This window comes from Diceros bicornis, chromosome 9 (genome assembly GCF_020826845.1).
Source record: "Diceros bicornis minor isolate mBicDic1 chromosome 9, mDicBic1.mat.cur, whole genome shotgun sequence".
Lineage (NCBI taxonomy): Eukaryota > Metazoa > Chordata > Mammalia > Perissodactyla > Rhinocerotidae > Diceros > Diceros bicornis.
The window spans coordinates 57,853,452-57,997,630 of record NC_080748.1 but is presented as its reverse complement, the minus strand read 5'-3'; the positions used below and the strand labels follow the sequence as shown (position 1 = coordinate 57,997,630).

At 39.8% G+C, this 144,179-nt stretch overlaps 2 protein-coding genes across 2 annotated transcripts; both read left to right on the top strand.

Moving 5' to 3' along the window:
- The first annotated feature begins 59,094 nt into the window (after window positions 1-59,094).
- On the top strand, window positions 59,095-101,152 carry OBI1 (ORC ubiquitin ligase 1). Its single transcript, XM_058548347.1, has 6 exons — window positions 59,095-59,205; window positions 71,267-71,402; window positions 74,206-74,297; window positions 76,424-76,672; window positions 80,290-80,378; window positions 98,397-101,152. Exons 1-6 carry the CDS (start codon window positions 59,134-59,136, stop codon window positions 99,910-99,912), a joined length of 2,154 nt encoding a protein of 717 aa, XP_058404330.1. The 5' UTR covers window positions 59,095-59,133; the 3' UTR covers window positions 99,913-101,152.
- A 9,304-nt stretch (window positions 101,153-110,456) lies between these two features.
- On the top strand, window positions 110,457-112,521 carry POU4F1 (POU class 4 homeobox 1). Its single transcript, XM_058547702.1, has 2 exons — window positions 110,457-110,718; window positions 111,386-112,521. Exons 1-2 carry the CDS (start codon window positions 110,596-110,598, stop codon window positions 112,517-112,519), a joined length of 1,257 nt encoding a protein of 418 aa, XP_058403685.1. The 5' UTR covers window positions 110,457-110,595; the 3' UTR covers window positions 112,520-112,521.
- Window positions 112,522-144,179: the final 31,658 nt, after the last annotated feature.

Below are 144,179 nucleotides of genomic sequence, written 5' to 3'. Positions count from 1 at the left end.
CCGTACTTAATATTATAGTCTCCTGTGAGAAGACTCAATCTTGCTAAACCAAATAAGAATTTAAGGCAAAGATTTGAGCCATACTCCTAAGTTTTTAAATCAGAAGGTAACTCTTATACTAAGGATGCAGGATTTCATGTCTGAATGAAGAAGTTGACTTAAGACTAGCTGAAATAATGAAAGCAGAATCCTAAAGAATGAATTGTAGATTCTCTATCGAGAGAGACATGGAAATGTTTGCTGATGAATAAATTTAAATTCATTACTGAAAACTGACACAGCAGAGCATTTGTTTAAATTAGCTTACAACTTTAAACGGGGGGAGAAACTTTGTGCTCTAGAAGGGAAAAAGTGCTAATTTGTGAATTATTGACATTTTAACTCTCTCTTACACGATATGTCTTCAAAATCCGCAACAGAAATATGACTCTTGTTTTGTTATTAATGTTTCCAGAAAGGAAGGCCAGACAGAAGGAAAACATTTCTTCCTCAATTAAGAAGGCTTTTAAGCCTTTTTGCCTGAATTTCACTTATGCTTCATTTTGCCAGATCAATCGTGTTGCTCTACCATTGTATTAAAATGTACTTTATAACAAATGTTTGAAATCAGAAGTGACATTTTTTTAAGATGCATTACTAATAAAGTAACACGCATTTTCATCCTGTGTGAAACAGCTGGACCATGACGAGATCACATTAGCACTAATTAAAATGATATTTTTTGTGCAGTTTTTGCTAACCCAGCTTCATTGGACTCAAAAGGATTTTTGAAATCCATAATAAACGCTATTATGTAATCTTACCATGATTCTCTTGAATCAGGGCACTGTCTAATTTCTCTGTAACGATATTTTCTTGAAACTCTCACTCAGTAAAATCAATATTAAGTTTTTACTCTTATAGCTCTTTCTTCAATATATGATCCTCATTTAATTTAAAAAAATTAAAGCTTTAATTTATTTTGCTTGATGAACAAGAAAAATATAATATTAAAGGCAACATTTTGCAATGTTTCTCTTTTTCCTCACTTTACTGGGTCCCTGTTGTTCCTAACGTATAATTTGCAAAACATATTGCTTCAATACTTACAATGAGAGAGGCGGCCCAGCTGTGGGAGGCAGAGGACAGCAGCCTCCAATATTACCATAATAATCTGCCTAGAGTCCCATGAGCCCTCTGGTATATACAATTCTCTGTACTGCAGGCCCCAGCTGGAGAACATTCTCTTGACATGTATGCCAACCTTTGCCTGCAGGCAAAATAAAAAAAGGCAGAGAAGTAATCATGAAAATAAAAAATCTTGTCAACTGCATTAGGATGCAGTTCCCATGTTTTTGCTCACGTAGGCAGGCATTGTGCTAACAAAATGATATGAGACTTTAAAAGACTGCAGCTGGTATGTATTTAGATCTAAAAAAAAAATGTGGCATGTTAATTCTGCAATCCTAAAATTTGGGGAGGGAGGGGACCTGTGGGCAGTGACAGTTTAGTTATCACTGTCAATATTTATGACAACTTTATTTACCAACTATTACTCAGAAGATCGCTTATTATAGGAAATGAATAAGAAGAAGCAGTATTACAGTAATGAGGTTAATAATGGATGAAACTTTGAAACAAATATTATTTATATTTCTTGGCAAGTGAATATAAGAGGAACTTGAGCAGTTACTGATTAACATCCTTTTTAAATGATCCTACGAAAACTAGTGTTATATCTGCCCCTAAAAATTCAATCTCAAGTCAAAGAAATTATATTCACCTTTAAAATAATAAGGTAAAACAATCAAAAGCACTTCTTGAACAAAATATGTATGTTTTGAAAGTGAAAATTCAGATTGGGTTGTGTTTTACTCAAAAGGCGAATAAAACTCATTGGGCTTCCAATATTCCACAATTAATGTTGAAAAATATGATATCCTTGTTACAGCACTAAAAGTTCCCAAACTTCATTTACTGAAACAAGAGACTCTTCTGGAAACAAATTAATCCAGAATATATCTGCAGTCACACATTCTAAGTACTTTAATCTGGGTGGCATTCCACTGGATAAATATTCTGAACAGGTAAGAAAATGCCTTTATACATATAGGATATTAACTTTCTTTGTCAAATTAATTTTCCAAATGCTAGACAGACTGGAAGAGGGCAGTATAGTGTTATATTACCTCTTAAACATGTCTGTTTGCCAGGAAATGTTCAATTTTACTGTCTTTACCAATATGGTTATGATAAGTCTCTCTTACTTTGCAGATTAAGAGACAGATTTAGACAATTTCAAGTTTACAATGTTAAATGGGTTGTTGGTAGTTGTTGATCACGTATAAGGACAGGATATGTGAATAGGGTTTGTAATTACATATCTATGTGACTATTTAATTAATATCGATCTCTCCCACCAAATATAAGCTACATGAGGGCAGGATCATGGAAATTTTATACACCATTCCATCCCAAGTGCATGGCACATGCTAGGTGTTTGTTGAAAAAATGAGTGCATCCATTTAATTATTCATTCATTCATTCAACAAATATTTACTAAGGCACTGGGGATACAGCAATGAATAAAGACGATGAAAATCCCTGTCTTCATGGTGCCGGAGAAGACAGACAGTTGATGAGAAAAATAAGTAGAATATAAACTTGTATTAGATGATGATAAATACTAAGAAGAAAAGTTTAGCAGGGAAATGGGGCAAAGAAAGTGTCTAGGTGTGAGGCTGCTATTTTAGAAAGGGTAGCCAGGGGAAGCCCCCCAGAGAATGAAAGCATGAGATGAACTAGTTCTCTCCACTGGGAGAAACTGAAAAGGTCCCCGGTAAGAATCCAATAAAAAGGCAAAGACAAGACTCAAAATGCTGACCTTTTCATCATTTATGTAAAGATCTCTATCCCCCACGAATATTATTAGCCCCTCTAAAATATAGACGGCAACTCTTTTTGGATATTATTTCTAACACTTGGCACAGTGCTTTATACATAGTAGATGTTCTACCAATTATGCTGAATTGACTCAGATTCCTATTAGAATAAAAAGACAAGAGAAGGAAGATTCTCTCTACTCCAGGGAGTGGAAAAATGGCTAAGAATGAAGGAGAACCACCCAGCACACTCTGGGTGGCCAGAGAGCAGAGTGAGACTGAGTATACACCACCATGTGGCTCTTAGTTTGATGCTGCCTGAAGCTCTCAGACCCCTACACTCAGCTGCCCAGCCCAGAGATGACCATCCTTGGTCCCAAGAGAAAACAAGGCAAGTTTATAGAGAACTGTGCATATGTACCATTACAACTAGGGAATAATCAAAGCCCTTGCCTTACTAATGGGGCTCACATTGGGATCATTTCCATCTAAGAAAGAAAACACATATGTCACTCTTGTGAAAGTGGTCTTGAAGGGGAAGTTCATGCCCCTTTGTATCCATATCTTCAATTTGTGGAGCTGGATACATGTGAGTAGCAAATCACATGAGACCCTTGGGTAAAAGCTGCCTGAAGAGGTCAAATGTTGTAGTGTCACACAGCGTGAGTTAAAAGAACATTGCACTCTCCACAGAATTAGAAAAATAGAACACTGGAGACAGGATGGGAGACTCTAGGGAAAATAATCAAGTGACAGTAAGAGACAGATGCAAAAGGCACTGGCATAAAAAGGGATGATACAAGCACTACCCAAAGTTGTGGAAGAATGTGCAGATACAAAGCAATACTAAATTACAACTAACACAATCCAGTGGAAAAAAGTTGTAATATCATGCACTTCCTTCCCCTTTAGCTAAATGCACAAGTTTTTCCTCACTTCCAGCCCATTGCATATACTCCCATTTTCTCCTTTTCTGCTATCTAGTACTGAAGGCCAAGGCTTTCTCACCACAGCCTCCATGTGAAGACTGAAGGTGTTCACTGTTGAATCTCTGGATCCTGGAAAGTGGCTGGAAAATGTAGGCACTCAAAAAATATTTATTGGTGGGAACAAAGTCTTCAATTACGTCGGACACTGACCTGGGTCTTTATTAAATCACAATGCTCACATTTTAATAGGGGTATAAAAAACAAACATCAGATGATGAAAATAAAAGGGGCAACAATAATCATTAAAGATAAGCAAATTTTAAAAGTAGATGTTGGTTAGCAGTGAAGAGAAAACCATTAAGCTAATTCAGTAATATGTGCTTAGTTATTACCAGGAAAGTAGAGATTAGCTGGTCACATCATTGCAGAGAATAACAAAAAACCGAGTAAGGACACATAGGCATAGTGAGCATTAAGAGAATTACTTTAAATGTCAGTTAGAAATTTGCTTGTTTGTTGTTCTGAGGGGGCTAAAATATTCACACATGCTACCAAGGCTCCGTTCCTAGTGAGTTACCGCATAACAGGAAACCCAAAGTCCGTAGAGATTTTGTTACCACTCTTGGTTTTCCTCTACTCTTTTGGGCTTCTCAACCACACCCATGGCTGTGAGTAGCTCCTCTCTACTGAGGACCGCTGTCTCTCTCCAGCTCACATGACTCCTCTGAGCTCCACTCAGATGGCCTCCTGGATGACTCCAGTAATGCTCCACAGCCCTTCAAATTCAACATATTCATAATTTGTCCCCCAAATCTTCTTCTCCTATTTTCTTATCTTAGTAAACGGCACCACTGGTTACTCAAGCCAGAAACCTGAAAATGATCCTTGACTCCACCGTCTCTCAAATTCCCTCCCCACGATATCATCAGCTCCCAAGTCCTAAAGAATCTTCCTTCTAGGTAACTCTTACACCTATCACTTTACCTTCAACTCATTGTTAGTATCTGGGCTCAAAAACTCTTGCTATCTCAGCTGGATTACTATATACAGTAGTCCCCCCTTATCTGCAGAGGATGCATTCCAAGATCCCCAGTGAATGCCTGAAACCACAGATAACACCAAACCCTATATATACTATGTTTTTTTCCTGTACATACATACCTATAATAAAGTTTAACTTATAAATTAGGCACAGTAAGAGATTAACAACAATAAGTAATAATAAAAGAGAACAATTATAACAATACGTTGTAATAAAAGTTACCCTAGATCTTAGCAACCTCAGCATATGATTCTTTTTCTCTCCTTATTAAATTGAGAACTTGCACCTTTTCACCTAAAGGAAACACTTTAAGGCTTCTCTTTGGCATATCCGAATTGCTAGCACCACTACTCTTGTGCTTTGGGGCCATTATTAAGTAAAATAAGGGTTACTTGAACACAAGCACTGTGATATCTAGACAGTTGATCTGATAACCCAGAAAGCTATTAAGTGACTAACGTGCAGGTAGCGTATACAGCATGGATACACTGGACAAACAGATGATTCATCTCCCAGGCAGGATGGAGTAGGACATGGGAGATTTCCTCATGCTACTCAGAATGGCTTGTAATTTAAACCATGAATTATTCATTTCTGGAATTTTCCATTTAATATTTTTGGACTGTGGTTGACTGCAGGTAACTGAAACCAAGAAAGCAAAACTTCAGATAAGGAGGCACTGCTGTGTATCCTGACTGATCTTCTCAAAGGAAGAGCTTCCTCTCACCCCAACCAACACATACTCCTCAACCTTACCTGAGCGACCTTTCTAAAATACAAATATCTCCCCACTCACCTACTTAAAATGCTTCAATGCCCACTAGTTTGGGCTAAAGTCGTGCTTGCCTTTGGGTTCAAGTCCACACTCTCGCCATGTAAGGCCAAGACGATGGCTCCTTTCTATCTCATCTTCCCCAGCCCCCATGCTCAGCCTGTGCTTCAGCCACACTGAAGTAATGACCTCTCCTCTTATCACTTGCTTCTATGTCTTTGCTGATGTTCTACTACTGACCTAAAATATCCTGTCCAGTCTTCTCCACCTTAACTAAATCTCTCTCATCCTTTAAGAACTCAGCTTAATCATGACGTCTTTCGTTTCTAATCCTCTTACTCCTTCAGCTAAATTATACAGCTCTTCCTGTGTTCATACAGCACCCTATGCATGCATCTGGCATAGCACTTACCATACTGAATTAGGATTTCCAATTTCTTCTCTATATCCCCCACTTGACCATGAGTTCCATGAGCAGAGAGAGGATTTTTCATGTCTGTACCCTCTATGTATGGCATAATGCTTGCTGCATAGTAGATGTTCAATCATTGTTTGTTTAGCATATGAACAGGAAAATAAGTTTTCTAAAATAGGACTGGATTAGTGGAAGGAAAATATACCATCTACTTTTACAGTAAAAATAATTTGTAGGAAAGGTAAGAAAACTCATATTTCCTGTGTAACTACTTATACCCAGCACTGGATCTATTGGTTAAGAACTAAGATGAGAGAGAGAGAGATTGAGAGAGAGAGACAACGAGAGAGAGAGAGAGAGAGAGATCTATTTGTACTTCATCATTTGTGTACATCTTCCAGAAGTCTCCTACACAAGACAAGATGGTTAGGAACAGATCTGGCTGACAAGGGCCTCATGGGGCTAGTGCTGCTTAGAACTCTAAAACCAGCAGATTTCAAAGTAGAGCAGAAATATGTGATTAAAAAAGAAATTGAACTGGGTACCGAAACAAATCCTCTAAAGGCCAATATACATTTGTTAAAACTATCTGGTTTTATGTGATAATGTTTTCAAGGTGCTATTTAAAAAGAATAATTCAGTTTTAGCCTATGATAAAATATGCAGCCATAACAATTGTTTAAGGAAAAGAAAAGCCAAACTAGGGGCCAGCCCCGTGGCTTAGTGGTTGGGTGTGCAAGCTCTGCTACTGGCGGCCTGGGGTTCAGATCCCGGGTATGCACCAACGCACTGCTTCTCCGGCCATGCTGAGGCCGCGTCCCACATACAGCAACTAGAAGGATGTGCAGCTATGACATACAACTATCTACAGGGGCTTTGGGGAAAACAAAAAAAAAAGGAGGAGGATTGGCAATAGATGTTAGCTCAGAGCCGGTCTTCCTCAGCAAAAAGAGGAAGATTAGCATGGATGTTAGCTCAGGGCTGATCTTCCTCACAAAAAAAAAAAAAAAGAAAAAAAGAAAAAGAAAAGCCAAACTAAAATGTTACTTATTTTGTTAAAGGACCATATTACCTATGTGCTGAAACCAAGACTGGTTCTAAAGAGTCTGCAGAGTCTAAAATGCAGAACTAAAATTGTCTGAGTCAAAATTTTTTAAATAAAGCAATTCAGCCCCACACCCAGAATCTCTTGCAGCACCCTCTGCCATTTTGGAAGTCCACTTGATAGGCCCTTACGCTTATATGCTGCCAACTGCCTTTCACGAAGATACTCCATTCAGGCCTGCCTACTCTAATAGCACTCTCTAATTCAGATTTCTGTCACACCATCAAAACCTACCAGTCCTATGTTCCGTTGCCTCAGGCGGTTTCAGTACTGCAACCTAAAAGAAGTTCCAACTAATGGTTCCTAACAAAAATTCAGTGGATCTCAAATCACAATATATAAGTAGCAGCTACCTCTACCCTGTTTAGTTTCTTAGGTAAGCTAGCTTTGCTCTTTCATATTTTTACTACAGCTATTCTCTTCTAACCAAATTTGTTCTCAATTCAGCCATGCAAGCACACTGTATGAGCATGTTAGTCCTTTGTCCACTGTGTTCCTAGGCACTCTACCTAACCTGGGCTAGCCACGTACCTACAGGACTCAGAGCTCATATTTCTGTTTGATCACACCTAGATGAACCCAGTAACATAGCAGAATAAGACAGTCTTAAAGAACAACCAATTAATTGAGACTGTCTTTATATTGGGAGTACCTAAACACATGTCCCCCAAACTTCATGATAGCAATATGCATCTATACAAAGTTAGTACTTTTCAATTTTTTAGTCTTTGGATCATTTTATCCCTCAAATATATCAAATAACTGGAAATTATGAATGCCATATGATATTAACAAGCTAAAGTTTTACTATCTGTAGCTTCCCTCCATTTTCTCAGAATAGTGAATGTTTGTTAGTCTTGTTTTGTTTTTGTCTTTTTTTTTTTTTTTTTGCTGAGGAAAATTCACTCTGAGCTAACATCCGTACCAATCTTCCTCTATTTTTTAGTATGTGGGCCACCGGCCCACATACTTTCTTCACATTTCATTACAGCATGGCTGCTAACAGAACAGTGTAGGTCCCCGCCCAGGAACTGAACCCAGGCTGCCGAAGCAGAGCATGCTGAACTTAATCACTAGGCCACCAGCGCTGGCACTTGTTTCTGTCTTTTAAGTGAAGAAAGGTAAATGTTCCGTATCACTTTTCTTTCTGATCACTTCAGTCTCCTAAGAAATCTTTAGGAAGCCACTATTATAATACACCGGGCAAGCTTGTTTTTGTTTTGTAAGTTGATTTTTTTAAAAAAAAACTCTGAGGACTTCTTTTTCAAATTCTTCTAGAAGCATAAGATCATCAGTGGAGTTGGCAACACAAGAACAATCATTTGCCTAAGGAAATAGAAGGTCCAATCTCTACTTGAAATTTTAACATCCTAGTTACTGTCCAAGTATCTCAGGCCCATAGGGTTGGCACCTCATGGACTCAGCCCACAGACTTTGGAAGAAAAATAGCAATCATAAGCACTGAATAAGAGAAAAATTTAAATTAAAAAAAGGAAGATTTCCATAAAATGCTCTTCTGTTTTCTACTTAGATTTTTTTTTTTTAGAAATATTGCCTACATTTTTATTGTCTTCATTTTTTGTGTATATGGCTTGAACAATTGGTCTCATTTTCGATTTAATTTAAATATTTATTGTATTTATATGGATCACATATTCACATTTCATTACCCATAGAGAAAGGGGTCAATAAATATTTGTTGAATTTAATTAAATGAGTCAGTATTGTAATGTTGGTATTGAGGAATATCCTTGGCCTAAATTAGGCTAACTCATCCATATCAGTCTTTTACTATAAGTAGATGGATACTTCACACTATTTCTGAGTAAGAATAAAAATTGTAAGTCAGACAGAGAAAGACTAATACCATATGATTTCACTCAGTTGTGGAAGATAAACAAACAAACACATAGATAAGGAGAATAGATTAATGGTTACCAGAGGAGACAGGGATGGGGAGAGGGCGAAAGGGCTAAAGGGGTACATATGTATGGTGATGGATAAAAACTAGACTGTTGGTGGTGAACACAATGCAGTCTATACAGAAAGTGATATATAATAATGTACCCCTGAAATTTACACAATGTTGTAAGCCAATAGGACTCCAATAAAATAATTAAAACCAAATTATAACAAATAATTTTTGTTTTTTGCATTCCTTCCTTTTCTACAAAAAAAAAAAAGACTTGAAATAAAGGAGGAAATATGTGAAAGGAAAACCAAATAAAAAACTGATAAAGTTGAACATTTAGGAATCTACATTGTCTTCAGTATGACTCATCTTCTCCTAATTAAAAAGAAAAAAAATAGTAGGTTTATCCTCTATATGGGCTCCTTTCTGTTAAACTTGGGTCTTTGTGAAGATGTGGGCTGTGTCTGGATTTTAATGCTAAAATCTAAATAAACTCTTGGGGCACTGGCAGCCAAAGTCAGCACCACCCCTCAGTTTCCCTGTGGACAACAATCTCACAGCAGGCTTCATAGCTGCACAGCTTTGGAAGCTTGCAGAGTCCCATGGGCATGCAGCTGCAGAGGGAAGTTTAAGCTAGAAAAGATTAAATCTCTCTGCAACCAGGAAAAAAAAGGAGCTGATAACTCTGTTTGCATGCGTGAGAGCTCCTTTTCTGCCCAATTTCTCAGCTTATCTGTCTTTTTTTTTTTTTTTTTTTTGTGAGGAGGACCAGCCCTGAGCTAACATCCAATGCCAATCCTCCTCTTTTTTGCTGAGGAAAACTGGCCCTGGGCTAACATCCATGCCCATCCTCCTCTACTTTATATGGGACGCCACCACAGCATGGCTTAACAAGCGGTGCGTCAGTGCGCACCCGGGATCCAAACTGGCGAACCCCGGGCCGCCGCAGCGGAACGTGCGCACTTAACCGCTTGCGCCACCGGGCTGGCCCCTATCTTAGTCTTTTGTATATTCTTTGCAAGATATATTTAAGCATTCAGATTACTATATTGCAAAAATAAGATACCATGTGTTCATAATGTAACAGTCTGCTTGAATATTGAGGGAAAAGTGCTAGTGATCCTGTAAAAAAACCATTGAAGCCAACCATTCAAATAACACTCATTCATCCATTCTACAAGTAGCCCATGAGTGTCAAGCACTTGTCTATGTGTTGAGTGTACGGTTTTGAACAAGACAGAGAGAACTGATGTTCTAATGGGGATATGGACAATTAAACTAGCAATTTAACAAAAAAGTATGACAAGATATTACAAAATAAGCTTTAAAAAAAGCGAAAGGAAAGGAAGGAGACGAACAATACTATCCTGAGAGATGATGCCAAAAAAAAAATCAAGTGAAGCAAAACACAAATCTCTTGATGTTTTCAGAATCTGTTTAAGTGAAAGAGAGAGAGGACAAGAATCTTATAAGAAACGTTCCTCACCTGGATCTGGTTTTCCATCTACTGTAAATATCTCAGCCCCTGTCATCGGGCAACAGCAAACTTCCTGCTTCACTTGAATGTATGTTCTCTGCAAGGCTAACAGGTGATACAGCAACAATATGTAAATTAACCAAGAGAAATGGAGTACAAAGGCTATATTTGAAATTCTACATGCAGAGCTGGTGACCTTACTGTAGAAAAGCAAACATTCCCGCCTCAGAGAAGGGGGAATGCACAAAATAATCCATGCTACTCCATCTTTTTTTGATCTGGAAGAAAGCCCTCAGAGGGAGATAGACTCTACGGTAAATGTTGTATCAGAAAGCCAAAATGGCATAGTGAATGGGAACATCAAAGTGTGTAATGTTGTGTAAAGATAACCTCCCTCACACATTTTAGATTATGCAAAATGATGACTATGAAATGCTTTTGTTCTTTAATAAGGAAACTCACTCCATGTGCTATTGTATGTAGCTGGCCAATTCTGTCTTTTTTCATTAAATGACTTTTCCAGGGGCCCAAAGCTAGCTGTTATTGCATTTTTATATTTCGTATCACTTCTACATTTTGAACAAAGTTCTAAATTAGCTGTACGAGTTGAAGTGAAGAAAACGAAAGCCTCCTTTCTTTTCTGTACCATAATGGCCGACACAACTTTTACAGCCCTAACCAATGTACAAATCAAGTAAGGCTTAGGGAAAGAAAATGAGGTTTGTAGTTAGAGAAACGTGGGTTTAAAGCCAAGTTCTACTACTTATTACCATGTGTCTTGAGTACAATGCCCTGGTTTCCTAATCCATACAATGGGGTGGAAAAAAGCTACCTAACATAGTAGTTGCAAGAATTAAATGAGACAAGGCAAGGAATGTACCAAACACAGTGTATGGCATGTGGCACACATTTAGTATGTGGTGGCAACTATTATTCTGCTGGTGCTTCCAGAATTTTCTTTCTTTATTCCTCTTTGGTCCACCTCTTCTTCCTCTTTTCAAGGCTGCTCTTGCTTATCCCATGATTATCATCGGATAATTGGATTTCATAAGCTAAGCATCCAGACTGCCTTTTTTAAAACAAGTTGAGCTGAGTAGGCCCTTTAACATTTTATCAAAGTCACTTTAAAAAGTCTTTCTAAAGTTCTTTGTGAATAAGGTTAATATCACCTAAGAGAATAAATTTAAATTTGGATTTCATAAAACTATAACACCGTAAGAAATAAAATGGCTGCAATTTTCCAGAGAAGAAAACCATTAAAATGGCCAAGTGGCCCAGCAATTAACCAATCAATCGTTCTAATACTCAGAAATTATCTCTTCCATCAGGGACTGGGTAAGACCATGTTATAAATGAGTTTTATCAGGCCCTTGGACAGGGAACAAACTAAACGAAAAGCAATCTGAATTTGGCAGCAGGATATAGTGAAGTTCTGGTTAATCCCACAATTTGCTGACAAAACACGAAAGAGTTATTCAGATAATATGATTGACATTTAACTAGGCAACCTATAATGATCCCTACAAATTGAGTTTTGACCTTAAAAAAAGCAACCTCAGGAATTAAAAACCTATAAAACTATATAAACCAATGAGTCTGCAATTATGTTTAACTCCCCAGTCACTAAGGCCAGTTCAAAATCCAAATAAAAATCAATTTTGTCATGTCAGAGTCACATTTCAATCATCACCAAAAATCCAGGTATCTATTTTGTTTACCAATTTTACCCAGTAGATTTAATTTTCAATGAATTTTGGCTATTTCCAGAAATCCAAGCCACCCTAAAAGGAACAAGATGAAACTCCACTGAAGATACATGAAATAATATAATGAAGGCACATTCTGAAAGAAATCTTTCAAGAAAAGTTAGAAAGTCATGTAAACTCTACCGAGATGATTGACTATATTCAAGAGCACAATTCTTGGTTATATAAGTTCTAGGGTACTTGTTTAAAAAAAAATACAGCTGTCAGATGAACTTTGCTCCTGATGTTATCCTGCGTCCCCTTCCTACATCTGTAGATGGGAAGAAATTTTATCCTGTGATAAATGATTCCCTTTCTGCCCTGCTTCAGGCTTGCTCTTCATCAGCATCCTAGTTATACTGTAGTTTCTGTGGCTGTGGAGCCAAGTCAGCTTTCTGAGAGAACAGCAGCCAGCTGAGGAGCAGAGGTAGCCATCTGCGAACACTTATCTGTCTGGGGGAATGGCTATTTATTGTCAGTCGAGTAGAGAGTGAATCACAACATACATCAGTGGTGGTGGCAACGTTATTCATATAATATTTAATAAGTTTATGTAATTGGACCAAGTTTCATTAGGACTTGTTGCAATAAAACCACAGACATTTCTCAAAAAGCAGAGCATCCAGCTGGAGGATGTAGACTATTTGTTTAACATTGGTGAATAAACAGCCACAGGCATCTAGAGGCCAGAACAGAAATAAGCTTGAGCAGTAAAAAGTGCAGCAGCCAAAAAAAAAAGGGATGTGTGGGTAACAACAGAACAGGAAACCTAGTGAAAGCTTATCTTGCATTCAGTCATTCAATTCACAGAGGTTCACTGAGCAATCACCATTGCAAAACAATTGTGCTGATCTCTTCCATTGTTTTTTAATTAATTGCATGTGTCTTCCACTTGGTTTTTCTTTTTCAAAAAGTGTTCCTTGAATGCAAAGATTAGTTCTCACAACATTGTTCCCCCATTACAGCACTTGACACAATGCTTTGTATTCTAGCTCTTATCAGTATTTTTTAGGCTCTTTGCCAAATGTTGAAATGTGATAGAATTGAAAGAGTACTGTACCCTCAGTAAAAAGACCTGGGTGCAAATCTTGTTCTTCCACACCATTGTATAATTTGGGTAAGGTATCTAACCATTCCAAACTAAGTTCCTCAAATCCAATGTGAGGATAAATATGCAAAAGTACAGCAGCAATAACCAATTTGAAGATACAATGGGGAAAAAAAGATATCAAAACTTTAAATAATCATTATGTACCAAGAAATAGTCCAATTCAAAATATGTGAAATTCATGTTGATAAAAACTATGAGAATCTATTGAGAAATATAAAGACGATATAAGAGAATATGCTGTTTCTGGTTGAGAATATCAATTGTTTGTAAATTATTTTATGGATCAGCAAAATTCTAAAAAAAACTCTCAATGAATTTTTAGGAGAATGTAATAGAATGATTTTAAAGTTCATCTAAAGAATAAATAAGTAAAAATAGGTAAGAAACTTTTGGAAAAAAGAGTTATGTGGATATTGCCCTACTAGTTATGATAAAATATTATAAAGCCAAAATCACTAAAATAATTTTGTACCAATACAAACATGAAAAATGTTAATCAATATTAGTTCTGGGTAGTGGGAATATGAATGATTATTATTTGATATTTTATATTTAAATTTTTTCAAATGTAATTTAAAAGAACCAATAAAAATACAGTTACCATTTAAAGAATAAATGAATCAATCAATATAGATAGCCCATATAAACCTTAGTATATGTAAAAATTTAGTATGTGATAAAGCAAGCATCATCAAACAATGGCGAAGGAATGAAATATTCAAATTATGTCACTTAGAAAGCTATGTATGTAGAAACAATTATTTAGATTCCTCATACCATATACTACAATACATTTTCAGTTGCTTTCAGAAATCCATGTAAAAATAAAACTATTTTAAAATATAAGAAAATTAAAAAGAATATCTTATTTCTGAAGGAAGAAATGCTGTCTAACCATAAAACTAATAGAAGAACTAAGGAAACCAAGGACTAAGGAACTAAGGACTAAGGAAAACATCAATATATTTTAAATAGTTTATGTTTAGAACTTCTGTTTATCAAAAATATCATAAAGTTAAGGGGCCAGCCCGGTGATGCAAGCGGTTAAGTGTGCGCGCTCCGCTGTGGCAGCCCAGGGTTCGCCGGTTTGGATCCCAGGCGCGCACCGACGCACCACTTGTTGAGCCATGCTGTGGCGGCGTCCCATATAAAGTAGAGGAAGATGGGCATGGATGTTAGCCCAGGGCCAGTCTTCCTCAGCAAAAAAAAAAAAAAAAAAAAAGAGGAGGATTGGCAGATGTTAGCTCAGGGCCCATCTTCCTCACACACACACACACACACAAATCATAAAGTTAAAAGACATAGAACAAATTAGGAAAATATAAGCCATAATATTATAAAGAATGAGTATTCTCAAAATGTAAAGGATTCATGGAAATTGAATAATGAAAACATTATCTAAGAATCTACAGTGATATGAGAAATGAATATTGTGAAAGTAATTAAACAAAAGGCCATTAGACTGAAGTGGTTCTAGTGCCTTGGCAGCCTAGTAAGCAAACTGAATGAAACCTAAGCCAGAGTCAATACCCATAAATGACTCAAGGTTAAGAAATGGAAACTTAAAAACAACCCATCACAAACAGCCAAGTATCCTTTCCCAATAAGGTAACCTCTTAAGATAGAGCCAGTCAAATCATTCCCTTATTTTGCTCCTACATCTTCTCTATAAAAGCCTTTTCCTTAGCTCCTGCTAGGGGAGCATTCATAACCATTTTTGGTTTGGCACTGCCCAATTGGAATTGATGTTTGCTCAAATAAACTCTTCAAAAATTTAATGTGCCTTCAGTCTATCTTTCAACAATACAAATAGCCAATTTATGGAAGACTAATTTCATGTATCTGAGAAAACTGATTCAACCTCATTAGTCATTTTAAAAAATGCAAATGGGAATAACAATAAGATATTATTTTCACATATCTGAATAGCAAAAACATTTTTAAGTAGTAATTATCGTGGTAAGGGGGCAGGAACACATTCTCATACAGTGTCTATGGGCATATAAATGAGTACAACTTTATGGAAGCAATTTGTCTGTTTTAAGAGCCTTATACTCTTGCACAGATATAACTAATTCTAGTGATCCATCCTAAAGAAATGGTCAGAAATGTGGTCAAAGATTTATATACAAAGATGTTCATTGCAATACTATCTAGCATAGCAAAAACTGTCCAACATTGAGCAAATGGCTAATTAAATTATGGTAGGTGCATAATTAATACTAGTCATTTTTAAATGTAATCACAGATGTATATCTTTTGACAAAGAAAGGCAGTCACAATATATTGCTTAGTAAAAGTAAGTATACAGAAATGAAAATAGAGTATAAACTCAACCATATAAAGATATTCATATAGAAAAATGACTGTAAATTGCTGCCCCAAAATATTAATAGTGCTTATCTCCTGGTTGGCAGAGTTATAGGTTAGGATGCAAGTCCAACTTCTGTATAAACACCCAAAACTGAACATAAACAGTCTTTGGCTGATATAGTGACATCACGCTTCAGGGACCCCATCTCTTTCCATCTTGTTTCTCCAATATTCCTACCATTGTTCACATCCTCTTGATGTGAATGAAGAGTGTTGCCTTCATTCACATCATAACGAGCTCAGCCCTGTGTTCACATTCCAGATAGCAGAAAGGAAGGAAGATGGAACGTGATGGCTATACTTCTTCTCTTTAGGAGTACAACTCCAAGATTCCATACATCTCCTTCACTTACACCCCATTGGCCAGAGCTTAAACACAGGGCCACATTTAGGTATAAGTGAGGATGGAAAATGAAGTCATAAGTTGGATGATTTTGTGACTAACTGAAAATTCTTTTACTGTGTAAAAAGGAATAACAGATTATTAGGAGAGAATTTTTGCCACAGTTCACCTCTCTGGCCACCCAAAGACCCATGTTCTCCTTTCTTCACATACATAAAACATGTCCACCCACTTCCCAAAAAAAGATAACCCAAAAATTTCATCTAGTTATTAATGTAGTTTAAAGTCCAGGAATTCTGGGAGATGCCCAGTCATCTTCATCATATCGAGACATGTTTCCACTTACTCTGACATCCTACAAAATAAAAGACAAGCTATCTGCTCCTTCCACCCAACTAACACAATATATAACGATGGGATAGGGCAGGATAATTGCATCAAAAAATCCTATTCATATAATTGCCCCAAAGGAAGTAAAATACTTAGGTATAAACTTAACAAGTCATGTACATAATCTGAATGCTGAAAATGATGACATGCTCATGACAGAAATCAAAGGAGACTTAAATAAATGGAGAGACAGACTGTGTTCATGGATTGGAAGACTCAACATAATAAAGACGTCAGTTCTCTCCAAATTGATGTATAAGCTTAATGCTCCTATCAAAATTCCAGCAAGGGGATTATGTCTATGTTTTTGTGGACATAGACAAGCTCATTCTAAAACTTATATGGAAAAGCACAGGTGCTAGAATAGCTAATACATTACTGAAAAATAAGAATAGAATGAGAAGAATCAGTCTATCTGTTATTATGGCTTACAATATAGTCATATAATCAAGATGTATGGTATTGGTGGAGGGATAGACACACAGATCAATGGAACAGAATAGAGACCTTAGAAACAGACCACACAAATATGCCCATTTGGTTTTTGACAAAGACACAAAAGCAATTCAATGGAGGAAGGATAGGCTTTCAGCAAATGGTGCTAGAGCAATTGGACATCAGTAGACAAAGAAAAAAAAGGAGTCTTGACCTAAACCTCACACCTTATGCAAAAATTAACTCAAAATGGATCACAGATGTAAATGTATAATATAAAGCTCTAAAACCTTAGACAAAACACAGGATAAAATCTCCAGGATCTAGGGCTAGGCAAGGAGTTCTTACACTTGACACCAAACCATGATGCCTAAAAGGAAAAATTGATGTTAGACCTCATCAAAGCTGAAAACTTGTGCTCTGTGAAAGGCTCTATTAAGAGGATGAAAAAATGATCTGCAAAATGGGAGAAAATATGTGCAAAACACAAATTCTATGAAGAACTAGTATCTAAAATATATAAGGAACTCACAAAACTCAACAATAAAAAAAATCAAACAATCCAGTCAGAAAATGGGCAAAGGACACGAAGAAACGTTTCACTGAAGACAAATCTGTATGACAAATAAATACACGAAAAAAAGTTCAACATCATTAGCCACTAGTGAAGTGCAAGTTAAAACCACAATGAGATGTTACTACACACCTATCAGAATGTCTAAAACAAAAAATAATGACAACATCATGGGGCCGGCCTGGTGGCGCAAGCAGTTAAGTGCGCGTGCTCTGCTGCGGTGGCCCGGGGTTCGCCCGTTCGGATCCCGGGCGTGCACCGACGCATCGCTTGTCAAGCCATGCTGTGGCGGTGTCCCACATAAAGTGGAGGAAGATGGGCACAGATGTTAGCCCAGGGCCAGTCTTCCTCAGCAAAAAGAGGAGGATTGGCAGATGTTAGCTCAGGGCCGATCTTCCTCACAAAAAAAATAAAATAAAAAAAAAATAATGACAACATCAAAAGCTGAAGAGGATGTAGAGAAATTGGATTATTCACACGTTGTTAGTGGGAATGTAAAACGGTACAGCCACTCTGGAAAATGGTTTGGCAGTTTCTTATAAAACTAAACTTGCAATGCAGCTACCATACAACCTAGCAATTGCTCTCTTGCGTATTTATCCCAGAGAAATGAAAACTTATGCTCACACCAAATCCTGTACACAAATGTATATAACAGCTTTATTTGTAATAGCCAAAAACTAGAATCAGCCCAGGTATTCTACAACAGGGGAATGGTTAAACAAATTGTGGTACATCCATACCATGGAATACCACTCAGCAATAAAAAGGAACAGATCATTGATACCTTCAACAACTTGGATGAATCTCCAGAGAATTATGCTGAGTGAATAAAACCAATCCCAAAAGTTTACGTACTGTTTGATTTCATTTGTATAGCATTCTTGAAATGACCAAATAACAGAAATGAAGAACAGATTGGTGGTTGCCAGGGGTTGGGGACGGGGGATATTTTTAATGTTTATGGCAGCTGTATTCATAATAGCCAAAACCTGAATACAACCCAAATGTCTATCAACAGAAGAATGAATGAAGAAATTGAGGTATATCCAGATAAATAGAACACTATGAAATGAAAAAAGGACTACTGATACTCACAACATAGACATAATCTTAAAAACGTTAAGTGAATGAAGTCACACATCTATTTATATGAAATAGAAACCAGATTCCATCTACATGAAATCTAAATAGAGACAAAATTAGTCTATAGAAGAGTCCAGAGTGGGCATGGGGGTGGGGAAGACACAGTAAAAAGGGGCATGTGGGAAGTTTCTGGAATGATTAAAAATACCTATATCTTCTTGGGGCAGTGGTTACATGGGTCTACATAATAGTCAAAACTCATTGAACTGAACACTTAAAATCTGTGCCTTTTATATCCTGTTAATTATAAATCCATTTTTTAAAATGGAAGTGATAGGTTAGATTGAGTGCAGTCTCTATATGACTTCACCTTGGCATTTCCACGGTTGCTCTAAAAGTCTAGGATTGCTGCCTCCCGAAGCCTCCATTTGGATTTGGATAACTCAATGTGTATCTCACAGCCCTTGAGTTGTTCTTTTACTCAGTAAACGTTTCTTGAATCCTTTCTATGTGCCAGGCACTATTGTAGGCACACTCTTCCCTCTCCCAACATTTCAAGATGGATGGAATCTGGAGAAAGAACTCGTTCAGGAAGAGTGTCCTGGCTGTCCTGACTCACATCGTGCTCCCAAGCCCCGAAAGACTGCTGACATCAAAAGAACAGAAATAGATGCCCAACAGGCACACATTGCCTCATTTCCTCTTTTGTGACTAGTAACTAGACACGTCATTAAATATATTACCACCCTCTGTAGCATATGCAGTAGCTGAGCACATCCATTAGCCTGGGGGCTGCTTAAAAGCACAGCAGAGATTCTGCACAGGACTCCTGGGCTGGAGAAGAATGTCAGCGATGCCAGGTCCTGGCGTATAAAGACAGGCTGAAGTTTTCAAAAGCTTTTTTGTCTTTTCTCTCTCTTCTGTTTTCCTTTCCTTGTTTTTTTAAAAATTTTTGTTCCTTTCCAAAACCAGTTATCTCCAGCCTCTCAATTCCCATCTTGTATTTAAAATACTTTAACTATCATAAAATAAAATCCTACTTGAAGTTGTAAATGTCCTTTATAGGGCCTTACTCCTTTCAAAGGAAGCACTGACATATGAACACATTTTCACAGTAAATAAAACCATATAGGGCAGGTCCCAATGTGAAAAGAAAGAATAAAATACAAATTTTGAAAAATAAGTCAAATAAGGGAGAGTATAGATGAGGAGAAATGGTGACGTTGTGTTGAAGCTAAAAAGGAGAAGATAAAAATAGCAAAACTTAATATTGTTGCAAACACTAAGTTATGGACTGGCACTGTAGCAAGAAGGATACATTCACATAGCATGGAATCATTCTAAGTTTTAAAAGTAGAAGAATAGTTAACAACAACAGAAAAGCTGACAATGAAAAATACGAGCCTAATTATTATCAGTAATTTCAAAGGATAGATGTGAAATCAGATATAATTAAAGTTTCAGGAAATGAAACATGCCAAGACATTATTATAGTTTCTTAATACTTGGCTTACTCACATATTTGAGAGGTAAACATTCCCATAGAACGTGGCACAGCGTCTTAATGATTTACTTTGATGATTAGACTGTAACTGAATCATGAATAGAACCCTAGATTTTCCAGCTCTTGGTGTAGGAGTCTGACTGCAGACCAAAGAAATATACCTTGTACTTTAAGAGATACCTTTGTGTTTAAGAGTTCTCTAAATTATTTCATGCATCGTCTCTAGTTAACAGCAGCTTAAATAGCACTTCCCATTGTATCAAATTAGCAGCTCTTCTAAGCAATATATGCTTAATCTTTGTTGCTTATATCTCATTTGACTCAAAGATCATTTAAGATCAAATTTTAAAATAACATTGTGCTGTTAAGATCCATGCCTTGAATTCAAAAAGGATAAATCAGCATATTATTTTTTAAAGAAAAAAATCAGAAGCTTATGTTTTAAGATGTAAAATACAACAAAGCCATTCTCAGATCATAACATCAGTATTGACAATATCAGTATTGAATTAACTCTAACTCAGGTTGATTTTTCTAGCAACCCATCAACATTTACATATTGGTCTAGAAAAGCTGTGAGCATGACAAAACATCTAAATGTATGCTTTATTTCTTTTTGATGGAAAGAGCAAGGTTTTGATATAAAAGAGATCAGAGTTTGAATCCTGGTTTGCCTCTAATAAGTTGTGTGACATTGAATGACTGACTTTTCTGAGGTTCAGTTTTCTCATCTGTAAACAGGGATAACAACACATGTTCCAAGGGCTTGTTGTAGGGCTTATGTGGGATAACATGAAAATAAGCTAGAGCTTGCTTAGAGAGTGGATTACTCCATTAATAGTAGCTCCCTCTCTTTTCCCCTTAGGCTAGGGATCAAGGTTTCTATAACTTTTACGATTCCTCCACAACTTAAAAAATTCTACATAAAATGGACACTCAATAATTGCTGAGTAATGACATCAAAATATCTCAGCAGGTTTTAATCTGAATATGCAGGTTTTAATCACCACTAAGTCCATGTAAACTGGATTTCTACAACATGGTTACAACTATAGATCCACATAAAGGATTAATGATCAAATCAAAGAGCAGTAGATATTTATGGCTCCTATTGAAATACATTTTAGTGGTTCTAGACAAAAAATCTTTTAACTGGTTATGTAAAATCAGAAGCTCTCCCCTCTCCCCTATATCTAAGTTAAATAATGCCCAAATATACAAGCATACAGTAGACTAACAATAGAATTCAATATTGATTTGTTTGTCCAAAACACATAAGAAGCAAATCTTATGGAGAGCTTTATGATGTTAATAGTTTGCCTAATCACATCATTTGGAATACAACACTTTCTCTCTTTTAAAATGAGTGTAAAAAAATCAATATTCTCTCCCTGCACTATCTGTATGCTGCTACCACATGATGCACTCATAATTTTCTAACAGTAATTTTGAATCAAAATTGCATCAGAGTGCCACCTACATTGGCTTCATTCAGACTTGCCATGAGATTATTGTTATAATATGAACTGCATTTGCATATATTAAAATATAGCAGAAAAAGTAGCCACTATGCATGCTAAATACTTGTTTTTCCTAAACTTAAATATCTCAGGTAGCTCATTTCTTTTTTTTTTTTTTGTGAGGAAGATCAGCCCTGAGCTAACATCCATGCTAATCCTCCTCTTTTTCTTTTGCTGAGGAAGATCGGCTCTGAGCTAACATCTATTGCCAATCCTCCTCCTTTTTTTTTCCCCAAAGCCCCAGTAGATAGTTGTATGTCATAGTTGCACATCCTTCTAGTTGCTGTATGTGGGACGCGGCCTCAGCATGGCCAGAGAAGCGGTGCGTCGGTGTGCGTCTGGGATCCGAACCCGGGCCACCAGTAGCAGAGCGTGAGCACTTAACCGCTAAGCCACGGGTCCGGCCCCTCAGGTAGCTCACTTTTATTCCCCAAGCTCCTAAGGTTATTTTTCTACATTAACAGTTGCCTGCATCCAGGCAATTACTCGCAAAAACTTGAATCAACAATACCTTTGCTTATTTGTGATATTGTCTCTATTTTTCTGTGTCCGTTTTCAAGCTGCAAGGCTACCATGAAAGCTGAATCTTTACAAGTTCATATTCTCCTGCTGTTTCCCTCTTACCTCAAGTCAGCCTCCCCTGTGGCAAAGGGCATATGCTAATGATCTGAGTCACAAGTGAGTATATAAAAGAAGAAATGAAAAGGCTATAATCACATTAATGAAATGAACAAGGGAGGTTTTAGGCAGAAAGTCTACAAGGCTTTGAGTAGTAGCCCTGTTATCATTCGCCCTACCTTTTCTACTCCTTACCTGTGCCCGTCTCCTACCTGCAGCCTGGCTGATCCACAACCACCAGCTTGTAGATGCTGCTGGCATGAAATATCACCAAAACCTATACGTGGAAATTGTTATTCATTAAATACACGGTTCTATTTTAAACCACACCTCTGACTGCAGGCGGGTGTTTGCCTGAAGGTAGGTCATTGAGAGTCAATGCAAATGAAGGCAGTTGCCCAGAAGGGAAAAAATTAACTTAGGGAACTTCGTGGGCATAGGTCTTTCTCAAAGCACCAATGGTGCTCTTTAGGATGTAGCCCCATCACTCAGGTGCTGAGCAAGGCCTCTAGACTGATTACTGAGAGTGAAGTTTCTCCCAGCAGACTGCTTACCTGGTGCCTTCCACTGACGGTAGGCTGCCATCATTGTAAATGAAAATAACAAGTGTTACAATGAGAGACACAGGATACACTGTAGAATATGGTAATTACATCGCTAGTCACTCTTCTAACCTGAGTTACATTCACTAGCAACTGTCAAACACAAATCACATTAGAGGACATACTACCCGTAGCTCATCCTATCTTAGGAGCACTTTAAAGTCATGGAGAATATAGAGTTGAATGCCTGAGTCTCTGGGGAACCTGGGTCTTAAGTTCCATAGAGAATGTAATCTCCTTTCTCTTGTCTCAGTGGCTTCCAGCTAGGATAAAGAGATTGCTCTTGCTTCCAAACTCCAACTTGAAATTGGAGGTTTAAAAAAATGGAGGTCGTCTTTAAAGATTTATTCGCTGGCTCTAGACCACTGGTTCTCAAACTTGGCTGCACATTTGGAACCACATGGGGAGTTTTCAAAAATGCTGAGGCCTTGCGTTCCAACTTCAGAGATTCTGGTTCACTTGGTAAGGCTGCCTGGGCAAGGACTTGCTAGATAATTCAACTGTATGGAAAAGTTCAGTGCAGTGGCTCTAGACCAGTAGTTCTCAAAATGTAATGTGCATGTGAATTATCTAGGGGTCTTATAAAAATCTAGATTTGATTTATAGGTCTTCGTAGGGGTCTGAGATTTCACGTTTCTGACAAGCTCCCAAGTGATGCCAATGCTCCTGATCTGCAGACCAAGCTTCAAGTAGCAAGGTTTAGGCCAAACTGGTAATGCAGGCAATGATTATAATAAACCCCCTTTATGAATAAACCCCCGCCTGAATCCTTACCTTTAATCACAGTGGTAACCCATTCTGGTGAATGTATAATGGTGGATGCAAATGATATGTATTTACATTTGCAGGTAGTTGAAAAAGATACTGGATTATAATTGCCAGTCACTAAATCTGGCACTGGGTTATCATCGATCCTAAATACAATTCTGTTCTACATCCAACTTAACATACAAAAATATTTATTTTTATATCAGGCAGATGTTTTACATTATAGATCTACTACCCCAGATATTTAGGGTGAATCTAAAATAAATGCTACTGAGAGTAGTCATACATGCAAAGGCATTAATTAGATGGTAATATATCTATCATAGAACCTCTCAAATTCTTAATATTGTGTTTATATGTATGACAAGTTCAATAGAATCATCAAACCCATTTTATTTTTTATACCCATTACTTTATCCCCACATTACAATATTGGAATAGGCTTTTAAATGGCATCTGCCTATCAGACTGTAACAGACTTTCCTAGCTTAATACTAAAATACATCTAGAATATTTTATATCTATTAAAATATATAAAGTACTTTTAAAAACATAAAAATTCACATCACTACTAAGATCTAAAAGTAAGTTTATGCTAGTAATTGGGGAGATTTTTCCGCTAAATAAAAGGTCAAACGAGTTGGATTAAGAACAATAAATAGAAGGCTACCATGATTTACCTCAATACTGATAGCTTACTATGTGCCATGCACTTGTTTTCAATACAATAGATAGATGATAGATAGATAGATAGATAGATAGATAGATAGATAGATAGATAGGTAGATAGATATAGACAGATAGAGATGGATACATGAATGTGTGTATATATATAGTTAACCCTCAAAGGAATCCTTCAAGATGGATACTTTTATTATTCCCATTTTATATCTGAAAAAACTGAGATACAGAGAAGTTAAGTAACTTACACAAGATCAAAGAGTTAAAAGTGTGTTAAAGCCGGATTTCAAATCTATATTTTCAGGATACAGATCTTTGCTTTTACCCATTCTGTTATAGTGCCTTTTGAGAAAGAGAGCAAACCTCTTCATCGGGAAGAAGGTTGGATGAAACTCTGATCACTCTTCCACCCTCCACCTCTTGCTCAGTAAAGCAGGCTCTGTAATTTCCAGAATTCTGAGGAGCTGTCCCTCTAAGTACAAGTGATGTTTTTGGAAATAATCAAATAGCTTACCTGCTCCACCGACTCCAAAGTTTCTAATTCCTTTACAAAACTTCAATTCCAAGTGGATAGGAATCAAGGAGGATTTAGTTGGCCACAGGATTTCTAAAACAATTGGTATCACCAGTTCCTAGGTAGACTGGGAGTTGGGGTGCAGTGGCACTTGGATCCTGAGAAGGAGAGACTGGAAGGGTTATTCTGAAAGATTCCTAATCCAAGGGAACAGAATAAAAACAGGAGTACTTGGCTCTCAGGAGTTCTGCCAAATGATGGAAATAGTAGAAGCCTCTGATAATTGAGGGATTTACTTTTCTCTGGAGCCACTGGTGAACGTAGAACTTTCAGCAGCTCAAGTCTGGATTGGTTTTTGTGGTCTGGATGTACTACCGAAGAGTACAAAAATACCAGAGAGACACCAAGTTAATGGCTGCTGCCAAAAAGAATTCTAAGACATGCTTGGAAAATTAAACTTAACAGTTTGAGGTCCCATCCTGGTGTCTGGGTGCTGACAGTTATCAGAGTCAAAAATTAGTGGTATTCCCATTGAAATCGGGAATCAACCATTGCTGATAATAACTCAGTTTAACCTAGAAATAGAGAAGAAGCATTCTTCTTGTGTTAAAAGTTTATTCTAGGAGCTAATGATAAAGATCATTCTAAACGGTAAAACACTAGAACTTTGATAATTAAAGACAGAAACGAGAGATGCTCACTCTCATTGCTATTTTTAACAGTGTTCTGGAAATCTTAGCCAATGCAAAAAGACAAGAATAAGAAACAAGATGTATATACACATTACAAAGGAAAAGAACAGGAAAGAGAAAGCTGGTCTTTATTTGAAGATGACAAGATAATCAGAAGAAATCTTTATAAATCAGTAGAAAAACTATTGAAACTATTGAGAGAGTTCAGTAAATTTATATATTTAACTAAATAGAAATTTTAAATCTGTGTATCCTGCAAACTATAAAATAAAATGAAAAATTAGGAGGAAACAATAAATAAGGACAGAAAAAGTATTAGAAGATTTAATATATAAAAGGCTTTTACAAATGAATAACTTAAACAAAAGTATGTTGATAGCATAGGCAAAGTAAAAAACATAAATAATACAATAGAATATATCAGAATCTCCTAAATAGAAACAAAAATATAAATTTTAAAATATGAGATAGTAATACCAATTTTATATAAATATTTTAAAAGATAATAACATTTGCCAAAACCTATAAAATGTACCCCATCAAGAGTGAACTGTAATGTAAATTATGGACTTTGGGTGATAATGATGTGTCAATATACATGGTCATTGATTTTAACAAATGTACCACTGTGGTGCGGGATGTTGATAGGGGAGGAGATTGTGTATGGGGACGAGAAGGATATGAGAACTCTGTGCTTTCTGCTCACTTTTGCTGTGAATCTAAAATGCTAAAGCTCTAAAAAAAGTTTATTAATTAAAAAAAAAGATAATGACAAACACTCTTATACACTGCTATTCAAAAGTAATTAGGCATCAAGAATTTTAAAGATAGTGATACACTAGGAGCCTATAATTTTGCTTCTAAGAATGAATTTAATTTGTTAAGAATTATTAAAGATTTATGTATGAAGATGTTTAGTACTACTTTTGAATGATAAAAACAAACAAAACAGAACAAAACCTAAATTTTGTCAATAAGCACTCCAGACTAAAGGAAGTGCATAGTTACTGAGGCAAAAGGATGCCTGGAGGGCCGGCCCCGTGGCTTAGCGGTTAGGTGCACGTGCTCCGCTGCTGGTGGCCGGGGTTCGGATCCGGGTGCGCCCCGACGAACTGCTTGTCCGGCCATGCTGAGGCCGCGTCCCACATACAGCAACTAGAAGGATGTGCAACTATGACATACAACTATCTACTGGGGCCTTGGGGGAAAAAATAAATTAAAAAAAAAAAAAAAGCATGCCTGGAATATTTAACAGTTTTAAATGCTCAAGATAAAATGTCACATAAACAAAAGGAAGATGTACATTGTAAATCTATATGGTTTTAATCTCAGCTCTATAAAAATATGAATATGTAAATACTTCTTTAAAACTGTATAGAGGTTCACTAATACATTAAAGATATTATCTCTGGGTGGTGAGATTTTTATTTACATGTTTTCTTTTTCTATTTTCTGAATGTTCTTCAATAAGCTCATCTTACATATAGAATTTAAACACAAAATAAATATTATTTAAATAATTATTACTCAAGGCTAATTCAACATTCAAAAATCAATGTAATTACAGTATTTTAAAAAAATAACTACATGCTTATATCAATTCATGCAGAAAAAGTATTTAACAAAATTGAACATCTCTTCATGATAAAATAGAGTTGAATTTCGATAAAATAGAGTTGAATAGGAAGGAACTTCCTCAACATGATAAAAGACATTTACGAAAAACTAAAGGTAACATCATACTTCACGGCGAAAGATTGAATACTTCCCCTAAGTTGAGGAAGAAGGCAACTTAAGACTTCCACCATATTTGTTTACAAGAGTCAGTATAATACCTTGCTATTCAAAGTATGATCCAGGGACCAACAGCATGAGCAACACCTGAGAGCATGTTAGAATTTCAGGCCATGTCCTAGACCTATTGAGCCAGAGTCTGCAGTTTAACAAGGTCCCCAGGTAGTCGATATGCACATTAAAGTTGCAGAAGCCCTTGTGTAGTATACCAGACAAGCTTTGGAACTAAACAGCTTTGGGGGTCAATCTCATCTCCACTACTATGTGGCTTTGGGCAAGGCAACTAAACTTTATGGGTCTCTGATCCCTCACCTATAAAATATAGAAAATGATATCTCCCTTGCCAGGTTGTCATAAAGATAAAGATAAGGGACCTGGTGAAATCATCCTCCAAAATGTGCTAATATTATTAAGGATATTCTTCCAAGAAGCCTGAGACATCTGCCATTTCCTTTACAATAACCATAGCTTGAGAGTGAGTAATAAGATAAGTGCAAAGGTGTAAATGTACAGAGAGAAAGCTAACATTCCCAAAACTGATACAGAAAAAGTGAAAACAAGAACTCAAGGTCTCCTGAGTGCCAGACTATCACTCACTGTGTTTGACTTTGCTGGGCCCTTATCGCAAAGCTCATACTCTCTGCCAACCTCCAAAATGTCTCCTGAATTGCTGAGTTATACATTCCTGGACATCATATCACAGTGATAGCTAGTATTAGTCTATGTGTATGTAGACACACTATTGCTGTCATTTCTAAAGGCCAAATTGACACCTAGGTAGGACATCTCCCTCTTCAATCTACCTTATTTGTCTTTCCAAACTTTAAAAGAGAAAGTTCCTTATTTCAGTCTTGTAGATAGCTATTGGTTTGCAAATCGGTCCCCATACAGGGAGGGCAAGGAGTGACCAAAGAAAAAGGCAGATCACTCCAGATTGGTAGGTGGCAGTTTTAACAAGTAAAGGAACTTACAAGGCTTGTCTTGGGTGACCTCAAGACAAGTAGATCTCCACGCCTGCCCGCTAGAATCTTAAAAGTTTATATAGAGGACTCAACGGGGTTCAGTCATGTACACACTCCCAATGATTTCAACAACACATTGCTCTTTCGAGGCTGCACCCTTTAAACAGCTCCTAGTGTGGGAATGGTAGGCGGAATGTACATTTCAAGGACAGGGGAGGGGGTGAGGGGCTTCTGATTGCCTGGGTCCAGCTCCTGGGTCACATCCTCTCAATGACCTCCTCCAACAATAGCTCTGAAACAGAAATGTAAAAATATTTTATCAGAGTGAAAAATGCACAGTGGCAAGTGGAAAAGACCTGTCCTAGAACTCACTTCAGCTCTAAATAGAAATGAGAGGATCAGAAAAATGAATTCCATCGTTCATATTGGTCAACAGCAAAGAATTAATGAGGCTCAGGAGTCAGAACAGGGCTTCTTACTCCTAATTCCAATATTTCAGGAAACTTAGTCATCATATGCTCCTTATATCTGATTTATTACCTTCCTGCTGCTATTTTAGCCAATGTCCCCTTTTTGTCCTTAATGAGGATGTAGGACATTTGGTCACCAGTCATCTTTGCAAAAAGCTCTTGTGTCCTTATTCAATCATCCCTCACCTTTGTCCTCATCAGCTTTGCTAAATTTTATCTGATGAACAAATCGTTTTTACAGTTGCCTTTCACTCAAACAAGACACCAAATCCATCTCCTACTCTTTGTATTGGCCTTAAATCTCTTTCACCCCTTGTCAAGTCTGCTCTGGGCTTCTGAAAATGTTGTTTCTAGAAAAAACTGTATTGCTCTCATCTGCCACCCTAACCTCATGTCTCTCTTCACAACACTGGGGTTGGCCTCCTGTAGGGCCTGACACCAGATCCTGAGCAGTGCCAACAGGTGCCAGGGCCCTTCATCACTTTTCAGCACTGCTGTGCTGCCCTACACTATCCCAGACCCATGCCCGTCAGACACTATCCACAGCGACAGGAGAATAATGAGGGCACTACAGTGAGTTTTCATAAAACTGCATTTATTTCCAATGAAACAGTTGCCTTGTATTCTGGGTACATCTTTCTTCTGTTTTTTTCAAACATGTTTTTCTTTTCTTGGAATAGTATAATAACATTGCCCCCCTTTTTAAACGGGCTTGCTTTGCAAAATGAAGATACTGACAACTCTCAGTTAGTCACTTCTTTTTTGCTGTCATTGTTTCTTTTTTACTGCTTTGTGAAATCTCAGAGTCTGGGTGTAGAGTTTAAGAGCATATACCTTGACCTCTGTGGTCAGAGCTGGATAAGAATTCCAGCTCTGCTGTCTATCGATGAAGAAACCATAGACAAGTTACTAAACCTCTCTAAGCTTTTTGTTTATTCATCTTACCATGGAGATAACAGTACCTACATTGTTAAAAAAATAAATAAATAAGATAATATATGCCAAGTACATAATATAGTACCTGGCACAGAGTAATAAATCAATAAATAGTAATTATCATTATTGTTATACTTCCTTGACGGTTATTTGGCCAAACACTTAAAATAAACTCCCATCTGTCGTCAAGGTCCCACTTTTTCTTTGGAGAGGAAGACCGACATCCAATCAATCTCAAGATCTCACTTTTGATTGCAGGTCAGTCCTACAGGACAGGACTTTAGGACTGAAGTAGAGCCAGTGTATTAGTCATATTTTTTGTTTTCTATATTTGATGATGCTTTGGCATCTTGGGGACCTTGTGGACCAGAGGAGGGACTGCTTCTCCCAGGATTAGCTAATTCCTAGAGATAGCAAACAGTTTGCCTCAGAGCATGCCTTTGATATGCAAACCAATAGATCCAAAATCCATAACCCCAACCACCTCTTTTAACTAACTCTTGAAAACCAAGCCAATATTTCCCCTGCCCTAAATCACCCCAGGGTCAGGTACTGGACAACTAGAGACCACCCCTGAAGCTCAGAGACCACTGAAATTATTCAAACTAGCCAATCCTAAGCTGTTTACCCTGCCCTGCCTTGCTTTGCCTTTCCCACAGAAACCTAATAAACGCTTGTGGCCATGCCTTCCCCTCACCCCTTTTGCCTCCTGACAGACCCAGGTGCTTCCCCATGTGGCCCTGTGTGCCATGCCTCCTGTTTCTAGGGAACTGTGAGTAAAAGCTTTTTCCTTCATGGCAGTGTCTCCTGATCTGCTGTCCTCACCATGTCTGATTAAAACAAATCCCAGGTACATTTTAATACAGTCAGCAAATTGAACCTGTCACAGATGATTTTTTTTTTTTTGGCCAAATACCCTTTTAAATTTCCATAAACCAAGGTGTCACCATCAGAGTACAAATGTATTCCTTAATGATAAACCCCTCCCCACCTCCACTCTAAACCCACTTGGCACTAGATTTGAATATCCAGAATGATCAGAGAATTGACTTGGCTTCCCAAGGATAACTTCCAGGATTAAATTTCATCCACATGGAAAGTTGGGCCAGGTTCAGACCCACCTCTGAACTGCAGTGAGAGGGTATTTACTTGAGAGAATTTTTGAAAACCAGGTCTCAATTATCTTACAACTCTCCCTTAATTTTCTTAGAGTCAATAACAATGCAGAGCAAGCAGCCTACAAAGAATTAAGAAGTCTGGCCCTAGTTTTAAATATAAGCCACAATGGAGCAAAAATTGTGTTTTGCTTGTTTCCTGGGAAAAAACTCATTTCTTATTAATTTACCTTCTATGCTTTGATGATGTTAAAGGTTCCTTTCAGTTCTTAAGTTATATGACTTTATACCTACTACCATCATTTTGTTTTCTCACCACTTTTGGTATTGTTCATTGAGATACCATTAGGACACATGAATTGTTATTGTTAACTAAGAGATGAGACTGAGCAAAATATGCGTATGTGTTTCATACAAGAAAGAACTTTGTGAAGTTCAAAAACTTAAGGCTTTGTTTCTTCCTATACCACTGACTCCCCTAGAAAAAGTCTTCTTGGCCAAAATAAAAGTTCTTTGCAACCACCTAGGAAATTACTCAGTCTCCAGAGGGTCAAATCCCCCCACCCTCCATAGCCATTGAGGATGGTTAAAATGGAGCACAGAATTTTAGTGGCTCTGAATTCCTCACGTTCTTGATTCATTCTGGACATTGACCAGAATAACCTGCTGGGAGACCCCAATAAAAAGACTGCCTTTACAAACACTTTGCCTTTCCCTTCATTTATAATTGAGGTTGAGCTTGTCAATAAAGCTTTCCAAAGGCCAGTCACCACAATACTCTTAGACAAGTATTTACATTCTTTCCTCCTCCCCTATCAAAAGCAAGACTATTTTTGTTACCTTAAAAAAATGAATAGGAGTTGAAGGCAATTGGAAGCAGACTTTAGCTTTTCTATCCCGGTATGGTTTTAAAAGATACCCCCACTAACAGAAATACATCATGGACAATGAGAACTTGTCCCACTTTTTCCTCCTACTGTAGCTCTTGTGATGTGGTCTAAAGGAATTTCTAAAATGGGGTCCTGAAGTCCTTTTGCTCTTTGCTTCTCCTGCTGTGGCTATTTTGTTGGGTATTCCAGGCCTTTTTTTTTTCCTTCTTCTTCTTTTTCTTTTTTTGGTAAAAATAAAATGAGAAATTACTGGACTTGAACCCAGTTTTTTCCCCCAGACATCCGTTGTTCTTATTGGGTTCCTATGCTTGTGTTCACATTAACGAAAATGAGCATTTGTAGACACCTGTTAAAAATGTGAAGTGAGACGGCTATACTAACAAGCACATTCTTTGTCTTCATCTTGTCAGTCATCACTGCCGTTTCCCACTGTGTGCACAACCATCGAATACTGAAAGTAGCTCTTTTCTCTACTTGTAATATTTACTTTATTTTACCTCAAAACTTATGCAAATAAAGATTAATTGTACCCAGACTATGTAGATCATTTTTTAATTAGCAGAGTTCACTGTGCGTAGAGAATATGGTGATTAAATAGGACAGCAAAATGGCCAATCTATCATAAAATTTTTAAGTTCCTCACCCTCAAAAATTTCAACTTCAGTTGCTTTTATTCATTTGAACAACTCAGCCTTGCAGTAAAAGACAAGAAGGCAACCAATGTGAGCTAAAGCCCCATATTTGCATTAGCATCAGTCAATAGAAGAAAACAACAGAACCCATTTTTAATTACATTCAAGGTGTTAGTCCTATTAATCTGAAAATTAAACATGCAAAAATGAATTCCATTTATGAAATATTACTTTATAGCAAATTAGAAAAAGAAATAAAATCACTCTGAATATGTAGCAATGTGTGGTGAACTCTTCTTACAAACTCTTGCATAGCAATTTCCCAGGAAACTCTGCAGATGCACAAACTAAAATGCAGATGTGTGCATTTTAAAGAACTAAATCCAGTTTTCATTCCTGACGAAGCCAATTCATTTTCAGAGTTTTATACAGAATACCACGTCCCTCTAAAGTGGAATAAAAATCTGATCTCCTAAACATGAACACTGATGCTGTTTGAAAATTAACATTTATTCAACCAAATTTGATTTTTAAACCCATATAATATATGATCTCCATAGACCAGCAGCTAGTGAACCATTAGGTAACCTTGTTCTTTGGTATCTCACCAAGGGCCCTACTGAATCATCGCCTTACAGGTTGTGTGCCAACTCTGGAACAAACTCAAATGTATATTTCCTCTCCAAATGCCCCACTTCTGCCAGGAAACTAACAGATGCACCAACAAATGTTGCAAGTCTGCCTATTAAACACAGAGCTCTTTGAATTTCTATTGCATTTCTCCAGCACAAGTGCATTTGGAGCAAAGAAAGAAATTAAAATGAAGTCAGGTGTCATTCAAGAAAATTACAGTCCCATGGAGGATAGTTTCGAGTTGCAGCTTTGAGTTGCCATGCTGTGCCTTTCACAGCTGCCTACAGTTCTCGTCATTAATAATCAGTAAATAAGATCTGCAGGTGGGCTGGAAGGCACCCCAAGCCAAGAAGATGGTAGTTAGGGCTTCTGTCTCTAAGATGGGTGGCCAGGCTCATTTGCACAACCCAGCTTATGTTTCCACACAAAAGTGCAACCCTACTTAGCATAGCTTCAGGGAAGCTGCCACAATATAGGGACTGCTAATTACTGTAACCAACTGGCAACGATGCATCCAAAATTAAATGGCCTGTGACTGAGCAGATGAACAATTTTTATGGCCCAAAGATCAGGGAACAGGGATAGTTTGTTAAATTAACTGACAGCCTCTTTGGTCTAAGTAGGTGAGTTGAAGTCAATTGAAAGCCGTGTTTGCATGCAGTTCCCTACCAGAGTCTCTCCTGCCTAAGTACAATACCCCTGCAGTTTTATGTGAGAGTATGCCCACATTTAGTACATAAAATTCAAAAAGTTCCCCAGTTCAGTTCATAAATGACCAGGAGAAGCTATTCCGAATCCCGGTGGGATTGGTTTTTCACACACAAAGGTTTGATCTTTTTAAATTCTCCTGAAACTAATTCAAATAGTTGCATAGAGAGGTTTTTAGTAAACCTATAGAACCCTGCATGAACAAAAGCTTTTAACTTCTAATTTCCAACATTGATCACACTTAGAAACCAAGCCATTTCACTAGCATATCACAAGTTGCTGTTTATTATAAGTTCATTCCTAACTTTTAATGCAAATCTAAAAGTCCTCCTGAAAAACAAATAATATAGAGATGAAAGCATAGCCTCTAAAATTTCCAAAGCACTGCTTTTAGCAAACAATGCTTTTCTATATCACAATTTAAGCCAAGATTTCTCAGCTTTGGCACTATTGACATTTTGAACTGGATAATTCTTTGGTCCTGGAGTAGGGAGGTGGGGGGCGGGGGGCTGTCCTGAGCATTGTAAGATGTTTATCAGCATCCTCGACCTCTACCCACTAGGTGCCAGTAGCAACATCCCCGCCACAAGTTGTGACAATCAAAAACACCTTCAGGCACTGCCAAATAAACTTTGGAGAATAAAATCACACCCCCGCCCTATTGAGAATCACTGGCCAACAGTTCAACAAACATTTATTGAATGCCTGTGACATTATATTAGACTCGGTGCAAGGTGAGGGATGAGGGATGTGAGGGTTAGGTTGAGAAGTTGTGTCAAAATATGACACAGTTGTGACCTGGAGGAGAGTGTAGTTTAACAAGGGAGATGGGCACATGAACAGAACGTGTTAACAATAATGATAATGGATAAAACAAAGGTATGTACAGGGTGCTCTGGAAATACAGAGGAGAGGTGATTTAACTCCTGAAGATTCTGACGAGATTTTCTAGAGAAAAGGACTCTGAGCTGGGGCTTGAAGAATGAGTTAAAGTTGGCCAAGTAAAGAAAGATGGGAAGAGCATTCCAGGCGCAGGGCACTGCATGAGCAAAGACCCAGAAGTGTGAAACAAAAGGGTGTATGCAAGGTACTACATCCAATTCTAAGCAGTTCTATCCATTGATACTACAGTTTTTAAAAGCACATCAAAAAAAGAAAGGATGCTGAGAGGTGGGAGTAGAATATATCACGTTTTTGATGTTACAAGAAAGTTCTTCCTAATCATTAATTGAACAAATAGTAATTCACTGTCAACTAGGAATTCAAAGATATGTATGAGACTCTTTGCCATCCAGATGCTCACCATCTGGTGAGATATGAGAAGTACAGGTATGACTCAGACATATTCTAAACTGCAGATTAGAATATAACTCTGTGTTACTCTAGCCTCTAGAATCTTCTCTTCGGTTATTGAATTTCACCAGGAAACATTAAAATTGCCAGATTTCTATGACAGCCTTATAGGAAAATGTGAAGAAGTTGAAGACATACAGCCTACAAGAAACTTACAATTTGGTTGGGAAGATAAAACTCATGCAAAGATAATGAATCCTACAAATTATGAAAAATGCCAAAGAAGAAGTATAGACTCTTAGAGTAGCAGAAGAGGCAGAAATAATGGTCGACTTCCATGGTCAGGCAAGAACTTGAGAAAGACATGAGATTTATCCTGATCTTAAATTATAGGTCGTGTTAAAATAGTAGAAAGGGAAAAAACATTTTAGACAATGGGGAAAAAATGGCGGGTACAATGAAACAGATATTTGGTGTGTGCCTGGTATTGTGAGGACAGTGAGGAGGCGTACCAGGGCAAAGCAGTGGGTTCCTGCAGGAAGGAAGAATTGAAAGCAGACAGTAGCAAGACGTGGAGAACCTTCAAGCTGGAGGACAGGTGTGGGGAATGCGGATGAGGTTAGATAGTGCTTTATGTCTATCATTGAAAGATAGATAGAATGTTGATAACGATTAGGGGAAAATACATAGACAATGGCAAGGAGGTCGGAAAGTACAGTGTACATCCAATAGGGCTGCAAAGTTCTATTGGCTTTGGATGGCCTTATGTGGTGGATGAAGGGGATGTCTTACTTGCCCGTAGTTTTTTGTGTTTCATGATAAACACCATTTTTTTTCTTTTGCATTGTGCTAACATACTGATTACCATAAACAATTACAAGAAAGTTTGTATTTTTTTCAAAAAATTTAAAAAGCCATTCTTTGACATGTATTATACCTCCGGAACCAAATGCCAAACCTCTAGGAAACGAGTTCTGCCCTTCTCTTCCACTCCTTCTAACTTCAATAAAATGACATCCACTTTTCTCAGCCCCGCAGAATAGGCAGTAAATAATGCCTTCCAACCACAGATGCCTCTGCCCCAGGTCCCTTAGGGACTCTGTTGCCTGCAGCCAACAGATTTAGGTGCATTCCTGCCTAGAGCAGGTAATAATCTAACCCTGCTAGTTAGCATCCGGCAAGTTAACTCCTTCTCTTCCAGGGGCAAGTGTGGAATCTCTTCTTGTTTTCCCTACAGTTTCTTTAGAAGTACATAATTTTGATTGTAAAACACATAAGATTGGATATAAATTCTGCCTTCCTATGATCTTTTGGCCCCAACGCAGAGGCCAGCACCCATATTATATAACTGACCAAACATACAAGAAAAGACATTTCTGCCCATGGTTCTCAAATTTGGGTGTACATAAAAATCACATGGAGACTAGAGCCTAGAAATTCTGATGCAGTAGGTATTGTGTTGGAAATAAATATCTGCTTTTACTGAGAAGGTTCTGATACAGGAACACAGTTTTAGAAACAGTTTTTAGAGGAACATGAAGTATAGTTTTTTAAAGGATACTCCAGATATTGTTCTGGAAATTAAGGCCAGTTGTTCTTAGCCTTGACTTTCTATACTCTCCAAATAAATAAATTTTTTAGACAAAAAGCAACCTGTTTGCCTCTGAAGTGTTTGGGTAATGACGCAAATGTATCAGGAGTAGTCAATATTTTAAAGTCATTTGAGGGGCGGAGTCAAGATGGCGGCGTAGGCAGACTCTGAACTCACCTCCTCCCGCAGACACAGCCAATTTACAACTACTCCTGGAAAAATTACCCCTGAGACAGAACTGAAAACTGGATAAGAGGAACTCCTGCAACAACGGACAATCCTAACTGGGGTAGAAGAGGCAGAGACTCCCTTCCGGAGAGGAAAAACGCCGCCTTCACAAGCCGCCAGCTTCACGGCTGCCGGGAGCAGCGCACAGGTATGCAGCCTCCCTGGAGGCGCGGGGTCCTGAGCCGGGGAGCGCCCCCGCTGGGGGCATTTTGTGGACCCAGCACAATCGAGACCAGCGGCATAATATCTGACTTTGCCTGCTACTAAAGCATTGGGGAGCACCCCCAGAAAACCCGGTTCACAAAGAAACTAAAACTTGCTCTTAAAGGGCCCGCGCACAAACTCACCCATTCCAGAAAGCATCCTAAAATCACCAGAAAGAAAGGTGCACAGTGCTTTGGTGACACGAGACTCACCTAATAGGCCCTGAGTGCATCTTGGTGAGGGGTGAGACCTCTCCAGGGACTGGGACATTGGCGGCGGCCATTGTTGTGGCCTGGTGTGAGCTTGCTGACACAGACGCCATTGGAGTTCTCCCTGAGGCCTGCTAGCCCAGGGTCTGCTCCACCTGCTAGAGCACCGATTTAATCCAGCTCAGCCAGGGCAGGCAGCCCACCCTAGAGACTGGCCCCACCCAACAACAAGCCCTCAGGCAACGTGTGGGCCTGCATAGATTGGTGACTGGATTCTCTGCAGCCTGGCAACTGAGCCGACTTGAGTGGGGCAGGGTGTGCACAAGGAGCGAGTGGAGAGTGTGGGGCGGTGGCAGAGTGTGTGGGGCTCCCGCCGTGGAGAGACTGAGTCCGCTTGGGGGTCGGGGCGCTCACACGGGGCAGGACTGTGTTGGCTGTGTGTGTGGACCTGTGGGCAACAGGGCTTGTCAGCTGCAGAAGACTTGTGCTTCTCAAAGACCCACATAGGAGGTTTGCCCCACCTTCCAAAGCCTGAAACAATTGGGTGCTCCTGTGCCTGAGGCCAGCCCCACCCAGCCGCAATCCTCAGAGAGCTGACAAGAGACCTAATAGGCTAGAGGCTTACAGCAATTGTAAGGCCCTGAGCCTAACAACCTGCCACGCTGGGGGCCTACTCACTTAAAAGAAATACTGCAACACAAATGTGGTATTAGAACTTACAGCCAACTGTGTTGGGGCTCCCCACACCTGATAAAGAGACTGAAGGGCCCACAACAACTACAAACAGCTGAGCATTACAACAGCTGGCCAGGAGCATAACTCAGCCTCCCTGGGCGCCTATAGGGAGAGCTAACAGGCCACAATAGAAGGACACACGTAGCCCACATAGGGGTCACCCCTGGAACATTGAGAACTGAGGGAAGCACACTGGAAACCTCCTAAGGCATCACTTACATAAGGTCACCTATCCAAGAGCAGGAGACGTAGCTGACCTACCTAATACGTAGACACAAGCACAGGGAAAGAGGCAAAATGAGGAGGCAAAAGAATACATTCCAAGTAAGGGAACAGGACAAAACCCCAGAAAAGGAACTAAGTGAAACAGAAATGAGCAACCTACCCGACAGAGAGTTCAAACTAAGAGTGTTAAGGATGCTCACTGATGTGGGGAGAAGAATAGATGAACTCAGTGAGAATGTCAACAAAGAAATGGAAGATATAAAAAAGAACCAATCAGAAATGAAGAATACAATACTGGAAATGAAAAATTCATTAGAGGGACTCAAAAGCAGGGTAGAGGATACAGAAGAACGGATCTGTGAGCTGGAAGAAAGACTAGAAGAAATTACCCAAGGTGAACAGGTAAAAGAGAAAAGAATTAAAAAGAGTGAGGACAGTCTAAGGGACCTCTGGGACAACATCAAGCGCACTAACATCCGTGTTATTGGTGTCTCGGAAGGAGAAGAGCGAGACAAGGGGGCAGAGAATCTATTTCAAGAAATAATAGATGAAAACTTCCCTAACCTAAGGAAGGAAACAGACATCCAGGTACAGGAAGCACAGAGAGCCCCAAACAAGATAAACCCAAAGAGGCCCACACCAAGATACATCATAATCAAAATGTCCAGAATTAAAGATAAAGAGAGAATCCTAAAAGCCGCAAGAGAATGTCAAGTTACATACAAAGGAAACCCCATAAGGCTATCAGCTGACTTCTCAGCAGAAACCTTACAGGCTAGAAGAGAATGGCACGATATATTTAAAGTGCTAAAAGAAAAAAACTTACAGCCAAGAATACTCTACCCAGCAAGGTTATCATTCAAAATGGAAGGAGAGATCAAAATTTTCCCAGATAAGCAAAAATTAAAGGAGTTTGTCACCAAGAAACCAGTGCTACAAGAAATGTTAAAGGGACTGATTTAAGGGGAAAAGAGAAGATCACAAATAGGAAAAATTATCTATTTCCATGATTAGAACGTAATGGATACAAATGCACAAAAAAGAGGTTAGATATGATATCAAAAACATAAAAGGAGGGAGGAGGGGAGTTAAAGAGTACAGCTTTCAGACAGAGGTCAAACTAAAGTGACCATCAATTCTGTATAGAAGAAGTAAGGAACAGAGAAGGACTACTACAACACTGAGGGGAAAAAAAAAAAAAAAAAGTTAAAAAATGGCAGTAAGTACATACCTATCAATAGCTACTTTAAACGTCAATGGACTAAATGCTCCAATTAAAAGGCATAGGGTGGCTGACTGGATAAAAAAACAAGACCCATATATATGCTGCATACAAGAGACACACTTCAGACCTAAAGACACTCACAAACTGAAAGTGAAGGGATGGAAAAAGATACTCCACGCAAATGACAATGAAAAGAAAGCTGGGGTAGCAGTACTCATATCAGACAAAATAGACTTTAAAACAAAAACTGTAAAAAGAGACAAAGAAGGGCATTACATAATGATCAAGGGAACAATCCAACAAGAGGATATAACACTTGTAAATATCTATACACCCAATGTAGGTGCACCTAAATATCTAAAGCAATTATTAACAGACATAAAAACAGAAATAGACAGTAACACAATAATAGTAGAGGACTTTAACACTCCACTTACACCAATGGATAGATCATCCAAACAGAAGATCAACAAGGAAACATTGGCCTTAAACGACACACTACAACAGATGGACCTAGTAGATATATACAGAGCATTCCATCCAAAAACCAAAGAATACACGTTCTTTTCAAAGGCACATGGAACATTCTCCAGGATTGATCACATATTAGGCCACAAAACAAGTCTCCATAAATTTAAGAAGATTGAAATAATACCAAGCATCTTTTCTGACCACAACGGTATGAAACTAGAAATCAACTATAGGAAGAAAATCAGAAAAGCAACAAATACATGGAGATTAAACAAAATGCTACTGAACAACGACTGGGTTAACGAAGAAATCAAAGAAGAAGTCAAAAAATACCTGGAGACAAATGAAAATGAAAATACGACGTGCCAGAATTTATGGGATACAGCAAAAGCGGTTCTAAGAGGGAAGTTTATAGCGATACAGGCCTATCTCAACAAAAAAGAAAAATCTCAAATAAACAATCTAACAATGCACCTAAAGGAACTGGAAAAAGAAGAACAAACCAAGCCCAAAATCAGTAGAAGAAGGGAAATAATAAAAATCAGAGCAGAAATTAATGAAATAGAGACCAAAAAAACAATAGAAAAAATTAATAAAACCAAGAGCTGGTTCTTTGAAAAGATCAATAAAATTGACAAACCTTTAGCTAGACTCACCAAGAAAAAAAGAGAGAAGGCACAAATAAGTAAAATCAGAAATGAAAGAGGAGAGGTTACAACAGACACCTCAGAAATACAAAAGATTATAAGAGAATACTATGAAAAGCTATATGCCAACCAATTCAACAATCTGGAAGAAATGGATAAATTCTTAGAATCATACAACCTTCCAAAACTGGATCAAGAAGAAGTAGAGAATTTGAATAGACCAATCACCAGTAAGGAGATCGAAACAGTAATCAAAAACCTCCCCAAAAATAAAAGTCCAGGACCAGACGGCTTCCCTGGTGAATTCTACCAAACATTCAAAGAAGACTTAATACCTATCCTTCTCAAACTCTTCCAAAAAATTGAGGAGGGGGGGAAGCTCCCTAACTCATTCTATGAAGCTGACATTACCCTGATACCAAAACCAGACAAGGACAACACAAAAAAAGAAAATTACAGGCCAATATCACTGATGAACATCGATGCGAAAATCCTCAACAAAATACTAGCAAATCGCATACAACAATATGTTAAAAAGATTATACACCATGATCAAGTGGGATTTATTCCAGGTATGCAGGGATGGTTTAACATTCGCAAATCAATCAATGTAATACACCACATTAATAAAATGAAGAACAAAAATCACATGATCATCTCAATAGATGCGGAGAAAGCATTTGACAAGATACAGCATCCATTTATGATAAAAACTCTGAATAAAATGGGTATAGAAGGAAAGTACCTCAACATAATAAAGACTATATATGAGAAACCCACAGCTAATATCATCCTCAATGGTGAAAAACTGAAAGCTATCCCTCTAAGAACAGGAACCAGACAAGGATGCCCACTGTCACCACTCCTATTTAACATAGTATTGGAAGTCCTAGCCAGAGCAATCAGGCAAGAGAAAGAAATAAAAGGGATCCAAATTGGAAAGGAAGAAGTGAAACTCTCACTATTTGCAGATGACATGATTTTATATATAGAAAACCCTAAAGAATCCACCCGAAAACTTTTAGAAGTAATAAACGAATATGGTAAAGTTGCAGGATACAAAATCAACATACAAAAATCAGTTGCATTTCTGTACACTAACAACGAAGTAGCAGAAAGAGAAATTAAGAATACCATCCCATTTACAATTGCAACAAAAAGAATAAAATACCTAGGAATAAACTTAACCAAAGAGGTGAAAGATCTGTACACCGAAAACTATAAAACATTTCTGAAAGAAATTGAAGAAGACACAAAGAAATGGAAAGATATTCCGTGCTCTTGGATTGGAAGAATTAACATAGTTAAGATGTCCATACTTTCTAAAGCCATCTATAGATTCAATGCAATCCCTATCAAAGTTCCAACAACATTTTTCACAGAACTAGAACAAAGAATCCTAAAATTTATATGGAACAACAAAAGACCCCAAATAGCTAAAGGAATCCTGAGAAAAAAGAACAAAGCTGGAGGTATCACACTCCCTGATTTCAAAATATACTACAAAGCTATAGTAACCAAAACAGCATGGTACTGGCACAAAAACAGACACACAGATCAATGGAATAGAATCGAAAGCCCAGAAATAAACCCACACATCTATGGACAGCTAATCTTTGACAAAGGAGCCAAGAACATACAATGGGGAAAAGAAAGTCTCTTCAACAAATGGTGTTGGGAAAACTGGATAGCCACATGCAAAAAAATGAAAATAGACCCTTACTTTACACCATACACAAAAATTAACTCCAAATGGATTAAAGACTTGAATGTAAGATCTGAAACTATGAAACTTCTAGAAGAAAACATAGGCAGTACGCTCTTCGACATCGGTCTTAGCAACATCTTTTCAAACACCACATCTGACCGGGCAAGAGAAACAATAGAAAAAATAAACAAATGGGACTACATCAAACTAAAAAGCTTCTGCACAGCAAAGGAAACCATCAACAAAACGAAAAGACAACCTAACAATTGGGAGAAGATATTTGCAAACCATACATCTGATAAGGGCTTAATCTCCAAAATATATAAAGAACTCATGCATCTCAACAACAACAAAACTAACAACCCAATTAAAAAATAGGCAAAAGACCTGAACAGACATTTCTTCAAAGAAGATATACAGATGGCCAACAGACACATGAAAAGATGTTCAAAATCACTAACTATCAGGGAAATGCAAATCAAAACTACAATGAGATATCACCTCATGCCCGTCAGAATGGCTATAATTAACAAGACAGGAAACAACATGTGTTGGAGAGGATGTGGAGAGAAGGGAACTCTCATACACTGCTGGTGGGAGTGCAAACTGGTGCAGCCACTGTGGAAAACAGTATGGAGATTCCTCAAAAAAGCAAGGATAGAACTACCATATGATCCAGCTATTCCACTGTTGGGTATTTATCCAAAGAACTTGAAAACACCAATTTGCAAAGGTACATGCACCCCTGTGTTCATTGCAGCGTTATTCACAATAGCCAAGACTTGGAAGCAACCTAAGTGCCCATCAAGGGATGAATGGATAAAGAAGATGTGGTATGTATACACAATGGAATACTACTCAGCCATAAGAAACGATGAAATCCAGCCATTTGTGACAACGTGGATGGACATTGAGGGTATAATGCAAAGTGAAATAAGTCAGAGGGAGAAGGTCAAATATCGTATGATTTCCTTCATTAAGTAGTAGATAATAACAACAATAAACAAACACATAGGGACAGAGATTGGATTGGTGGTTACCAGAGGGGAAGGGGGGAGGGAGGAGGGTGAAAGGGATAATTCGGTACATATGTGTGGTGATGGGTTGTAATTAGTATTTTGGTGGTGAACATGATGTAATCTATGCAGAAATAGAAGTACAATGATGTACACCTGAAATTTTTACAATGTTATAAACCAATGTTACTGCAATAAACAAAAAATTAAAATAAATAAATAAATAAATAAATAAAATACCCAATCTTCTCATTCAGAACTATGAAAAAAAATAAAAAATAAAGTCATTTGAAGTGTTCTTCAAGGAAATCTACTACCATAAGTCACAAGGCTCAGAATCAAATCTTCCCATCTTAAATAAGTCATATTTTTCAAGAGATGCAAGGGACTCCAAGAGGACACTTGCTAAAGAATCTGTTTTCATTGAACAGAAGAGAAACGTCCTCAAAATCCTTTGGAGTGGGTTGAGTGCCAGTCTTGGGTGAACTTAACATCTGATGATAGTTCCCATAAAACCTCCAACTTACCTGATCCTCCTTTATTCTATCGCGCTATTCTTTGCCACAGAAATCATGGAATCACAAACATATAGAAAGGGGAATGCCTGAACTAAACTTGGGAACAATTTGACATGACCCTGCTCAAACATCAGCCAAGGTGGGCCAAAAGAAAGTGCCTCACTCTTGGACTTGAAAGAAGCAAAGAGATAGGGGAAGGAGAAAGCAAAAATGTCATCAAAACTAAAATCTTTTGCTCTTAAAAGATACTGTTAAGAAAATAACAAGAGAAGCCACAAACTGGGAAAAAATAGTTACAAAGCATATGTCTGACGATAGACTTGTATCTAGAATATATAAAGAACTCTTAAAACTAAAAAACACGACAAGCATCCAATTTAAAAAACAGGCCAAAGATTTGAGCACATACTTCACCAAAGAAGATATATGATGGCAAATGAGCACATGAAAAGATCCTTTAGGGAAACGCAAATTAATACCATAATAGATACCATTATGTACCTATTAGAATGACTAAATTTACAAGCCTAACCTTACGAACTGTTGGAGACGATGTGAAGCACATGGAATTCCCATACACTGCTGGTGGGAATGTAAAATGATAAACCACCTGGGACAACATTTTAGCAATTTCTGAAACACGAACACACTAACAAACTAAAGTCTGTCAGTTGTAGGAAGGTTGCTGTGTAGATAGCAATGGCGTTAACAAGGGCTCAAAACGGAGCCTCCTGATTTCTTTTTTAAGCGAGAAAGATAATCTGCTGGCATTTTTCCTTCCTGGGAAAGTGAAATACAAGTCAACCAGCAGAAAGAGGCCTGCCTTCTAATATGTGTCTCAGGCTTGGCCTGCAAGGCCTGATGCCCCAGTGCTTAGCCTTGCAGATTTCGTGTCACTCTTCCCGGTACTGAGCACGCTTGTCTTGTTGTTAGCAGCGGCTGGCCAGTGGGTGCTGTCAGCTGCAGCTGTTTCCCAGCTGTTTACAGCAGAGCTACCTTGCTTCAGGCTGAGCTTCTGCGCTTTGTCCAGCCACCTGGTCTGATTTCTTCCACCTATCCTCTATAAATCTAATGATGATTAAGTTTTGATGCTATTGGGAGTACCATAAAGTCTGATATTCTCCTTAAGAGTTGAATCACAGTTTTGTGGCCCCCAGAGTGGTGCTAGGCATTCCTTTTGGCCTAAATTTGCCCTAAGATTATGTCATACAGCCCAGGAGGCATATCTGGCCCCTAACTTTGCATCCTAGGTTTATTCCAGAGCTTTCTGAACCCTTGGATTCACTCTGGGGGCACTCCTGTTTATTTGTTTTGCTATTCAAAGGGCATGTGTCTTTTTATTCCTAAAACGACCAGAGCCCTGATGAGAGTGAATGCCATAATCTCACTCATCCTCAAGCTCATTCACCAAGACCTCCCCTTAGCAAATCCAACCATTTTTCTAAGTCCAGACCAAGTCATTCTCGCTCCGGGAAATCTTTCAATATTCTAGCTTATAGAGATTTATCTCTCTTATTCCTGGCTTCACGCAGCACATATAATATTCTGCCTTTTTATTCCACAATCCAATCCATTTTATACACTGTTGCTAGGTTAGATTTTCTGAGGAATAACTCTGATCATACACTCCCTTGCCCAGAAGTTTCTATTGGCTCCGAAGAGCTTACAAAGCAAGTCCAAAGTCATGGAGACCTCCACCACTCTGGCCTGAGCCCATCTGATTGGCCTCTCTATTGCTGCCCTTACCCAGCTTAGGCTCCCACTAAACGGAACTGTGGGCTGCTCCTAAATGCTTCTCTATTTTGATAACTTAGCTTATGCTGTCACCTCCACCTAGAATACCTTTCTCCCATACTCCATATGTCTATATATGGCAAGCTCAAATGGTGTTTTTCTATGAAGTCTTTTATGCCCACTTAAAATAATCTTTCCCACCAACCAATTCCCATTGCCACATATTTGAATCTCTCTTAAGACTATTGCTATCTTATTCCTTTTTAGGAGTTATTCCGTATAAGTATTCTCCCCCTGCTGAACTACAAGTGCCTTAAGAATAGGTAGAGTTCATATTTGATTTATCTTTGTTTATAGTTTCTTGAATATAGTAAGAGCTTAATAAACAATCCTTTCCAAGACAAGGTCAATCTTGTCCTCCAAACTCAGACAGCTGGGCCAGAATTCGTGAGAAGAGAGGAATTTGAGTCTTTGTCCCAATGTTTGTTAGTTTTGTGTCCTAGGGTAAGCCACTTAGCTTCAGTTTACTGAAATATAAAACTGAAATAATAGCATCTTTTCAATCTGCTCATTGGGTCATTATGATGAGCTAATCAGGTAATGTATTGAAAGTACTTTGAAAACTGCAAAATTCTTCACAAGTCTTACATTCCTCAAAGTTAACATCCGGCATATGCTTTTGGAGTACATACATTTTTATGCATTGCATCTAAAAGTTTTAGGCATATAGAACCATTATAAAATTAGAGTAACTCAGTGACATCTCATCTAGTACCTGTAAGGCCAGAGAAGCTTGGGAACTTGCCCCTAAATAGCGTCAGAGACACAACTATAAGGATGCCTGACTCCCAGTCTTGTGCTATTTCCTTTAAGGCATGTATAGTAGACACTCAGAAATACTTGCTGAACCAAATAGACTCTGTGACATTTTGACTTAAAGTTCAAAAGGCATTATGGATTGAGGTTCCCTTTAGGATGTACATGACTGAGAAAATAACATTGAGACAGTGGTTAGGAGCACATGCTCTATGTCCCACCATAACATAATTGTCCTATCTTGGGCAAGGTCTCAAAATCTCTCTGAGCCTCTGCCAGAACATAAACTCTAAGGGGGTGGGGACTTTGTCTTTTTATTCATTGCTGTGTACCCAAACCTAGATCAGTGCCTGGCACATAGTGTGTGTTCAATGTGTTCGTTAAATGATCAAATTAGCCTCAGTTTTCTCAAAAGTAAAATAGTAACATCTTATAGCATTGTACTGTAAATTAAATGAACAGAAGCACTTAAAGATTTTAACAGTGACCGGAATCTAGTAAGTGGAATCCAGTAAGCTGGCCCTTATTACTATCCTGAAAACAAATCTCTCATCATTCCTTCAAGTTGGGGCTGAGTTGGGGGGGAGCTCCAAAAGAATGGGTTCTCTAACCTAAACACCCAATCTTGGTTACTGGGGATTGCAAATCTAGAGAGGATTAGAAAGCATATTCTGGCAGATGTTGATTGCTCAGAGATGCCTCTACCAAACCAAGCATTATCACTGAAGATCAGAACTTGGAATGACTAGAGACAAACAGAAATAGAGAACAAAAGCTGGAGAACAAAACACTCAACTAAAGAACAGAAAATGCTTGCTGATGCTGTGCTCTAACATTATATGTCAATTTTTTTCATAAACGAAAGAAACACCTTTTTCCTACCAAATGCCTCAAAAATCTAATGAAGAAGAAAACATAAAAATAAGGCAATAGTAGGGTGTCTAAATTACATTCGTTTATATTAAAGGGATGTCTTATTAAATGCCACATTTACACCCACAGCTGCAGACCAGTCATAAAATCAGTTGTGCATGTTAACTTCCTTTTTCACAAATATTCACACATAGCAAATTAAAACATAGTTTATCAAATATTTAGGTCAAATGAAAGCAACAATGTATAACATAGAAGGATAACCAATATTCAAATAATATAATAAAATATAATTAACAATAATATTGGCCGTGACATAATTTGATATACCTTTGAGGATCCCAAGGCATCTAAAGATCCTTCAGAGTCATAGAATTATTGTTAATAATTCCAGTTATCCTCAACAAAATATTAGCAAATCAAATATAATACATTAAAAGGATCATACACCACAATCAAGTGTGATTTACTCCAGGAATGCAAGGATGGTTCAACATCTGCAAATCAATCAATGTGATACACCACATTAATAAAATGAAGAATAAAACCCATATGATCATCTCAATAGATGCAGAGAAAGCATGTGACAATATTCAGCATCCATTTATGATTTAAAAAACTCTCAATAAAATGGGTATAGAAGGAAAATACCTCAACATTATGAAGGCCGTATATGACAAACCCACAGGTAACATTGTACTCAATGGTAAAAAACTGAAAGCTATCCCTCTAAGAATAGGAACAAGACAAGGATGCACACTGTCACCACTCTTATTCAATATAGTATCAGAAGTCCTAGCCAGAACAACTAGGCAAGAAAAAGAAATAAAAGGTATCCAAATTGGAAAGGAAGAAGTAAAATTCAATATTTGCAGATGACATAATTTTATATATTAAAAAACTCTAAAGAGTTCACAAAAAAACTATGAGAAATAATTAGCAAATACAGTAAAGTTGCACAGTGCAAAATCAATATACAAAAATCAGTTGCATTTCTATACACTAACAACAAACTAGCAGAAAGAGAAATCAAGAATACAATCTCACTTACAACAAAAATAATAAAATACCTAGGAATAAATTTAACCAAGGAGATGAAAGACCTATACATAGAAAACTACAAGACATTGCTGAAAGAAATTGAAGAAGAAACAAAGTAATAGAAAGATATTCCATGCTTATGGATTGGAAGAATGAATATAGTTAAAATGTCCATATTATCTAAAGCAATCTACAGATTCAATGTAATCCCTATCATAGTCCCAATGACATTTTTCATGGAAATAGGAATAAAAACCCTAAAATTTATATGGAACAACAAAAGACTCTGAATAGCCAAGGCAATCCTGAGGAAAAAAAATGAAACTGGAGGTATTACACTCCCTGATCTCAAAGTATACTACAAACTATAGTAATCAAAACAGTACAGTACTGGCAGAAAAACAAACACACAGATCAATGGAACAGAATTGAGATCCCAGAAATAAACCCACACATTTATGGACAACTAATTTTTGACAAGGTAGCCAAGAACATACAATGGAGAAACAAAATTCTCTTGAATAAATGATGTTGGGAAAACCAGACAGCCACATGCAAAAGAATGAAAGTAGACCATTATCTAACACCATACACAAAAATTTAAAATGGATCAAACACCTGAATTTAAGACCTGAAACCATAAAATTCCTAGAAGACAACATAGGCAGCACGGTCTTTGACATCAGTCTTAGCAATATCTTTTTGGAAATGTCTCCTCAGCCAAAGGAAACAAAAGCAAAGATGAACAAATGGAACTACATCAAACTAAAAAGCTTCTGCACGGCAAAGGATACCATCAACAAAATGAAAGACAGCTTACCAATTGGAAGAGGATATTTGAAGATCATATATCCAATAGGGGGTTAATATCCAAAATCTATAATGAATTCATACAACTCAACAATAAAAACAAACAACCTGATTAAAATAATGGGCAGAGGATCTGAAGAGACATTTTTTCAAAGAAGATATACAGACGGCCAACAAGCACATGAAAAGATGTTCAATACCATTAATTGTTGGGGAAATGCAAATCAAAACCACAATGAGATATCACCTTGCACCAGTCAGAATGGCTATTATGAGAAAGGCAAGAAATAACAAGTGTTGGACAGGATGTGGAGAAAAGGGAACCCTTGTACTCTTCTGGTGGGAAAGTAAATTGATGCAGCCACTATGGAAAACAGTATGGAGGTTCCTCAGAAAATTAAGAATAGAACTACCATATGATCTAGCTTTTCTACTTCTGGATATTTACCTAAAGAACACAAAAACACTGATTCGAGAAGATATATGCACCCCTATGTTCATTGCAGCATTATTTACAATAGCCAAGACTTGGAAACTACCTATGTGCCCATTGACAGATGAATGGACAAAGAAGATATGGTGTATATATATACAATTGAATACTACTCAGCCTTAAAAAAAGATGAACTCTTCCCATTTACAACAACATGGGTGGACCTTGATGGTATTATGCTAAGTGAAATAAGTCAGATGGAGAAAGACAAATACCATATGATTTCACTCATACATGGAAGATTAAAAAAAAACAACAACAACCACCACAAACAAACACACAGATACAGAGAATAGATTGGTGGTTACCAGAGAGGAAGGGGGTGGGGGGAGGGTAATTATGGGAGATTAAATGGCGAAAGTATGGGAGATTAAAGCCCCAAGTCAAATACATCTATGTAGAATCTGGGACAGTGGGAAAGGACAGAACTTTGGGTTGAAAACGCCCCTCAGTTCTCTCTTAATCTCTCTCTCTCCTTCTTCTTTCCTTCCTTCCTTCCATCCTTATTATCATTGTTTCTTAAACCCAATAGTTTCTTCATAGAACAATTAGGAAGATGTCCATGAAGCCAGGAATAGATACACAGATAATTAAACAGATGTGTCTATTTATCACAAGTGCGCACATGCACACATACACGCACACGCACACACACACTCACACTCCCCTCTTATTTTCTTTAAAGATAGCCATGTTGTCACAGGTTGGGTTCTCTGGGAAGAAGACTCTAAGACAGAGTTGAATGTGCAGGGGGTTTGTCAGGAAGCGCCTTCATGGATCAACACCTGTGGAAGGTAGGAGGCAGAGGTAGGATTGGGCAAAAGAAGAAGTCAAGCTGAGATGCAGGCCCATCAACACCTCAGCAGATTCCACAGGGAGTTCTAGAGCTGAATGGCTCATCAGAGTTGTCCTTTATTGACCTGAAATGGCCCAGCCTTTATATCTCTCCCTCCATCACTTATCTGATGTGGGCCAGCCTAGGAAGGATATGACCTTGGTTGAGACAGTTTTCCATAGCTGAGGCAAACCCAAGGGGCTGAGAGCTGAAGGATATCTGCTGGCAATACTCTCAACAGCTGAGGCAACAAGATCCCTTGAAAGGGAGAACGGAGCCCCACCTTTATGACCTCTATGCCTATCACACATGTAGTCCCAAGAAAGGGCTAGCCTGTGCGCTATGGGCACACACAGACACTATACAGATGCTCACACAAAATAAGCATTTAGAGGGCAGGGCTGTTGTAGTGGTGAGGATGGGCTAAGATTTGTGACTATAAAACACCATTCCAAAATCTCAGTGGCTTATAATAACAAAGACATTTCTAGCTCATGTTTCAAGTCTATTGCACACGGTCTGAGGTTCTGCTCTACGCTATCTTCACTGTAGGACCCAGAATTAGAGAAGAGCTGCCACTGAAGATTTCCCGTACCCTTGGCAAAAGAAAAAGAGGTGTGAGGAAGCAAGCATGGGCTCTTACAGCTTCAGCGTGGAAGAGATCTATGTTACTTCTGCTCACATTTCATTGGCCAAGGAAAGTCACCTGATCAGGCCCAACTTCAACGGGACAATAAAATATAATCTCCCAGGAAGGGGAGGGGAAGCTGATTTTGGTGATATGATTTACCACAGTTACATTAATCTCAAGGAACACTCTCGCAAGACTAATAACAATTCCACAAATCCTCCACTTAAGTTCACGAAGTGCAGAAATGGTGTACGTTATCATTAAAAGTCTGTAACTGCAGAAAGGGAGGTAGGAGATTTGTGGGAAGCACTTAAGGATGGCAGCCGTGGGAGCTATGGCTGGACACAGTAGGCACTCAATCCATTTCTATGAAATTGAATTGAATTTAGGTTTTCATGTGAGTTTCCTTTGAATTTTTAGTTCATTAGACAGATAACCTAGGTAGCACATACTAAAATATATGGTAAAATGATGCATGCTTTGAAGGATTTTTTTTAATGTTGAAACTTTTATGGTTATAAAAGTAATATTTTTTATAGTTTAAGAAAAGCACGAATAAGAAAAAAAACACAAAAAAGAAGAGTCTAAACAAGTATAAGTAGCAAAACATATAAATAAATGGAAATAGGGAGAAAAAAGGGTCTTAGCACAGGTTGCCATAACAAAATACAATAGACCAGGTGAATTAAACAATAGAAATGTACTTTGTCACAGTTATGAGACGGAAGTCCCAGATCAGAGTGCCAGATCTGGTCAGGTTCTGGTAAGAGTTCTTTTCCTGGCTTGCAGACAGCCTCTGTCTTGCTATGTCTACCCATGAGGGGGGTGTGTGTGTGTGGAGAGACAGAGAGAAAGATGGAGAGAGAGAGACAGAGACAAAGAGAGAGAGAGATACAGGTAGAGAGAAAAAAAAGAGACAGAGAGCTGTTTTTCTTCTCACATGGCCACAGTCCTATTGGATTAGAGCCCCACCTTTATGACCTCATTTCATTTTAACTACCTCCTTAAGACCCTCTCTCCAGACACAGTCACATTGAGGGTTTGGGCTACAACATATGAATTTTGGGGAGACACAAGTCAGTCCATACCAAGAAGTATAAACAAAATGAAAATAAATCATATCCCCCAAAGTTATTAGATCAGGAGAGACTAGGTTATGCTATGGTAACGCATCTTAGTCCCTTATAATAACAAAGGTTTAGTTCTCTTTCGGGCTACCTGCCTATCAAGAGTCAACAGGGGGCTCTGTTCCATATTGCTTCACTTTGGAACTGAAACTAATGGAGAGGGAACCATCTTAAATGTTACTGGTCACCATGGCAGAGGGAAAGAGAGCTCTCAACAACCTCGAAGAGGCAATGAAATGCTCCAGGCAAGAGGTAACCACATTACTTCTACTTGCATCTTATTTGCCAAACTAGACTCAGAGCCCCCCACAGACAGGGGGACCAGGCAGGGCAGACCAACCATGAGCTCAGGAGACAAGGAATTGGACATCATTGTATTCACGGCTACTATTACAGGTTGAATTGTGTCCCTCCAAAATTCATATGTTGACTTCCTAACCCCCATTACCTCAGAATGTGACCTTTTTTGGAAATAAGGTCATCACAGATGTAATTAATTAAGTTAAGAGGAGATCATACTGAAGTAGTGTGAACCCCTAACCTAATATGACAGTTGTTCTTATAAAAAGAGGAAATTTGGACACAGATATGCACACAAGGAGAACACCACGTGAAGATGAAGGCAGAGATTGGAGTGATGCTTCTACAAGCCAAGAAATGCCTAAGATTGCCAGATAACCACCAGAAGCTAGGGGAGAATCATAGAACAGATACTTCCTCACAGCCCTTAGAGGGAACCAACTAGGCTGACACCTTGATCTCAGACGCCCAGCCCCTAGAACTATGAGACAATAAATTTGTACTGGTTAAGCCACCCAGTTTGTGGTAGTTTGTTATGGCAGCCCTTGCAAACAAACACAGCACTTATAGTAATACTTGTTCACTGCAAAAAAATTCCAGTTACACTGTTAATTTATGGTGAATTAGAGCGCCTATTTGCTGACACCCTTGCCCCACTGGATATCTTCTCTAGTCACAGAAGTTAAACTCTAATAAAATCGCCGTGCCTTCTTTATTAAGCCATGCTGAGGATTGAGAAGACTGGATAAGAGTACCAGGATAACCATGATTTAATCATTAAATTACCACAACTTCAAAATTGTTTTGTGCATGTGATAGTTCTAAAGTGATCACATAATTTCATGTCTTCTTTAATGGCAATCAGACCCAGCTACTTGGAACAAGTCCACTGGCCCTGTGGAGGCCACTTCAAGCCCTAGGACTAGAAGGGCAGCACTCTCTAAGGGAGGGGAATGAAGTCAGTCGAAGCAGTTGGTGGAGTAAGGGTGAAGAAAAGGTGCTTTTACGCTATGATCCCCCAGCTGTTTCTGAGAAAGTATACTTCATTACCTTTCTGTGATGTGGATGCTCCTTTCCCTCTAAGTTGAATTGAAATGCTATATAGTAGAAAAGGCCATCTCCCAGCTTACCCCACAGGGCTCCCGTCAGTGGCCCTGCTATTCTAGACAGATCCTACTATTTCTTGCAAAGAAACATAAATTTGTATGATGGTTTGAAAATCTCATTCTTAAGTAAGAACACACACACACACACACACACACGTTCTTTCTAATCTAAGAACAGCTCAAATAAATTAATACACATTCTAAAATGGTGATACGGAAATAGAGATAGAAAGAGTCAGAGACATAGAGTTAAAGAGGGGATAGACTGCCAATCAGTTAGCTGTTATTTGCTGAGATCCACTGTGTGCTCAGCACTGTGCACATATGAATAATGCAGGATTCCCCATGTGCAGGGACCTTCAGTCTAGTGAGCGAGAGATTTTTTCAAAAATGTAGAGCCCAGTAGAGGTTATATGCCTCTGTGCACGGCTGAGTTAGGTGCTCTCTCTCTCTACACCTGCAGGAATTAACTCACTATAAAATTGGTGGCTTACTCATATATTTGCCTTCCTGCTTTTAGACTGTAAACGTCACCAGGACAGGTCTAGACCTGTCTTTCAACTTTTTAGCTTTAGCATTTGTCACAGTGCTTGACCTACAGTATATGTTAAATAAGGTTTTGTAGAATAAATTTATGAGGTACAAAATTGGTTGATACAGATAAGTGATAATGTATTTGGAAGGGAAAGGGATTATGAGGAGGCTGGAGCAGACAGGAAAAGCATCATGAAAGATACGAAACTTAAGACTTGGTTGTAATGAACGGCATGAGGGGGAAAAGAAAGAAAATTCACAGATCAAAGAGTTGAGGATGGTGATGTGGGGATATTAAGCCATATCTTAAATAACACTTGTAATAAATGATTCAGCTGCTAAAACAATGACTGAGAGTGTTGAGCGTGTAGAGGAGGTGTTGACGCTTTACCTAGAAGAAGTAAAGCAACTTGGCAAGACTCCTGCCAGCTGCTGAGGACTTCATGGCTAAGTGCAGAACGCCTTTGTGGGAGAGGTGTCCTCAAGTAGAAGGCAATTATTTATACAGTTTCAGTAAATAGGATAAAAACAGGGGCCTAGCTTTGAGTTCCTTTGGGAGGATCTCACAACGGAAGGTCTGTTCACACCTAAACTAAAGGCAGGAAGAAAAGGAATGCGCTCTTTCGGGCAACTTAAAGACAAAAGCAACCAGGATCTCGGAGCTGGGTTCTCTATTCTGCTACTTTCGCAAATCCCATAACCTCTTCTTCTTTGTGGTTCCTGTTACACTGTTATTCTCGGAGGTAATATTTCCTTCATTTATTCTCTAGCATTCAACAAACATTTGTGAAGTACCACTTAATCTTAGGTGGGACTAAAATATTCTTTTAAAAATTACCTAATTTAAAACAATCACCCAATTCACAACATTTAAAAATACTTAAAGTTATAAATTGTTGTGTCACAATGCCAAGGGCTAACCAACAATAAGAACATCCAGAAGAGAAATTACTGTAGAAATAGGCATTTTATGATAGGATAGAAGAGTTGGGCTCAGTAGTTTCCTTTATAAAGTGGCTCATCAATAGTACAGAGGCTGGCACATCATTGGTAGTCAATAAAATATTTGTTGAATGAATAAATGCAGGCAGGGACCCTGTTTGTCTGATTTACAGCTGTATACCCAGCCCTAAGACCAGTGCCTGGCACATAAAAAACAGTTAAATATTGGTGGAATGACAAATAACTAATTAAATTTATTTATTTATTCTGCAATCACTTGTATTGTGATTACATAACAATTTGATGTGCAGATTCAGTATTAAAACCTCAACTGCTACTCAAGAGGCCGAGATTTGGTTCCAACCCAATGCAGCAAAACTTTTCCACTAGAATGTAAGCTCCATGAGACAAAACTTTGTCTGAATTAGTTGTTCCTTAATGATTTTAATAAAAACACATTAAATGAATGAATGCTAACGTCCAGCAATCTATTATTAAAAAAAAAAACTAATGTGGAAGAAAAACTCAAGTTCCTCTGCTATAGTAACAAGCACCTTTCATGCCACCATCTTGAGACATTTTAGCTCAGAATTCCTAGCCTGTGAGAAGATGCTACCATGCCTGAGTCCATACAACTGGTCCAGCACCTCTGATTAATTTTTAATCCAACTTTTACGAATTTTCTCAGTGTTAACCATAATCCAAGTGGGGGTATATAAATTTAAAGCAACAACAAAAAATGATTGTCTTTCAGGAATGAAAAATAAATGTAATCTGAAATCAATATTTATGAAGTTGTGATTAATTGACTGATCACCAAATGATTACAAAACGTCTGTCTGCAACATCTACTCAAATTTATTAGCTTTGACCAAAAAAATTAAAAAACAATCTGAACTGGGTCAATGAAAGAATAATGCGTTCCTAATCAATTTTTAATAGCACTTAAGATTTTATATTTTTTTAAACTTGCTTTTAAATAATTTATTATAAAAATGAGTCTGATTTAAACAAGGGGTAAAAGGTGTTCCATAGCTATTTGACGGTTTTCTTAGCAAAGAAATTCAATTATGACTGACTTTTTATTACCGAACTACTTTATTAATAATAATACGTCTTGCACTTACACGAAGGCATTGGGCCAAGAATCTCAGAGAGTCCAAGTGAGATCGAGGATTTAGCTCCAATTCTACCATTATCTGGTGGTTTACCTTATCTAGGGCTCAATTTCCTCTGTGAAAGAAACTGTGAAAGAAAAGACCTGCATAAAAACCCCTAAGATCATTTCTAGTTCTAAAAGTTTATAATTCTAAGGATTTAGGAGGTTTTAGCCCATCCCAGGAGCTATATCTGATAGAACTCCTCATGTCACAGGACTTCCCATAAGGCTACTAAGAGTTGAGAAAGATATTACACAGAAAGTCAATGAGCCATGTAATCTTTGTTTTCCTATTAGAGTAATGGCAGCATTGTTTAACGATTTTGGCCACATAATGTCTATTTAGAAATTGATTTGTCAAAAAAGGAAATCCCCTTCATAGAGCGGAGGGAAGAGATAGTTCCTGGCCTTGAACCGTTTGCATTATTGAAAGCAAAGCCTGGGAATTGGCCTGGAATCAATCTGGACCAAGTGCGAGTCCTAATCAGCCTGTATTGCTAACAATATTATCTAGATGTGTATCTGTGTGTGTGTGTGTGTGTGTGTGTGTACTTATCCACAAAGCATTAGTGAGCAAAGGTGTGTTTATAGTATGATCCTATTTGTGCTCATGCACACAGTAATATACAAATTAAAATGTTTAAGGATATGCTCTAGAATGTTAATAGTGATTACCACACAGGATAGAGAGGCGAGGCATAAGTATAGAGCAACATTTGCTTATTATATTATATATTTATAAATGGCTTAATTTTCTTAAGATAAGCCTTATTATTTTTACAAGGAGCAAAAAAGCAATAGTCTTCCATTTTGAAGTGAAAAACAAGGAAAGACAATGTTGAAAACAGCCTGGGTCTGTAATAAAAGTAGTCTGTAGCTAAAGAAAATATTACGGTTTGTGGAATAGTCAGTACCAGATACTTGATAAATCAGATACAATCCTTGACCTCAAGAAACAGACAGTCTGTTGTGGGGGCAAATGCATCAACGACCAAATATAATACAATGTGATCAGCACAGAAATAGCTATGTGGACACAGCACTAAAACACCACTGAGAAGCTGTGACAATGATCGTAAATGTGGAAAGAGATGTTGGAAATAGTCTAGATTTTAACATTCTACTTAAAATGTAGGTTATGATTTTTAAAATTTATCTTTGCAACTGAGTATTAATGCCAACCACCAGGATGATTCACAGGAAATGAACTTGCCCCAGTAGCAATGGAAAAGTCTTTCTTTCAAAAAATTAACATCTTCCTGCTGCACTGTTTCCAGGGATGCATGTGCCAGGCAGAACATTCTCAGTCCTACATCCCACTCAGAGGGTGGGAATGACAGGCCCCTAAAATACTCCCTTAGGTATAAGCAAGGTCAGAACCAGGCGAGAACAGGGAAGAACACAGTATGACAGGGAAAAGGTGAATTTGAATGACAGTGGGTAATGATCTAGAGCTTTCTCATTCTGAAGCCTTGGATCTACAGCCAGGAACGTGAAAGATGCGTTAGCAAAACGTGAATTCTAGACTCCATATAAATATGATTTCAAACAGCCAGGAAATAGTGAAACCAGATGACTTTTATGCCAGGCATTCTGAAAAAATGACCATTAAACTGACAATCAATATGATTGTTTTGCCCAGTCCTCCAATTCTAAGCACATGATGGACTCCATTTCCTAGGATATGAAGTTACCGAACTGTTTGGAAGAATTCTCACTGTCACTTGTGAGCCAATTTTGAACTGGTCTTGGGCTTCTTCAAGTGAATTACTAGCTGCTCCAATATCATTATTGTCTGTTCCTTTTATATACATGATAGTAAGCATACATTGACCTCATTTAACACACACGTGCACACACTTTACCAACGAGGAAGCTAAGAAGCTGAGAGATTAAATAAATTGTCTGAAGCCAGCAGAGCCAGGAAGTTGTTCCGGCAGGGATTTCTACCCTCTCAGTCCACGTCCAGAATCCGTTTCTTTTAACTACGAGACTGCTTCTTGTGATTATACTGCCTCTTTTTCCAAAAGATTAGTAAAAGTAATTCCATTGGTTTTGTTTCTAAATCTCCCTACTCGCAGATTGTATTTGTTTGCATAAATTGATTACATTGGCTCTTCCTCACTTAAAGTGAGTTGCAGTTAAATTCCAAATCTGTTACACTCAAGATTCATTTAGGAACTTTTCGAGTTTTTCTTTTCATTGGTAGGAAATGCTAACTTACAAACTCACTCCTCCGGAGTTCAACAGCACAGCAGTACGTATCATATCCAGCCATGCACCTGAAAGGTAGGCTTTAAAGGTTCGTGCCAAGTGCTTTCGGGGAATGTGGATGGCTCGCACTATTTGCAGCTTTCTCACTCGTGGGTGTAAATCACAGTCTGTGGCTCCAACCCTTAAGTCTCTTTTAGATAGAAACTACAGAAGGGCCAACTGTGAAAGCCTGTCTTCAGGAAAAGCTGCGATTAAATGTATCCAAAACGTCTCGGAAACAGATCAAGAGACACCCACTGTTTGTGGTTTTGAAGTGACATACATCATTTAAGAATGGCAACAGAGCTGAGACCGGCAGAAAGCTGTTTTGAAAAATTAAAATGTATAGATAACGTCTTTTCTTTTCCTGTTTTGACTGCGTCACATGTTTGCAGACTGTTCAAGGTTTAATCTTTAGGGGGAAAACTCTTCCCCAACCCCACCCTCCCGGAAAGATTGAGGGATTTAAGATAGCCTTTCCGCATCTTCCTGTTTTCTCTCCGCTATTACTCTTCCATTTACGCTTTTAAGATCCTCGATGACTGTAGTAAACCGCCTTCCTTCCCATTCTCAGCAATCTTGCAGCTCCCGAACAGGGAAAGTTTTTTTTAAAAATGAAAGCAACGAAGGAAGGAAGGGAAAAGCCTTGGCGACAGCGCGTTTCGAAAGCGCGTTTTCGTTTCCTTTCCCGGCGGGCTGTGGCCCTGCCGGGCTGCCGTAGCCGGCCTCGCGCGGCCCCAGTCGCGGCGAGGAGCCGCCGTCGGCGGGACTTCCGTGTTGGCGGGATTCTGAACGCTGCCATGGCTCAGACCGTGCAGAACGTTACATTGTCGCTCACTCTGCCCATCACGTGCCACATTTGCTTGGGGAAGGTAATGGGTGATTCTGGGCACAGCTACGAAATGGGGTCGGGTGTGAAGTCGCTCGCCGGAGCCCAGGGCAGTCTCCGAGTGTGGCGGGGACGGGGCGTGAGGGGCCGAGATGGGTGAAGACGCCAGCCCGCGTTCTCCTCAGGCGACGGGAGGCCGCGTCCTGGGGGACGGACGGAGCGCGCCGTGACTAATGGGTTCATCTGTGAGCCTTTTGAAGGAGGATGACAGCAGCCTGGGGTCTGAAGGGAGGGCGGCGAGGCCACTCTGCCTCCGCCGGCGGCCTCGCCCGGCCGACTCCAGCGTCGGAGGAGGCCTGGTCAGAAGCGAACGCAGCCCCTGTGCAGCCCCGTCCGGCGTGCAGTGAAGTCCATTAAAGCACATTTCCTGGGAGCCTAGCCTAAGGTTCCTCCGTCCCCTGCACAACCAGGGTGTTCCTGTTCTTGGGCCTGCAGTGCTAGTTGGGGGGTCTTTTCTATTTCCAAGATCCTTTCCTTTGCTGCACCCGGCCTTGAGAGAGGCCCTTGCTCTGGGTTCCAAATTTGAAAAGTAAATAGTACGTGCCCCTGAATGGTATTTAGAATGAGAGGTATGGTCTTGAATTCCAAGAATGGATCAGTCAGGAGACAGAATATCCTCTCTTTGTGATGCAAGAGGTGCTTAATGTGTTCCTCAAACAAGGTGGGGAAAGTAGTTCTGAATTAGAAATGGTTTTGAATGTTCTAATGCATTCGTCTCTTCCATTTCCCTTTGTGCCTCCTATTCGTGTTTTTTTTTTTTTTTGTGAGGAAGATCAGCCCTGAACTAACATTTATGCTAATCCTCCTCTTTTTGCTGAGGAAGACTGGCTCCGAGCTAACATCTATTGCTAGTCCTCCTCCTTTTTTTCCCCAAAGTACCAGTAGACAGTTGTATGTCATAGTTGCACATCCTTCTAGTTGCTGTATGTGGGACGCGGACTCAGCATGGGCGGAGAAGCGGTGCTGTGGTGCGCGCCCAGGATCCGAACCTGTGCTGCCAGTAGCGGAGCGTGTGCACTTAACTGCTAAGCCACAGGGCTGGCCCTCCCATGGGTTTTTAAAAGAGCTTGTCTTTACCTTGTAGATGAACAAGGGAGAAGATACTGTGAACAATCAGATTTTTTTTCTACCCTAAATTGTCTTTATATTTGTGGTGTGTGTGTTTACCCCCACATGCAGTCTGAAACTACAGCCACAGGCTTAAAATTGGGAGATACAAACTTCATAGAGCAGGCATTTGAGTACCAGCCAATACATTCATCTGCCTTAGGTGTCTGGGGTTCTCTGCGAATTTCCTGACTTCAAGAAGTAGTAGGAAGTCAGGCTTGGAAGCAACTGATAACTCTTGATACCCGTCAGGATGAAATGCCAAGGAAATAGCAAATGTGCTATGAGAGCACGTAGGGGATGGCTTGATCAATTCTGACTGGAGAGATCAAGGACGGCCTTGTGGAGGGTGGTATCCGCTACCACTGCCTACATACATAGCTGGGAGGAGGAGGAGATGATGATTCTGTTTGCTACAGTCTACATTTGGCTCCTGACATGAAATTTCCACAAGTATGTATTAAATTGTGGGTGGCTTTCCTCCCAACAGTAGGCTTAAAGGCTGATAAAAATATCCTTGGGAAATAATTTTCACTTGGTCTTAGTTGTACATATTATATCTAGTTTCCATTAGTTAATAGGCTGTCTTTTGCAATTGTGTTGAAAATGTGTTCTGCCTGGTTGGTTTTCCATATCTACACTTTTTGTGTTTAACCAAAGTGATACCTAATAGGATATAGTGATTTGCAGATTACAGAATGCTTTTGTGTGCATTTAGTTATTTCCTTTACTCCTGTCATCAGTGCTATGAAATAGATAGGTCTGGTTTCCTGATTTTTTTTAATAAGAAGACTAAGGCTTAGAGTCTCTGATATTTGAACCTCTGTTGTTACCATGTGTGTCTTCAGTAGATTACTTCCTAAAAACTCACTTGAGCTAATCCATGGCAACAGACACTTTCAGTGTCTTTTATTTTTCTTATATTGGTTAGCTGTATTCTAAAATTAAATCTGATAATAAAAGATTAACAATTTATAAAGAGGCATTTTTTTCTGTGTACTATGGAGGCAGAAAGGTGAGGTGGTTGAGGGCCAGAGTTCTATGTTCAGACTGCGTAAGTTCAAATCTAGGCTCTTCCACTTACTAGTTATATGACCTTATACAAGTTACTTAACCTCTCTCAGAGCAGTTTCCTTATCTGTAAAATGGGAACAGTAGTAGTATCAACACCCATCCTTGTGTTTTGGGGAGGATTAAATGAAGTAATTCATACACAGTGCTTCTCGTAAAGTCTGGCACATAATAATCTTCAATAAATGTTAACCTGTACTGTGGGCATGGAAGCAGGCCCTCAAACTGAGGAAACTAGTCTTTTCCAGTAACTGTTCTTCCCAGTTGCTTTGTGAGGCCAGCGCACTCACTAGATGATGATTTGCAGTCCCAAGAGAGTGAGACCTGTTTGTTCTGGAAATTGCCTCAGTACATCCAGGGGTTTTAACTGGTTCCATATGACTGTTGTCTTTTGTATAATTAAAGCAAATCTGATCTGCTTGTGCTACTCACCCTCCCCCACACACCCGTATTTGTGGGGTACTGGGGATGGCATGGCCTGAAGTACACCGTGTTCGCAATGTCACTTCTACCTCCTTGACATACAGCACGTCTGGCCACTTCTGAGATCTGCCTTAAAGTTCTTCCTGCCTAGCCCTGTTCCAGATAATCATTCTTGTGCTGCCCTCACCATTTGTCCCAAAAATCTCGCCATCAGCCATCTTCTCTTTTGTGATTGTTCAACAGAATTAGGGGCCATTACCGCCCCCCAGTATATATATATACACACACACATATGTAACCTTAAAAAAGATAGGGGTGGGGGAGACCTTAAATTTGAAGAGATAAGATAGATGCTGATTGGGATGGGGGGTGGGGAAGAATGGAGAGAAAAGAAGTAGTGGAGATAGCCGAAGTATGCACCTGGTTGGTGCTTTGTCTTCTGAATACAAATGTACTTAAAATTGGAAAGTTTAGACATTTGGCATTTACTACTACCGTCTCTACCTCAGTCTTAACGGTGGATTCTCTCTACCCAATAATGTTTAGCAACCTTGCCAGTTTTGTAGTAAGAGCTCTATGTGGCCTGAAGAAGTTAGCTACACATCCTGTGGGATGATTTATGTATAACACATTTTCTTGCCTATTCCTCAGTTTTTCTCATGCCTTGAACTAGTGGGCCAGCACACAGAAATTTAGGAATGATCTAGCCCAGGATATCTGTTAAGTGACATTTTGGTCTGCCACCAGAATGCTACAGGCCAGTTTATCTCTAGATAAGTCCAGACATTTATCTCTTCACTTAGGATTGAAGCTGTGAAACCAAATTATTGTTGCATGTAATACTTTTATTGACTGTGTCTGCATTTTGCCATGAGTGACAGCCGAATGTGACCCACAGTTAGTTTTATGAAAGGATGAAGGAGGTTCTCGAGAGAAGTGCCAAGCAACTAGACTTCTAATGCTATTTAACATTAATATATCACATTCAGTTATTCCTTGAGTGTGAGTCTAGTTAGAGGAACCACACTTTAAGATAAATATAAATAAACTAGAGTATTTTGAAATCATTTGGAAAGGAGTTGAAATTGAGGTTGGAATATAGGTGGAATGGAATAGTGTTGGAATGAATGGACAGGATTGTGAATCTTTAAATAATTAAAATATTTTTCATTTGGAAGGGAATCAAGCTTTGTATAGCTCCACAATATTAAGATTTGTACTTAGTATAAGGGCAAGCTTTCTGGCTGAAATAATCAGAAATGAAATTAGCTTCTTTAGGATGTGGGGTCTCCATCTCTTGAAGTGTCCAGTAATAGGATGGACTGTTTCCTGCTACGAATGCTATGGAAAGGATCCCTTCTTTCAGGGAGGACTTCTTGCTTTCCTTCCCACCCATATTGTTGATTAACAGTGTTGAAAAGATAGGGCTAGGGACAAAGCCTTATGCAAGTTAGAGTCCTTACTCTAGGTTGACTAAATTCATTAATCATTGTTCACCAGGGGCTGTTGATTGGCCAGCAAGTCATCCATCTCAGTCTGTTGAATCCTCGTTTGAATCCTGATTGCCTCTCACTGCCCAGGAGTGGATTTAAGAACCAATCTTGTACATAATTCTCACAAGTAATTTGATTCGAAAAAAGCCATATGGAGTACAAGTTTTACATTTTTTTCTCTTTTCCAGATTAAAATAAGTTTAAAGAGTGCACTTTCAGAAGTGTAACAATATTGTATTTTTACATACTTAGAGTATAATAAAAAAATTAACTCAAAAAAGTATTGATATATTTTAATAATTTTCAAGGTTGGTATGTAATAGCTGACATAGTTACTTCACAAATAAGATTCCAGTTTATCCTTAAAGCATTCTAGATAGGGATGAAGGTCGGGGAGGGGAGATGTATTATCTCTCCTTTTACCTAGACAGAAATGGGGACCCAGACCAGTAGGCATTAAGTAACTTAGTTCTTAGGATCACACAGTTTTAAAGTTCTAAGATCTAAATTCGGGCCCAGAGCCAAGGATTTCTTAAAACATAGCAAGAGCAATCCAGGAATTTTATTTTGAAAAGCTTCCAAATTCCCAAAGTTGACTGGGAGGGCCCATACTACAGTCATTTCTATGCCTCAGCCTTCTTTTGCACAGTCTTTCTAGATCTTCAGTTAGTGAAACCCATAAAGTTTTGAGATAGGTGCAAGAAAGAATATTCTTTGAAGAAGGAGGATTAGCTCTAGTCTCTAGCAAAGGTGACAGAAGGGCAGAGGAGTTGATTTTAAGTGTAATTCCTAGGCCAGCTGACAAAGTTGATCTGTTGCCTTTTCCCTCCCATCACTTCCATCAGTGCCCCTTTTCTGCAGACTCTGCTGATCCCAGTGTCTTGATTGTAATCTCTTGCTTCTTTCAGGCGCATGTCCTCTATTTCTTACTCCCAGATTATTGTTTGCTAACCCTGCTCTAAGGAAGAAAGAACTATTTCTTAGTTGAAAGAGCATTCAATTTGTGGTTGAATCACTTTGAATGATAGTTGAATGCTGGCTCTACCACTTATAACCTGAATCATTATTTCCTTGAGTCTCAGTTTCCACAGCTGAAAATGAATTTCATGCTTACCAACCACATTAGATTGTTAGAGAAATTCATGTGATTATCCTAGACCATGTGAGTGGATTTCATCCCCCAGGGACATTTGGCAACGTCTGGAGTCTGGAGACGTTTCTAATTGTCTACAGGGGGTTGCTACTCACATCTGGTGGATAGAGTCCAGGGATGCTGCTAGCTAAACATCCTGCAATATACAGGACAGCCCCCTACAACAAAAACGTTTTCATCCAAAATGTCAGTAGTACTGAGGTTGAGAAACCCTGTCCTAAACCAATGTATAACTCCTAGTAGGTGAGTCTAGGATGATGTGGATATTAATGGACAGTACCTTTAGACATGACTCCTCCCAGGTACATTTGTTTTTTAAGAAAGGGGTTTTGGTGATAGAGTGAAGTCTCTTAAAACTGAAACATCTTCAGATAAAGAAGTGAAACTATATAGTAGAATTACAGATTATAGGATTAATCTTTCTGCACCCTAGAATGCCCCCTCAGGCCCATTCTAGTGAGAAAAGCCCACTTTTCATACCTTGTTTTCTCTTCTCTTCCTCCTCCTCCTCCTCTCTAGCCTCAGGGGGTATTACCCTAGGATATCACTTCAACATGCTTACTCCAGATGAGTTTGGAATTGTACGTGTCACTTACCCTTGCTGTTGTCATCTTGCATTTTTATTTCATGAGTACTGTTTTATTGCCACAGATCTCATTTAAGAGTAAATTGGATATAAAGTCTAATAACAGGCAAATTATGACTATTTTTGTGTCTTGGGAAGATCTCATTAAAGAAAATTATGTATGTTTTGATCTTGTATATAGCAGGATCTGCGTAGAAGAAGATGGGTGGAGAGAAATTGAGGGAGGGCTAGATTCTTTGTATTTTGCTCCGGTAGGTTACAGTCAAATAAATAACAAGTTATTTGTTTTAGTAGTCCTTTCTCTTTTATAGATTTCTATTCTCCTAAGCTAAATTTAAACCATTGTGTAGAAATCATCACCTGATAAGTACTTGATCCAAAGAGAATGAGTCAACTGTTTCAAAAATCCAACAGAATGTCAGTGACAATACCAGGTATCAAACAGTGAAAATGATTCTCCTGTGGGTGATGTTGCCAATGGCTCTTAGTAGACAGAGCCAAGTAGTCTGCTTGTGGTTGTTCTTCTGTATCATTTTGGCAGATTAAATGGAAAGGTTAAACTTTCACTTTTTCACAATTTGGCAGTAGCCATTGACCTTTTGCTTCTTGAGATGCTTTTAGGAGCATTATCTCAGCCTTTCATTTTAATACATCAGAATTCACTTTTATTAACCTTAGAGTGTGCTGGGCATTGTATCAGGTGCTATAGGTGGATACAAAGATGAGCAGGACACTGCCCCTGACCCTAAGGAGTCTGAAATCTAATAGGGAAGGCAGGATGGAAACAGTTTTATAAGTACAGCACAATGCAGAAAGAAGTGAACATTAAATCAATGCATAAGGATTACCATTACGAGAATCAAACAAAGACCCAGTTGTTCTAAAAAAGATTAGTGAAGGCCTTTCAGAGGAGGAAGTGTTTGATTTTCAAAAATGTGGAAGGGATTTTATTTTGGGGAAGCTGGAGGCCAGCAGGATGTATCAAGCTAAGAAATGAGAGCACAATAAACAGGGAACCTCCACTGTTCGTATTCTTTTTTGGTGAATGTCAAGTGTGGTTGAAGTATAGGTTATGTCAAAAATTGAAGTAGCAGATCAAGGGAAATAGCTGTTTAAGAACCAGATTATGTTGTTATTTGAATGCTATACTTAAAACTATGAAGAGGGAAAAGCCACTGCTGTTTTGCAGGAGAGCAGTGCAAGTTGCTGATCCCTATTTTAGAAAGGTAGCTCTGGCATCAATAGGAAAGGTGGACAGAAATGAACACTTGGAAGCAAGGAAGCTTGGGAGGAGGTCGTTGCAATAGATCAGAGAGAAAAGAATGAGAACCTGGACTCATTATTGAGGTGAAGATGGAAAAGAAGGGATAGATGATAGGTAAAAGAACATTTAGGGGTAGATTTGCCATATTTTGACTATTCTGGAATGTACTTTTTTTCACATTAGAGCACATCTGAGATCTGGTTGTATCGTACAAGTGATGGCATCTCACAGATATAAGTGGCAGTATTTTTCATTCTTTCTTTTTTCTTAGTGGTACGTAGAATATTGGTGCGTCTTAAAATCTCTGGCTTCTTAGACGTGTTATGTGATACCCGGGTTTAGTGACAGATTGAATGGTGAGGATAAGGAAAAGGGTTGAGTCAGAGACAGCTCTGAATATTCTAGCCCCAGTGATGAGGTGGTGGTGCCATTAACTTAGACAAGAGGGAGTGCAGGAGGAGGAGTGAATCAGTGGAGGAGGCCAAGTTTTGGTTTTAGACATGTTGTGGTTAAGGCAACTATAAGATCCTTACACGGAGTTGGCACCTGGGCATGTGGATATAATGATAATGTTACCTTTTCTTTTCCTTTTTTTTTTTTTTTGAGGGATTACTATGTGGAAGTCTCTGTGCTTACATCTTTACATTATTAAATCTTAACACCTGAATGAAAAGTGTACTAGGTTAAAACACAATTTTCAGAGGTGGAAACTAATGCCCACTGGCACTAAAGGGCTTACCCAAGGTCAAATAGCTCAATAAGTGGCAGCGCTGGAGTTGGCTCCAAGTTTGTCTCTTGAAGCCTAAGCTCTGCAACTTATTGAGGTCCAGTTACAGAGGATTCTCAGGAGTTGTCACCATGGAAAAGATGTCAACACCATGTGATACATGAGATTAAGAGAGAGAATAGAGCTATGTCAGATAAAATGGCCCAGGACAAAACATTAGAGAAAGCAGCCATACCGCCTCCAGTATTTTGACTATAAGCATCTCACTCTCATCCTCTTCCCCTCACACCCGCTGTCCAGCATTACTTCAGCCTTATCAAGACCCATCCACTGACTCTATGACTCTATCACTTGTTCACTGTCATCATTACCATTCCTATACTCATTTCCCTTATTAGCCAGGGTCATTTATTATCATCAGTCCCTTGTCTCTCTCTTCCTCCTTGGCAAAACTCCAATTCTGGGTAAACCCAACTACTCATTTACTTCCTGCCTGAACCTGAACAGCTAAAAATTGGTAAGAAAAATATACACCTGTGCTAATTGGTCTTACTTTACAGTCAAAACCACAGACCTCAAGTAGGAAATAACAATGTTTGGCAATCCTGCTACATGTCCCTAGTAAATTTACTTTCTCACTTTTCAAAATAACTGCTTTGTTCTCTTATTTTCTCAAGTTGGTATCCTTCCCTGCTTCTCATTTTCAGCTGGTAACCTCCCCTCATATTTAATGACAAAATATAAGCAATTGGAACAGTTGAAACATGAGTTTTCTCATCTTTCCATCAACAGATCTTCCAACCCCTTTGTATTTGTTCTCACATCCTTGGCCTTCCCTTTTGTTACAATGGAAGACAGATCCTTACTTCTTTGTAAGTCAAAATCTCCCCTTTATACTTTGGATCTCAATCCCCTCTTGACTTCTCAGGGACTTTACTATCTATGGCTTTGATCTCTCCCCCTCTTCCTCCATTATTAATATCCCCTCTTTACTGTATCGTTCCCATTGCATTCCATACCAGGGCTCATTTTTATGCTCTCCTTTACAGCAAAACATGAAATAATTGTCTGTATTCTCTGTCTTTACTTCTTCACCTTTGCTTGTTTCTCAACCTGCAGTCAAGTTTCCATCCCCACCATTGGCTGAAACAGTGCTTGTCAGTAACAGATCACAGTGACTTCCATGCAGTTAAATCCCATACTCACTTCTCTGTCCACATCAAACTCAGCCTCTCCTCAATATTTGACATACTTAGCCACTGTCTCCTTCTTGAAAAATTTCTCTTAGCTTCTGTGAGACCATACTCTCCTATCCTCCAGCACAGACCCCTCCTTCTCAGTTCACTTTGCTGGTTGCTCCTCTTCCTCCTCTGCTTGCTAGAATGAGAATCTCCTCCAGTCTTGTGAATATCTAAAGCCAGTGATTCTCAGGCCCTGCTTTGTCCACTTGAAAGTCAGCTTGGCATCACAAATTTAACATGGCCAAAACAGAATTCTTGATTTCCACCACATGTAAGACCTTCTTTTCCTTTATCTTTGTCACGTTAGTTAATGATAGCACCAACCACTGCATTGTTCAAAACCGTTTGTTAGATTGGGGAGATATTTAACCTTCGTTGTGGGAACAATTACATAGAAAATACCAATTGCCTTTAAATGTGCCTGTAATGAGGGAAGCCTATAGTGAGTGGGAGAGCATCTTGAATCTCCTTAAAAAATGTGCAAAGTTTTATATTTTGAGCATTGGCTTTCATCCATTTTCAGATGGGTTCGTGACTTAAAAAAAGAAATTAAGTCACTGCTCTAAAAGTCTGAGGAGATAACTCTTCTTTCTTTAGCTGAGCTTCTTGTTTGGGAGATATATGTACTTCTAGGAGTATTGCAGGAATGTGATATGTGTGCTTGTGTGTTCATGTGCCTGTGTTTGGGGGAAGCTACAAGATAGATATGGCAGTATCTTCCTGGTACTTAGTTTGAAAATTCTTTGGTCTAAAAACATTTCATGACTTAAAGATTAAATTAAAACACACATGAATATGTTTTGCTCTGGACTTCTGAATCACATGAATTTTTAGGAAAAAATAGCACCTGCACATAAAGTTCAGGCTTGTCTACCTCTTGTGCCTCTGATCAGGGATACCTCCCAGATAAGCATTCACTCCTTGCTGTTAAGAAACACTTTAGAAGAAGAGTTTGAGAGGCTGTACTTCATGGTCTTACTTATTTATTTTAATCAGTCCTGTAAAATCAGTTGAACTGAATGAATTAGAATTGATTTCTCCAAGAGGAAGTCTAAATCCAAGCCGAATTATCTTCTCTGTTTAGTTTTCTTATGTTAGTGTTCATAATCAAGGGAGCATCTAAATATTTGGAAAGCCAGACTGAGACCAGAGAGCTCTTTACAGTGAGGTTTAAAACGATTACCTGCCTGGTGTGAATTGCCATACATCTGTGATTTCTTTGAGAGTAGGGACCCCTTTCAAATTGATGAATACTCATAGTATCCTTCTGAGACAGGCGTAGAGCAGCACAAGCATTTTCTCTGCGGAAAGTGGTTTGTGGTGATTCTGTCTCTTCATTCTCCCTCTACGTCTTCTGCTTTCCCTTGATCTTCTAGTCCCTAGTGCAGACCGACTGTACAATGGTATTGTTATTATTATTAGAATAGGAAGATATTGAAAATAGCTATATAGTGTTTTGAGTCCCATAGTAAAAGTACCATGTAAATCAAGTGAAAGCCTAAGCATCTCTGTGTCTTTTTTGTTTTTGTTTTTTATTGTTTAATTTGTGCTATTTGAAGAATGTTAAGTTATTATTCCCTCTGGCAAGTGCCCCAACTGCTTGAATGTAAAGTGTTATCTTAACAGCAGTTACTTCATTCAACAAACCTTTACTGAGTACCTACTCTGTACTAGGCGATACTAGGCTATCTTCTAGGCATCAGGGATTTAGGAATGAATGAGACAAAGGAAATTCTTGCTCTCATGGGGCTTCCATTCTTTTTTCTTTTCTTTTCTTTTCTTTTTTTTTTTTGCTGAGGAAGATTTGCCCTGACCTAACATCTGTTGCCAATCTTCCTCTTTTTTGTTTTTTTTTTTGCTTGAGGAAGATTAGCCCTGAGCTAACATCTGTGCCAGTCTTCCTTCATTTTGTATGTGGGTCGCCGCCACAGCATGGCTGACTAGTGGTATAGGTCTGCACCCAGGATCCGAACCTGTGAACCCTGGGCCGCTAAAGCCGAGCGTGCTGAACTTAACCACCATGCCATAGGGCTGGCCCCGGGGCTTCCATTCTAATAGGGGAGATAGACAATAAATATTGTAAAGAAACATATAATATCAGGTAGAAAACTAAAGCAGCTTCTCTCTTCTATTTTCTCTCTGATAAAACAACTACATGAAATCAAAGCACCTAGTTAACCCGGAGCAAGCCACCTAATTTTTTCACACCTTGGTTTCCTTATTTGTAAAGTATATTTACTCTGTTTACCTCACAGTGTTATGTAAAACAAAAAACAGAGAGAGAAAATGCATGTGAAAGCCCTTTGTAAAATATAAGACTATATAAATGTAAAGTATTATTATTTGTACTTGTTTACATGGAGTTAAAGATTTGTGTATTTGGTGTATGTCAATATTTCTGTCGGCATTGCATGCTGTTTAGATTATAAACCACTTGAGAGTGGGACTCATGTCTTTTATGGTTGTTTTAGCTTTCATGCTGCTTTGGTTTGGGGGACTTTCTAGTAAGATGTCAATACTTAATGGTTGGTTGTTGTTCTATAATATAGTGGAATGAGTTGAGGGAAGGGTTCAAGCATCAGACAGATGACTGGACTAAATGATCTTTACAGAACCTTCTAATCCTCACATGTTATAATTCTAAAATGGAATGGTTGAAGAAAAATTGTCGTAGCCTTAGTAGAACGAAATGCATTTTCTTTTTGGCTGTGAATGTGGCTTGGAACTAAATAAATCTATTTCAGAGTATGTCAAAAGTTTCAGTCTCTATGACCAAATATCTCAGCTAGTATCTATGTTATACATACATAAAAGACAATGTGGTAGCAGAAGCAGTGTTTTTATAAGTCTTAGATATTTCCTCTTAAAGCACCTCCTGCTGTACTCCAGAGAAGCAATTTGTTTGCTCTAAACTAAACCTCTTGGGTTTCTAGTTATGATTGTTGACCTGTACTAAAAGTAATGTTTCTTTTTTCACAGGTACGCCAGCCTGTCATATGCATCAACAACCATGTATTTTGTTCAATTTGTATCGATTTGTGGTTGAAGAATAATAGCCAGTGTCCAGCTTGCAGAGTCCCCATCACTCCTGAAAATCCTTGCAAAGAGATTATTGGTAAGGACCTATTTTCTAAATTCATAGAAATAGATTTGAAACAATCTCTAAATAGTGTATATTTGAAGGAAGACTGAAATAGACAGTTTTCATTGATGTTATTTTGCCAATATCATACTGGATGGATTGGTCATTTATATAATCTGTAAGTGGAGCAACTGAGGGGCACAAGGCACTATGAGAAATCTTAGTGCCTCATAGAACTTACATTCTGGTAGAGGCTGTGCATGTGGACCAAAATATTAATGGTTTAAAGCAGCAGATGCTAAAGGTCAAAAAAAGGCCCAGAGAGTTCAGGCAAGGAAGTTCAGCTAGGAACGTTGAGAAGGGCTTTATGAAACAGGTGACCTTTAAGATGGAGATTTAAGGATGGATAAAATTTTAACAGATAGAGATTAGGGAGCCCATTTCATGCAGAGGAAGTAGTATGAACTAAGATTTAGAAGTAGGAAAACACAAAGCATAGTTTTGGAAATGATCCGTAGTCTAGTTTGTGTCTGACTACTAAAATAAAACTGAGGCGCCGGCCGGTGGCTCAAGCAGTTAAGTGCGCGCACTCTGCTGCGGCGGCCCTGGGTTCACAGGTTCGGATCCCGGGCGTGCACCGACGCACTGCTTGCTAAGCCGTGCTGTGGTGGCGTCCCATATAAAGTAGAGGAGGATGGGCACGATTGTTAGCCCAGGGCCAGTCTTCCTCAAGAAAAAAGGGGAGGATTGGCATCGGATGTTAGCTCAGGGCTAGTTCTCCTCATAAAAAATAAATAAATAAATAAAATAAGACTGAAAAGGTAAAATGAGACTTTAGTGCAGAATATCTTGATTGACAAACTAAATCAGGGACTTGCTCTGTGGGTGAGAAGGGTGAGGTGGGTATGATGGTTGTGAGCGAGGGAGTAGCATGATCCAAAATGTGCTTGAGGAATCTCACTAGGGTGATGGTATGTAGGTCAGGCTGTAGGGGAGAGACAGGATGTGAGGAGGTCAGGTGAGGCTCTTGCCGGGGTGAGGGAGAATGTGAGTCAGGATTAAGGGTGAAAAAGAACATTCAGTGCCGCAGTAGTACAGTTAAGAGGGGGGATATAAAACTTGAACTAAAAGATCCTTGAAAAATTAAAGAGCTTTTTTAGTGTTTGGGGTTTTTTGTTTGTTTGTTTTTGTTTTTTTTCCTAAATCTCTCTTTGCTGGTTTTCTTTTGTTCGGTTTTCAATCACTGACCTCATTTCTTTCTTTCTTTTTTTTTTTTTGAGGAAGATTGGCCCTGTGCTAACATCTGTTGCCAATCTTCCTCTTTTTTCTTTTTTCTTCCCAAAGCCCCAGTACGTAGTTGTGTATCACTGTTGTAGAGTTGTAGCTCTTCTCTATGGGATGCCGCCCCAGCATGGCTTGATGAGCGGTGAGTACGTCCGCGCCCAGGATCTGAACTGGCAAACCCCGTGCCGCCAAAGAGGAACGCACGAACTTAACCACTACGCCACTGGGCCGGCCCTTAGTGTTTGGTTTCTATTCTGCTCATATAAGTTATTTCTGTTAGATTGCAAAAAAATAAAATGATTTTTATTTGTTATTGCTTTAGAAAAGATTGGAAAGTGGATCAGTCATTAGCTATGTATAGAAAACACCTTTCAGAAAACTTAAGAAGTCATTCTAATAGTCCCAAATTAGGAAAAATGGACTTAAATGAGATTTTTACAGTGGAAATGGAAAGTAAGATATATGCTAGAACAAGAACTAGTGGGACTTTGAAACTAGGGGATCCGAAGGGGGAATCAGAGATGGCTCCAGGGTTTCTTTCTTGAGTGACCTGGGTGAACTCTGGTAAAGGAATATTTCTCTGCTATGCTGCATACTTCAGTGTTAACCTCTCTGCCTCTAGTTTCTTGCTGGTACTGAACTTCACCAAGGAGTCAAGTCTTTTCTTGCAGAATATGAGGTTTGATGATTAAAATAATTTGAAAGTTTCTTCCCCAAGCTTCTCTTCACATTCCTTCTCCTGCCTTCATTCGTTCATATCTAAGTGATATTTTGTAAATTCTCTCAAATAAAATAGTTCATCCATCCTTGTATTTGGATAGAACATCCTGAAAAAGAACATCTCTAAAATGCCTTTGCTCTCATGATGCTAAGAAGTACAAAGGTAACCACAGTGTAGGTGAAGAGCTCTCAAGAATTCGTTTTGAGTGTATTTGTAACGAGTCATATGGGCATACAATTAATGCCATGATTCATAATCCATTGTAACTGGGTTGTTACAATAAAAAGCAGTGAAAAGACACATTAATCTTTTCAGTTATGTTACCAGTAACAAGGTATGTTTGAATGAGTACATTGGTTATAATATATATCATATATATTTCATATATTATATATAGATATATATTTGATTATTATATCATATATATGAAATATATATTGATAATATCTTATTTATATAATTTATTCGTTAAATATAATCATTGGTTTTATCGCTATTTAACAATTGTCAGGTATTCAAAGTTTGCAATAGTTCAGATGTGATAATTAATAAAATGTAGCCTTTGCCTTATTGAGTTTATTATAATAAGATCCACAGGTAAGTAAACACAACTTTATATTTTACTGAAGGTATTTTTTATGGTGTTATTTGATATTTATCTTTTCTCAGGATTGAGATAGAGAAGAGGCCTCGATGGCAGCCCCAAGTGTGTACGTAGGGAATGGGTAGAAATTAAGCTGGAGAACTATATAAAACAATAAGAAAAGGGTTCATTTTCTATTTCATTCTGCCCAAATCAGAATGAAAAGTTAGATTTTTTTTTTCCTGTAGGAGGAACAAGTGAAAGTGAACCTATGCTAAGCCATACAGTCAGGAAGCACCTCCGGAAAACTAGACTTGAGTTGCTCCACAAAGAATATGAGGTAAATGATAATTTAAATTTAAAATGACAACAGCATTGAAGTCAAGTTGAAACTGAGCTATCTCGGTCCCTGAACTTCTTAGAGTAAACAATCAATGAACTCTTATTTTAAATGACAATTTAAAAATATTTTATTTGATAAATTTTTTTTGCCCTTTCCTATTTCAAACACAGGAAAGGAACAGATGGAAGCATTTCCTTTTTTTCCTTCTTTTAATGTAAAATTTGTCCTCAATAGTCATTTCGTACTTGTTCCCACAAGAAGTTGGGAAGTAGAGGAAACTCTCTTATGAAAGTCGGTCTTCCAACCCCCACAAGCCATTAGGAATGTTCTGGTAAACAGTGACTGTAACTTTCATTCTGTTTTTGTTTCTGCCTATAAATTCACTGATAATTATAAGCGCGATCAGTCTGGCAAAGTACATATACCTGTGTCAACTACCAGCAAAGAGAGTTTGGTATGAAATATGCTATTTCCTAATTCTTTTTTGCATGTAAAACAATGGGGTTTTTTAAATAAAAATTGTATATATTTAAGATGTACAACTTGATGTTTTGATATATATACACGTAGTGAAACGATTACTTCAGTCAAGGTAATTAATATATCTATCTCCTCACATAGTTGTGTGTGTGTGTGTGTGTGTGTGGTAAGAGCACCTGAAATCTACACTCTTAGCGAATTTCCAATATACAATACAGTCTTATTAACTACAGTCATCACACTATACATTAGATATCTAGACATGTATCCTACATAACTGCACATAGTGCCCTTTGATCCATCTCCACATTTCTTCCACCCCCCCCCCATTTCCTCTACCTCACCACCCTTGGCAACCACTGTTTTTAACTCTCTGCTTCTATGTATTTGACTTTTTTACGTTCCACATTTAAGTGAGAACATGTACTAGTTTTCTTTCTGAGAAGGCGACTTGACAGGGTGATAGAATTTTTCCAAATTAGCTTTATGCTAATTGAATACTTACACTTTTGAATGGTAAACATTAAGCCCAATTGTCATTTTATGTTGACTAAAGGGGGGATATTACTGATCTCTCCTTTTGACACAAAATATCTTTAAGTTAAACTAGATACATGGTAACTACTTCAGCTGCCTCAAAAAATTTTTTAAATAAAGCAGGACATAAATGACTGAATAAATGTTCATTCATACATGTGTTTTTCTTGTTTAATTTGTTTATTCACTAATATATTAATTCAAAAAAATTGATTTTCTCATTTATAATAATATTTAACTTGGAATGTATTGCAATTTAAAATAGTGTATAATAGTATCTGTGTTAAATATAAAATGTACTCTTACATACTTAGTGAATACTTCTCATACTTAGGTACTAATCAGATTAATCCTTTAGGAGATCAGTGGCACATTGAGCTACTTGGAATTTATTTTCTAACAACAGAATTTCTAGTTTAAGATGAAATACTCATTATAGATGAATAAATGGTATCACAGAAAAGAGTTCCAGCCCAAATGTTTAGTAATTGGATTTAAGATAATAAGCAAATTCCAGATGGGGAAAACTAATACTTGGAATAGTCGTGGTGGTAATTAAAGAACAAGAATATAGAAAAGTTAAAAATTAACTACAGGTGTTATTCTGAAATGGCAAGTGGAAGGAAATGGTACGTGGTTTCACTCTTACTTCACATCTAGAAGGAAAAATATAAACATCAAACAAACCTATAAGAGAGCACCTTGATCAACACTGTATTTTTTAATTCCCCTCAGTAAAGCAGTTAAACATGCCTCAGAATTTTCTTCTGAGGCATCTACTTCCTTGTTGAATTCATGTGACTGTTCTTGTTTTCTGGATATCTTAAATAGAATCAAAGATTTGACATTTAATTTTTTTTAAAACCAAAAACTATCATTGAATTAAAATGAAAGCAGTGAAAATGCCAATTTTCATCAGAGTCAAAGTACTTTTTGAGAATTTCAACTGTGTGTGACTTTCTGCCTACAAAACTATTCTGATGGGTAAAGAATCTGTGTATCTACAGAACTTTGAGTATAAAATTTAAAAATACATTGGTCTCCGTTTAGCATACAAATGTTTTTAGTGTCTGTGTCTATCTAATGGCTATGCAATGCTTTTTCAGGATGAAATAGATTGTCTGCAAAAAGAGGTAGAAGAGCTTAAAAGTAAAAATCTCAGTTTGGAGTCACAGATCAAGACTATTCTGGATCCTTTAACTTTGATGCAGGGCAACCAAAATGAAGACAAACATCCAGTTGCAGATAATTCAAGTAAAATTGACCCAGAAACTGTAGCAGAGTGGAAAAAAAAACTTAGAACAGCTAATGAAATCTATGAAAAAGTGAAAGATGATGTAGATAAGCTGAAGGAGGTAAGTTGTGGTTGTTTTTAAACATCTATTATAGTTTTTAAACTTCTATTATAGTTGTTTTTAAAATTCTATAATATTTTAAGTACCTTCAGAAGTATACATAGCCATATTATCTTGATTCATCATTAGATGATTTGTGGGGGAAGGACAAAAAATCCCTGGATGAGCATTATAAGCAATAGGAAAACTTTTTCTCCTCAAATGTCATTAGCTGCCAAGAAATATCAGGTGGTTCCATTTGTGACTATAATTGGAGACTCGCTAGTGCTTCTATATGATAAGTTTGCATCTTCTTGTAGAAGAGTGACATCAATTTAAAGGATGTGTTTCTATTTCCTTTCTTTGTGGTTTGCCTTAATATTTTTTGAGCTTATGTCAGTGACTGCCCTATATGCATAAAAACAAACACATATCCATGTCCCTACTTATAAAATGAAAAGTTTGGATATCTTTTCTAATCTATTCTCGGATTTTTAAGATTGTAAATAGTTAAAGGCTTAATGACTAATTCCAAGAGAGCTGTGAGTAGCTGCTTTAGACTACTCAATGCAAAAGAATGTTGTAGCTTATGAGGTAGGTTCATTTTTTTCAGTTATTCTTCCATGCATCAAGATAGAGAAACCATAGGTGAAAAGGCAAACCTCTAGGATTTTCCAGTCTGGGAAAGGAGACGAGATCCATGCCATCAGCACTAGAGGCTGAATCAAGTGCTGTAGAGCTTTGTTGGCCAAAGGGACCAACCTTTAGCTTGCCTTCAAGTTTATCCACAGTGGAGTCCTTTTGTGCTGAATGGAGATGGTTTTTTGGTATTCATGTCCTGACCACCCATTCAACCTATCTGCATAGTTAAATACTGTTAAATACATAATTAAAATATTGTTACTGTGCTGAATCACTAAATCTTGCCTCCTGAAATCATTTAGTTCCATGTGATATTTTGTAGAAGTACCACCACATACTAGCCCTCAGATCCTCAATGAGGTTAAGTAGCAGAAAAGTATCTGCAACTTAGTGTAAATACTAAGCCATCTTCACATTCCAACATATAAAATAAATGCTGTTTGGGCTCAGAAAAGGCCAAGATGAGAGAAAGAAGGAAACTTAGTGCTTTCAGGGGAAAAAGAAACTACAAACATAATTGCACTGAGTTCATTACAAGTTTAGGGGAAGTGTGTAGTTTCTTTGGGTATTGATGGCCAACATTAGCTTGTTGGTTTGTCTAAGAAGAGAAGAGGACACGAAAAGGAAAGACAGCTGGGAAGTTACGGTATATATCAACCTACCATGTCCCCTTTAACTTCCCTTTCTCTTTTTGAGCCATCACTAAGTTCTGTATGGTCTGCTTTATAGTTATTAAACTTCATTTAAATTTTTGGCAATAAATGCTTCTTAGAGCATGAGGCACTGCATGAAAACTTTACTCTGGGCTCATAAGAGTGGTGTAGGGGGATAATGTAAAACAAAAGTACATAGAACACAGTTTTTCTTTGCTCTTTTAAAGGTCACGTGTTAAATTCAATACCCAAAGCTACTCTGAGACCTCAGAATTATTTAGGATCTTTATAAAGCCCATTTTAGATGCCTACTGATGGTATTAGGTAGTACTAGGCAATAAACTGGAACATAAATGAATTAAAAAACGTGGACTGCAGAGGCAGAACTTGAATGTGAAGTACAAAGTCAAAGAAATAACATACTATAAATCAAATATAGGAGTGCAAACGATTCCGAATAAAGGACTACTTAGAATGAATGAAATAGACTTTTTTTTCTGACATTTCCAGGACTAGGTGAGTTTTGAACCATGATGAGGCCAGTATCACCCAATCAGTGTTGAGAATGCAAAATAGCTGAAGTCTTTGTTATTCTTTTAGGTTTGACAAATGGGCAGATCTCTACCCTTTGTAGCTTTTACCAACCTAACCCTCCTGAAGTTGAAAATGTCTCTGATAGTTGAGGAACTAGCCAGCTCATAGTGAGAATATTCAAGAGCCACAGGACTGGTGAGAGACCTTGAAATATAGCGATATAGTACAGAGGGCATGGGGAAAAGAAATCAAATGAGTTTCTGATTTAAGCTTGTCATCATCATCAAAAAGCATTCACTAAGTGCCTCTTCTTATGGTGCTATGCTTGAGAGCTTAATTCATTGTCTGTGTGTATGAGGAAGTAAATGACTTTCCTTATATCTTCAGAGGGGCAGTAATGGTGTTTATCAGTCACTTAAAGAATTAACCCTCCACAATTCTGGTTGGTTTGCAACCATGAAGATAAGCAGGTGCTCAGAGCCCAAAAGGAACCTGGATGAGTCTAAGTGACAGAGTTAGGCTTTGTGCCCAAAAGAATGTCCGCTGCCCTGCTTCTCTTGTCATCTTCTTGGGGTGTTTATGTGTGGGTGGGCAAGTAATATAGTCAGAAGTTTGGAAATTAGTCAAAAACCTTGGTCAAATTTTTTAAATCTGTTTTTAAGTCTTCTTGGTTTAAACCTTTTTGTTGACAATAGTTATTGTGACCCATTCACTTTGATTGTTAATATTCTAGTCAAACAAAGAATTTCTCTTGCCAGGTTAGTGAGATTGGTTTCTAGTCTAGGAAGTCTTACTTTTCTTTGGAATTCAAAAATGCAATGACTAGGGAGTTTAAAGAAAGTAGCTGTTAAGAAGACTACAATTTAGGCAGACTATTCAGGCTGTCCAGAATAGTCCTGTGGCTCTTGAATATTCTCATTATGGGCTGGCAATTCTCAATCAATATTGAGACTAGATTTTTCAGCAATTAATGTTTTGTTAGGCAATTTTTGGGTATCATACAATTCAAAAAAGAAAGTCATACTTGGGATTTTTTTCTAATCAAAAGAGAATCCATAGAATTTATTAGAAAACATTGACCCAGTTTTGAAAGTGCCAGAAGTTGTGAGCCAGGGCATTTAGGAAAACCGTTTTGAAGAAAGCAAGCAAGTGGTTTAAGGGGGGTGAGGGGAGGGTGAAAAGGGTAAAGGGGGACATTTGTACAGTGACAGATGGAAACTAGACTTTTGGTGGTGAACATGATGTAGTCTATACAGAAGTCAAAATAATAATGATGTACACCTGAAATTTATATAATGTTATAAACCAATGTTACCTCAATAAAAAAATAAAAGTTAAAAAAAAGAAAGCAAGTGGTTTAATCATATTAGATTTATCTAAAAAACTATTCTAAAAAAGCAACCAAAAATCAATCTTATAGCTCAAGAATTAACTCTTAGCATTAGTTTAGCAAATAATTGCATATGGTTTAATGTTACCATGCTTAGAGTATTCAGTTATGTGAAAAAGGAAAAAAAACATATATGCCATTAGTATAGTCCCTTAATGACTCTAAGCTAACTAACATAGCTTTGTTTATTTCCCTGGATAGATTTGCAAAGTGCTTGGGGAATATGGATTAAAAGTATTTGGTTGTGTTCACAGTTTCACAAGTCATTCCCAGTGGTGATTTTAAGTTTCTGAAGGCCATGTTCTAGTATTCAGTTTTATGATATTATCGCTCTAAAAAATACAGATGGCTCATGTCATAATTTTTACAAGACACTTTTGTTTTAGCTTGTGCTTAATCATTTTCAACTCTTTTTTAAGGCAAATAAAAATTTGAAATTGGAAAATGGTGGCCTGGTGAGGGAGAATTTACGACTGAAGGCTGAAGTTGATAACAGATCACCCCAGAAGTATGTATTTTGCTCATAGAGCAACGTTTCAGATTATATCAATGTTTTAGAATAAGCTGCTATTATAGTATGTTTTTCATTTGACTGATTGAAGCATGTAGGTTTAAGTAGAATGTCTTGCCTCTAAAAGTAAAGTGTATATTTATGTTTTGGTTAAATCTTAGTCTCAGTTAAGGCTAATTTTGAAGAAAGGATTTTATTTTTATCCTTTTTCCTTATCTGATTAGCAAGAGGATTGTTTTATGTGACCTAATACAGGTGAACCTTCGCTTGGTTTTATATATACAGTTTAATAGTACTAACTAAGAGTAGGGAGATTAACATAATGCCCTTTAGATGTTTTCTGAAATAATCTTAATAATAGTTAACCTTCATATAGTGCATTCTCTTTGCCAGGTACACAACCTGTGATGTAGAACTGTTATTCTCCGTTTGTGGGTGAGGAAATGGAGCATAGAGAGATTAAATTAATTTATGTAAATCTGCACAGCTACTAAGTGGTGGAAATAGGATTTGAACTCAGGTAGTCCAGCCCAGAGTCCATACTCTGTTACATTACACTGAAAACCGTTACACTACCCATTATACTGAAAAGCCTACCTGAAATAGGCATTATTTGTTGAACTTTGGACTGATTAGAACTATACAATCAAGTAAATTTATTCTTCCTTTATGATGGAATAGTTTTCATTCCGTTCCGAAAGGTAAGAGATTACAAGTATTGACCTGCTTAACAGTTAGTCTGTCTATTTAAAATTATAAGAAACATTTGAGAGTTAAGAGTTGAAGATGGAGAAAAGATGGGAGACAGCACTTGATCTTTTTCTTCTTCTAGGGAAAAAATGAGAAGCGAGAAGAGAATATGGCCCCCATCCCTCTCTGAGGGGTGGGATGTCAGAACTCCACACTTTCTTCTTGTCCAACCGCTAGACTTCATTTCTTCCTAATGGAAAAAGACAAGGCAGGCATAAGAAAACAATGGAAATTTATCTTGCCGGAAATAGCTCTCTGCTTGTCATTTGAAAAGGAGAAAATGTTGCCTTCCATAAAACCAAGTGTGGTATCAGGAAATGGTAGAAGTAAACCGTAATTACTCAAGTCAGAGATAACTAACCAAAAGAGAAAGAAGCATAGCTTTTACTTTTAAATAGTTCCTTTTCCTGTGCTCTCCAACCTCATTTTTCTTTCGCTTCAGATAATGTCCTACTTTGACAAATTAGTAAAATAAGCTTAGGAAGTGTTGCTGTTATGTGGTGGTTTGAATCTCTGCTCCTCTTATTTATTGGCAGCTCTCCTTGCCAGTCATAGTAATGCTTGTCCATTAGCTGTTTCCCACAGCATGCTGAATGAACTAAAGCTATTTTGTTTGTAGCTTTTATTTCTTGAAAAGTTGCCCACCAGATTTCAGATCTAATGCCAGCCACCAGGATATGTGTTTTTAAATATCCATGGCTCCAACCTGATAAATAACTGAAGAATCTCACCTGAAGAAACCTGACCTCTGTCTATTCTAGCAAGCAGCCACACTTCTGAATCCTATATAACTTTAGGATTTGCTATCTTTAACTTCCATTCCTTCCCTTCAGGGGAAGGAAACAGAAATGACTTGAACTGACCCCTATTCCAGATCAATTTGCAATGCATTGAGGTATTAAATGCATTGCATTTGATTTATAGCCTTGTTTACTCTGCATCACCAAACCCTAGTGGGATTCAGAGAGAAGCTGACCACAGCTGAAACTTCCCAGATCTGGTTCACCTGAGGAGAGCTCCTATTTGTATTGAAAAGAATATGCAATTTCAAGAGTTTAAAAGTAAATGCAAGAAAATAAAAACCATCCATTTCATTTTGTTCTCTTGATTAGGAAGTGCATTGACCAATTATTATTCTCTTGTCTACTTGGTTAGGTGTCAAGGTTTGCTTTTTATACACATGGCCTTAGTTTGTGATGTATCCTTCAATTTGTGCAACATATTCTACAAATCATGCAGAAGAGAGAGCTTTACAGTTTAGACACTAGAGAGGAAAAAAATTAGGATGGTGTATTTGGCAACTTGGGCTGCTGTAACAAAATACTATAGACAGGGTGGCTTAAACGTTGGATAATTATTTTCTCACAGTTCTGGAGGCTAGAAGTCCCAGATCGAGGTTCGGCAGTTTTGGTTTCTGGTGAGAGCTCTCTTCTTCGCTTGAAGACAGCTGCCTTCTCTCTGTGTCTTCACATGTCAGAGAGTGAGCAAGCTCTGGTTTCTCTTCCTCTTATAAGGACACCAATCCTATCAGATTAGGGCCTCATCCTTATGATCTCATTTAACCTTAATTATGTCCTAAAGACCCTTTATAGTGTAAATATAGTCACATTAGTGGTTAGGGATTCAACATATGGATGAATTTGGTGGGGTAGGGAGGTGGGGAACACAATTTAGTCCGTAGCAGAAGATATTTCTTTTCAAGACACTCAAACAAATATTGTGCTATTGCCCCAAAACAAGACTAACATCTGGTGTGAAAAAGGGAGACTTAAACATTTACATTGGTGTCAAGTAGGTAGTATTGTGTAAAAGTAATATATTTTATAATATTTTAAAGAACAGTGCTATAATCTTTTATAATGAAGATCTGGATTATCATTTCTCTTCTCTGCTACTGCTTTTCCCTTCTGTCTTTTACCCTCCATTATTTCCAATCTGAAAGTATACCTGGATATTTTTCCTTCCTCAACTTTAACTTAAAAGTCCTTTAGAGCAGTATGGCAGATATCCTACTAAGCGTGTTCTTCTAGGTTTCAGTAATATCTATTCTGTTCCTTGTTAGAAATTCATTGTTCTAATATCTAAACTGGCAGTCCAGAAAATGCGATCCTTTTCCTTGACTTTATGTAGCCACTTCCTGAATTCTTCTTTTTCTTCTAAAATAATTTATATCACCTGGAGGAAACCATCTGTTTCCCCTTTCAGTTTTCTCTAACATGGACTCCTAAGAGAATCAGATTCGATGTTCAGAACTCAAAAGATGGTGATATGTCCTTTAGTTTACAAGGCTATCAGAAGAAAACTCACTTTCCCAGCCAGCCCAGAAATACTGAATGTTTATTTACTTAACACGGTACTAGGTGCTTTGAACTATACAAAATAAATACTCTTCCTGACCCCTAAAGTAGGTTAGGTTTCATTGCTATAATTTCTCTTACTTGTACTTTCCCTTCTTAGCACATATCACAATTGCTAATAATTAATGTTTTGTGTAATTATTTGTTTCATGGCTTTCTTCTGTTTGAGCCAGGACTATAGCTGTATTCAGTATTGTAGCCACTGTGTTTTATAGAGTTCTGGCTCATTTTCTGCTCCTAATATATAGTTGTTCAGTAAATGAATGAAAAACATAGCTCCTAAGACTGTGAGGAAGCAGACAGACAAATCCAGAATGTGGTACACTCAATAGGAAAAGTAACTAGTTTTCTTCATTAAATCATTGGCAAAATGACAGGAGGAGGCCTGCTTTACAATAAGAGAGAACTAAGAGACATAACCAAATGCAGTATATGGATCTTGTCTGGATATTGATTAATAACAAAACAAATGTCAAAAGTCATTTTTGAGGCAGTCAGGTAAATTTGAATATGGACTAGATATTAGATGATACCATTTAGTTTAGGTATTGTAGTTACTTAAGAAAATGTCTATATTTTCTTTTAGAAATGCATACTAAAATATGGATTATAGAATATTTAACAAAAGGTATATATAAGGAAAATGAGGCAAAATCTTGATAATTGTTGAATGTGAGTCATGCGTATGTGGGGTTCTGTTGTACTATTCCCCGTACCTCTGTGAATGCTTGAACATTTTTATAATAAAAAATTAAAACCAAAAAAAACATGGTCCCTGCCTCCAGGAAGCTCATAATCTCATGAAGGCAAGAGACAAAAACACATGAAACAATTAAATACTAAACAGATACTAAGCCAAATAGCAGAGGCAGCAGTGTGAGTTCAGAGAATGGCAAGAGGGTTGCAGTGATGAGAGTAGAGGCAGGACTTGAGCTGAGCTTTGAAGGATGGAGATTTCAGTGAAGAGGAAGGGATTCTGAGCAAGAGGAAATAGCTTGAGCTGTTGGGAGTACTAAGTGGTCCCTTCAGCTTCAGTCCTTTGTCTCCAGTAGTAGCCACACATCATGCTCAAGAAAATGGTGGCTTCCTTCTCAAACTCATCAGAGCGGAAGTCCTCTGCGTAATTTGCACACCTCTCCATTGTGACCATCATCACCCTACTTAAATAGTTGGTTAGCACGACTCCACTACATCCATCAATCTTTGCTCTAAGCTTTCTGCTTTCTTAGTCTCATATTTAGTGAGGAATGCCAAGTGTGTCACCTCTCCACGTGGTAAGAAACAACAAGTATGAGAAACTGAAGGGAAGACTTTAGTATTGCATTTCTCATATTCCTAAATTCCCTTGGCTTCAATTACTGTTCCTAAACTGTGCCAGGAAATTGTGGATATATTTGTCCTTGATAGAGTTAGGAGTTCCTTAGTGATTTTTTAGCTTAAAGAGGTATGAAGAATTGATCTGTAAAGCATTTGAAAGTTCCATGCCCTCTCTCTGAGATCTCTCTGTTCAGTTGTGCCATTTTTTTGCCCTGGGCATGCTAGGCAGGGTTTATGCCATGTTGCCAGCTATTATGAGGCTTTAGAAAAGCAGCTGTTCTTGCCCTCAGCTGGTAACTCACCTTAATAGCATAGGGTATAAAGCTTCATGTACAAAACTCCATATGTCATTTATATCAAACTTGGTTATAATTGGATTAATGGCTTTCCTTTCTATAAATATGTATTCAAGAATGTTATGTGTTCTTGTCATTGTGTCTTTAGTGAGATCTGTGGGTTTGATAATGTTTCCCTGCATGCAGCTCTTTTACTGCAAGGCTTGTCATTATGGACCAATCTCTACCCATGCCCCAGCTCTTTCTAGGGGGAGATAAAGGCTCCAGATACTCTAGACAGTGAGCAGTATTTCCTGTTATTAGTATATGAAAAGAAGCGCTCTGAAGAGGAAAGAACAGATTTCATGGATTATGACCTGGGCTTTCTTCCCTTTTTACTGTATTTGTGTTCCTTGAGCCATCTCATCTAATCTCATGGCTTTAATAATCATCTACCTGTATGTCAGAGATTACAAAATAAAATGTAAATCTTTAGCCTTGCCTTTTCTCCTGAACTGTAGATTCATATTTCCATCTGTCTATTGTATACCTTCACCAGAGATCCTATATCTTAAATTACCACAAAGCGTAGTAGTTAAATAAATTCTTAGCTCTGGAGACAGACTACCTGGATTCAAATTTCCCTGCTTCCACTGTGCCCCCTCTTGCCCTGCCCAATCCATTTTTACCATACTCAAAATTATCTTTTTATAAAGTATAAATCAAATTATTTAAATCTCCTACCTAAAACTATCCATTGTTTTCCTGAAATAAAATCCAGATTTTTCACAAGTTAGTCTACACTTACCTTTTCCACTTCATCTTGTTCTCATTCCCCCAGCTTATCCTGCTCCAGCCATACTGGCTTTCTTCTGTTTCTAAAACATGCTGGGCTTTTTCCCTCTGCTTAGAGTGTTGTGCTTCCAAATCTTTATGTGGCTGTCTCCTGTCATCAGATTCAGAGAGGCCTTTCCTGATCATTCAGTCTACGTAGCCCTCTGCTTCAGCGCCCTCTACTTCCTTACTCTGTCTTATTGTGATACCATAGTAATAAAATCATGGTGTGGTGAAGCATTATAGCATATGATTATGAGCACAGGCTCCAGAGCCAGACTCCTTAGGACTGAACTCTAGCTTTATCTACTTAACTAGCTCTGTGATATAGGGGAAGATATTTAGCCTTTTTGTGTCTCAGTTTTTGTGTTTGGTGAAATGGGGTCAGTAGTCATAGCTATCTTACAGGTTGTAGTGAGGGTTAAATGAATTAAAACTTGAAATACTCTTATAACAGAGCCCATAGTTAATGCTCAACCAATGTTATACTATTATTATCTTATTAACCCTTATCACTGTCTGAAATTATCTTGTTCATTTAATTGTTTGACCTGTTTGTTGTCTGTCTCCTCCATTCTAAACTCTAAGCTCCACAAGGGTAAGGATCTTGCTGCCTATCTCCTTCACCTGCACAACCTCAGCACTTAATAAGTATTTGTTACATAATTAAATGAATAGATACATATTTGATAAATAACTTAACCTCTTGGAGCCATCATTTTCTTTATGTAAAATGTGGATAATGTGTTGTTGCAAGGATTAAAGGAAATAATTTTATGTCCTTGACACAATGTGTGTAGCACAAAGAACTGGTGGAAGTCTGGGTCTAAATAATTGTATCCATTGTCCATCCCACGCAAAACCTTGATTATCCTCTTGCTTTGTTCCTCTCCTCCTTAATGGCTTTACTACTCATCTGGTTGCCTAAGATAAAAACCTCAGTCTTCACATGTTTCTCCACCCCTTCTCCTCAGCTCACACCTAATTGTTTAGCATATACTCTCCATCCTACCTCTTAAATGTCTCTGTCATCCATCTTCTTCTCGTTCTCACTAGGTTAGATCCATGTGATTTCTTGCTTAGCCTATTTTAACAACCTTCCAACTGCTTGCTCTTCTTTTCCACTCTCAACCCTCGAGCATCTGCCTTATTGTTGCCTGAACTCTAGAATATAAATTTGGTCATCTCACTCACCTGTTTAGTAACCTTTGGTGACTTCCTATTGCCTGCAAATTAAAGCTCAGATTTCTTAGTATAGGATATAACGTGACTTCAGCTTAACCTTCTTGCCTCCTCTCCAGCCTCCCACTTGTTGTCCTCTGTTTGGGCCATGCATTTTTCGCTGGGCCAAATTCGCGATGTTGTGACATGCCTTTGCTCATTCCTTTCCTGGTCCTGCGCATTAGCCTCTCCTTTTTAATTCTGCCTGGTTAATTTCTACCCATCCTTTGAGATCTAGTCCAGTTGTTGCTTTATCTGTGAGGTCCTCCATGATTTCCCTAGACAGAGGGAACTTGCCTCCTGTTATTCCCATTATTCTTAAATCATATTGTTTTAAGGAACATATTTTATACTAACCAGTTACATAACTGTCACACTCAGTTAATCTACCAGCTCCTTGAAGCTAAGACATATTTTTTAAGATGTACACATATGTGTATCTATATAAAATATGTGTGTGTGTGTGTGTGTGTGTGTGTATTTCTTCTCTGGATCCTGGCAGAAGGAAGGAGTCCTTATACTCTAATACACTAAACTGCTACTTGGAGGGAACTGACCAGAGAATTAAGATTTTGATCTTTCTTGAAGCTTAAAGTATGAAGGGTTTAAGAGGGCAGGAAATCAGAGATTGCTGACATTTTCTCCGATCTGGAGAGCAGAGGGATTTCCTGAAGTTTTCCTAAATTATACCAGAGATTGGAAGTTAGAAAGAGTAAAAGAGGAGGTGATGTTACGGCTTGCCTGGCTCCTGGACAAGATCTTGTATGATCTCCTTACTTGAACTGGGTTTTCCTGCCCTTATCTGTCTGCATGCTAACTCTGAGCTGTGGTGCCTTCCCGGTTCACAGGACTGGTCTTGCTAAATTGTGTCTTAAGACGTGCCAGTACCATCCTCAGCAACACGTCTGGTCTTGCTGGCCTTGGCTGTTGTCCCTTCTTGACCTATTCTGGCCTTTTTTGTTTCTCACAATTCTGCTGTGACAAATGCCATGATTCCTAGTATTTGACCCCGGCCTGATCTGATGACTGAATCTGCTATGCCCTTTGGTTTTCCCGGAAGGGGAACTTGTAGACTGTCAGGGGAGCCTGATGATACCCTGGGGCCAGACTGACAGCCAGGTGTGCTTAAGCCCCTCAGCCGCCTGAGGGGCCCTTCTCTGGATATTCAGCTAATTGGGGATGGGCAGTTACTGCAGTTTTCTGTCAACTTGTCTTTATTGTATTGATAAGATATTTTAGGACCCTGCAATGGATGCTAGTGACTAAGCGACAAGGTTGTCAGAAGAATTATCAACTGTTGAGAACAGGGATAATGTCTTCTATTCCTTTTGTTTTCCTTCTTCACAGCCCCTCAGCATATATTAGTCCTCAGTAACTGTTATCTGAGTAATATTTACAGGGCGGCTGGTTATTTTTTTATTTTATTTTGTTTCGGATTGTTCCTCATACTGAGAGAGACAAAGAGATTGATTTAACTATAGTGAAAAGTGTGTAGATAGATACTAGACCCAAGGTTTAAGTACGCTTTTTTTTTTTTAAGTGAATGAAAACACTTTTTTTTTTTTTGAGGAAGATTGGCCCTGTGCTAACATCTGTTCCCAATCTTCCTCTTTTTTCTTTTTTCTCCCCAAGGCCCCAGTACAAAGTTGTGTATCATAGTTGTAGAGTTATAGCTCTTCTATATGGGACGCCGCCTCAGCATGGCTTGATGAGCGGTGAGTAGGTCTGTGCCCAGGATCCAAACCTGCAAACCCCGGGCCGCCAAAGCAGAACGTGCAAACTTAACCGCCATGCCACTGGGCTGGCCCCTTAAGTGTGTTTTTTTTACCCAACAATAGTTGTACTCTTTTACACTATTGTGACTTTGTCATTGTTGTTGTTAAGGTTATTATATTTTGGGAAAAGGTATAAGTCCTTTATTCCTCTGAGGACTGTAAAAATAAATGAAATAGCATGTCTTAAGGTTCTCTCCTTCCATGAGAGATTAGAATCCCCATTAATGTCATGTAAATTTTCAAGGCTGATCTTTTTTTTTTTTTTTTTTGTGAGGAAGATCAGCCCTGAGCTAACATGCATGCCAATCCTCTTTTTGCTGAGGAGGACGAGCCCTGAGCTAACATCTATTGCCAATCCTCCTCCTTTTTCTCCCCAAAGCCCCAGTAGATAGTTCTGTGTCATAGTTGCACACCCTTCTAGTTGCTGTATGTGGGATGCCGCTTCAGCATGGTCAGAAAGGTGGTACGTTGGTGCGCGCCTGGGATCCGAACCCAGGCCGCCAGTAGGGGAGTGCACACACTTAACTGCTAAGCCACGGGGCCGGCCCCAAGGCTGATCTTTTATGGGGGGCAGCAAATGAGGGAATTTCTGCATGGAATTGAAATGAAATATATTTATCTAATAGAGTGGAATTCATTCCACAGAAAAAAGAGTAGTCCACCTTCACAGGTAGTGAATATATGTATGGTTCAGCCCTTTCTACAGACTTAGGCAAAAGGGAGTCTGTTCCTCTTCAGTTTACATGTGCTGCCCAGCACTCGGGTTGTTTTGTTTTGTTTAATTTTTTTTTTTTAATTTATTACAACAGCTTTTGTTTTTTTTTGAGGAAGATTGGCCCTGAGCTAACATCTGTTGCCAATCTTCCACCTTTTTTCCTTTTTTCTCCCCAAAGCCCCAGTAGATAGCTGTATGTCATAGTTGTACATCCTTCTAGTTGCTCTTCATGGGACACTGCCTCGGCATGGCTTGATGAGCGATGCATAGGTCCACACCCAGGATCCAAACCAGCAAACCCAAGGCCACTGAAGCGGAGTGCATGAACTTAACCACTCTTCCACCGGGCCGGCCCCCACTTGGGTTGTTTTTATTAAGAATTTCTAGGTATCTCAGCAGGAGTTTTCAGCACTAGGATATTGTGTGTTTAATAAAGTAACTTCCTTTAAAATTGTATTAATAATATGAGCTATTATTTTTAAATTCTGCTCTCCATTTGAAAGCTTGCAAAGCAGGCTCTGCCTTAATTTTTTTTTTTTTTTTTTTTGGTGAGGAAGATTGTCCCTGAACTAACATCTGTTGCCAATCTTCCTCTTTTTGCTTGAGGAAGATTGTCCCTGAGCTAACATCTGTGCCAGTATTCCTCTATTTTGTATGTGGGGCGCTGCCACAGCATGGCTTGATAAGTGGTGTGTAGGTCTGCGCTTGGGATCCTAACCCAAGAACCCCGGGCCACTGAAATGGAGCATGCAGACTTAACCACCATGCCACTGGGCCAGCTCCTCTACCTTAATTTTAAACAGTACTTTGGGGAGGTAGAAGGAGGAGGAATGGCTACAAGGGCCTTAATTCTTTGTCTAGTTCCACTGTCCATGTGACCTTTGTCTTTAAGGGGGAAATTGTGGCATTTTTTTATTCTTGCAAATATTGAAGTACTTTCTGTTTTGTGATAAAACTAAAATGCAATATAACATAGCTTGTTTTTCTGTTTTTCTGGGGTTTTTTGGTGAGGAAGATTAGCCCTGAGCTAACATCTGTTGCCAATCCTCTTTTTGCTGAGGAAGATTAGCCCTAGGCTAACATCCGTGCCCATCTTCCCCAATATGTGGGATGCCTGCCACAGCATGGCTTGGTAAGTGGTGCGTAGGTCCACGTCCAGGATCCAAACCTGCGAACCCTGGGCCGCCGAAGCAGAGTGTGCAAACTTCACCACTACACCACTGGACAAGTCCCAGCTTGGTTTTTTTATTCATCAATATTAGACCCTGAGACAAGTACCTGTCTGATGTTTAGGCCCTAAAATTTTGCATTTAAAATTTTGCTCATTTCATGTAAGTAGCATCATTTCCTTGTGGTTGAAGACGCCTGTTGATTGTGCATGAGGTAAAGTGATCATCTATACTTTCTGTACTTAGCACACTTAAAGATGGAACTTTCAGTTCATGGTTCTGGTTCAGATTTAGTCTTTGTATCTCTGGTTAAAATAGCCACCCTCTTTGGGTTGGCATTTGCCAGAGTGAGCTGTCTGTGCTATAGTTTCCTGTAAAAAATATTCTTGAACTTGTGTCTAGAACATAGTAGGTGTTTGGTAAATATTTATTGACTTTTTGCATACATATCTATATGTCTTTCCACATCTTGTTTTCTTATTTCCTCTGCATGTTTCTGTTAGCATATGTATGTATTAATAAATATTACAACAACAATGCTAGTCTGTTGGCTGTGAATACAGACTTTGTGCTCAGTAAACCTAGCTTGTATTTTATACTATTGCATAGTGTAAATAGGTACTGATATTACTTAAGAAGTAATCTCATGTTCAGGCACTTCATATAATTTCAAAGATGGTGTTTGGACTCAGACAGACTTGAATTCAAATCCTATTCCTGCTGCTTACTTTCTGCATAACCTTGAACAAGAGATAACCTTTTTAAGCTTCTAGTCTCTCATCTTTAAAATAAGAATAATAGATCTTGCTTCATAAAGTTTACATGATGATTAAATTAAGTAATATATATCAAGCTTATAAGCAACGTGCTTGATACAAATAAACCTTCAATAAATTGTGGCTGCTGCTATTCTTATTGTCATCATCATTGTCAATAGTGATCACACTATCGTTAAAGATTTATTTGTTACACTTACTCTTGGTAAGTTCCATCCCGGAGTTCACTTTCTTTTATTGATGGATGGATGGATGGATGGATGGATGGATGATGGGCCAGGGAACAGAAACTTTGTTTTGAGTCTTCAGGAAGGAAGAATTTCTTCTTGTTCTCTCTCAGTATGCCTCATAATTTTTAATATAGTTTTGTGGAACCAACTTGTATGACTAGGATTGGCCATAGTCAGTACTTTTATGATTAACAAATTCTCTAGGAATGCAGTGGTTTCATAACTGAGTATTTAATTTTAAAAAGAGAAAACTCTCTTGAAGAAACACTGACAAGTCATAGGCTCAGCAGTGGATAAAAATGCATAGGGCTCTTCCCAAAGCTTCTCTAGCAGTTTAAAGACAGAGTGCTCCCCCACCTCCCAACACATACATAAAGATGAGATAGACATGGGTATCGCACAAACAACTTGTTAGAAGTAGATGATAGAGAAAGGCCCCCACCACCAAATACAGTTTTGAGCTCCCTACAGACCTGGTCCTCCCTGTCCTCTTTCCCTGAGATACGCCCCGCTACGTACCCTATACACATACTCACAAGGCAGAGCACAGTGCTGGGAGCTCTCCCTTTTCTTCCCACTCTTATCAAAACTCAGGCTTCTGAAGAGCTCATATTACAAGCTACTCACGCAAGTTATGTGTAGTCAAAAAGAGGAGTTAGCAAACTTAAGGAATCTCTAACTGGTGAATTATGCTTTAAGAGAAATTACTTAGGAAAGAGAAAGTAACAATGGAAAGTTCTTCCCTTGGAAACTCTACCTCTCCTCCACGTTTAAAATAAAGAAGATACTTTCCTAATGTCTCTGAAAGTCAGAGAATAAGAAGATAGGCAACTGCAGCTATGCAGACAGGCAACTCTGTGATAAAATCTACTTTACGAATGGGTCATTCTTCCTGTGGGTAACTGGGGCAGTTCTTTAAAAAAAAAAATTTGAAGTTCACATAAGTTTACTTGGTTCTCTCACATAATAACCATTACTTTAGTATAGGTAATCCTCACTTTGCACAGTTGTATATAGGACCATGAAAATGACCACTCAAGCTAAAACCATGCAAAGCAATCTTAATAATCAATGGGAAAAATCAAATTGTTCTTTAACCTTCAACAATTTTTGTCAAAACATTAAATCTCTGTTATGAATGTATATGGAAATGAAAAGGTAGTAAAACTAATATTTATTTAGTACACTAATATTTATGTAGTACAATTTAAAACTTTAGAAACATTGAGAATTAAAGTGTTTTATTTCTTTGTAAAAAACCTGTGGAGAATAATCTGAAAAAGTTATATGTCGCTTAATGAAGGGGATATGTTCTGAGAAATGTGTCTTTAGGCAATTTCATCATTGTGCGAGCATCATAGAGTGTACTTACACAAACCCAGATGGTATAACCTACTATACACCTAGGCTATATGGTACTAATCTTATGGGACCGCTGTTGTATATGCAGTCCATTGTCGACAGAAACGTTATGTGGCACATGACTGTAACACTTGCCTTCTTATCATATAACTTATGATATGAAGCTAGCATCTTTTCTAACACCTTGGTGAATTGTCATACTCCTAAGTTTGTATCAAATTCCAACATTTTATGCTTTGTGCTTTCAATGTCATGAAATATCTCTATTTGCTTTAATGTGAAGTTTTTTGCCAGTCACTTCCTCTAGATGTCTTTATCTTTTTTGTCACAACCACTTTTCTCATTTATGTCCATAAATTTACCTCTCCCAAGTTCCTCTGGCATATCTAGGGTCTCTTGAATGGTGACAGTTTGAACATTCCCACTGTCAGCTATTCTTCTGTAACTACGTTTACATTTGATTCTGATTTCACTTCTAGTGTTAATCACTTTTCTTTGCTGCACCTTCATATTTGTTGGCCAGTTATGTCTTTTGATTATCCATTTTTCTAAAATGTCATGTAGTAGCACAAATACGTGTTTTATTGTCTGTGTGTGAACTAAATAACAGATGCATGGTGACCACTTTCAGACTTTGAAAGAAGTGACCTGATCAATCACTGACATGATGCACATTTGTTATTTATGTAGTATTTTGTGAACTGAAAGGCTAGCCGTGAAGTTTTTACTTTATGCAGTTAGTTACAGTTAATACAGTATGGTAAATTTGAACCATGTTGTTAAGTGACTGATGTTATTTAACTAAACTGTGGTAAATGAAATTTGTACATATCGGAACCACATACAGCAAGGACATCAACACTGAAAATCTATCAAGTAGGCCAGATCACAAAAACTGGTCCCGATACAAAGATTGCTTTCACTTTGTTTCACTGTTACTTCAGCTAACAAGTAAGGAAAAGATATAAAATCAAAGATATGTGGGAGGCACGTGGGCTCACTTCCTCACTGTCCCCTTGTTCCTCAAGAAGATGTTTCTGTAGATTGGTGATCTCAGCAACCCGCTGGGCATGCTGCATTTATCCCTTTTGTTGGGGATGTCATTGAGAACTAGAGAGGCAAAGTGAATTGCTCAAGTTTCACAATTAGTTAATGGCAGCATGGCACTAAAGGTTAGTTCTTTTGATACTTGGTTCTGGCATTTATTCTTTTATCACATTTACTTTCTTCTGACCCCCTTCACACACATCCTGTTTCTCCTGTGTGATGGGCTATGAGAAAATGTGGTCTTGGGAACTTTTCATTGTTAGAGATGCCCTCACTCTAGTTATAATAGCTCAAAGTCAAACCAATGGGACTTTCATTTCTCTTACTTCTAGTAGGGACAGGAACAGTCTTGTACTTCTGTAGCTTTTTGGGCGAGGGGAGCCCTCAACCAGAATGCATACATCAGTTAACACTGCAAGATGAAAAATCCTTTAAGCTTCTCCTAGACTCTAGCAGAACAGACTTCCCATGTCAGTTGCAGCTCCCAAACTGCACTAAGATGTTTTCTCTGACATAATGCTTTGGCCATCACTGCTACTTTGAAAATCAAAGCCTTTGGGTCTCTAATGGAATGTTTATAAAAATACTCCGTTTTGAAATTTGCTCAGGAAAAGGAAGTATGGTAAATGATGTTAGAAATCCCTCTGGCTTGCCTTGGCATTGATTCATCTAATGTTATGTACTTTGGAAATATCTGGAATTAGTGCAAATAACAGAGTATTAAAATTCAAAGTTAAATAAGCTCTTATCCTCATTGTCTTCTTCCTTGGAAGTATAGCATCATATGCATCCCTAATTGTTATTTCTATATGATCAAGTAAATTGCCCTTTGCCAAATTTAATATAGGTATCCAGCGTAAGCTGAAAATCCCTAATACCTATGTCAAAAATTTCATCTGTTTGCATTCTTTTGCTAAGGTCAAAGTGGAAATTTTTTTGGATGGAGCAATATAGAACAGCAAGCCTATATTTAAAAAAAAAAAAACTGTACTATGTATATGTCATTCTCTGTTGTTTTCCTTGGGTCAGTGAAAAAAAATATAAACAGTCAAATGTATGAAACATTTAGTTCAGTAATATAGTGACTCAATACTTAAACATGTAAAAGCAGCCCAAGGACTTTTAGCTTATCCTATGTTATTGGCTCTGTCTTGATGTAAGGCATTGATGTACCTTAAAGTAAGAAAATAACATTTATTCAAAAAATATTTAATGAGGGACTCCTATATACCAGGAATTGTTCTAGGGAGCTAGCAGTAAATATAAGACAGTCAAACTCCCTGCTTTCTTGGAGCTTGTACTCTGATGGGGAAGAGAAAGACAGAAAACAAATAAATTACATGACTTGATTAATTAATTGATCAGTTCCATGGCTTTCACTATCCATTTTTGTTAGTTTGCCCACCAGCACAGGTCCCTTATTAGCATGGTAAAAAGGTCTGATCACTGAAAGTGTTATAGACTTGTAAAGTATTGAAATAGAACTTTGGGGAATTGAGGGCAGTGACCTTTTAGAAAACAGCCAGCTCCATCAATGACTTGTGCTTGCTTGTCCCTCTCATGTGTGCTCTGTTGCTGGCTTTTGTTGTTAGTTCTCATGGACTTCAGCTTTCTGTCTGAAGTAACACAAAAAATACAGTTTAGGGCTATCATTTTGACTTCAACTCAGAACTATTTGTTAACTTACTTCTTTTAAAAACATTATTTAAAAAAACATAGGGACAAATATAGCATCTTAAAATGACATTAAGTTTCAAATTCCAGGCTAAAACCTGGAATAGAAGCTGCTAATATTTTGGGAAGCATTTCTTATTTGTTACTAGTCTTTCCTTATGTAAGCCTCTGAGTTCCCAAGGATATCCTGTGGTAACAGCTGGCTTAACTATCTAGAAACATTATTTGATTTTAAATTGTTTGATTTTTTTCATCTGAGGGTACCTTCATTATAAAAATTGCACTTAAGAAAAAACAAATTTTATCTTGGTAAGCACATTTAAGGCTGTCACTTTTTCTGTTTGCATTAAATAAACATGCTACATAGTTTTTCCGTTTAAAAATATATTTGTTATTTGATTATGTCAGAGTAGTTATAATCAAAGACCTCACAAATGTTTTTGCTGAATACAGTTAAAGATCTTTGTCCACTTTTTAAAATCTCTTGCAGAAACTACCGCTCTGGCAAATACTACGTTTACAAACCAAAACATTTTTCTTTAACAAAGAAGGAAAAACTCCCATCATTCATTTAACCAGATTCTCGTAATAGTAAACTTTGTCTTTAAAACAGGGAGGTTTATTGTTGTAGCTGCTGTTGTTTTTGTTATACCTATGGTTTTTGTTTTGTTTTTTAGAGGTTGAAGGGAGTGTGTTCTTTCTGGGAGTTCAGTTAATTGCAGTGAGTAGATCAATGTTCGGCAACATGTCTTTTAAGGTCCTTTCTAACCCTGGGATTTTATGAATCTATATTTACCTTTGCCTCTGCTTTTTTTTCCTTAGTGATAAGAGCAGGGATCATGTCGGGAATGAGCTGCAGAGTGAATTGGGCTACAGCTTAGGAGGAGGCAGTGGGCATTGAGTGGGAGTCATAGAATATATAGTGATTGACTCTAAGAGGAGCAGTTATTGTTGGTTCCTTCTCCTTTACAGTTTTTTTTTAATACTTAGTACATTTTCTTAATTGTAATTATTTTTATAATTAGGGGAAAAAGAAAGAAGATAAACCTGTAGATAAAAACAGTTTTCAGAAGTCACCTTCTCAAGTACCTTCCTCCAAACAGACAATTCCTAAATTCTTCAAAATGAGTCAATATTTAAGTCATCAAAAAGATGATTAAGAAAAGACTTTTTAAAAGAACTTTTTGTGGAGAGAAGTTATTTTTCATGGGGTTAGAATGTAAGGCTTGGGGCCGGCCCGGTGGTGCAAGCTGTTAAGTGCACGCGCTCCGCTGCGGCGGTTCGGATCCCGGGCATGCACCGATGCACCGCTTGGCAAGCCATGCTGTGGTGGCATCCCATATAAAGTGGAGGAAGATGGGCACGGATGTTAGCCCAGGGCCAGTCTTCCTCAGAAAAGAAAAAAGAGAAGGATTGGCAGATGTTAGCATAGGGCTGATCTCCTCACCAAAAAAAAAAAAAGAATGTAAGGCTTATGTTTATTGGCTTGTAAGAAGCAGTTTCCTGGAAAATGGAATTTTCCTTGGTGGTCAAATAGAATTTGAGGTAGATGTTTTATGTCCCTTGGATCTGGGACAGTCTTATTGATCTTTGTATTCCCCAGCTCCAACTATACCACCAGCCCATACTGAGTGCTCAAAAATTATTTTCTCAGCTGAACCCAGTACTCATTCTTAAGGGAATAATGGAAACAAGATAATCCCAAGTAAAAGGAGTGAATTTTTGATGTGTTCTTTTTCAGTTACTCTCCAGAATGTTCCTTTTCGGACAAATGAAAATGTTTTTGTGTGTAATATATTGGAATCACAAGTAGTGACTTTGTATTTCAAAGTTGCGAGAAATGAGATTGATGTCCCACACAGTTATAAAATGCCAAAAATAAGTAGAGTTGAAATGAATTAAAGCACGGTGTTCAGAAAGGCCAAGTAAAAGCTTCAGATCAAGGGTGGCTATAATTGAAAGGGTCCAAATAAGTATTTAAAACCACCCCTGCTGGGACTGCTAAGATTTCTGAATTTCAAATTGGCATTTTATGTTTGACAAGGTGACATTGTATAAGAAATGTATTGTAAAACACTGCTGTACGATAGGAAAATGATTGAATGTAAATATTTCAAGATGTGGACCACTGTTCAAATGTTATCATAAATCTTTGCCATTGTTTTAGGGGATAACTGTTCATGCATATATGAGCTGAATTGATAGAGCTAGCTCTTAAAAAGGAAATCATCAGCGAGTTTCTGCCTCTCTGCTACTAGTAGTCTGATTTGACCACAAAAGTATCCTGTTAGATCTTTGCCATTATTATCATATGCTTATTATTACGTAAGTGAGGAAGTGTATCTTTTTGAAGATACTACATCTGGCTTTGCTTTTGTCTTGTTTGTTGAGTGGTCTGAAATGTCACTGTTACATGAAATTAGAATGGGCTGAGACAGTTTGCACTCTTAAACTTCAAAAAGGAAAGAAAAAAGCTTGAACTATAAGTTTAACTATCCTTCCATTCCTTGCAGGTTTGGAAGGTTTACAGTAGCTGCTCTTCAGTCCAAAGTAGAACAGTATGAACGTGAAACCAATCGCCTCAAGAAAGCCCTGGAACGAAGTGATAAGTATATAGAGGAACTAGAATCTCAAATTGCACAGCTAAAAAATTCAAGCGAAGAGAAGGAAGCTGTGAATTCCATTTGCCAGAGAGCGCTTTCTACAGATGGCAAGGGGAGCAAAGGCAGCGAGGAGGATATGGCATCAAAGAATCAAGGTGATGGTGCCAGAAAGCAGCTTGGCTCATCCACCTCGAGTTCTCACCTGGCAAAGCCTTCGGGCAGTTCTGCCAGACAGGAAAGCACCAGCAAAACAGAACCAAATTGTTCTAAGAACAAAGACCTGTATCAAAAACGAGTGGAAATAATGTTAGATGTGACAGATACAAGTGTGGATACTTATTTGGAAAGAGAATGGGGTAATAAGCCAAGTGACTGTGTACCCTACAAAGATGAAGAACTTTATGATCTTCCAGCTCCTTGTACTCCTTTGTCCCTGAGTTGCCTTCAGCTCAATACTCCAGAGAATAGAGAGAGCTCTGTGGTCAAAGCAGGAGGTTCCAAAAAACACTCAAACCATCTCAGAAAATTGGTGTTTGATGATTTTTGTGATTCTCTGAATGTCTGTAATAAAGATTCTTCAGAAGATGATAGAAGTGAAAATGAAAAGAAATCAGACTGTTTTACTTCCCCAAAGACAGGGTTTTGGGATTGTTGTTCCACAAGCTATGCCCAAAGCTTGGATTTTGAAAGCTCAGAGGGGAATACGATAGCAAATTCTGTTGGAGAAATGTCTTCAAAATTGAGTGAGAAACCAGGCTCATGTTTATCCAAGAGGTTGAATTCTATTCGCTCTTTTGAAATGAATCGGACAAGAACGTCCAGCGAAGCATCAATGGATGCAGCTTACCTTGACAAAATCTCTGAGTTGGATTCAATGATGTCAGAGTCAGACAACAGCAAGAGCCCTTGTAATAACGGTTTTAAGTCAGTGGATTTGGATGGGTTATCAAAGTCATCTCAAGGCAGTGAATTTCTTGAGGAACCAGATAAGTTGGAAGAAAGAACTAAGCCAAACCTTTCCAAAGGTTCTCTAACTACTGATCAGTTAGAAAATGGAAATGAATGGAAACCCACTTCTTTTTTTCTCCTCTCTCCATCTGACCAAGAAATGAATGAAGATTTTTCACTCCATCCCAATTCTGACCCAGGAACTAATGAAATCAAACCCCCAAGCTGTTTGTTTCAGACTGAGTTTTCCCAGGGTGTTTTGTTAAGCAGTTCACACCATCTATTTGAAGATCAAAGGTTTGGGTCATCTTTGTTTAAGATGTCCTCAGAGATGCATGATCTTCATAACCACCTTCAGTCTCCTTGGTCTACTTCCTTTGTGCCTGAAAAGAGGAATAAAAATGTGAATCAATCAACAAAAAGAAAAATCCAGAGCAGTCTTTCCAATGCCAGCCCATCAAAAGCAACTAAAAGTTGACTCATTAGAAAGGTGTCATTTAGTTTTTGTTCTGAGAGGAACATAAGTTTGTAAGGTTACTTTTTTCCCCTTGTAAAAGTTCTATACAATTTTGAATTGATAGTCTTTAGTCAAGTGTCAAATCAGAATGGTGGATTCTGTACCCAGAATACTTCTGTTCATTTTGAAGAGTTTGTTCTTTTTCATTTTCATTTGGGGATCTTTTTGACCACAAAGGGTAGGGAGAGGGTTTCTTTTTAACTAATAGTATATGTATCTGGTTTGGGAATATTTTGTTTTCTTGAATCTTGATTTAACTATTAGATACAATGGCCTGTTAATGAGCCTCAGTTGTCTTTAGAACTTGGATTTCTTAAATAAAACTTTTGGTGTTGTCTACACACTGCTTGTAAGACACTTGAGTTTCTTTAAAGTTTTTCCTAGAGTGGAAATTATTTTGCCTGCCCCTTTTTATTTATGTTTAGTGGTGCGGCCTAACTTTTATGCAAGGCCATGATGGAGAAATAGCACTCTAACCTTAATCCAATATTCATTTACTTTTTTTTTAGGTTTTACCTATATGTTAGCATTTTTAACATTTGTTTTGTCCAGTTTTTGTGAAAACATCTTGCTGGTATGCAAGAATACATTTTCTGTATGAAAATACTTGTTTTATGTCAGGTAGCTTTCATTTGGTTATCTTTCTGTGTGTGTTGAAAATCAGAAATTGAGCCTGCTTTGGAAAGAAGGCATGGAACAGTTGGGTTTGGAGAAGCCTAAATGTGGTAGTTGCATTGTTCTGGATATGCAGGTGCAGAAGCACTCGTTGCCAAGTTCTTGGTCCACTCACGTCCCAGGGAAGGTTTTTTTTTGGAGTCATGAAGTTCTTGTTTGCATGTTACTGTTCTTTGTGGAAACTCTGTATGCATAGTGGTAGTGTTCTTGCTTGCACTGTTTTCCTTAAGAAAAAGAAGTTTCACTTGGCTAAAAGAATATCTTTTATGTAGGGCAAATTTTTTTTCATGAAGTGTTGATGAGGTGAGAATAGGTGAGCTAAGCACAATTTTCATTTAGGCTTTGAAAAAGTATATTATTCTAAACATGTTTGTTATGCCTATATAGGCCTTTCAAAATGGTTTGTATGCTAATGACTTGTTTATCTAATGTGCACTGAACACTTTACATTAATACTGTACTGTCTTACATTAATACTGCATGCTTTTCTATGTGAATTGAATAAAGGATGTCATAAGCACTGTAATTCTTGATGTTGTCTCAGATATTGAATTAGCCTATAAAGACCAGTAAAACTTACCATTTTTAATTGATCTTATAGGGGTTGACAAACTGTGGCCCATGGACTAAATCTGGCTTGCACCTGTTTTTGTGAAAGGCCTGTGAACTAAAAATGGTTTTTACATTTTTTAATGGTTTTTAAAAATCCAAAGAATAATTCATAACACAGGAAAATGATATGAAATTCAAATTTCAGTGTTTCTAAATAAAGTCTTATTAGAACACAGTACACTCATTTGTTTACATATTATCTATGGCTGCTTTTACACTGCAACAGCAGAGTTGAATAGTTGTGACAGAGACCATATGGCCCACAAAGCCTAAAATATTTACTGTTTGGCCTTTTACAGAAAAATTTGGTGACCCCTGTTATAATAGACTCTAAGGATTTAACAAAACCATAAAAGTATAACAAATCAGTTTTGTGATCTGGAGAATCATGTCCTCCACTTTTAAAAGTAATAAGAGCCAAAAAATAACTAATTATAAAGCATAATTTTTGTTTTATCATGTATGTTTTCCAATAAGTATTTGCATGTTGTTTTATCTTCTGGTATGTTAAAGCTAGTGGATACTTTCAGAGATATTAGCAGTTTAAATATCTTTGACAATCTGGTTATACATTTGAAATTCTATTAAATGTAAAAATCTAAAATTTTTCTGAACTAATGGAGTAAATTTGGGGGTAAGCCTCACTCTAATTCTGTCTGTAATTCTTCTTTACCGTGCAGGTTTCAACTCTTTACAATGAATGTGTCAGTTTTTAATCTAGATATATACTGACACTCTGCCGTGGAAATCCAAAGTGTGTAAAATGACTTACTAATGCCTACCTGGGGTGAGAGTGTCTATTTTGGACCAGCGTGTTTCCCAGCTTCTTCAGAAACACTGCTCCATCCTCCCCAAAACAGTATTTCATATATTAAATTAATCAAACCTGTGAATTCCTCAGTGGAAAGGAATAATTTGTGCAGGATTTGATTTTAATCACACATTCTCATTTTTACTCTTTACCGTGATCTGATGTCATGGCAAATATGGTGGTTTCACATATTTTTAAATATATCTATTATATATACACATCTAAAAAAAACCTACTTTTATTGAAACTAAGTACTTTCCTAACCTCTTTCTCATCTAATCCTCTTTCAAACTCAGGCAAGAACTGTCATCCCCAGTTTACAGACAAGTGAATTGAGGATTAGTGGTCACACAGCTGGAATGGGATAGAACCATGTCTTGGAGCTGGGCCTCTGACTCCAGAGCTTCTACCCTTCCTCCTCCATGTGTGGGAGTTCATATATGTAGGCCAACGGATGAATAGATTTGAAATTTCCAAGGGTTCCTTTTAAAGTAGTATTTTGGAAGTATTGGCATGTAAACACTTTTCAAGTAGCATTTAATTCCTGCCTATGTTCTGGATCTAACTCTACTACTAAGTGGAAGCTCATTGATGGGAGTTGTGTGTGTGCCACTTTTAAGTTTATAAAGATTCACATTAACTCTGACATTTAGATGAATTTAAAAATAGCACTAAGGCTGTGTTAGAGATGCACTAGTGATGAAGCAGACACTTATCCGTTCATGTCTTAGAAAAACAGCATCTTTTGACTGCTTGTCTTTCTAAAATATCGTGGCTAAGGAAATGTGACAAGATGCTAGATTTTTTTTCTGACATGACCTTTAGTGTTCATCTTTTAATTTTCAAAATCTTCATCCCATCCAAAATGTCTTTTTCCTGTTTTAATGGGTCACCTGAGACTAAAACTGAAAATGGTAAACTTCAAGATTTACAGTCCCTTAATTTCAAATCTGCTTTGTTTTCCGATAATCTCTTTCATATTTACATTGGTTTGAAACAACTAAAGGTACCACTGAACAAAGGAAGAACTTTGGTCTTGAACTCTAAGATGTTTCAGAAACTTTTTGTTTCTATATACTCTAATGATTTTCAATTATTTAAAGGGTAATATATGCACTAGATTTTTCCCCTCGCTTTTGTACGTGTGAGTGATGTTTGTAGAGAACGTGGAACTGAGATTAACAGCTTAATTTTATGGAGTGTTGCCTGTTAGATGAGAAGAGTTTCCCAAAGCCTCATAAGATCCTTCATTCTTATTCGTGGCAATCCTACTACACAGTCTTTGCCTATCATGATGTAACTCGATCCTTTTAATCATACTTGGCAGAGAGAAAACCTTTTAAGCAGTGATCTCAGAGTGCATAGTGAACATTTATTGCCTAATTCTCGGAACCCCACTCTGACCCAGGAAGTATCTATTAAGATGCAGATTACTTTTAAGAACCCATCTGGAGCCCAGGCTAGGGTGATCTTCAGTTTTATATGATGGTGGCAGTCTAGAATACTTGGAATTGAAGCTCCGCTTTTTGAAACAAGGTAGATTCCTAGCTCTGCTGTGCCTAAACAGGGACCAGACTTCCTCTAATACATGTTAGTTGGATTAACCAAGTGTGTGCCTTGTGTGACACTTGTAATTTGGGAGTGTAAAGATCAAGTCCCCCAGGACAAGGATTTGACTTAGGCTTTTACTGAGACTGTCTATGAGGAGGGAGGTAGGACCTAGTTCTGGTCCATTTTGATTCTTACAACACTGGTGAGTAAAAACGTGTTCGTGTTGGGGATAGCGTGCACCAGAGAGGGAATCAGGCGGCTTCACAGAGGTGTTATTTGTATTGGGTCTTTAAGGATGAATAAGAGTTCAGTGCGGAAGAGGACGTCTCTTCTGCGTGTCTGCTATCCTAGAGGGGGCGCCTATTCAGCCGACGTCTCTGCAGAGGTGCTGAAGTAACCATTCCCTAACGTCAGGGCTCCTGGTTGAAAAAAGTTTCCCGATTGCTCCAGCCTGAGCTTGCAAGTTTGGCTTTGCTCCGCCTCCTCTCTCTGAGCGTCCCCCGAGACTCTAGGCTCGCCCTCGCCGCCAGGGCCGGCGGCTTGATGGCGAGACAGTGACTCCCTGGGCGCTGGAAGGCTCAGGAGGTGGCAGGGCTAGCCCATCATCTCTGTGCATTAAGCTGAGGCTTGGCGGTTCGAGGGCCGGAAGGCGCGACCTCGCCTCACTCTCAGGGTCATCTTTGTGCTAGGCGTGGGGAGGTGAGGTGTGGCCCGCCAGCCTCGGCTCTGAGTCCCCTCCTGGCCCTCTAATTCCAGGGAACCCAGCCTTCCCGGATTCCCGCAGCCAGTGCGGCTCTCCCCTCTGCCCCACAGCCCCGGGTCTCCCGGGAAGACAGACCCGCCGGTGCCCCTCCGGCCCGAGTTTCCCGCGCTCTTGAGGGCGCCCTCAGCTGGTCCCGCCCAGGCGCCACCCGAAGAAACGACCTGCTCTGCGGTTTCCTTTCATTTTATAACTACTCGCGAAACCTGGCGATTAAGACGCGAAACCAACAAAGAGTTTTCTTTCCACCTTAACCTTGCACACAATCCTTTAACAAATTAATTAATCCTAATGAATTAACACTTCATTTATTTAAACGCGCTACAGTCCATGAATTAAATTTTCATGCAGTGATTAAAGGCTGTTAAAATATGCATGATTTCGTTAAAATTTTATAATAAATCAGGGCAATGTGTTACATGACAAGGCAACTATTTCCCAGTCCCTCGAAAGGGGCTTTGATTTGTGTGAGCGGCGGGGAGGAGGGGCGGCTGGCGGCGGCGCCGACGAGCGTTGGAGCCGGGCGACAGGACCCCGCTCCGCACTCAGGCGTTGGCACTCGCGGCTTTGCGCTTTCCTCCGCGGCTTCTGGACCCTCTTGGGGATCCTGCTCCTGCTGGCAGAGCTGAGCCTGCGGAAAGCGACGGGCGCCCGCCTCTCGGTCCTCGGAACTGCACTCCTGGGGGGCTGGGGGGTCCTCTGCTGTGCTTTTGCGCCAGCGGAGCTCCCTCCAACCGGGGCGTGCGTGCGTGCGTCCGGGACCCAGCGGCCGGCAGGCGGTGTCTGCGGAGAGGGAAGGCGACAGAACTTCCATCTCATCGCGTGGGGTCACGGGCGGGCGTGTCTGTTGTAGAGCTGGTTTGTTCCTTGTTGTTTTTAAGCCAGGGACCTCGAAGCCCCTTCTCTGACCAGCGCGCTCGTCCAGTTTTGAAGGGGCCTGGGCCGGGCGGGAGCAGCTCTGCTCCTCTTGGGACCTAAGCCACAGGGGCCCATGGCCGTGCTCAGTGCTACAACATTGTTCACATGGACAGTGAAACTGGTTCTGGCAACTAGAGGGCGGGGGAGGCCGTGCCCCTGTTAGGACCGGGACGTAGTTGTCTCGCACCTCCCGTGGGTCTTTCACAAGGTAGGTGGATTTTAAGTCCACAGAGAGATAAGGGTGGAGACACATACATAGATCTCTACATGTGTAACGCCAAGAGTGATAATGACCGGCAGTGAACTTTACTGGGACGCATCATTCGCGTCGAAAGGGTATCAACGACATCTCGGGGGTGAGGTGGTCGACATCCAGGAAAATGTTCCCAATGGAAGTTGCATTTGAATTAAACAGTCAGGAGAAAGAAAACAGTGGGTTTTCTACCGGCTTACTCAAGAACCTCCTCCCCGGGTCCCAGCTGGAACCCATTCTGAATGTGGGGCCAAGAGCCTTAGAGGAGGAGTTCACCGCGGGCCTCAATAACCCACCCACCCCGGCCTTGGGAACCAAGGGAGACCAGCGGCCGCGGATGCGGGCAGGGCAGGGTGGAAAGGGAGGACAGTGGCCTCCAGGAAATCTCCGGGCTCCGGCCAGCGACAGCGTGGCTCCGGACTCCCGCCTTGGGCTGAACTGGGCCTGGGGGCAGAGGGCAGGGCCACCACCCAGGACCGGGCGGGGTGGGCGCCACGGCTTTGCGGGCTGTGTAGGGGAGGTCCGAGGACCCCCCGGCAGGGCCAGGGAGGAGCCCAGTCCCCTTACCACGGGAGGGACGGGGCCGCGAAGCACGCGAGTTAGCGCTAAGAGAGACAGAAGAAGGCTACCCGCAGGGGAAGCGAAAGTACCGCACCAGTCCCTCCTCTATCCCACCCTTCGGAGAGAGTGTCCGAGCAAGAGGGCGCCAAGACCGCCCGAGTGCAGCCCCCCGTCCAAGAATGGACCCCCACCCCCCAACTCTGGGCCTGCTCCTCCCCTGCCTGCCCCTTCACATTGCTTCGAGCAGCCCAACCGGCCTCTAAAGCCGCCGGCCCGGAGCTCTGGGGACTTCGCCTGCATGCAGGGCGCTGGCTGCGCGGTGAATGTGCCTAGTTTCAAAGTGGGCAACTGCCGGCGGGAAACGTGGCGCCCGGAGTCTGGGAGGAGCAGAGCTGCTGCTGGGGCCACCAGAAGCCAAAGTGGCCGGGCCTGCAGGTAGGGCCAGATCCTCGGGTTCATGCAAGAATGTGGGGCCCGATCTCCTCCTCTTGCACACACACAACCTCCACGTACTTAAGTGGACATTCCTCAGGGCCAAAGCCCTGTCCCTGAATCCGGACAAATGACATGGGCTCAAGGGGGTGGTGGTGCGTGTAGGTAGTGGCTACTGAGTCCAGCGCTAACTTTCCCCGCGCCCCTTTGGAAGGAGAAAGGCAGCCCGAACGGGCAGCAGCTGTCAGGCGCGCTCTGCCGAGCTGTGGAGGGGGTGGCTGGTCAAAGGCGAGGAGAGTTCACCCCCAACAGTGCCGGCCCTTGCACTGTCTCGCCGGTCCTCACTCCAACCAAGGAATGTCTGCTCCTTGAGCTCGAGAAAGAGGCGCTGCCAAAGGAAATGTGAAGTGGGGCCTGCCAAAGGAGGAGGAGAAAATTAATTAATGAGGGAAAGAAACGTGTCTCTGATCCAGATGATAGACTCCCTATCCCCAGGGGCGGAAATTCCTTGGAAATCAATAGCTGTGCATTCATTATTCCCCTCTTGATAAAATGCAAAGCTATGAGATGGAGGGAGGGGAGAATCTGTGTTGGTCATTAAAGAAGAAGAAGGAGGACAAAAAAAAAAACCCTCCCAGGAATCTATGCCAAGGCTCAGACTCCATGTAGGCATCATTAGCACAGGCAGGGGCCAACTAGTTACTGCACTTGCCAAATCTGGAAAACAAAGCAGCGACATATTGGTGGGCTGGAGCCTGGGTCCATCACCCTTTCCTTTCACTGCCTTGGGGTAAGTAGGGAAAGGCTTGATAAAGTCCAAGGAACTGCCTGCAGATCTGCCGCTGTGCCCGGCTTTTTAGCGGGCGCGGGGGGCTGAACCCATCAGAGATGTGGCCCGATAACTCTCCAAGCATTGCCCCCACCCCATATTCTGTACAACTGCCTCTCTTCACACCCATCACACCTGTACCATAAACATCTCTTCACCTGTAACTGCCCCACTCTCATAGACTGCCACCTCCTGGAGGGCAGATATTTTATACCTCATTTTATCTCCAGTGTCTTGCCTTGGCCCAGACTAATGCTCAGCAAGCATTTGAAGAAGGAAAGTAAGGTAGAAAGTTAATGAGGGAGGGATGAAATAATTGACCTCCAAAAAAGAAAAGGCTGGAATCAAGATTTACAGCTCTGCGTGGAAACAGCACATCCCTCTGGCCCAGTCTCCATCTCCTTTTCAGGGAGAGAGGAGTCTCCTTCAGTGATCTTCCTCCTTGCCCACCATTAGCCCTGGCTTGTTGAACTATCTCTGGCTTTTGCTCCTAGCCCCTGGCCCTCCCCATCTGGGGAGGGCAAACACACGTATTATTTTATGGAGCATTGTTACTCTGTGACAAGCACCTTGTTAAGTGCCACGGTGGACACAGATGTGCCCTAAATGGGATTGCAATCCCATTGCTGGGGGAGGCAGTGAGGGGATTGTACCCACAGCCTTCATATTTCTAGCCCCAGGAAAAGGGAGATATTCTGGGCAAAGGTCTGGCCTCACCCCAAGGTGGGCAGGGACTCCAGTCGTCCAGAGAGAGGTGAGCTAGGAGGAGAGTCTCTGTGCCCTTCCAGCGTCGGAGGATAAAGCGAGATAAGCTTCGGATACTCAGGGGCTCACCTCGCTCTCTGGGGGTCCACCTGGTCCCCAAACTGTGCTAAACTGTGCTGTTTGCGTTTCTGTCCCCCTGCACCCTTCTCGGTCCCTAAAGGCCAGCGTTTCCCTGGGGGGCGGGCGGGATCTAGGCGCTCTCCCTCTGCGGGGCCCTTTCTTCCTCCCGCGGGAGAGCTCAGGGAACCGCCACGATGGGTGTCAGGAAGGATTAGGTTAAGCCAGGACACCCGTTGAGACAACTACCATAGGACTCACTCGCCCCCTCCAGCGATGTCCTGCTCATCGTCCATTCCCTGTGGAGATAAAGTTGCATTTAGCACTCCCAGGGGACAGCGTAATGGATGGAAATGCGGCTCCTTCTTGCACCAGCAAGTGAACATCCTTCTTACTCCCCTCTCCGGCTGCAGCCACGCGGGCAGGGGCGGGGAGGCGGGGGGAGGGAGTTGGGGGGGGGGGGCTAGAGAGGAAAGAAGAAAAAGCCATGGTGACGCCTGTGGGCTCCTCTTGGAATCTGAGTAGCGAGTGGTATGCTAAATACGCACGCGTTTATCCAAAGAAAAGATAAAATCCACGCGAACGCATATTTAGGTTTATAGAAATGAGATCTGCTCTTTGGAGGAAATACAGACCTCCTTGGTGTGGGAGAGACCAGAAAGATTATTTATCTGATCTCTGCCTCCCATAAGCAGCCCCCTGCGGGTCTCCAGCTCTCTTGCCGCAGATGTGATAACATCTGGGCTGTTATTATCACCCCCGGCAAGCGCTGCATCCCTGGGGACACGGGCACCTGAACTGTGGTTCCCTAGGAGGCCCTTGATCTGCCTGCCACATAAGGGCCATATAACAGGTTGGCTAATTGATTTATTCTTCTTCTTGGGTTTTGATTTCACAATAATAAAAACAAATAAATAAAGTCAGGACCAGAGCTTGGCTCCCGTTCTTTCAAATTGCTTTGAATTAATATTTTAATTACGCTTTCGTATAAACTGGCTTGGTCCTGTCTCCTTTTGAAGGAAAATATATATGTATATATACACATACAGTTAGAGATAAGAAGCAAAGAAGCCAAAACGATGGAAGGGAAAAGAAAGTTCTCTTTTCCACATTTTATTCCGTTTTCTCTGAAGCGATTTCCTTTTCCTGGAGTTTCCAGCATGAAGTGTGGTGTGTGTGTGTGTGTGTGTGTGTGTGTGTGTGTGTGTGTGTGCGCGCGCGCGCGCGCGCATGGTGAGGAGAGGAAAAGATCCCAACTACACCGTTAACTGTTTTTTCCTTTTGATTACTAGAAGCCTCAGATCACCCGGAGCTCGTTTGAAATGTGGGTTTGTACACGGTTAAAGGAGACAAACAATAAGAGAAATGCACAATTTCATTTCAACAGCCATTTCCAAGTAGAAAGCACAAGCTTCTTGTGGCTCCTAAGTGGCTGTCACTGTCGGTGCCTGACACAGTTATATTCACAACAACAACAACAAAGTATGCTGAGGAAATTAAATTATATGGAAATCAATAGCATCTGCCTGCTTCAAACGAATGTCTGTCACCGCGATTATTCTACAGGAACCTATTTATAAACCTTGAAAGAAACAGGTTCTTGTAGCAAAAGACAGTACCTTCTAGATTTCTGTGTTGATATTTATACTGTATACAGAGGAATGTGCGGGCATAATTTAACATACAAATGCCCAGCTATATACCTTATATAACAGCTTGTTAGACGTCCCGGAGTGGAAGTGTTCTTAAGTAATGAGCATATATTCAGGGCTTGTGTTGGGGAGGGAGGGAGGGAAACCACCGAGGGGCTTGCGATCATTTTATCTTTCTCCCCCTAAACGTGCCTACCCTCAGACAATAGCCAGCCCCTTTGATCTTTCCAGACCGGCGGTTGGAAAGGTGCGGTGTGCAGTGCGCATGCCCGGGCAGCTACAGGTGCATCACCTGCGCTGTCCTTGCTGGTGGTCACTATAAGAGCGGCTCCCACGCGCTGGTAGCGGCCGGGAGAGCGCGCGCGCGCGCAGACGCGCGGCGCCGCGGAGAGGGAGAGCGCGCGTCAGACAGAAGGAGACAGTTGATGCCTGTCAGCGCGGTGGGGCCGCGAGCTCTCGCGAGAGCTTCCAAGACCGGCCGCGAGAAGTGGGGCTCAGGTGTAAGAGGAGTGCATCCCGTCGGAGCGCGGGGCTAGAGCTCTCGGAGAAGTGGGATCGCAAGGCCGGTGCGCGGCGCTCTGCGCGGTCAAAGGGAGCGTCGGGCGGCAGCAGCGGCAGCAGGAGCAGCAGCAGCCCCCCGCGCGCCCGCCGCCTCCGTGCCGCCAGCCGCCTCGGCTGCAGCCTCGGAAGGGAGGCCGGGGGAGCCGGCGTGCGCACTTTCCCGCGGACTTTCGGAGTGTTTGTGGATTTACATGCCAAGCCATCAAGATGATGTCCATGAACAGCAAGCAGCCTCACTTTGCCATGCATCCCACCCTCCCTGAGCACAAGTACCCGTCTCTGCACTCCAGCTCCGAGGCCATCCGGCGGGCCTGCCTGCCCACGCCGCCGGTAAGCGCCCCACGCCCGCGGCCCCGGCCCGCGCGCCCGCCCCCTCCCCGTCTCCGAGACGCTGCATGTCGGGTGCTGGTGTGTGCCCAGGTCCCGGTGCGGGGATTTGCGGGCAGGGATTTTTAGAGAAATCCTGCTGCGAGGCACGTTTTGTACAGTGGCGCTTAATGTTGTGTTCCCTCCCATTGCCTCTGCCTCGGTCTCGGGCGCCTGCGATCACAGTGCGGAGCGCTGGGGCCATGACTCTCGACTTCCGTCCACTTTCTCTGTTAATTTCATGCCTCGGAAAGGCGGTCTCTGTGCGTGTTCGGGTGTGTGACATGGATCCGCAGCTGCGAGTTACATCTCCATTTCTTCTTCTTTTCCCCTCCTGTTTCGTCTCCCACGCCCGTTCCCGGAATGTGTTTCTCTGTCCCCCTCTCCCCCGCATCTGCCCCCCTCCCCGCACTCCCGTCCCTTCTCCTCTGTCCCCCAATGTGTCCCCCATTCCGTCCCCCATTCCGTCTTTCCCGGTCTCCACTATCCCCACCTCCGTTGTTGTTATTTTGGTTGCTTTGTGTTTGCCCTTTGCTTGTTGTGCTTTCCGGCTTGTGTGTGGTGTTGTTTTGTTTCGTGTTTTTGCTTTTTTGGTTTTGTGGTTTTTTGGTTTGGTTTGTGTCGCCTGCAGCTGCAGAGCAACCTCTTCGCCAGCCTAGACGAAACGCTGCTGGCGCGGGCCGAGGCGCTGGCGGCCGTAGACATCGCCGTGTCCCAGGGCAAGAGCCACCCGTTCAAGCCGGACGCCACGTACCACACGATGAACAGCGTGCCCTGCACGTCCACGTCCACCGTGCCGCTGGCGCACCACCACCACCACCACCACCACCACCAGGCGCTGGAGCCCGGCGACCTGCTGGACCACATCTCGTCGCCCTCGCTCGCGCTCATGGCCGGCGCAGGCGGCGCGGGGGCGGCGGGCGGCGGCGGCGCCCACGACGGCCCGGGGGGCGGCGGCCCGGGGGGCGGCGGCGGCCCCGGGGGCGGCGGCCCCGGGGGCGGCGGCGGCGGCGGCCCCGGGGGCGGCGGCGGCGGCCCGGGCGGCGGGCTGCTGGGCGGCTCGGCGCACCCGCATCCGCACATGCACGGCCTGGGCCACCTGTCGCACCCGGCGGCGGCGGCCGCCATGAACATGCCGTCGGGGCTGCCGCACCCCGGGCTGGTGGCGGCGGCGGCGCATCACGGCGCGGCGGCAGCGGCGGCGGCGGCCGCGGCCGGGCAGGTGGCGGCGGCGTCGGCGGCGGCGGCCGTGGTGGGCGCGGCGGGGCTGGCGTCCATCTGCGACTCGGACACGGACCCGCGCGAGCTCGAGGCGTTCGCCGAGCGCTTCAAGCAGCGGCGCATCAAGCTGGGCGTGACGCAGGCCGACGTGGGCTCGGCGCTGGCCAACCTCAAGATCCCGGGCGTGGGCTCGCTCAGCCAGAGCACCATCTGCAGGTTCGAGTCGCTCACGCTCTCGCACAACAACATGATCGCGCTCAAGCCCATCCTGCAGGCGTGGCTCGAGGAGGCCGAGGGCGCGCAGCGCGAGAAAATGAACAAGCCCGAGCTCTTCAACGGCGGCGAGAAGAAGCGCAAGCGGACTTCCATCGCCGCGCCCGAGAAGCGCTCCCTTGAGGCCTACTTCGCGGTACAACCCCGGCCCTCGTCCGAGAAGATCGCCGCCATCGCCGAGAAACTGGACCTCAAAAAGAACGTGGTGCGGGTGTGGTTTTGCAACCAGAGACAGAAGCAGAAGCGGATGAAATTCTCCGCTACTTACTGAGGGGGGTGGGAGGTGCCGGGCGGGGCAGAGCGTGGAGCTGAAGGGTCTGCTTCCCCCCGGATTGGGAGCGTCCGTTACGTGCTTGCATTTGGGGAGTCCCTCCTCTCCAGCTCTCCTCCGCCCCCTCTTTGCTCTCCCTGCTCTTACCCTCCCCCAGCCTAGAGGACTGGGGTGCTGGTGTGGACACAGGAAAGGATGGCTGTGGATAAGGGGGAGCGTTGGGGTGAGCGGGGAGTGGGGGAAGGAAAGCGGAGACTGGAGGAGGGGTTTTGAGGCGCAGGATGGTTCTGGGGGTTAGGGTGGGGGGAGACTCGGGAAGGGTACGGAAAGCGACTGTTTTTGACCAGAGACACTTATCAAAATCTCCTGGGGACCAAGGAACTATGTACAAAAACAAACCTACCAACCACCAAAAGCTACACAAATAAAGACAAACTAAAACAAAACAGAACAAAAGCAAAGAAAAAATGCTTTAGAAGTTTTAACTCCGGGGAGCCGTATTCTGCAGCTTCATTTCTCCCCTAAGGAAGAGAAAAAAGAGCACCACCATTATTACCACTGCCCCAACCCTACACACACAAACTGAGTCGAAAACCGAATACCAAACGAACCAGCAGGTGAAATTCTGGGTAGCGAAGCTAGTTGTTCTGTCTGTGTGTTTAATTTAATTTTCCCTCTTAAGTCTCACCTCCACCCCATTCATGTCTTCTTTGATTTATTTTTCTCCCTTCCACTGAGACTCCCATGGCTGCTCTCCGTTGCCACAAAGTGAGTGGGGGCACAGCTGAAGGGGGGCGGAGGGGTTGCTGCCTGTTTAGGTGGAGTCCAAGTTTTCCAGTGACCCGGCCTGTACTCCTGTGGCCTGGTCCCGGTCGGGTGGGAGAGTTTAGGGAGAGAGAGGTACACTCTTTGGGCTGACTAAAAGGCAGAATTTAGGGGCTCCGAAATAAATATTTTATTCTAGGAAAACAAAACAATTTTAACAAGGTTTTTTTCCTTTCATTTTTGCTGTTATATCTAAGATCTAGAAGACAGACTGTTTCAAAATAAGCTTTTTCCCCACCCATAGAACTTGCTTGCCTTTTCATTTATTTTTCTGAGTGTGGTTTATTGTAAACTACCTACTGAATTTTTTTCCTATTGATTCAAGTAGACTGCTGGGGTAGAAGACACTAGGAAAGATACTCTGTCCCGTTTTCTCCACAGAACAAGTTCGATCTTGCTCTTCTAGGTCCCCTTTCCTTCTCTCTTGGAGAACATGAAATCTTTGAAATGTTGAGAAGTTTCTGCTTTCAGTTGGGTCAGGGCTTGGCTTGAGAAAAATCAACTAAATCTCAGATGAGAGGAAGACAGGGTTAAAGCCCTCGGTTTGTTTCAAAAGGGTTTGCATGTTGGGGGGGGAGGCAGAACAACTGTGTTTCATTATTATTATTATTATTATTATTATTATTCAAAAGTAATTTATTGCTGGGGATAAATGTTGGGTAGCAAGAACTTTAATTTGCACTATCACTCTCCCAAATAGAAAATCATGTATAGTATTTCATAGTAATAATCAAGGTACTTTATGAACTGCTGATGAATAAAAAAATGAGAAAGACAGTTGAAGGTGGTTAGGTAACATGCCTGCTTGGTGCACAAGATACTTTTCTGATCTCTTGTGGAGATGGTTTATTACCATCCTTTTATAAGAACTAAAAAATTGAAAACAACAAATGAGAAAAGAAAAAACCTTCCATTTAATAAGACTGAAATCATGCATGTTCTGAAAGGTGCAGAAAGAAACACAATTAGGTCTCACTCTGGTTAGGCATTATTTATTTAATTACGTTGTATATCATTGTTTGCAGCGCAAACATCCTATGCATTTGAAACTGAGCACTATACTGGGCTAGCTTTCTGATAGACCGTTTTGTGGATAGTGTGATTTCACAATCTACTGCCTGTTTTCACCGAAAACACAACACTCTTGTCCTATTCTTGTATTTAGAGGAAAAGGAAAAAAAGAAGATTATTGTAAATATTTTCTTTAATGCACACACTCACACAGTGGTTACAAACTGCCAGTGTTAATCCTGGAACGTCTCACAGATTGATCTACCTGTCCATGTATGTCTGCTGAACTTTCTTCTAGGTTATGTCCTTGCTCTATTACCTTTCCCCCTACCCACTTCTATCAGAACCATTTTTGTGCGCCAAAATACAACAGGGAGATGTGTCCCAGTACACTTACCAATAAAACATAACTGAAAGAAGAGGAATTTTATGATTTGGGTGCATTTTTGTGTTTATACTGGGCCACGTCCTGGTAGAGCCGGTCAACAATGAGACTCAATTCAACCAAAAATACAGGGAAGGGAAGGATGTTGAAAGGGGGATGAAAAGAGGGGAAAGGGTGAGAATGATGTATTTTTCTGCTGAATCAGAATTCACTTTCAGATAACTCATGTGAAAAGCGGTGCTCTGAATAAAATGAATTCTATATTAGTTGCCTGTGTTTATTAAAGTTTTTTCTTCTTTTATTTTTTTAACTGCAGAAACTCTTAAACCACAGCCCTCACTTCAGAGTGGTGGAAGGTAATAAATAACCAGGCACCCTCAAAATATTTAGATCGAGGTTCAGGGACAGAGGCATTTGGAGGTTTATATGTGTTGTTCTGGCCTAAAGACGTTTCTAAAAAAGGTTATAACTAATTGACTTTTCTTTGGAGGCTAACAAATATAAAAACCATCCACTGATCTGTCCTGCCACCATGTCAGATGCCTCTGTTCATTTGGAACATTTAGTATGCCACCTACTGCTCCAGAGGGACCAGAGATTCTTTATTTCTTGGTGACCTGGGACACGATCAGATGCCAAAACGTACAAAGTTTCTTTATTGCTGGGATTAGATCTTCTGAAGTCCTCCTATTTTAGCCAAATCTTTTTAATTTCACTGGCAAATCTGTGAAACAAAACACTTGATGTTCAAAAAAGAATAGTACATTTAAAAAGCTCTGATTTAAAACAGTTGTTAATGTTTAAAAAAAAGCACTAGAGGTATTTTTAAAAATAGATCTCTTCCATCGAAATTGATTTGTTTCTGTTGTTATTGACTTGAAATGTCATCAAAGTTTTTAATAAAATGCATTTGTAAAAAAAACACATTATTTTATAGAAAACTATGACCGGATTTCATTATTGGAGAACCAGGAATGGACAAATAAAAAGATTTACAAAGGCTGTTTTTTAAAAAAATCTGCCCCGAACGGAAATGTTACAGGCAAATACATTTGTATTATACAATGATGACCAATGTATGTGATAAGAACTTATGCATTTGTTTTGTATTCAGTAATATCCTTACCAAATAAAAAAACAATATTATGTTAATAAAACAGATGAGAATACATGCTTTGCAGAGTTTCCTATTTTATGCAGTAGGAAACTGTGCAAAACAAGAAATGCTTTGCTATCTGGTGAGTGAATCTTTGTGCTGCAGGAAGAAATAGTAAGACTATTCTAAGACACCTGTAACTGTCACTCGGTGAAGAAACAAGCAAGCAAACAACTGTCCTCCTGAAGAGAGTGCAAAGGCTTGCCATTCGGAGACAGTTGGCCTTTCAAAGTTTTCTGGTTCTGAAGAGCGGAACTTCACTCTAAACGGATTCTGCCACCAGTCAGTGGGTGGAAATAGCAAAATATGTGGCTCCGGCTCTTTTAAAGAATAATCTCAAAATAAGTTGGTGAGATAACTGTTCCGTTTGCATTTCAGCTTCTCAGGAAATTCAGGCTGTGGTGGCGTAGGAAAGGCAAAAGAAAAATAAGCATAAATGAACCTGCCACGTTTATGCCATGCATTCGTTTTAAGTTTTTCTTTTCCCCAGTCCTAGCTCTGGGTCCTGCTCCTTCTGTAGGTATAAGAAATGATGTCCTCAAGACACATCAAATAACTTGTGAATAGATTTTTGTTTAATGCGTGTTCTGAAATTGCGCTCAACTTCGATTACACTCTCATAAATAAACCGTAGGCACCCACTGCCGTGATTGTATCGATTTTTACTTTCTTGTGATATTAAGAGTAGCTGGGTCGCGTTCCTACACGTGGCCGCGCCGACCGAGGACAGGGCACCATAACTCCAGGATTCACTGGTGCATCTCCTACCCTCGGCCCCCTGCCCTGTTGCCCCGCCTCTGCTACCAACCCTGCGTAAAGCATCCCAACTCCATCTTTCACGTGGATGAGCTTTAATAGTCTAGTCCGTGAAGTTGGAATTGTGACTTCTGACCCTAGCTCAAAGCGTTTTCTACCCCATTAGATGGCCTTGGTGGCCAGCGGGATGATAAAAGTGGTGACCACAATTATTATCCGGTACGGTTCTGCTTATCGGTGCTATTGCCGCCGCAGTCTTAGCCCCACGATGAGAGCCACGCAGTCCTCACGGGCGATTTCAAAGGAGACCGCAAGCTTAATTGATTTTTTAAAAATAGCAGCCGAATTCTAATTCTCACGGGTGGTCTCTTTTCCACCTGCGAGATAAGCCTTGTCGCAATAATTACGTTATTTAATATTTGATCAAACCTTCGCGCCACCGTGGCTGGCGGCGCCGGGCGGGCTCACGCCCTCCGGGGCAGCGGGCGAGCGGCGCGGCCGGAGCAGGGCCGGGCACGTGCGGCGGGGGCGCGCGGCCGCCCCGCTCGGGTTGGCTTGCCTTTTGAATAATTCATGGCCTGAGAGTTCTGGAAATTAATAAAATGAATGATAACAAGAAGCTAATTAAAAACTTTCGTAATTGTTGTCAAGTCAGCTTGATGGGAGACGGGCAGCCCTCCCTCCCCACCTCCCCGAAAGTTGGTGGATCTGTTGGGCGGGGCGCGGTCCTGGAAGGGCCTGGAAACTGGAGCGGCCAAGCGCTCTTCGGACTCCGGGAGTTATTTCGGAGGCGGCCTCGTGGGACTGCTCCCTTCCCTCCAGCCGCCGCTGGCTGCAGCTCGCTTGCCTTGACTTCGCTTCTGACCCCGGCTTGACTTCGGGGCGGGTGGGTTGGCGGGTGCTGTTTCAAACCACAGGCAGAGCTGATTGGGTCAGAATTTGAAGCCAGGAGGGGACCTGCCCTCCCACGACCCATGCAAGGTTCTCGCTCTCCGATGGAAACACCCACCCACCCAAGGCAGTTGCGCGGAGAATCCCAAGCGCGCGAGCCGCGGCCAAGCGACCGCGATGCGCCGGGTCTGCGCCCCTCCGCCGCCCGCCTGGAGACTTCCAGCTGCCGGAGGCCGCAGCGCCTCTGGGACAGCAGGACGGCCACAGCTGGCCCCGGCCACAAATTGCCCACAGCGCTGAGGACTCGAGCGGGTCCAAGACCCGAGGTCCGGGCGTCCCGCGCGTGCGCCGTGGTGGCCGGCAGGACGCAGACGGCGGGGAGCGCGAGGCGGACGGCGCGCCCACGGAGCGCGCGGGGAGCGCGCCGAGCCCGCACATGCGCGTTGCGTGCGCCGAGTCCCCACGGAAAGGTGAGCCGGAGTTCCGCAGCTGGTAATTAGGCGCTCACGGAGGTCCTCTCTCACCCTGTAAGTGCCCTTGAGGACGTCCTGAGAGAAAAGGGAATGGACCAGTATCTCCCAGAGGTTAAAAATAAAAAATAATCTCCTCCCCACAGTTTGCCTAAGTCAATAGACACCTTAAACACCGCAAAACTTGCAAAACTGGTTTACATTGTTGGAAAAGATCTTGGCTTTTGTCTTGTTAAGGGACACACCACGAAAGCCTCGCTACGGATTTGAATTTATTAGGCAAGGATTTATGCCCGGGGCGGGAGGAAGGCTGGCCGCTGGGCTTTCGTCCCGGAGAATTCAGTAGAATCCTAGATCGCAAAATGGAGGTTGAAAATCTCACGTCCGAGAGGAGCTGTCAAAGCACAAGAAGTGAGACCAGCGTCTGGAGCCCGCAAACCCAGGGGTGGGGCGAAAAGCGCCCCGCCCCGTCCCCGGCCCCAAGCCTGAAAGTCCCGGAGATCGCTTCTCTCGGACTTAGAAACGGCAGAGGACAGGAACAGGAGAAGGGAAACGGAAGGTCCTAAAAGAGAACTTGGAAACATAAGCGGCGAAAGGAGGGATGGAGGAAGAGGGGGGGGAGAGAGAGAGAGAGAGAGAGAGAGAGAGGGAGGGAGCGAGGGAGCGAGGGAGGGAGGGAGGGAGAGAGAGAGAGAGCGCGCGACTCCTTGCATTGATCAGGTGAAACGAATTACAAAAGTTTGGTAACTGAAGCCTGGCTTCAGTGCAGCATAATGTATACAAACTTCTGTAGGCATGGATCAGAAAAAAACCCAAAGAGCTGACAATTTCCAGCCGTGGAAATTCACTTACACCAGTCTCTCCCCCCCCTCCCTTTCCGCCCCCGCCAAGTGTTGACAATAAACATTTAACGAAGACAGGGACCTGGCTGTCTCTAGTCAGTCTCGGAATACTTTAAGCAGACCATTAGCGCGGATTCTTCCACTTCAAACATCGCGCGCTACACACTAACATTACATATATTTAAAAAAATACAAAGTGTGAGACAACATGTTTATACGGATATCTTAAGTGGTCTGCGGTAGTTCTGATACCCCCTGTACTTATTAGGAGACACTAACTCATTGTAGATTACTTGCGCTTAAAAAAATGTTAAATACAGTTAATGCAATATTAATCGCCCTTTGGTGATATAAAATGCAATATTTTCAGGCAGCTATCGAGCTTTTCTAGAGGAAGAGCTGATGAAAAGAGTCACAGCTGAATAGTGGAGAGAAAAAGCCCGGTATTTATTGCTTTTGTTTGGCTTTTGGCTACAGAGACAGGAACCTTCTAATGGGGTAAGGACATTTATTTTATCTGCAATCTATTGCTGCGAGAGCAGGGGCGGCAGATGGGGCTGGTGCCATATTCACAGTGTAATTTAGAGCAAATCCTAATAACTAATAATGATTTATGTTAATTTTGATCACTTATGCGACTTTACTAAAGCATTGTGATGAAAGAGAAAGAAAGAGAAGGGGAATGTGACAAGGAGCTCTAAAGCTGAGATTGGAGCTCGGCTATCCTGCTTAAAACGTGTTTATGAGTTAGCAATGGAAATACAGTCATTTTAAAAAGCAGGTAGGATCCATTTGACTCTGGGCAGCGGTATTTCCCGGGGGCTTGCATTTCTTCTGAAAATGTACCTAAATGAGATGAATCGTGACGCCCTTGAGAGGGAGACTGACTCTTTCATCCCTGCTTGAAAGAAAACAGATGTGTTTCAATGGTTTCATTTGCTTATATTCAACTAAGAGTCGTTTGTGTGTATGTGTGTGCGCGCGCGTGTGTGTGTTTGTGTAGGGGAATCAAGTGTATGCAAGGTTTGAGTGCGCGGCGGGATCTTCCCTCCCAAGTGTAACCTGAGCCCGAGGTTTGAAATCAGCTTTAGCGACTCTGAGCAGGCTCTCGCCCACCGCCGCCACGCCTTATGCAAAAGTTTTATTACTGGCTGCTTAAACAAGTTGCCCTTGCTTAATCTTCACTTCCCATCTGATATTTGTCTAGAATCAACTTTTGGGTAGCTTTGCCGTCTCTACCTCCGGTCTTTCCCCTCCCCCAAGGGATCCCAGGGCTTTGAAACTTAAAAGTGCCTCTTCTCTCCTCAACCCCCGGGTAACGTGGCACGGGTTCAGAACCCCAGGGGCTGCCAACGGGACGTAGTTCTGCACAGGAACAGGCGATTTTTGGCTGCCAAGCAGTGCACTGCAGAGGGTCGGAGGGATTTTGAAAGGGAGGGTGCGTCTTGCTCGTGGCAATTTACTTTTTCGGTTACCTTTTGCGCGTTTTAACGCCTCGAGGCTATAGTTTGAAAGTAAAACAGCATCAAAGCACCTCCTTATTAGCTCTGTATGTGAGAAATCCGAAGATGAAACTACCTAAAAGGTTTAATAGGGCGGAACAGCATTTATTTGCCAAGCAAACAGCCAGAGTACAGTTCAAAAGGGGTACAGCGGTTTATCAGCAGGAGGCTGGAAGGAGAAGAACGTTGGGCAAAGCGAAGTTCAAGCTTCAGTTACGACGTTCAAGTGAATTAAATAAGCTTCAAGTGGGCTGTCGGCTTTGATTTTAAATATCATCTCCCTCGCCAAAAATGTATACATACGTACATACACACGTGTATATATTATGTCTATGCATATATGTATATCCTAGTCGCTTTCCCCACCTTTCAGAATTGTTGTCAAGACTTTTGTTTGTTTGTAAACTTTCAGGTTTTGTAGAGCAAGAATAGTTACCTCTCCAGGGATTTGATGTACAAATGTATCTAAAATATGATCACATCTTTTAAAGTTAAAATTTTCATTATTGTCTTACTCTTTTTCTTATTTTAAGGCTACAGATGTAAAAAATGCACTTAATTTCTTCTACTAGGGAAAAACATCAAGCTACATGGTTCAGGACAGTTTCTTTCTCAAACGTTATGCAGTATTTTGTTTTTGGTTTTGAATCATCTCTATCTGTAACTGTACTGTTAGTATTCCCGGTATAAAGAGGACTTAAAATAAATCTTTAAACAAAATAAATCCAGGCAGCTGACGTCGCCTGTTTACTGATAATACTCAGGAGCTGGTGCATGTTTGTGAGCTTGAAGCTGCGCCTCCACGTGCATATCCATATACAAACAGATGTAAGCACAATTTTTACTGTTGTTGAATGTAACTGAGTCTCATTTCTAAACTTTATTCCGGTTCTGTCCTAGTGTTTCAGCACCAGAAGCAACTTCCTTAAAATTGAAGACTGGTGCATTATTGAAACTAGCTATCAGGGGTGCAGCCTTTCTGAAAATGCCGGCTCTCGATGAAGTCTGACTGTCTGACTGCACATAAGCCCCTAATATGTTAATGGCCGTAGGGGATGCCTAAGGTACTATCTCAAGCTGCTTCGCACGCCATATGTCAGGCCGTTAGCCACATGGATCTATTAATCAAAAAGAGCTGGAGAGGGAGGAGAGGGTCTTCGAGAGGGGGAGAATGAGAGCGATGGGGGAGGGGGGAGGGAAAGAGAAAACATTTTAAACCCCTATCGTTTTCATTTCTTTTATAAAAAATGAATAAAAATAACTAAGGAAGGTTCAACCAATACAGATTTCCATTCTGTCAAGTTAAAGATTTACTGTTCATAAATCACTACTAAAAGAATTGGAATAGTATCTGGTTCTATTCAAATAGAAGGAAATTTTACCTGGAGGGTCATGTTTAGGGTTCCTTTATTGCAAAACTTTTATAAGGAAGACTCTTGATACAAAAAAGTTGTTTTGTTTTGTAGGTTGCTTGGAGACGAGCTTTATTAAAAGCAATGGGGAGGGGTAATGGGGCAAACGTGTGTTTAGAGGATGTAAGGGGAGGCAAGGAGGGAGGTGCCTGGAGGATTTGTAATGAATTTATAATTTATTAATATATATCTGCATGGACTAGCATTTTCACCACGTTTAGTTCTTCTAATAGTAACTGTAAAATGTTTATTTACATTTTATCCCTTCCTTTAAGCTGGCTTTATGATAAATGAAACTGCAGAGTCTACAGGGTGCAAAAAGTGTTTAATTCTTTCAGGGGGAGAAGAAATGAGAAAACATTTAAAACCCCCATCTTTCTCATTTCTGCTTTGTTTGGAAGTATCTCTTGCCCTTGAATGTTTAAAATAGTTTTCAGTTGGATAAATAGTTTAGAAAGTTTGCACGACCATAGAAGTAATTATGTACGCAACATGGAGATGGTATATGAGTAAGTACATTAAGTCTGTAAGGAAAAAATCTAGATTGTTTCTTGAAATGATGAATATATTTGTCATGTGCCATAAACTCACCATTTTTAGGGAAATCAAGTGAAAGTACTGATTTTAAAATGTCAAAAACTCTCAGAAACAAAGCAATAAAAGGAAAACATATAGGCACTTAGATTTAAAAGTTACATTCTTTTCATTGCCATGCTATCTGAGGATACAGAAAATATAAAATCAAATAGCAGTTCAGGTATATTATTGTTTTAATTGGTAGTCAGTGATGGTGAACTGTATGAAGACTTAATTTCTGGATTATCAATTTTAAGTTTTAAAATCTATGATGAATGATGAAATTTAGGAAAGAATACCCTTGAAAATGATTTTTAATGTTGTCATGATTAGTAGGCATGATTTTTAATAGTGTCATGATTAGTAGGCTTATACTACAGAAGTTAATTTATAGCATAATGGAATGACTGAAAAAGTTTATTGATCTTAGGTTTTAAAAAATATATATGCAAATGACTGAGTACTTATATATATTTGAGAGTACAGACTATTCACCTACACCACAAACCCTCTGTCATTAACATAGATTCATAGTACTCTATTATATTGGACTTGTAGAGGAGACAGGCAGCAGAATATTATTTATGATTTAAAAATACATTAAAGAAGATAATTGTGACATTGTGATCAATGATAAACAAAAATTATATAACTGACATCTGTTACATTATTTATAGTATATAAGTGGAGTACTTTGTACTGTATATTAGATTGGATGTATTAAATATTCTTTATTTTCACAAAGGCACCTATTTGTCTTTATATAGAAGTAAGTTCTCAATTACAAGGAAAGGTTAACGTTGGTAGGTGCCTTTAATTAAAAACACCAGTATGTTAGATTATTTGGTTTGGCTGGAAAATCATTTGTAACTCTTTTAGTTAAAAAAAAAAAGCATTAAAAAAATAGAGAATTGTACTGTATTGTAAAGAACTGCAGTCAGTCTGTAAATATGAGGGTTTCTAAAGCACTATATTTCATCCAGGAGATGATGAATACAAAGAGACAGGATCATCCTGAATTTCAAGAGTAGCTGGGTGGAGAGAAACACTTATTATCTTTAAATTTTGGTGCATGCCACACTAGCCTTCATTTCTTTCCCTGTGGTGAAAAGGTAGCCCATATATCTGTCGCCTTGGGTTTCCAAAGACTGGTAACTTAATTCCTTCAGGCTATTCATCAGCACAGTAATTAAACTAGCAAATGGATGTAAATAAAGTGAAATTGGTTTCATGACAGATGAGGCGAAGAGGCCTCTGACATGAAACAAGGCAGGACAATAATGATTTCAGCAGCATCGGGCTATGGAAGGAACCCCAGCTGGATTTATTAGGTGCTGCGAGTGATTTGCTGGAAGCGGGCAAGACAGGAGCACTCTTTAATTTGACAGGAATTTTGCATCCTAAAAAGCATGTTGAAATATAAATCCAGAAATAAGTTCAGGCAAACTGTACACAGATCATTGTTGGACTGAAGGTACAATTCAGTATTTAAAAAAGGAAGAAGAATAGAGAACTACACCCCACCCCCTAGTAGAAGGGCTTCAATTGTACAACTTATTATTTAATCCTGGGGAGTGGCAAAATAATAATGAAACATTCCTTTATACTTATGAATTCTATGCCTATCTCAGGGTTAGAAATTTTCTATTTCCAGGTTTATTTACTTGGGAAAACAACTAATACAATAGATGATTTTAAAAGCAGCAGGATGAAAACATCTGTAAAAATTACGGGTACATGCATACGTGGGAGGCGAATATGACAAACTGGGAGAGAAGCCCGGATGGGCAACTTATTTTACAGAGTGCAATTATTACTGCATTTAAATAAAATCTGAGATAAAAATCTGGTACCAGTGTATTGCCTCTAGCAGCAGTCTGTGCCTGAATACCCAGAAAGCAAATTTCTGGCTACAAAGAGAAACTATTTCAAGCCCTTGATCAGACGAAGCCCTAAAATCAAATATAAATTTGTCATTGCAAAATAAGCAGTTCCATAGACTGTGGGAATCAAACTATAGCCAAAAATCGCGGAATAAGAGAAGGAGAAGGTGGAAGGAATGAGTTCTTGTCTGGCTCAACAAGACTTAAATGGAAATTGAGTCTCCAACTCCACTACAATAAGGAAGTCACACATAGAATAAATAAAAGGCAGATTTTCATGCTAGGAGCAGATTAGCCCCTTTCTCCATGAAGATGAGAACTGAACTGCTTTATGCTTAAATGTGATCTCAATTATTTAAGCTCCCTTTCATGAGGAGCGAAAGCCTCCATGAGTGGTGCCCTCCACACAAGAGTCACGCGGGATTTTCAGCACCATGGTCAGCTCACGGGCGGGGGCGGCGGTGGTGAAGGGGGAGCCGTTGACTCAGTAAAGGTGAAATCTAAATTCCACTGGCGGTGTAAGTATTTAGCAGTAGATTCAGATCCCCGAGTGGGATACTAACGTGGCCCAAGTCCTCAAATCTTTCAGAAAGCGGTGTTTTAAAGGTAAGGAGGGAAGGGTAGCAGAGTAGGTTATCAAACTCTTAATGAAAATAAGATCTTTAAAAAACAAAACTAAGTTAAACACCACTGCATGCTCCCTCCCTTCTAATAGTGGGTGACTTTCAGGCCAAGAAGGAATTTATAATGAAACTCAATTGGCTTTTCTCCCTGAGCCTGTCCTTTTTTTTTTTTTTAACAGAAAAATATGCCTAATTATTTTAAAGTTCTTTTCCACTGGCAAGGCATAGGCAAGTCCTTTAATTATAATACAGTCTGAATAGGGGGAGCATATGGAGGAGAATGTCAAGAAGAGGGTGCCAGGGGCAGATCCTCAGAAATCTGTATTCATTTCTGGCTCTTATTTGTTCAGTAATCTCTACCATCATAACTAAATCTTGAAGCACTGATGTAGTTCGAGTTGTTGTTGACTTAACGTCAAAATTCAATCACTGGGGGTTTTGCATCAGCCGGGCTACTTATTTGTCTAATAAATCCGTCATTTTGTAAGAAAAATATTTGAGCAGCCGTACTTGACCTCTTGGTATCCACAAGTCACATTTATTTCTCCCAGTTTACAAATGCAAAATCGAGATGATCATCTAATGCCTGGAGGAACTGTGTTGATTTCTGATTGGATTTTAGATGGAAATGTCTATTTTAAATACCTTGTGATTAAATTGTACATATAATAGAATCCATGCATTTTAAGCTGATTTCTCCTTGGAAACTTAACAACCTGCACTGCATACCAATGCCAGCAACAACCACAAAAACCCAAAACCCCACAAAATACCAAACCCACCTTTTCCAAACACTTAAATTCAGCCTCAATTGTAAGACTTTATTAAAACCAGTCTTATTTTGAATCTTAAATAGTTCTTTAATGAATGGATCTTTCCCCCCAGAAAATGTTCTTATTCCTGGAGGATAGGGCTTCATTATGCCAATCTTGGGGACAGCACACACAGGAGAATTCATGGCTGGTGCTTCAATCTCAGGGCTGCAGTGTGGCATCTGCCTCCAAACTGTAACTCAAGTCCAAGGAAATCCGTATCACCATCTCTGAGTATTATTAGTTAAGGAAAATAATGCTTGAGTGAATTAATTATTCTCCAGTATAGCAATGTGTTTGGAGATTGCTTGAAAATATTTGTTCGTGTACCCCTCTGGTACCCCTTTTTCCTTCGAGTACCTTTTAGTGCAAAGACTCCTTCACAACTCAAGAATCTTTCCGAAATCTTTGAATCAGGCACAGCGGTCCATTCGAGAGTTTCTCGGTGTAGTGTTGGGGAGAATGAGACAACACCGGGTCCGCATCTCCTGTAGCAAAGTGCTTAAGTAAAAAGAGACGTTTTCAAAAGTCATATTGGTCAACTGATTTTGCCAGTTGGTGATGATACTGGGCTAACTGAGGCCTTGGAAACCTGAAACAACTGAACGGATCTTGCATTTATCCACGGGGCGTGAACCATGGATGCAGTCGCGCCCCGCTTGGCTGAGGAGGGTGGAGTGTAGCCTGGTTGCACCTTGGCTAAGGCAAGAGCAAGGCCTGGCAACCCACTCAAGTTTTGCACCCCTTTACTTTTCCTTTCTGTCTCGAGGACCTGCGTGTGTGTGAGTGTATGTGCGTACTATTCAATAACTGAGGGATGTGTAGAGAAAGTGTTGCTCAAGCTTGTTTGTATCTGAAACCGTCACGGTGGTTCGACCCCATATGTACAAGAGAGTTCAAGCCAGACGTGGCCAATATAAGGGGAGGGTCCCTGTGTCCCCGCAGCCTCCGCCCTCACTCTGCGCTGGGTTTCTTTTCCTCGGAGCCTCACGTCGGTTCCACCTGACAACTGCGTACGTTTTTACTCTCCCGCTCAGTTTATGCTCGGGATCCCAGAGACTTCGGCTTCTCCATCGCGGTGATGACAAGGGATGCTCTCTCGGCAGGTCTCCGCGCTCCCCTGCCTGGGCCGCCCGTGAACTCGATCCCCGCCCGGGGCCCTGGCGCCGAGTCTACGCAGGACAGGGCTAGCGGGCGGCTTGCGGTGCTTCATGTGGGCATAGTCCTGCCGGCGTGAGCCTCAGAAAAAGAGCTCGGCTCCTCACCCCCGGGCGTGGCCTGTGCGCTCCTGCATCTGCTCGTGTCCCCCTGAGACCTGGAGGGGTCGCTAGTGAGCAGGAAACCTCGCGCACCGCAAACGCGGCCGAAGGTCAGCGGACCGCCTGCTTCAACTCGCTGTGAGCGTGCACTCCCGAAGCTTAGCAGGTGTGTGTTACCGACCAGTCCTACCGGAAGGCTGCTGGGATCCGAGAAACCCCACCTACAGCATTAATTTCTGAGCCTTTCTCGTAAACAGTTCACTTACATTTGTAAGACGGCCTTCCCAAATCTGATTACTTCATTTTCCACTCGTAGGACGTTGAAGCATTTAATACCTTCAGAGAACGACACTGAAAAAGACAATCCTCAACTCTAGGCCCACCCTCCCGTGTGAGAGCAACAATCCACACGACCCTACTCCCAGTTCCAAGGCTTGGGGAGAGTGGAAGGACCAGATTATGTCTCTTTGTGGTTTGGGCCACTGGTCTGGCTGGATTTATGGTTCAAATAGGAAGAAGTGAAGGACTAATTCTTTAGTAGGCGACAAAACCAGTCAGACTGAATTGGCAAATTTGTCCAATATTTGTTTCAGTTACAAAAACATAGTGATGGGGCTTTCCGAGTTCTCTTGTCTCACACCCCTCCTCCCAACTTCCTCTTCAGTTCTCTAGAGAAACAGGGGGAGGAGGTGTTCTTGGATTTTCTGGACTGTCTACTGGTGGATTCTCCCCTTTGCCTTCAGATGTGGAGATTTCTGAGGGAACTTTATTCCTTGAATGTGGTTAGGATGAGGAGAGAAGGGAAGTGTCTGGGAACACCCTACTCCTGGGCTTTGATGCCTGGGAAAGCTTGCCTGGGCCTCGCCTTGGCTTCAGGACTCTTCTTCACCCCCCTGCAATGTTGAGGAGAAGACTTCTGCATTTCCATTGGTTTCCTTTGGTTTGTAGGAGTCAGCCACTCAGTCAGAAGCCCGGTTTATGTGCCAGGACTGTACTAGCCAGCTGAGAAGGCAGTTGCGGGGCAGGGTGGGATAGTTAGAAGATGGAGGAGGGCAAGGTCTTTCAGGGATAGATATTTTTAAACTTGGATGATCCTAAATTTACAAATGTATTAGATATTATTTCTTGTAGAAACCTTATTTAAACACTCAACACTTCTACCTATAGGGTTTTGACGTTAGCATTCAACTACATGAACTTGTGACAAGTTTGTGAACTTTTTAATGAGAACAAAACGAGTAAAAAGAAGGAGGTGCTTTGGCAGTTTGAAAATATTAACATTAGCTTGTGGAAATAGATGTACTAGACTGTAGTTATTAACAACTTATAAAGTCTTAAATCAATACAAATTAATTTAATTATGATTTGTAATTGCATTATGCATGATCAATTTGAAACACTACATTAAAGATAATTAGAGCTGGGCGCCATCAGTCGTCACTCCCCTAATGGCTTTGTGAAAAGGAATGTCATGTACCACCTTTGGGTTAAACCTGTAAATTAGGATAAATGCTTGTTTTCCAATAAAAATGTGGTAAAATAATTGTGCATTTAATAGACATTTTTATGACTCAATTGTGAATGTGTAATGGATTTTTTGGGGGAATTGTATTATTATTTTTTTCCATGGACCTAGTTAAGTATTTATTAGGGTTGATTGAGCTGTCAGTGTTTTTTTCAGGATCAGACCTCGAGGATTTGAATGAAGACTAACTTTTATGTAAAAATATCATGCTGTCCTCGAAGCTGGTGCCAAGAGGTCACTGCAGATGGAGGTCCTAACTTAGCATAATGGGTTTAACATTTCCATGACATCATCAGGGAATCTGAAAGGAGTCTAAGGATAATCAGAGTGGTCATTCAGAAGAACAGTAAATATTTTATGAGGATATATAGAAGACAGGAAAGACGGTCAGGAAGGTGATACTAAGCTCCTTAGAGTTCTGTGAAAGAGACTTCTCAGTTACTCATGGGTAAAAGAGCCACTGCATATTCTTATAGTGGTGAGACAGATTCCAGATGCTCAGAATAGGACCCAGATTAGGTATTAGTTCGTATAAAATCATTCTTGTTTTCTGAACTCTTCATATTTTGTCAAGGTGCCTGTATTTATCCTTTATATGCTTGCAAACAGGAATACACATTCATTATTCCTGGGACTATTTTAGTTTGTTGATTTCCCAATATTATCTAGTACTGCAAGACAGGCTTTTTACTTTTAAGATGATAATTGAAATTACCAGAAGCATATCGGAAGTGCTTGTGAATTAGATGAATTCAGTAAACTTTATTAATTATTTGTTTTATTTTCTGCCCTTTATTAAGTAATATTTGAATTCCTACAATACTAGAGGTATTTGATGGGATTCACTTTTATCCACCACCAAATTTCCACCTACATCCATCCATCTATCTATCTATCTATCTATCTATCTATCTATCTACCTACCTACCTACCTACCTATCTACCTACCTACATAGAGAGAGAGAGAGAGAAGAAAGAATTAAAAAATCCATAAAACTAAATGATTCGGAGATTTAAACATTTTCTCTGAATTTCTGATCGTTGTTGTTTCTAGCCAGATTTTACATGAATAGAAATAAAATTATTTTGTTGTCTGAAAAGTAGACAAATCTTTTTTCAGAATACGCTTAAGTACGCTTGCTTAGGTTTATTGTTTTTTTTTACCTCACTGTATTAATTGCATTAATTATTTAATAACAGTTAATTGAAATTAACTGTTAAATTGGGTATTTTAGGCTCAATTTCAGAAATGCCAACTGGAACGAACCCTGAGTCTTCCTAAATTTATTTGTTTATTCTTATAAAAAATTCTTTTGACATTTCTGAACATAAAAACTTTTATCGTTCTCTGCAGAGAACACAAAACACATTAAATATTGGGAAGAGTAGATAAAATATTTTAAACTGTAAAATTTAATCTTCTCTCTCCCAATCTTGACCTTTCAACTTCTTATCCATCCTTAGAAGCCCAGATGTTGTCATGCCATGAAAGCTTCCATGCTGTTCCACCCAGGAAGAAATCTACTTGTGAATTCTTGGGCATGTTTTTTCTCGATTTTGTCATTTACCTCACATGGCCTTCTATTGTAAAGACATTTGTTCTCCTGCCTTTTCTGCCATAGCAGAGTCTTCTCAAGAGAAGAGAGTTTATCTTTTCTGTCTTTATATTTCCCAGAATGTCTAGCACAGTATTACATATAGTAGATAATAAAACTTCATGAATACATGAATTAAAGAATGCACAAAGTTTTTTCTCCAGATTATCATATTGAACACCTATGTAAATAATGCAATTTCTTGTTCCTCTTTCATATAGTTTCATTTTAACCTGGTGATTTCACATGTAGCTGGACAAATGCCAACACTGACCTTTCAAGCTGGGATTATTCTCATCTTTATATTTTATCTTAAAATTATGTTATATCAATTAGAATTCAGTCTCACAAAAACTCATTATAGTTTTATTTTAAAGCAATGTAAAAGAAGTTAATATTTTGAATGCTGCAACTATTTTTATATAATCTGTGGAAACAAAATTTGTGCCATTGCCTCATACGAATGCAATTGGTTAATGGACTATTTTCATGACCAAAAGCCCTGATCCCTTTGCCTAAACCCCCACATACCCCATTATTTGCCCCAATGAGCAGATCTTGTCTTAAAAATTTGGCATTATGTGGTCGCCAGATATTAACTTGAGAACGTCTCTGCATGATTTATCCTTTCTTTCCCCTTTGCACAGTCACTGAATATTGCAATGCAATGATTTCTGCAAGTGGAATAGTCAAAAGTCAAATAAATCATTCCTTTATAAAATACAAGGTTTAAAGTGAGAGTTAGCAAGTTTTGCTTCTTGGTAATGGGCTCAGCAAATTTTATTTTCTGACACATTTTATAACCTTTCAGAGTAGGTACAGTAATTACAAATGACTCAACCATCACACCCCCATTGGTGCCAGGCTCTGCTCTAAGTCTCTCTGAGAATGCTTTTGATTGCAACTGGGTAATTTTTAGTGATTGATACTGTGAGTTGATCAGTGCATCAAATATTACAGTGTTATTTTATGGAACTCTGATACCTATTGGTTTCCAATAATGGAAGGGATTGTTTATACTTTAACAAAGGGAAGGGTGCTAAAAGTGGGTCTTAGTAAAGAAATATAAGTGAGGTTGACCATTTCTGTTTTAATATACAAAATCCATCTTGCACTTTAAAACACCAAAGAAATTTTATTTGCAATGACTGTTTTAATTCTAGTTCCTGAACTGAGAGACTGTCTCTCATGCTCCAAGTTTTTCTTTGTCTACAAGAGTCAAGAAAACACAATATTTCTAGGTCCAATTCTTTTCATATTAAACAAACCCCACAAGGGAAAATGAACCAGTTCTGGGCCTGTACATTACATTTCCTGATTGTAGCCATAGTGACCAAATATTTTGTTAATCACAATCCATATTTTCTTCATGTTTTGAACTGTGTGCCAAACAAAGAGAAGGCAAAAACTCCTCACTTCCACATTTCTACATTAAATGTAGAAACATTAAAAAAATTAGATTAGGAAATAGATGAATATAATGACCTTACTCTCAATCATAGGCTGCCAGCTAAGCGTTTGAGACTGAAAAATTGCACTAATGAAGCTATTTGAAGGCTTTTGTGGACAACTGCTTCCTCTTTGAAGATTAAATGAATGATGTTGATGTGATTAATCTTAGTACAGGGAGTGAGGCAGCAGCTAGAAAATACCTTGGTGATTTTCATAATTAAACTGAATCAACATTTCAAAGAAATGCCAGTGTTATCACTTGTATATTAGAATTACATTCATTAGACAGAAGAAACAAATAATTTGAGCAAACAAGATTTTCCTTTTGGTGTACTGAGACTTCTGTCATGTCTCAGAGTATCTTACCATAAATCATCATTACTGTTTAATTTTGTCCTTGCCTTTTTAGCTGTTTTTGTATCCCTGTGTGCATGCATAGTGCTGTTAATGATTCGAAGCATCTTGCTTCTTCTTTACTTATTTTCAAGCCTTTGAATTTTATCTTTTCTTAACCCCACTTCCAAGGTAGCTGTCTGCTCACTCTGAACATAGATAGATAGATAATATTTAAGAAATCCAATTTCTAATAAAACAAGACTTCTTGGAATTGCTTTGGTTATCTTGCAAAGGACTGAGGAAATCATAGCTCTGATATCTCCACGTATCTTTGATGTATTTAGACCTCACAGTGCAATATTATCTTGATCTATTTATTAGTTGTAAATTATTTCTAAAAAAAAAAATGTTTTCCCGGGGCTGACCCGTGGTGTCGCGGTGAAGTGCGCGCGCTCCGCTGCTGGCAGCCGTGGTTTGGATCCTGGGTGCGCACCGACGCACCGCTTGTCGGGCCATGCTGAGGCCACGTCCCACATGAAGTGGACGAAGATCCGCGTAGATGTTAGCTCAGGGCCAGTCTTCCTCAGCAAAAAGAGGAGGGTTGGCATGGATGTTAGCTCAGGGCTGATCTTCCTCACCAAAAAAAAAAAAGATTTTCCTTTTCTTCATAGAAGGGTAATTCCAGCAAAGAGTCACATGTTTTAGTGCTTTGTGGGTAACTTAAATGAGAAAATCATCAGTATCTTTCCCAATCAATCAAACTATGGGAAATTGCCTTGGTAGATCAACCAGAAACAGTTCTACTGACTTCTTAGTGCAAGTACAAGTTAGATTCAGGGGTTAAGGATTACTGCATCAATAGAAACACAGCGTGTTACTTGTTCTATCATCACTTTAAATTATTTTAAAGGTTTCTGGGTGACTCTTGGTAACCCTGATATTTGCAGGGCTCTTCCAGCTGTCGTACGATCTTTTCTCTTCTGGTTATTTAGTAGAAATAAGAACTTCAATGTACTGGATAAAGGACCGGTCTTTCTCTTCAGGGACCCCAGTTTGAGTTCAACCTACAATTTTAAGTGAAATGAGTTTGGTACCTGTCACTGAGTCACTGGTGATTGAAAATGCTCAGCCCCAAACTTGTTTTTCCTTCAACTTTGTAATGCAGAAAACACTGGAATTATCAGGTACCCAACACCTCAGGAACAAAACTTCTAAAATAAACAATGTGCCAAAACTGATCTAAGATGCTGGTACATATTCCCTGCTAGAAGAATTCTGCTAAAACACAACCTGATGGCCTGTAATCTGTTGGCATTCTTCATGTAATTGTCTGCATGCATGTGCTTGAGATGCCAGACAGTCACCCCATGCCTGAAAGTTGCCAGTTAACCATGATAGCAGATGAAAAACGAGACTGGCTTACTGCATTTGGGACTGTAGGGTGTTTGGTTGAAACAGACTTTTCAGTAGTCTCAGGCTACCCAAATGAAATCCGAGTAGTTACTGAACCGAAAGCACAATTTTCCTTCAGATCCTTCCTCCCATGCTTGTCAGTGGTAACCAGAGCAGTCACCAGAAGCGAGGGAGGATGGGAGGAAGTGGAGACTCGGGATACTGTGGTGTGACGAGACCTACTAAAGGATGAGAGCCCAGAAAATCTCTCTTTTGCAGAGTATTTGCTATGAGGCAGATGGGGAAACCAAGGAAGTGTGGCTGGAGGAGGAGGAGGGAAGAGGGAGCAGCACATGAGGGATCCGATTTCCCTGGGCAGCAGCCAGTCCAGTGTAGGATCAGAATGAAGGAACGAGGGAGGTGAGAAGCAACAACTCTGAATAAACATGCAGGGGGGAAACATAGTGATTATAGTTGCGGGTGCAGTAAACAATCTTAAATCAGTGGGGAATGAGCAAGGACCGAGAAAGGGACAGAGAAGGGAAAGTTAAAATTAAAGAAACTGAAGAAGTAGAGCTGCCTCGTCACTAACTGGAAAGTTGTGCAACCTTGAGAGGAAGCTCTTGTGGAGAGCTCCACGAATATAATTCACCAGACTTGTCTGCTGTCCAGTTCCAGAGAGCTGAGAGCGGAAAGGGATAATTGCTCAATAAATCATTCTTATCAAGCACACTTTCTCTTTTCTGGAACACTGTAAGAAGTTGGAAAGATTGAGAGGCTATGAAATTGCTCCCTGTTCTCCTTCCAATATTCTGGTGATGTTCCTGAGCTAGCCTACTTCACTCTCTTTCTTAACTTTTCTGGTGACACATTAGACACCCCTGCCTCCTTCAGCTTCACTCTGTTTCTGGCCAGGTCATCCTAGTATCACCTTTTCCCCAGAGATGACCTAGATGTGTGTCCATTTCCCTTCCCTCTCCTCCCTTTCTGCTTTTTTACAGGTAGGACACAATTTCTCTTTGCCTTCCAGCTGATTATCCTTTAAGAATGATCTTCCAAAGAGAAGGTGGCATTGAGAAAACTTCCCTCGGTCTGCTTTTCCTCCAGGCAGGCCTCGAGGCTCTAACCACATTTCAGCGTAAATACAAGTCTGATGCGTCTCTAGTGGACAGAGATCACAAAGACTGGGTCCAAATCAAAATGGACTGTTGGTCAGTACGGAAAACTCTGGATCTTTGGATACCATTGTCCCATGTTACCTAAAAATAAACATGCATTGATCTTTGCCAGGCACTCAGTATTTCCCCCATTCAATTTTGCCAATGGTGAAACAATCATTTAGAGACCCCTACACTTTAAGAAAAGCTTTGTTTCTGTAGGAATGTAACTGAATATGTTTTTGAGATAATTTCTTTTAACCCAATTTTAACTTCACCCTCCAAGGAATTCAACTTTCACTAGAAATGTTCTGAATTTCCATAATCTTCCCTGTTCTAATTAACTCATCTCATTTCTCCTTATTTCCATCCACTCTGGTCAGATGGGCTCCTTTAATCCCCGGTGGACACACCATGCTCATTGTTCACTTTCTTGCCAGAATTCCTTGCTCCTTGCTTGGCCACGGTCTCTTCATTTGCCAAGTTCCAAGTCCATTCCACTTTCTCCATGAAGCCTACTGCAACCTCTCCAGCCCTCATTTATCTGTAATTAAATTTTTCTGTAAATTTGTATACACTGAACTGTTTTAAAAGTCAGTAGAACATGTTGGTAATAGCACAGACTGGGGAATCAGAATGCCTGGATTTGGATCCTGGATCTGCAATTTACTAGCTGAGTAGCCTTGGGCAAGTTATATATATTCTCTGTGCTTCACTTTCCCCATCAGTAAAGTGGAGATAATAATATATTCTACTTCACTGGATGATGGGAGAATTTGATGGATTAATATAATCAAAACACTTAGTGTAGTGCATATCTAGAATAAGAACTATAGCACTACGTAACTGTATGTCATAATTTGTGTTCTTATATTTTTGTTCAGTTGTATGTTAAACAATAGAAAGCAGGAGCCATCCTTTATTCTCTGCAGCCATCCTCAACAGTGCCAAGAGAAAACCAAGAACAAAGAGGCATTTAACCACTTGCTTATGGATTGATTATGTCAGTTAAATTAAAATGTCTCTTCTAATGTGCTAAGTGGCAAGAAAAATTCACCATGAATGTCAGTCCAAGAGTTAGTTTGACTAAGAGTGTTATTGAATCTTATGAACATCCTTAAGCCTTAAACAGAAACCAATAGGAGAATGAGCAGCTGTGCAACTTATTGCTTCAGAGACTTAGAGCTTTAGTCCATGGCCCACACCGCTGCCACCAGATGGGCCCTGCAGCACCCACTTATCTCTGATTTTGTTATTGGGCTTTATTATGACTATCAAAGAAAAGACAGTAATTTGTAAACTAGTTCAACAGAATGCGTAAACTAGGACCACAAAAGGAGGTTGCAGCAAAAGTAGAAAACACTCAGCTTTGGTGTTTGGTAGGGACCATTTCATTCATCTTCTTTCATTTTCCCTTAAATGTTCAACGGTTTTGTGGTCCTTAGTTTTATATCTGAATTACAAAAATTCCAAACTTTAAACTAATTTGATATGATATGATGTACTCTTGGTTGTCACTCTTTTCTAAAAATTTCAAATGAAAACTAAGTTGTTATCTCCATTATAACAAAGAGCTTTAAGCAGCCCTTCTTTATTATTATTTTTATATCATCATTTTTATATTTTAGTGATATATTAAATGATTCCTCATCTTCCTGAATTCCAAGGCTCCAAACACATGAGTAAGAATGTAGTGTAAATATATTTTTATTATTCTGATAACAGGCCACTTTGACTATGGTAGTAACATTTTCATATTCTGATGCTGCTCTTTGGTGTGCTTTTCAGAAATAAGAAGAAATAATCCAGGCTGAGACCAGTACATGGGTCCTCTTTTGTAGGAGGCTCAATCCTTCAATCGGTACCCAACCAACAGCAAGCCACCCTTCATCAGAACCACCCAAAAATGGAGGGGAGAATGAGTGAAGCATGAGTTGATCTTCCTTGTCTATTGCTAAGAAGTTGCATAGATCCTCTTCTAGTGGGGACAATGATGACATTTTCTCATTCTCTTAATTTCTGGAGTGGAAAAGATTGGGGGAGGGGTGATGTAGACTCTAGCGATATAATAATCTTGTAGTCAGTCCTTGAAGGATTTTTGGACGCGAAGCACAGTCTAGGGAGATGATCTGGCCTGGAGTGAATGTTATATGTGTGTGAGGCAGGGGATGGGAGAGCAGATAGTGGGGAAAGGGAGTGATAAATTGAGGTAAAGGAAAAAGAGATGGGAATTTGGTAACATAGTTGGTAGCATAATTGCTTAAATAATTCTGTTATCTGTAGACTCTACTATAACAGACAGTTTCCCTCTATATAGGAGGAGCAAGATTACATCTAGGATGCCAGACTGAGTTTACATAGGATTCTACTGCTATGTTTCTTATTCTCACTGAAGAATCAACCATGATTTTGATTTTATATATATATATATATATATATATATATATATATATAAAATGGAAATAAGATTATATATATAAAATGGAGAATAAATATAAATACAAATATAAATAAAATAAATATTTGTACATATTGTATATAAATAAAAGTAAATAAATTAATATATATAGAGGATAATAAAACTATATATATATAATGGAAAAAACAAATCCAAGTCATTCCAATGTGATGTGCTTTTATTGAATACATCAATTTCTGTATCTTTATATGGACATTAGGAAGAGGCAGGCTATGCAGAAGAATTAAAATGACTTTTCTAAGAAAGTTTAATTTAACTGAATGACTGATATAAAACAAGCCTCATTCAAGAAAATCACATCGCTCTTTGGTGCAATGAATCCTGTTTTAAAAACAGAATCTATTTTCTCACACCATAGAACTCTCAAATACTACAATATTTTCTATGTAATTCCATTTAGATCTAGATTTTTTATGTTAGTTTAACTGTAGTTCAGAGCTAATCTCATTTCTCTTTTAGAAAGCATGTGTCAAGACAATTTTCTATTGAAACTGCTTCTAGAGGTCACACAACAAATTCTTTTCTGCTCTTTCTCTCCTTGTTCAACCTTATTCCTTGACCCAAATACACTCCTGTTGGGATCTAAGATTCAGAACATCTGTCTACAACCTTTTGCAGATTCCCTCTGGAGGCCCAGTTTTGCTCTTTGTTGTATATTGCTAACCACAGTAGAAGCCATGAACACATCTTGTTTTCCTGCAGGTCCCAGACTGCCTGATTGTTGGTGACAGCAATTTATGCTCTTCTGACCACTCACTGCTGCAACATATTTAGATTTTATGGTATTAATTCTTGGATCCAATGATGTGTATGTAATTCAATTGGGTAAGCAACTATCTTTGTTTTATAGTCCTTTCTTCAGAAATGTTTTCCTCTTTAAGTTTTTCGGAGTTCCAGATCTCTGCAAGTCATAATGCTTGTTATGTCTACTTATTTACATGAGTTAGACTAGCAATGTCACAAGCTTAGGCAGGTGTGGTGTCAAACAGAAGAAATGCATCCTATGTGGCATTTTATATCACCATGGAAATGTTAAATAAATAGCAATATCAGTGGAGTAGTACTCTTTAACTATTTGCTCTGTAACCTTCACTTTGTGAGACTAAAATATGGTAGAAACATAACAGAATTCATTTTTGTGTAGATGGACTGTCAGTATACTGTATTATTATAATTCTCCTTAAATTATGTTCAAGAGCCAACTCGGAATTGGGACTCAGATATCTTACCTCACTGACTGTTACTTTGTCTGCAGACTTTCTCATTGTCTGATTTCAGACAGGGAAAGAAACTCTGGAGACAGTGGAAATTCTAATGTGAATGGTTGGAATAGGCATGATTTGGTTTGGTGCATGGAAATGAAGCTCAAAGTCCTTTAGTGTGGAAGGAGACTGTTGTCAACTAAGAGAGACTTAATCAAAGCCAAGCTGGTTACAAGCCCCCTAAAGAACAAGAATTCAAAGAGCAAAAGCACATCTGACATGGATTTTTGAAGGTGGTCCCAAAGATTTAGGGTAAAGCATAGTGCATTTGGAATGAAAGAAAGGAGACATGGAACTGTGTGATGCAGTAGTTAAAAGCTTTAAGGCAAGGACAAAGTCAGGGAAAAGCTGAAAAGGTAATGCTAAAAGAGTTGCAGAGTGCAAGGACTTCTGTGATTACAGTAAATCAAGGGATAAAGAGGTTAAAGAGAAAGAATGAACAACATAAGTAGGTTTGTGAAATTAGTGATGATTCTAAACTGGCTTGTTGAGCTCAGAGAAATGCAGTAATCCCTAGCGAACAGGAAAATGGATAGACACTCAGGTAAGGTATATTCTTTTATTCCATCTGTTCTTACCTTTGGGCAAAGGACAAGCAACCTAATTCTTTTATGTGTTATTCTGTCTAACGATAAACTGAGTCTCCACCTATTTATTTAGGGAGTCTAAGGTCCAGGGAGATATTAACAATTCAGTGCTTCAGAGATCTTTAGAAGGGCATGTTTAAGTGCATATTTATTTAGTAGAGTAACTGTTCCTTGTTTCAACAAAAGAAAATAAAATCCAAATAAATAAAAAATTAAAAAGAATTTTCAAAGATCTGGACAACAAAGTTCAACACTTTTCTTTGTGTAGTCAGCACTGAACCCAGTGCCTGCCACATCTAAGGCACTCTGTACTGTTTAGGGGTTTAATGAGAAATGATTTTGAAAATGACTAAATTAGATTTCTTGGGAAAAAAATTGGATTCATCAAAGGCATTTTATGAGTTGAGTTAGTCATGCTGAACATGTTAATTTTGTTTCATCACATCAGAAATAAACACATTTGTCATTGTTCAGCACTTTCTAGAGTGATCTGATATGAAATGCTATTTAAGCCTCTTGAATGTGAGCTGGACCTAGTGCTTTGCTTCTAATGAATAGAGTGTGGCAAGAGTGCTGGGATGCCATTTCTGAGATTAGGTTACTGTGACCTTGTTTTGTGGCGCTCTCTTGCTCACTCTCTGGGATTACTCACCCTAGAGGAAGGAAGTTGCCACGTTGTGGGAAGTCCCATGGAGATACCCACAAGGCATGATGAGGAGCTGAGGCCCTTAGTCCAACAGTGCATGAAGATCTTCAGCCTGGCTACACAATGTGGGTGAACTTAAAGCTAATCCTTCAGTGCCACTTGGGTCTTGGAATGACCATGCATAACCCAAGCTGACAGCTTGATGGCAACCTCATGAGAGGCTTTGAGTCTGGGGGACCCAGCTAAACCATACCTGTAAGCCTGATCACAGAAACTATGAAATAATAAATGTTTCTTATATTAAGAAGCTAAGTATTGGGGTGGTTTGTAATACATCAATAGATAATGAATACACTATTAAATAAAAAGAAAAAAAACTCTTGGATAAAATGTTTGAAAAATAAAATTGCTTTTTCCTAATATTTTTTATTGTTGTTGTTGCTGAGGGCCCTAAAGACAGAGAGAGAGAGAGATTCTGTCTTTCCTTCTACTCCTCCAAGGACTTTAACTTTGTATCTTCCCTGTCTCCTAAGATAGTAGTTTTGGAGAGCTGAATTGAGTGCATATTTACGTCCAAACATGTCTTCAAATATATGAAGGCTGGTTATATAGAACAATATAAAAAGTTAATCTATATCTTCTCTGTGTACAGAATGAGAGAATATAGGCTTGTAAAATCAAAATTGTAGTATTCTAAATCAATAACAGATGCCACATGAATATATTCAAAAGTATTTAGAAAAATGTGAAAAAATACTTTTTAAGAAAGTGAAACAACTAAATTTACATTGTTAAAAGGTAATTGTATATCATTTCATTTTATATGTCACTTATACATTTTATATTAATTTGTTTATACTAATAATTGCAAACATTTGCTAACATCGTAAACTCGTTTAATGACTCTATTTTGGAAATCCATGTTGGATTTCACCTGCCTATATATATATTTGTTATATTTTGTCATGTATCTCATCATAGTAATTAACAGTATTCTGCAGGCTTTGGTGATACCAGTGAGTTAAATTATCTTCAAAATGATGTTCTATTCATAAGTAGATACTGTCTGAAAGTGTACTGAATTTTATTAACTTTGAAACTTCTTGGGGTGGAGAGATATATTTTGTTTCTTTCTTTGTTCTTGCCACATGTGATATTTTTCTGAATCCATTATTTTTATAGCATACCATTTAAATGTGAATATTTTAGAAGTTAATTGCAAAGATCATAAATGCAATAGCTGTGAAAAGCACATGGAAGCCAGTTATGTCTTTTTAATCAAAGACAGAATCTGAAGAAAATACTTTTTTCTTATTCTCCTCCTCATGATAATCTATGCATATTTATTACTACCTGTAGGCACTGTACTAATATCTGTATACCCTTTTTATGCATTCAGTGAAAGGTTTCCAAATTCACCTGTTCCATAAAGCTTTAATAGAAATCATCATCATCATCATCCTTTAAACTTGTAGAGTGCTTTATAGTTCACGAAATGTTTTCACATACATCATCCCATTAGTGCCTCCCAATGACCCTGGACTTAGGAAGAGAATTTCTTATTATTCTCATTTCAGATAGGAGGAAATTCAGGCTAAGAGAATTTAATAGACTCCCCAAATCACAGGGTTAGAAAGTGGTATGCCTGCGTCCTGAATCTATCTATTAACTCCTAGCATAGTGATCATTCTATAGGGTGGTTTTATTTTATAAATTCCTGACAGGTACAATCACACCAAATTTATGATTAATAATAGGTGTTGAAATGTTGAATGACTCAGATAAATGCATTAATTCTTGAATGGCTCAGATTAAGTGTGACAGAAAATACAACTATTGAAACTAAGAGGTATGTGTTACTCTACCTGCAACTATTAATGAAACTTAATAAAAATATGTAGGTAAGTCCTACTAATGGCATATATTCTTGGCACTTATTTCCACTTGGGTTTATGATCCAACGTACTTAACAAGTGATAAGGGAAGCACTTCTGGTTTCAGCTCAAAGTGTATTTAGTATTGAGGGAATTGGCATGCTTATTATCCTAAACTGGGGAATGTCCAGTTAAAATCCAATCCAGGGCTCGACTGATTGCTTTGTATGTAGTAAGGAGTCGTTTTTACCAAGATGTGCTTGACACTGACTGCTTTGAGAGATCTGAGGGCCAGGCAGAGTCTGGCACCCACGGAGACCGGGGTGTTTGTGCAGCCCCATCCTTGCCAACACCTGGCCCTGTTCAGGGGTTGGATGTGTCTGTAACGTGACTGCCTGAGACTGTGGTTTAATCTTCCAGCAAGGATCACTGTCCCGTGGGACTTTGATCTTATTGCTATAGGATTCCTACTGGCTGAGTTGTAAAGAATTTTATTCTAAGGTGCACATTTTAGATGTTCAGCAAATATTCATTAAAAAATAAATTAACAGGTACACACTTTCATAATTGAAAACTTTCACAAACCCAGAGAAAATGTGGTTCACACATCCCCGGGGCTGGGCCTGTTATTTTTTTTATCAGAATTTCCTTGGAGTTGAAGTGTCTGTTAAGCACGAGCTTGAATACTCTTCACATTTGGGGTTCCTGTGTCCTGATCAGTGGTCGGAGAGCACTTGCAGTGTGGTAACAGGGCTGTGATGACAGTGTGGTGAATGGGCTCCCTGTGGGTTTCTGGAGGAGCCGTGTTTTGTGTGGGGGGTGAATTCTGGGCTCAGAAGCCAATGGTTTGGGTCAACCAATGGTTTTGATCATTTACTCAGGAGAGAGTGATTGAGTGGGAAGCACCAAGGTTAATTTGTTGATTAAAATTATAATTCTGCATTTACATTTTCAAAGTACTTTATGATTGCTAATGAGCTGTTCCTCAATTGGGCCTGGAAGGAAGGTCAGCATCCTTGTCCCCATTGTACAAATGAGGAAAGGAGACATGAGATATTAAGTGACTCACTCGAGGTCACACAGCAAGTTCACTGAGGAGGAGGCTTGATTGAATTTTAAAAACTGGCTGTCTACAGCTGGACTCAGGGTCGTGGGGCAGCTTCAAGGGGGAGGTCACTCATCCCGGGACTCTGTCGTCTAAAAGTGGGTCGATGTGGGTCTGAGATCTTCTAATGAAATAAGCGCAAACATCCCCACTCCTGAAGGATGTCAAGTAAATGTGGCGCTGACGGCTGGAAAAATAATTCTGGGAATGCACTACTCTGGCCTGTCTTGGGCTGTGATTTTGCAAATTCTGCTCATGAAGATAATTTCCAGGGTCCTAGGGTCTTTGCACTCGCTCTCCAACAAGTCTCCTAGGAAAACTTTTCCTACAAGCCCACTCTTTGAGATCAGCTCAAGTTCATATTAATTCCTCTTTTAGATTCTTATTCAATTAAAGTAAACAGAATACCATAAACTTTTTTTTCTTGTTACAAGGAAATGAAACAGCTGTTCATCTCTAATCAGTGCTTATGGGAGACACAGACCTTCAAATCTCTTTGAGTCAAGGGGCTGAGGATATTTCTTCTTCTGAGCCCCCCAAGCCACTGTGCAGACCTTTATTTTTGCATTTACAACATTATAACAGATACTTTCTCTTCTGCTTTCTAGGAAAATTTTCACTACTTTGTGTCTCTAAGATCTTGTGTCATACCTGTCTAATAATAGGCATTTAGTATTAAAATACTCATTAATAAAAGAATAAATTTAGATCACTTTTTTTTTTATAAGAGGGCAAACTTTTTGCTTCTTTCCAGGAAAGAGTAATAGAAGCAGAGTGAGAAAGAGGAAAAGAAGAGAAAGGAAGAAAGGAATTGAAGTAAAGAGGAGTAGTGCCAGCATGCTATCTGGAAGTTTTATATGTGCTGTCTTACATAACCTCATTTGTTGTTAGTGCCATCCAGTCAATTCCAACTCCCAGTGACCCTGTGTGCAGCAGAGCAGAACCTGCCTGGTCTCTTTGCCCCATCCTCTCACCTTCTGGCATATATCAGACAATGCTCTGCTGCTATTCACAGGGTTTTCATGGCCCCAATTTCTTTGGAAGTGGGTGGCCAGGTCCTTCTTCCTAGTCTCTTAGTCTGGAAGCTCCACTGAAAGCTGTCCACCATGGGTGACCTTGCTGGTATTTGAAATACCAGTGGCATAGCTTTCAGCATCACTGCAACACACAGCTACCACAGTATGACAACTGACAGACAGGTGGTGTGGTTCTGGGCTGCGGTGGTGAGAGCACCGAATCTTAACCACTAGACCACCAGGAGACCACCATGTAACCTCATATGCTCTTATTAATAATTCTATTTTGTAAAGGAAGAAATAAGAAGAGGCAGAGGGGAAGGAAACAGGTAGATGGAGACTCGACTGGTAGTCCAGGTGCAAACATGTCCAACATTTGTAGTTTTAATTATAATAAAAAAAATTAGCTTCATGTTGAAAAAATCTTTCCTCCAGCCAAATTCTGAGAAGGCCAATGCCAGTAAGGGAATTGCCTGGAAATTGTGTAACTGCTGGTTTCAAGGGACTTGATCTAAAAACTGTGGATGAGTCAATATTCCATTTTTTATCCTTTCTAAGAACGTCCCAGATTTTTCAGTGTGGCTTTTAGTTACTAGAGTGTGGGGTGAGGAATGTCATCCTAATTCCTGGCCAGCACATTACCTGTTTTCTATTTTTCATTTATCATAGCCCAACCCTACAGCCTATACTGGGAATATTTAGATATCTGTTCTTGGGTATCTCAGACTTGAGAGTCTTAGTCACAGTTCCATAGCAGAGGTACTTCAAGAGAAAGTCCTTTGTTAATTGAGGAGTTGAGCAGCTGCCTCATCAACTGAGGCTGTATATTAT

Excerpts from the sequence above, each read along its gene's own strand:
- POU4F1 (XM_058547702.1), top strand. The coding sequence starts at position 110,596 with ATGATGTCCATGAACAGCAAGCAGCCTCACTTTGCCATGCATCCCACC. Across the intron at positions 110,719-111,385 it reads CCTGCCTGCCCACGCCGCCG|CTGCAGAGCAACCTCTTCGC; the intron begins GTAAGCGCCCCA and ends TGTCGCCTGCAG.
- OBI1 (XM_058548347.1), top strand. The coding sequence starts at position 59,134 with ATGGCTCAGACCGTGCAGAACGTTACATTGTCGCTCACTCTGCCCATC. Across the intron at positions 59,206-71,266 it reads GCCACATTTGCTTGGGGAAG|GTACGCCAGCCTGTCATATG; the intron begins GTAATGGGTGAT and ends CTTTTTTCACAG. Across the intron at positions 80,379-98,396 it reads GATAACAGATCACCCCAGAA|GTTTGGAAGGTTTACAGTAG; the intron begins GTATGTATTTTG and ends CATTCCTTGCAG.